The sequence below is a fragment of the Callithrix jacchus genome, chromosome 6 (assembly GCF_049354715.1).
Source record: "Callithrix jacchus isolate 240 chromosome 6, calJac240_pri, whole genome shotgun sequence".
NCBI lineage: Eukaryota > Metazoa > Chordata > Mammalia > Primates > Cebidae > Callithrix > Callithrix jacchus.
In genome coordinates, this window is record NC_133507.1 from 121,516,090 (window position 1) to 121,660,268 (window position 144,179).

The window sequence follows — 144,179 nt, forward strand, 5'->3', positions numbered from 1 at the left end:
ACAATTTGGCTTCCACCTTTCCTATTTGAATACCCTCTATTTCTTTTTCTTGCCTGATTGCTCTGGCTAGAACTTCCAGTACTATATTGAATAGGAGTGGTGAAAGAGGGCATCCTTGTCTAGTGCCGGATTTCAAAGGGACTGCTTCCAGTTTTTGCCCATTCAGTATGATATTGGCTGTTGGTTTGTCGTTAATAGCTTTTATTACTTTGAGATACGTTCCATCGATACCGAGTTTATTGAGGGTTTTTACCATAAAGGGCTGTTGAATTTTGTCAAATGCCTTCTCTGCGTCAATTGAGATAATCGTGGTTTTTGTTTTTGGTTCTGTTTATGTGGTGAATTACGTTTATAGACTTGCGTATGTTGAACCAGCCTTGCATCCCCGGGATGAATCCTACTTGATCATGATGAATAAGTTTTTTGATTTGCTGTTGCAATCGGCTTGCCAATATTTTATTGAAGATTTTTGCATCTGTGTTCATCATGGATATTAGTCTGAAGTTTTCTTTTCTTGTTGGGTCTCTGCCGGGTTTTGGTATCAGGATGATATTGGTCTCATAAAATGATTTGGGAAGGATTCCCTCTTTTTGGGTTATTTGGAATAGTTTCAGAAGAAATGGTACCAGCTCCACTTTGTGTGTCTGGTAGAATTCGGCTGTGAACCCGTCTGGACCTGGGCTTTTTTTGTGTGGTAGGCTCTTAATTGCTGCCTCGACTTCTGACCTTGTTATTGGTCTATTCATAGTTTCAGCTTCCTCCTGGTTTAGGCTTGGGAGGACACAGGAGTCCAGGAATTTATCCATTTCTTTCAGGTTTACTACTTTATGTGCATAGAGTTGTTTGTAATTTTCTCTGAAGATGGTTTGAATTTCTGTGGAATCTGTGGTGATTTTACCTTTATCGTTTTTTATTGCATCTATTTCGTTGTTCTCTCTTTTATTTTTAATCAATCTGGCTAGTGGTCTGTCTATTTTGTTGATCTTTTCAAAAAACCAGCTCTTGGATTTATTGATTTTTTGAAGGGTTTTTCATGTCTCAATCTCCTTCAGTTCTGCTCTGATCTTAGTTATTTCTTGTCTTCTGCTAGGTTTTGAGTTTTTTTGATCTTGCTCCTGTAGCTCTTTCAATTTTGACGATAGGGTGTCAATTTTGGATCTCTCCATTCTCCTCATATGGGCACTTATTGCTATATACTTTCCTCTAGAGACTGCTTTAAATGTGTCCCAGAGATTCTGGCATGTTGTGTCTTAGTTTCTTTGCATTGATTTAAAACATGTTCTTTTAGCTCACAAAAGTTTCTCATTATCCACCTTCTGAAGTCTAATTCTGTCATTTTGTCACAGTCATTCTCCATCCAGCTTTGTTCCCTTGCTGGTGAGGAGTTTTGGTCTTTTCTAGGAGGCGAGGTGTTCTGGTTTCGGGTGTTTTCCTCCTTTTTGTGCTGGTTTCTTCCCATCTTTGTGGATTTATCCACCTGTCGTCTGTGTAGTTGCTGACTTTTTGACTGGGTCTCTGAGTGGACGCCCAGATTGTTGATGATGAAGTATTTCTGTTACTTGGTTTTCCTTCTACCAGTCTAGCCCCTCCACTGTACTGCTGAGGTCCACTCCAGGCCCTGCTTGTCTGGGGTGCACCTATAGCAGCTGCGGAACAGTGAGGGATGCTACCAGTCTTTTTTCTGCTATCTTTGTCCCAGAATGATGCCTGCCAAATGTCAGTCTTTTTGATATAGAGGGGTCAGGGAGCTGCTTGAGGAGACAGTCTGTACTTTATAGGAGCTCCATTGCTGAGCTGTGAGCTCTGTTGTTCATTCAGGGCTGTTAGGCTGCTATGTTTAATTCTGCTGCAACAGAACTCATTTTAAAAAACCCTTTTTTTCTCAGATGCTCCGTCTGGGCGGGTCGGGGCTTTATTTTTCAGTGTCCGTTGTGCTGTCCTGCCCAGCTAGGAGGCAGTCTAGTCACTATTTGCCTGCCACGGCTCCGCCCTGCTGGTGTGAGGTTCGCCCTGTTGCTGCAGGCTCTGCCCTTCTGCTGCGGTCTCCGCCTTGCTGCCACGGGCTACGCCCTGCAGCGGAGTCTTTCTGTTGTAGCGGGTTGCCTCAGCAACGGCAGGCTGCGTCAGCAATGGATGTGTACCTCAGTAGGGGCGGATTGCCTCGGTAATGGTGGACGCCCCTCCCACACGGAGCTGCACCCTCAGGGAATTTCCCCACCGGGAGCGTTTGGAATCTCCGTTTTGTTTGTCCCACTGTGCTACCCCAAACGCTGTGTCCCTGGAATCTCCTGGGCTGGCTCACTGTCCAAGTCCCGTTCAGTCTCAAGTTCAGCCCTCTCAAGTCTCAGGTTGCCGGTTCAACAGGGCCCCCGGACCAGTGTGCTTTGTGCAGAGTGCTGTGTAGCGCGGCTGTGCTACAGCCCGGGCTGCCGCCGTACCCGCTGCCAGCTGCCGGCTGCACCAGCCAAAACCTCTGCCTGGCGTCCCACGTCTCTTTTATACCTGGGAATTTCCCCGTTCTATGGGCAACAAAGATCCGTCTGGAAATGTGGCCCTGACTTACCCTGTCCGCGCATTAACCAAGAGCTTCAATCCTGGGTTGTTCTCACAGCGCCATCTTGAGCCCTCCCCTATTTACCTTTGCTGTGTTTTTAACCTGTTCAATACATGTGGACATCTAAAAGGGTTTAAAAGCCACCTTCTGCCCTGGCCTGTTTTCTCTCTCACTTCATTCTTCTAATTTTCAGTAATACGTGTTGAATGTCAGCTTCTGTATTAGTTCTATTATATGTAATCTGTGACTTAGAGGAGGAGATTAACCTTTCAGACTCTTTCGAATTTGGTTTTTATAACTTTGTTTCAAAGACCACTTAGTCTTCCAATAATAAGAAGTAATAAATCCTGTTCATATCTGAGATCAATACACAGCTTATTGGATTCAAATGACTACTCAAACTCTATTCTACCTAGATGGAAAACTTTTTTAGACAATATCTGACCACTAAAGGGGTGAGCTCAGAAATCTGCATCTTAATCAAAAGCATCAGGTAAGTCTGTCCAAGGATTGTCCTAGTACCACACTTTGAGAGACTGCAGTAGGGGCAGAGAGTGCTGTAGGGGTATAGTCAATAGCTCTAGTGAAAGATGGATGGTTTTATTCAAAGAATCCCAGTTGATGAATAAAGAAGAAATGCTAAAAATTAGAAAAATTGCAACCCCTTACTAAAACTACTGCTCAGACAATGCTCAACAATGGATGTAAAGCAATTAGGTGAAATGTTGATGGCGACATTCATTATGAAGGGATAACCCTTTGAACCCACTGTTCAATGTCAGCATCATTATGACTGAAACAGCCAGACACCATATGCTTCCTGCTGTGCTGCAGTATTAAGTATATGGTATCACCTATGAAGTGTTCTCTCCCCCCAAAAAAATTGAACCTGAACTTAAAGCTTTAGATCTAATATTTAGTGTATAAGAAATAAATAAGGTAGAAAAATAACTGCAGGGAAGCAATTACCCACACTGAAAAAGTGGTTCATATCAACAGGACAACTGACCTGGTTTCTTTTTCAACATGTTAACAGTGTTAAAAAGTCTATTTTAGATCAAAGAAGACTGATAAGACCACATGCAAATATATTGCACAGCTCTTGTTTGATTCAAAGAAGTCAAGTGTAAAAGACTTTTTTAGGCCAGGGGCGGTGGCTCATGCCTGTAATCCCAACACTTTGGGAGGCTGAGGCAGGTGGATCATAAGGTCAAGAGATTGAGACCATCCTGGCCATCATGGTGAAACCCTGTCTTTACTAAAATACAAAAATTAGCTGGGCAATGTGGTGCGCGCCTGTAGTCCCAGCTACTCGGGAGGCTGAGGCAGGAGAATTGCTTGAACCCATGAGGCGGAGGTTGCGGTGAGCCGAGAGTGTGTCATTGCACTCCAGCCTGGGTAACAAGAGCGAAACTCTGTCTCAAAAAATAAATAAATAAATAAATAAAAATACAAAAATTAGCTGGGCATGGTGGCACATGACTGTAGTCCCAGCTACTGGGGAGGGTGAGGCAAGAGAATTGCTTGAAACCCGGGAGGCGGGGGTTGCAGTGAGCCGAGATTGCGCCACTGCACTGAAGCCTGGCGCCTTGCAATAGAGCGAGACTGTGTCTCAAAAAAAAAAAAAAAAAAAAAAAAAGACGTTTAGATCCTAAGAAATGGCATTGCAGCTGACTAAAAAAAATATGTATGTGTGTTTTTGAAGTATTTAGGGCTAAAATATGTCCAGGATTTGCTTTTAAATACTACCAAAAAATGGAGTATGGCAAAATGTTGACCATTGTTAAAGCTCAGTGAGGGGCAGACAGAAGCCAGTTGCACTCTTCACTTTTATGTACAAATTTTGGAAAATTTCACAATAAAATTTTTGTGTTTACATAAATGAAATAACAGGAAAATGTTCTAAGGTATGTCAAGTGATAGGAAGTCTGAAAAATAGTTTAATCCTACTTAAGTTTTTAAAGGTGTTACAGTGCATATTTCAAAAAATAAGGATAGGCTAAAAAGTGAACAATGGAAAGTTCTAAATTGTGGGCTTATAGGTAATCTTTATTTTTATGCTTTGCTGTATTTTCCAAGTTTTATTATTTTTTAAAAGTTTTCCGATATGTTTTACATCTCTGTTCTTATTTACCAGATAAACTTTGTTGTTAGTTACTGGATAAACTGTAAATAGTGATAAAACTTTTAAGTTTATCTCAAGATATTTCTGTTTTAAAATGAGTAATTATTAGGTTGGTGCAAAAGTAATTGCAGTTCTTGCCATTGAAGGTATTGGTAAAAACCGCAATTACTTTTGCACCAACCTTATATTTCTTAAAGTTGTAAACCTATTTGTTGTCCTTAAGATCTGCTCCAGCAGAGATGGAATAAATATGATTGTTTACACTTAAGAGTTCAGGACTACAACAGGCCTGGTTGGAGGGGACGTACTACTGTTCCCAGACTTAAATCTAGCTGGAACATCACCTAAAATATGCAATAACATAAGACCATCCAAAGCAATGTCACAGGACTTAGAATGTTTGCTGAGACGCAAGAGAATTAACGTTACACAGACGCTAAGCGCCACTGGCGAGGAGATCCTTTATCTCCTCATTTCATCTCCTTGTTTCATTCATAAGGATGCTGACATTGAACAGTGGGTTCAAAGGTTATCCCTTGTAATGAATTTCTCCAATATTTCACCTGGTTATTTTATATCCATTGTTGAGCATTGTCTGAACAGTAGTTTTAATGTGGGATTGCAATTTTTTTCTAATTCTAGCATTTCTTCTTCATTCAACTGGGATTCTTTGAATAAAACTACTATCCATCCTTCACTAGAACTGTTGACTATATTTACAGCACTCTGTACCCCTAATGCAGGGGTCGTCTTCATCTTAGCCAGATGATTTCCGCCAACACAGAGAGCGCCAGTGACGCCCACACACGTGCTGTTGTCCCTGGGAAGAGTTTTCCTGGCAAAGAGCTCAGGAACGTTGGATCTTTATCAAGGGTTTCTCGGTCGGGGTGGGTGAGTTGGCCTCCAGTAAGCCCCGCCCCACTCGGCGGGTCGGTGCTGCCCGGTCCCAGTTGCCCGCGACTTCCCAGAGCCGCCTCCATCTCTAGCTCCGGACTCTCGGACTCGCGCGGCGGCCACCATGGACCGGACGCCGGAGCTGCTCTTCTACGTTAACGGCCGCAAGGTGAGCGCCTGCGGGCTGCCTCTGCGACCAGACCCGCAGCCCGGGTCGAGGCAGAGAGGATCCCCTGCCGTTCGTCCCATCCTTTCGTGCCTGCCGCTTAAGGCACTCAGGCACGGACCTGGCTTTCTCCTTTAACAGCGGCTTTGCCTTCGTGTTCTCACCCCTGCCTCCCGGGCAGGTGAAGGCTGCGTTTTCAGGGACTGCTCTGGATCTTTGGGCCCCACCTTCCTCATGTTCCCCTTTCCTCTCCTTGTGAGGTTCACAGCCTGATTACCAACCACACGCCCTCCCTAAACAGGAAAAAAGTATTCTTGCCCATCAAGGTCAGCACTCCCAAACCTTCCCTCCCTCAATTCCAGCCGATAACGGGAACGTCCCCCAGTACTTTTGAGAGCAGCCTACGGAGATGGCTGAGCCTCAGCTCGCCGGGTGCGTTTGGAAGCGCAGAGAGCAACTTAGAGTCGGGACAGGACGGCAGAGACTAATACATTCAAACCATTGTTTCTCAGATGAAGAAATCGTCACTTTCCAAAGTCACAGCTAGTTCCTGGCGGAGCTGAACACAAGTCAGGCTCTCGGGGCTCCAAGGTCCTCACAGGATCCACTGCTGGGTTGGGCTCTGTCCCCTCAGAAGCTGGGCTCACTCTGGCAACCCAAGGGACAGTTCCAGGCAGTGTCCGATGTTTGGGGGCAGCAAAGCCCCGTGCGCATCTCTCAAGACATCCCCCTGAATGTGAGCATCAACTCTGCTCACTCTTAATGTTGTCCCAGTTTTAATGACACCACTTTGAAGGAGGGAACTGAGGCAGGAAGGTTAAGGAGCTTCCCTAAGAGTGTGGCTTATGCCTGAAATCAGCACTTTGGGAGACCGAGGTAGAAGGATTGCTTGAGCCCAGGAATTCGAGTTTAGCCTGGGCAACATGGCAAAACGCTATCTACAAAAAATAAAAAATAACCAGGTGTGGTGGTGGACGACTGTAGTCCCAGCTACTTCTGAAGGCGGGGGGATCACTTGAGTCTAAGCGTTCCAGGTTAGTGAGCTGTGATCACACCACTGCACTCTAGCCTGAACAAAAGAGCAAGATCCTGTCTCTTAAAAACAAAATAAACAGAGCTAACCAAGCAAGACCAGTGGCACCTGCTTTCCCTGGTGCTCGTGTTGGTGCTGGTTCATTCAGAGCCACCTGTGGCCCCTGCCTCTGGCTAAGGGCAGCCACAACACTTTTCCTGACCAGCAAGAGCTGCCTCCCCTGGAAGCTAAACAGGGTGAAGCATCAGACCCTAGTTGTGAGGCCTGCTCTAAGGCCCTCAGCCTAATTTCATTTGTGGTTTTGTATTATGTTTCTTAAAGAGGATCCCCCAAATTGTACATTGGGCCCCTCAAAAACTTTGCCCCTGCCGCCTGGGTTCCATATTGGACAAAATGAGCTAACTTGTTTGTCCTGATCTGTAGGGGGCGGTCATTAGGACCCCCTCACACGACTGCTGTGAGGGTGAAATATGACAATGGAGTGAGGTGATTGACATTATGTTGTTTTTTCTTCTTCTGCATAATGGAATGGTAGAGTAAACAGAGCACTGGCTTTGTTGTTCAAACAAGTCTTCAATTCCAGTTCTAATTCTAATTGAGAAAACCTAACCTCCCAGAGGCTCAGTTCCTCTGTTAAGAGAATGTGCTACTTACTTCATAGAGAGTGATCATGAGCATTCAATCCATTTATTTGTTAAGGGCCTACCATATATCAGGCAGTGTTCCAGGCTTATGAGATACAGCAGAGCACAGAAATAAGTCCCTGCGTGCATGGAGTTTAAATTGTGCTGGGGGGATAGCAAGAATATAAATATGGAATTGTGTAATGTCAGGAAGTGAGAAGTGCTAATATAAAAAATAAAGCACAGCAGGGGGACAGAAAATGTGCAGGATACTTAGATGGGATGGATGTTTTGGGCTTTCTGGAAGGGTGGCATTTGAGCAGTGACTGGGATGCAGTGAGGAGCAAGCCATGCAAACATCTGGGGAAAGAGCATCCAGGGTGGGCATGGCAGGTGCAAAGGTCCTGAGGTGGAAGGATTTCTGTGTGCTCAGAGGTAGGTTGGTGGAGTTGGCAACATGGCCAGGGTCCACATTACTAGGGCTGTATAGGTGATGGTAAGGGTTTGTGTTAAATGAGGAAATGGGTTTTGAGTCTAACATCTCCTTGCTTCTCCTTCCCCTACTTCCAAACAAATATTGGGATTTTTAACATCCATGGCCAAGAACAATTTGTGGTCTATTGATTTTTTAAATTAGGTAAGCTAGTTCTTATCTATGGGCTCACTCTGTCTATGGACCAAATGTCCTGTGGTTATTTGTAAAGTATACTATGGAGATATTGATTCTGTTTTTGCAATTACCCATCAAAGAAATTGTTAACCTTTCCCTTTCCTTTTCCTCCCTTCTAAATTCTGTTAGATGTGTGCTTTAGTACTGGTAAACAAGCCTGATTACTTACATGGGAAGAACTACAATAAACTTTTTTCTTTCTTTCTTTCTTTTTTTTTTTTTTTTTTTTTGATATCGAGTCTCACTGTTACCCAGGCTGAAGTGCAGTGGCATGATCTCAGCTCACTGCAACCTCCACCTCCTGGGTTCAAGCTATTCTTATGCCTTAGCCTCCTGAGTGGCTGGGACTACAGGCTTGAGCCACCACAACTGGCTAATTTTTGTATTTTTAGTAGAGATGGGGTTTCACCATGTTGGCCAGGCTGGTCTCAAACTCCTGACCTCAGGTGATCTGCCTGCCTTGGCCTCCCAAAGTGCTAGGATTACAAGTGTGAGCCACTGTACCCAGCCTAGCATGAACTTGTTGGTTTCAGAGAGTACGGGACTGTTGAGAAGAGTGTGAGAGAGAAAACCTACCATAGAATAGGGCTTTTGATTTCAAATGCAATCTCTGGAATTAAAAACGCACCTTCGAAAAAGCTTAGAAGTGAAGCCACTTAGGAGACAGTAGGTATCATGATTGGCTTTTATTCTGCTTTGTGCTAAATTTTCTCAGGTCACCAAAAGTTGTCATCAGGCAGATGGTATTACAGAGAGAGATTTCTGTAATCTTATTCACTCTACCAGGGCCCCCAGAAGAACAGATGACCCATTTAACATGGAGTTTTAGGGAACAAGAGCCTGTGAATAAATTATGCCATAGATGCCACATTCCAACCTCAACTTAGGAACTGAAGCATATTATTTCATGAGGCAATGAGGTATGGAAATCAAAGGTATGGGCCTTGGGACTAGTCAGGCATGGGTTTGAATCCTGTGGTATCTGCTCTGCCACTTGGCAGCTCTGGGGCCTCAGGCAAGGTACTTAATATCGCTGAGCTTCCGTTTTCTCCTTTGCAAAATGGAGCTGATAACAGAACCTTTTCCCCTGAAATTGAGGGTTATTAAGTGGCATGGAAAGTGGTTAGCAAGGTGCATGTACACAGTAAACACTTGATATGTGGAAACAATTGTTACTATCTGGACTAGAAAATTATCTGCTTCATTAGTAGAGCTAGAACCTGCTTGGAAGTGTCAAGATGACTGCTTCTTAGCAGTCATCTTGCATTATTTGTGCAATAAATGTACACTTTTGGTGTTGGTGTGGGAATCTGAAAAGAGCTGTTTATTGGCTAGCATTCTCTAAGGTTCTTGGTTTACAAGGCCGAGAGAGGAAATTTCTGGGCTTCTGGAATGGCTGTAATGATTCAGAGAAAAGAGGAGAAGATGGAGGCAGCTTAGGCAGAAAGAAGTAACAAGCAAAATGAATTTTAAAGCAATCTAAAGCTCAGGAAGATGTGTCCTATGGCTGTCTCCTGAGGCCTCTTTCTCTCCTCTGAGACTGTTGTGGATTATTGTTCTTTTCCACTAACTGCGTCTCATAGCATGCACCCCTTTCTTTCCTCTTCTTCTACCTCTCAGTCTTGTCCTTTCACATGCACTTCTACCTCTTCCTTATTTTCTACTCTCTCCCCTCTTATCTCTCTCTTCCTTTCTCTTTCCAACTCTGTCTTGGATCTGGCAGGGCCTCCTCAGGCACTAGTCACTGGCAGTACACAGAGGAAACCGATGTCTTAACCGAGTACAATGTAAACTTGGACTTGGTTACATTGGGTTAAAAAGGGCTGGCAGTGATACAGAGGGACAGATTCCACCCTTGCAACATTCAAGGCTATGCTGAGATGAGTACACGCAATGACCCTGACCTGTGAACTGGCAACATCTTTCCAATCCAGAGTCAACCAGAGTAACTGTTACCCAGCCCCACTATACATCCTAGTCTCTATCTGAGTTCTAACCTCCCTGTTTCATTCCCAGAGCTGCCAGGACAAGATGCATGCTAGATCCCTGCCCCCACTTCCTCCAAATACAAACACCCACTACATCAAAACAACAAAAACAAATTTCAAACCAGTGGGACTTTGAGCCAGATTCCAATCCCTTGAAATATTTCCTGGAACAAATACCCAATCAAGCCTGACCTTCTTCCATGAATTCCTTCCTCAAATATAGAAATATTCCTCAAGCCTAAAATGTTATTCTCTATTAACTAGGTACTAACTCGGCTATCCAGACTCTGTCCATCTATTCAAACTGGGCTTCTATGGTTTACCATCATATCTAGGAACAGACATTGTAAGGCTGGGCCAGAAGTTTTATGGTGTTATCTGAGACCCAGGTTTCTTCTCTTTTTTTTTTTCTCTGCTGCCATTAGCATGTTGCCTCATGGTCTAAGATGACCTCTGGGGTTATAGCCATTTCATCCCTATTCCAAGTGGCAGGAAGGAAGGAAAGAAGAATGCATGCCAGGATAGACAACTTATAGTTTCTGCCATCAATAACTTCTGGGTTTTTCTTTTTTATCATCTGTTCAGATGCCCAAGTCTGTGAGAAATTATTCCTTCTTGGTATCTCATACCAAATCATACATATCATGTTCTAGTTATTCATTTAATTAACATTTATTACATCCTCTGATATATCCCTACCACCAAGCTCAGTGTTTGACATAAGAATAGCAGAAGATGGCTTCTCTCAGGATCAAGATAGTCTTGTACATACACAAATAATTATGATATAGTGTAAAAAATGTCATAAAAGAAGAGGTGAAGACATCAGCCATGGGAACAAAGAGGAGGGTGGTTACTTGGAGATGGGGAAGGGTATTTTATGTGGCAACACTCTCCATAGAGAACATTTGAGCAGGGTGGAGAATGACATACAAAATTCTGCCAAGAAGTGAGGAAGGATTTTCAGAACAGAGATAATTCAGAACCAAGGACAGTAGCACCTTTATCTCCACTGCATGCAAAAAAAAAAAAAAGTCCATGCACCCTTGTGACTAGCCACTTCATCCATGAAGCCTGAATTCAAGTTTCTTCTTATATTCTGGAAATGGTTGGCTATTAATTCACCTAAGATCCACTCAGTGTACCTATTTAAAAAGTACATTTTCTGGTTCCCTCTACTAGAACTCCTGATACCATAGAGGTTTCATTTTAACAAGCATCCCCATGATTCAGGAATTCCCAGCATGGCAGTTTGGCAGCCAGGAGCCACGTTAAATTTAGGCATATACATGAGATAATCAGGCTTGAGTTTTACAGCAGTCACTCTGGTCGTGGTTTAGAGGACGATATTGCAATATCAAGAGTGGAGGCAGGGAGACCTGTTAGGCAGGTCTTAATAATCATTCAGACAATAGTTGATATGGGCTCATGGGTAGTGACAGTGGAAGAGAAAGGAGTCTAGAGTATCATTGGAAGCCCAAGTGGAAGAACTCGGTGACACTGATTGTGGTGGATTGGAAAAGAAAAAAAAAAAATTGAAAATAGCTTTTTTTTTTTTTTCTCCCAGCTTAGATGACCTAGCAGATGCTGAAGCCATTAAACGGGTTAGGGAAAAGAAGTGAGTAGTAAGTAAGTTTGGAAAATAAAGAGTTACATTTGGGAGCCAATTAAGTTGAAGATACCTAAGAGGTACTCCATATTTTTTCTTTTCACACACACACACCCCAATCTTTCTATGTTGCAGACTCCTCTAGGGCATGGATCTGACCTTGGCAATTGGCATAGCCCTCACCTTGCATGGCATATGGCCTCTTAGATTGAAGATGAGGCAGCAGCCCTAGAATAAGCATTTGTCCACTTCTCACCTACTTCCCAGAAGGGAAAATTACTATAATATGGTGAAAGACAAGTTCAGCTTCTGGAATGGCAAAGCAAGTCATGCTTCTATGTGTTCCGTGAATCTAAAAGAAGTGTCAAATTTTTAGTGAGAAAAATAGAAAACAATCACTTTGGAAAACACAATCATGACATTTTTACGTCATCCTTGGGAAAAGACAGCCTGCTGTTCCACTGCTTTGCTGCCAGGCTGCTCCCATGAACTTGCCTAAGCGTGTCTTTGCTGTGCAGCTTTGCATCTCTTAGTATACATATTTTATCTTCCTCTGTGTTTATTTGATTGGAGCCATGGCTGGTTGTCTTTTACTGGAAACCAGAATTATTTGAACAAGATAAACAAGTATTTTAAAAATTAACTATGTCCGTTTCTCAGAGGCTATGCTATTCCAGCAATTCTCCTCCCTCCTTTCCTTTCTTATTTCATCCACCCCTCTCTCTATCTCTCTAGTCTGAACTGTTCTACTAATATCTTTACTCTCACTTGCTTTAGACTTTCTAGAAAAAAAACTGGACAGGAGCTAGTGTCCCTGTTAGTGGAAACAACAAATGCCTCAGAGAATGGCGATGATTCAAGACCAAGGACAGTAGCATGATCGTGGTGGGGCTCAAGATTACACCTAAGAGAAGTGGTTCCTATATCACAGGTGTTCCATAAAGCTGAAATCTACTTGAATATATGAGCAGAATAGCTAATTAACATGAATTTCCTTCAAATTGGTGTGATCCTGCCAATGTGAATTTCATATCAGCTCTCTCAACTTTGCGTGGGTAACTCTTATATTCTCTTTGGTATAGGTGACAGAAAAAAATGTTGATCCTGAGACAATGCTGTTGCCTTATCTGAGGAAGAAGCGTATCCTTTTCTTTACTTTGAGTGTATATGCATGTGTGTATTTGTATGACTCGTTAAATGATATTTCCTTATTAAATGATATTTCAAACATACATTTATAGACACTGAGACATATTCTCTACTATTATGGTTTTATGCCCATCTTTGAGAAAGCCCTATCGTTTAGTTTTATAGGCAGTGCACAAATTTGTCTGTCAGAAGAACCAATTTTTTTCTAGTCTCTGTATAAAATAGAGAAACTAGCAATGGAAACTTTAAAAAGGACCTAATTAAGCATCCTTTAGAACTAAGAGTCACAATATTTATATTCTGTCCTTAATAACTAATTATTATGCCCAGTAGAAAAAGAGAGCACAGAAGTCACCTAAAATGAAAGTAAAAGAAAAATGGAAAAACTAAACCTGAAAGTGTTATCCTAGAAAAACTTTCTAAATAAAAGCCATCTAGGGAATGGATTTTTAGCATGAACTCCAGGAGGCTACCAGAGGGTAGTAGACACTACTGAATTATATGCAAAATTATGTTTCAATGGGGTGTGTACATTTTTCCCCTGGAAAGGGTAAAATTACCAAAAGAGTACACAACTCCAAATCATCAGTAATTATTTTTTAGACACATGAATATGTTTCTGAAACATGCTCATTAAAGTCAGTCAAGATATTTAGACATAAAAAACAATGAACATTACTTCCTGATTATCCACAATACCTATGTGGAATATTTAAAGTTTGGTTCACCATGAGTGACAGAAAATCCCACCTCATGGTAAACAGGATAGAAGGTAGAAGTTTTCTTTCTTTTTCACTGTGTTAGTTCAGATTCTTCAGGATTGTGGACGCCAAAAATGGGATTAAATGTGCCAGGATTTTATTAGAAGTGCCTGTGGGAAAGGAAGTAGGGAGGGAGTCAGAGCAGGCTTAGGGAGCCATTTGATCACCATGCAAGTCTGACCCTGGAGGTAAGATTGAGTGGAAGGTCCCTAGACTGCTGGTTTGTGTGAAGCATATTCTTCAGAACCACTGGGATGGTTGACAAGGACTTCACATCTCTCCCTGGCACTAAGCCATTGTTAAAGAGCAGTCCATGGGAGGCATGGCCTTAAAGAAAACCAGAGTGATCAGTATCAAAGTGCAGCAACAGGATCTCTTGATCAGTTACCCTCCATGTTGGAGGGAGGTCTATGAGGTGTGTTTACATGGCTATCACACTCACATAAGGAAAGCCCACAAATAGGAGGATCAGGGCTGGTAAAGCAGTGTCACAGCATTGAGGAACCAAGCAGCACCTTCCTCAGTGTGCAGCTTTCTCCCCACAGTCAGAGATGACTAATGGAGGCCCAGCCCTAGTATCTGAATTCCAGCAAATAGGAAGAAGTAATGAGCAAAGAAGTACCTCTCTCCTTTTGAGAACACTCTTCTCCTGGAAGTTGTAAACAACACTTATAATTACATCCTATTAGCCAGCAATGTTATTGACCCCACCTAGCTACAGAGGAGGCTGGGAAAGTATATTTTTTACTCTGGGAAGCCCCGTGTGTAGCTAAAAATCAGGGTTTCTATTTCTAAGGAATAATGAGAGAACAGATATTAGGGAACAGATGGCAGTATCTGCCACTGAAAGACAGAGAAATACACAAACATGGCTAACATGATACAAATATTCCAAGAATTATCTACAATTTGACATTTTGCTTTGTGTCATTAAAGATAGAGATAAGGTTGAGAATAAATGTGCAATGTATTCATACCTTCAAAAACTCAAGCCCTTCCATATATGGACTCTTTTTTTTTTCAGTTCAGCCCTATTTTTGGCAACCTGAGGTCCAATTGTTTTCAAAGGGAGGATACAAGATATACCATACACAAAAAATCAAGAATTTACAAGATTATATAATATAGCTGCTATATTATAATAGTAAGACATACACACATCATTTGATGAATATTGAACTTAACTGTACATTTAAGAGTTTTTTATGTTGCTGTCTCCTATTGGCAGGGCTATTCTAGAAAGAATTATGTAACACATGTGATCTTTAACTATGCCTCTTCCAGTCCGACTCACAGGAACCAAGTATGGCTGTGGAGGAGGAGGCTGTGGTGCATGTACAGTGATGATATCACGATATAATCCCATCACCAAGAGAATAAGGTACCGTGTAGCAAACTCCAGATATGGTTGAGTTTTTATAATTTTGAACTTTGTTATATTCCTTCATTTTATAACTATATATTGAGTACCTACCATGTGAAAAGAACTGGACACTAGGGGTGCAATGATGAACAACAAAGACGTGATCCCAGGAATATGAAAGTATTGGAAGAGAAATGTTATCAGTGAGGATAACATATGGTCAAAGAATTCTCCATCAAAGCCAGGCACAGTGGCATGCATTTCTAGCTACTTGAGAGGCTGTCAGGAGTATTGCTTGAGTTTGTGTCCAGCCTTGGCAACATAGCAAAACCTTGTCTAAGAAAAACAAAAATCCCCTGTCAAAAGCTGAATGGCTGCCTGACTCCCTGTCTGGTCAGGAAAGGCTAGGCTGAAATTGCAGTGGAGAATAATGCCATCATCACATTCATATATTACTCTTCCAGTTCCTAACTTATCTCCTTGTTCCCATCTAGTGCATTCTCCATACAGCAGCCAGAGTGTCTACTTTAATTATCATCAGATCAAGTCATTCTCCTACATAAAAGCTACCAATGGCTTCCCATTATGTTTAACATCTGTTTATGTTTGGTATTTATCCTTCTTCAGGTTTGCCAAGTTTCTTGGATCTGTGTGTTGATGTCTCTGGAAACTTCTCAAGCATTATCTCTTCAAATATTTACTCTGTGCCACATACTCTTCCCTCTGTTCTTCTGGGACTCCAATTATGCTTATGTTAGAACATTTTACATCGTTTCACAGATCTCAGTTGAAGGCTAAGGATCTGAGCACTGGTGAGGTTTCAGTTATCTGCCTGTGTTCCACAACCAAACCACCTGCTATCTGAACTCTGAGACATTCCTCCCTGCTTTACAGCCTAGCTGTCAGCTTTTAAGTTCACTGGGGATTTCTCTTTTCTTGCCTATCTCACCTTCCATACTTTGGGAAATCTCTGGCAGCCATGCTGCTCTGTCTTTAGCCTGTAGAGAGTGGTGAATACTCTATACTCTGTGAAGTATGAGTACATAGGGTTTTCTCTCAGGTATCCCATCTCTCCCCCAGCCTTCTTTGTTTAAGGGCCAGTATGCCTGAAGAGCTTATTTTAGCTCTCCTTCCCTGCCTATTTTTGGGGAACTACTCCCAGCACTAAGTGATCTCTGGTAGGGAAGAGACTGGAAATAATGCAGTCCAGCTTTGTATTTCCATCTGTTGTTATCAGCCCACATGAAACCATCCAAGGTTTATTGAAAGTTGGTCTGGTTTCTCCTTATTCCTGTTTAAGGCAGGTTCCTCTTCCTCCTTCAATTTCAGGAAGAGAATAACTTTAACTCAGGGATGAGAGCAGTTGTATCTTCTCTCTTATGAAGGGGTTGTCACATAACAGAGTTTAGCTCATTTATTAAGTTTTACTCATAAAGTTTCTCTATGTACTCTGCATCTGATGAGTTTTAAAAATATGTGGTTATGTTCCATATATGGTTTAGTTTGGTTTTTAGAGTGACAGTGACAGTCTCTTACAACTTTCTACATCTAAACTGAAAGCTCGCTTGTCTTTGAACCAGTATTTAAACTCCGTGCCTTTACTTTCAAGCCTTACCATTACCTACCTGGTCTCTAACCCTTAGTAACACCACTCCCCTTGCATTCACTATGTTCCTGCCTCACCAGACTTTTTTTTAAATCCCTCTTTCTGTACTTAAACATCCCACACTTATTCTTGCCTCAGGGCCTGAGTGTGTTTTGTCCCACTGCCTTCCATGTCTGGCCCCTTCAAATCATTCAGATTTTATAAAGTTACATTCTCAATCCTCCCTAATCACCTACTAAATAGCTGTGCTCCATCTCACCTTTACAACTCTCCATTGTGTTAGCCTATGTTAATGTATTCATAGCACTTCTCAACATTTCAGTTAATATGTTTATATGTGGGTATTGTCCATATACATATGTGCTAACTTCCTTCAACTAGAATATGCACTCTACAAGGGCAGAGATTTTATCTATCTTGTTCACCAGTGAATTTTAGCATGTAGAACTCTGCCTGGCACATAGGAGGCACTCAATAAACATTTGCACTTATTTATAAATGAGTAATATCATTTGAATCTTTCTTTTGTGTATATACATATTAAAGCATACTGTACATACTGTTTAAAAGCCTGTATATTTTGTTAATTTCTCGTTAATATTTATTCATAACAATAAATTCATTCATGGCCATGTATGTTCCATCTTTTGGGTGTACCAAAACCAACCTCCAAATACTGTTAACTTAGATTATTTTTAGTTTTTACTGGTATGAGCAATGCATCAATGAACACTCCTACGGATATGTTTATGTCTGTGATTATTTCCTTATGATGTATCCACAGAGGTAGAATTGCAGTGTGTAAAAGAGAGTGTGCATTTTAAAGGTTTGTTTTTGTCTTCCTGTGAAATGTCTCTCAGCAGTTCTTAGGGAGAACTCAGTTTCCATTCTCACAAGCAGTATGAGTCTCATTTTCCCAAACCATTGCTACTAATAGATGTTACAAATATTAAAAATGTTTATCATTTTTTGACAAAAATCGTGTTTCTCATTGCTTGAGTCTCTCTTGATTTTTAAGCTTGAATACTTGTTTCATGTGTTTATTGGACATTCATAGTTCTGTTTGGTGAATGAGAACATTGAGGAGTCATTGTGAGCTGGACGTTTTCTAGCAGTGACCCTGTGGGATTGAGGAGTTCTGGATCCCACACCCTGTTTCTTCTTCTGAGGCATGGTATCACTTTTACTTTATTGCTCAACCAACCCCTGGCCCAGAATCTGCCTGGAAGATGGAATGAACTCTAAGTGTGTGTGTTCCCAGAAAGAATGAGGTCTGGAAGCTTGTTCCTGTGGTCTAAAAACAAGAAGCAGACAGACTGGGAAAGAAAGGAGTTTATTTCTGCAACCAGTTACAGGGAGAAGGTCAGAGTAACTCACCAGAACAATTCTAGTTACTGGTTTTTTCTAGTGCTTATATACATTCAGTGTACCTACAAACTGAAAGCCAAAGGGTTTCACTCTATCTAATCTTTAACTAGGGCCTGGGGTCTAGACAATTACTTCAGAGCCTTGGAAGAATTACTTAGTCTAAAGTGGATCCTGGTACAAGGTGTACAAGGTGTGTAAGAACGTCTCTGTTAGTTTAACGGAACTCTTAAGTTCTGAGGAAACCCAGGCAGGGTGTTAATGCCTTGTTTCTACATTCTGACTTTTGTACTAAGGCACCAGTTTCTCCAGTTCTTTAACGTTTACCTTCTACATTCAAGAGAGTGACAGGGAGGTGTTGGTGAAGGCTGACTGCTCTGGTTGCTAATGGAGACCTGGCCTGCCACAGTTGGGTGGTTACCTGTGACTAGAGAATGTCAACCCCTCATTGGACATTCTCAAGAGGAAAAACCATCAAAGTTTTGACAGTTTTTGACAAGTGAGACCCTGGAATTAGAATTAGGAGGCCTAATTTTAATCCTGCCTCTGACATTCTAAATGTGACCCTGAGTAAATCACTGAGCCTCAGATTCCACTTCTATAAAAAATGGGCCTGAGCTAAGGACACAATGTTGGTGCAAAAACCTGGGGACATTATACAAAAACCTGCCACAGTGGAGAAGCTCAGTGAATGCCTGGCCCCTTTCCCACTGGATGTGAAGTGACTTGTAGTTTGTGCTTTTCTTTTGCATTCTGAAGGCATCACCCAGCCAATGCCTGTCTGATTCCCATCTGTTCTCTGTATGGTGCTGCTGTCACCACAGTAGAAGGCATAGGAAGCACCCACACCAGAATTCATCCTGTTCAGGTGAGGATGTGCCTCTTCCTTATGGAGTTTCTGTGCTTTAGAAACCTCATGACATTGAGTCCCCAAAATTAAGAAAATGGAGCAGCCTGGCCTGCTGCTTGGCCACTCTAACAGATACAGCCTAGCTGGGAATAAGAGCAAAGCTGGCATATTGGGATATGTGAGTGTTCATGACTAACTTCTTGGAAAGATGCTTTTGGAAGACTAAAAAATTTTTCTTCTCTAAGAAAACCCTGACATTTGTGGGCTTGTTTTCTGTGTTTTAATTAGATGAGATCTGTCTGTTTTTCAAACTCATAAAGAAACAAAAGCCAGGTGTAGTGGCTCACACCTGTAATCCCAACTCTGGGAAGCCAAGGCAGGCAGATTGCTTGAGCCCAGGAGTTCGAGACCAGCTTAGACAACATGGTGAAACACATCTCTACAAAAAATACAAAAACTAGCCAGGCGTGGTGGTGAGCACCTGCAGTCCTAGCTACTTGGGGGTGCTGAGGTGAAATAATCACTTGAGCCTGGGAGGTTGAGGCTGCAGTAAACCATGATTTTACCCTGTACTTCAGCCTGGGCGACCGAGTGAGACCCTGTAGAAAGAAAGAAAAAGAAAGAGAGAGAGGAGGGAAGGAGGAAAGGAAGAAGGAAAGGAGGGAAGGAAGGAAGGAAGAAGAAAAGAAGGAAGGAGAGGGAGGGAGGAAGGAAAGAAGGAAGGAAGGAGAGGGAGGGAGGGAAGGAAGGAAGGGGAAAGGGAAAGAAGGAAGGAAGAAAGAGAAAAGAGCCATGTGCATTGAAGGATATAATTTTATTGTGTTTTTTTCAACAAAGTGGAAAATAACATAATCTTAAGGCTTAGTGAAAATCTCAGCTACTAAAAAGTTTTGTTATACTTAGAGCTTGTTTGGAAGGCAGATGATAGGAGTTGTCAAAAAATTTTTTGGCTTTTCTCCTAAAGAAGCACCTTGTTCGAGTTTTAGCCTCAAGTGAAAAGGCATCTTCAGACACCTGACTCTTGATGTATATGTTGCCCATAAAAATGTCATTTCTAGGCCGGGTACAGTGGCTCATGCCTGTAATCCCAGCACTTTGGGAGGCTGAGGTGGGCTGATCACGATGTCAAGAGATAGAGACCATCCTGAAAAACATGGTGAAATCCTGTCTCTACCAAAATATAAAAATTAGTTGGGTATGGTGGTGTGCACCTGTAGTCCCAGCTACTCTGGAGGCTGAGGCAGGAAAATCGCTTGAACCTGGGAGGCAGAGGTTGCAATGAGCAAAGACATGCCACTGCACTCCAGCCTGGTGACAGAGTGAGTCTCCATCTAAAAAAAAAATGCCATTTCTACTCATTTTTTATTGAAGTTAATGAAGATCACATATGAGGAAAAGATAGGAACAACATAGAAAATTGCCTATTCAAATTTTCTAGATTTGAAGGAATCTTGGATTCTGTTTATTTGAAAGATCATTATCTAGAGGGAGAGAATTTTGCCTCGATCATTATGAAATATCATTAACTAGAGGGAGAGAATTCTGCCTGGATGCCCATGTGACACCTGCTCACACACAGGTATACAACACCCTTTCATTTCCTAATTGACATGGAACTCCCACTGTTACAATGTTTCCTGAAGACAACTTCCAAAATCGACTTCAATCTTAGAAGTTAGAGTCCAAAGCAAAAATGCTAGGGAGAGAGAAAGGTATAAAAAAAATAAAAGCGTTTTATGTTTTATTTTTATTTTTATTTTTACTTTTTGTTTCACTTCTCAAGTGTAATTTGTTTTATTTCTCTGAAGGACTTCCTTTATGTCAGTAATTCACAGCCACAACTGCACATCTTTAAAAGATGTATGCCTGTGCTCCATTCCCAGAGACTCTTGTCAGTTGGTTTGTGGTGCTGTGTGGGGCTTGAAATCTTAACACTCTCCTGGTGATTCTGAAGACTGGCAACCACTTCCTTAAGTGAAGCTTGAAAGCAGATGAGGCCCAACCTAACAACAACCCAGCCCTGGGGTGGGAGGCACCTGGGATGAGAAGGGTTTTCAGGGGCCTCTGCTGCAACATTAGCATGCAGACAAACCACCTGGGGATGTTGCTGGAATGCAGGCTCTGATTCACTAGGCCTGGGATGGGGCCCAAGATTCTGCATTCCTAACCTTTCTGTGCTTCCAGGAGAGGATCGCCAAGTGTCACGGCACCCAGTGTGGCTTCTGCACACCTGGGATGGTGATGTCCATCTACACCCTGCTCAGGAACCACCCAGAGCCCACTCTGGATCAATTAACTGATGCCCTTGGTGGTAGGTTATATATGCATGCTTTTTATTTTTATTTTGATACAGAGTCACTCTTGCCCAGGCTGGAGTACAGTGGTGCAATCTTGGCTCACTGCAACCTCCACCTCCAGGGTTCAAGGGATTCTCATGCCTCAGCCTCCTGCATGCTTTTATTTTTAAATAATGACAATGATAATGATAACAGCAGCTAATACTGGATACCATTCATGCGACACACACTGCATTAAATGCTATTTGAAGATTATCTCATTTAATCCTCACAAAATTTTATAAGATAGATAGTATTATTATTTTCCCCTTTTCATTAATGGAGACACTGAGGTTTGGGGAGAGTGATTTGTTCAAAGTTACACCCCAATAAGTGGAAGAATCAGTTTGTTCAAATCAGGATTCAAACCAGACCCACACATTGCATTTGGCTGATGTATTTCTGAAGTATCTTTTGCTTGTTTTCATAATCATTAAAAAGACAGTTATTCATCAGCCCTTGGGAAGAGTCCTGTTATCTCCACATGCTGCTCCCTCACCCATCTCCCTACTGGGTGGGTGCTTTTAGGACCATATTCAGCATCAGAGGGCTGCTGATGGATACACCATGAAATCAGAGATGGAGATCTTATGGTGATACTTGATACTTATTGGAAAGAACGGTCTCTATCCACTCTAAAGTGATTTTGTCAAGTTCAGGAGCTCAGTGTGTATGTGGCAGGGGGATATCCACATCAACAAGATTCTAAACAAGTTTTTTAAATGGTAACCTCTCAAGTCCTATTTCTGGTGAAATTCTCATGGCTCTGTTTGTCTATGTCTCAGGCCTCCTGAAGACTTCATTTCTGTGCTGGAGAACATGAGCCTAAAGCTCATATGTACACTTACTCTGTAAAAATGTTCCAGGGAAAATCAGAACAAATGGACATAGGAGAAACATTGCTCATAAACTGTCTTCTGTCTGATTTCCTTTAGGTCTTATCATGAATTTGATTTCATGGCTGTTTATGATGTAAACAAGTGGCAAGGGGTTCTCAGATTTCAGGGTACTTAGATCATACATGGGAATTTGTGGGAAATAAAGATTCCTGGGATCCACCCCTATTGTTTTTTAAATCAGACTTCAGATTTGGGGGTGGAGGAGGAACACAGGACCATACTGTGAGAGAAACGCTGGCCTAATGATTTATTGTAAAGAAATACACCCGGCTGCTTTCCCAGTTTAATAACTACCTTAGCTGCTATATAACGACTTTGATCTTTCTATCAGCTGAAGCTTAGAGTGCTCTTTTTTTTTTTTTCAATAAATTGGTAACTGTCACAGTAAGTGTTAAGAATGAGGGGGTTTTTTCTTTAGAAAAAGAAGTAAAGCTTGCCATTTGCAACAACATGAATGAAACTCGAGGACATTATGCTGAGTGAAATAAGCCAGGCACAGAAGAGCAAATGCTACCTGATCCTTTATGCAAGGAATCTAAAGTAGTCAGACTCATAGAAGCAGAGAACAGAATGGTGATTACCAGGGCTTGGGGAAGGAGAAAACAAAGAGATATTGGTCAAAGGTAAAAAGTTTCAGGCCAGCACGGTGGCTCAAGTCTGTAATCCCAGCACTTTGGGAGGCCGAGGCAGGTGGATCACGAGGTCAAGAGATCGAGACCATCCTGGTCAACATGGTGAAACCTCGTCTCTACTAAAAATACAAAAAATTAGCTGGGCATGGTGGCGCGTGCCTGTAATCCCAGCTACTCGGGAGGCTGAGGCAGGAGAATTGCCTGAACCCAGGAGGCGGAGGTTGCAGTGAGCTGAGATCGCGCCATCGCACTCCAGCCTGGGTAATGAGCGAAACTCCATCTCAAAAAAAAAAAAAGTTTCAGTTATACAAAATGAATGAGTCCTAGAGATACTGTACAGCATAATGCTTATAGTTAAAACACTGTATTGTATACTCAAGCATTTGCTAAAAGGGCAGATGTTGTAGTAATCACAAAATAAATGAACAAATAAATAAATGGTGGGAGGGAACTTCAAGGTAATAAATATGTTTATAACATTGACTGTTGTGATGGTTTCATGGAAGTAAGACTTATCTCCAAATTTACCAAGTTGCACAGCTTCTTGTATGTCAATAACAGCATCATAAAATGGATTTTGTTGTTTAAAAAAAAAATTAGGCTGGCTGGGCACAGTGGCTCATGCATGTAATCCCAGCATTTTGGGAGGCCGAGGTGGGCAGATCACCTGAGGTCAGGAATTTGAGACCAGCCTGGCTGACATGGTGAAACCCCATCTCTACTAAAAATACAAAAATTAGCCTGGCCTGGTGGTGTGTGCCTGTAGTCCTAGCTACTCAGGAGTCTGAGGCAGGAAAATTGCTTGATCTCAGGAGGTAGAAGTTGCAGTGAGCCAAAATTGAACCACCGTACCTGCAGCCTGGGTAACAGAGTGAAACCCTGTCTAGAAATAAATAAATAAATAAGTAATTTTTTTTTAAATGAGGCTTAGCTCTTGAATGTGATTGTAGAGCAAGTTTTTGACTTGAAATCATTGTGTTGTTTGAGCACCTATCACCAGCAGAAGGCATAACAACTTTACAGGAGAAAGCACAAATGCCTAAGCTGTTAAAATCTGCCTCAAGATTCTTAATTAAATATCTCAAGTTGCTGATGAAAAGATCTGACTTTGTAGATTACGTGGACTAAAATCTCAAACAGAGCTTTCCTCTGTGATCAGATCTTTACTTCTGTCACACTCTTGGTAGAGAGTGCCTTTATCTGGGTCACTTGGTTAACAGAGCTGGATTTTTCTCCTTCAGGTAACCTGTGCCGTTGCACTGGATACAGGCCCATAATTGATGCATGCAAGACTTTCTGTAAAGTAAGTGGAAAGGACCACATATTTGAGTATGTTTTCCCCAATGAAACAGAATGGTAGGGGTTGTCAGTGGTTAGGGGGACAGCCATCTTACTAATACATGGTGACTTCTTATCTCAAGGTTTCTAGCTGCTGTTTGTTATTCGATCTTGACCAGGACACTTAACCTCCTTCATTGAGCTTGCCTTGGTAGTCACATAATGAACACCCAAGCATTTTGACATTGGCTGTGTGTCATTGCTTCCAAGAGGTCTTTCCTGGCCTCTTTGCTTGGGTCAGGTGCCCTGCTCTGGTGTTCCTATAGGCCTCTGCAAACATGGGATGGGCATCTGCATATCCCATCACAGCTTTGGTCACAATGTGGTACAACTGATCATTTGCTATCCCATCTCATCACCAGACTGTGGGCTGCTTCACAGCAGAGGCTGTATGTCTCCAAGTCCAGTCACCATATAGTCATTGAGCAGCAATTCTCAATAACTATATGGTGCAATGAATACTCAATATTTGTTGAATGAATAAATGAACAAACAAGGTTGTGATGAAGGGTATGAGATTGCCCTTTGCATGTTAAACTATGAATTCAGTATGTCATAGATAAGAACAGAGATGACAGTAATAATACTTGTTAATATTTATTAGTATTTAAAATACTAAAAATACTAACATCATTATTAATATTTTATTAGTATTTAATTCTATGTGCCAGGCTTAGTTATAAGGTATTTATGTCTTTTAACTTATTTAATAATCACTGCTATTCAAAATTTCCTATCAGCTCTGGTTTTTCATTAAAGTTAGTTTGGATATGCTTAAGTACAAATGGCTCTCTTTCATGGCATCTAACAATATTGATTCAACATTATGTTTCAACTGGTACTCACCTGCTTTATTTACTACTTAGTAGAATCAGCAATAAATTCCTAGTGATCTGTTTTTTGTCCACTAGACTTCAGGTTGCTGTCAAAGTAAAGAAAATGGGATTTGCTGTTTAGATCAAGGAATCAATGGATTGCCAGAATTCGAGGAAGGAAGTGAGGTCAGTGAAATGCAGAGCTTTTATAAGGCTTTCTCAGAACATGAGCATGAGCCAACATACTCTTAGGAAAAATAAATGGCTACCCAAGTTGAGTAATCTCAGGTGTGTCAACATGTGCCCTCTTCCATTCTCATTCTATCTCTATAAAAAAAATTTTGTCATAGCAATTTTGTCCTCATTCCAGGTATTATTCCCATTTAAATACAATTATCTACAGGAAGGAAGACACATTGGTTCCTTAGTGTCTCTTAATTTTTAAAAGCATTTTTCAAGCTATCTTCCAAGGGCCAGAAGTAAAGTGGAGATGTCATGGAAATGAAAGAACAGGTAGAGTGAGTAGAGACAGGAGAGATTCAGGGAGCTGTTCTTATTCCAGCTGTGTGTGCTGCTGCTGCCTCCTCTTCTGCTGTCCCCAGACTCCAAAGAGAATGTGCAGGGAGCTGAGGCCTCCAGAGGCACATTGGCACCAGCACTGAGTTGTTGATGACCAGGTTTGTGTCAGAGCCCTTGGTTTGGAGCTCAGGGATTATGGCTGGCCACTAGACTTTTTTGTCGGTTTGCTATATCTGACCATGTGTCTATCTTTTGGCCTTATTCCACAAAGGACTTTAAAGTTGCTTGATAACAATAACTTCTGATATGTTCTCTTTTTAAGACGAGTCCAAAACTCTTCACAGAAGAGGAGTTTCTGCCATTGGATCCAACCCAGGAACTGATATTTCCTCCTGAGCTAATGGTAAGTAAAGCAATGTTGAGTTCATCCTGGAAGAATTCATGGTAAAATATCAGGAAGGGTATTTGTTTATGAATTCTCTCAAAAACTGATTGGCAAATAGGTAAGCCTTCTCTGTCATCCTTATCTCAAGGTCTAAAAAGTATGGACTGAGGACGAAGGGGAGGAATGAGGGTGGGGTCACCATGAGGGGACAGCTGAACTGACTGTAAGAAGCAGCAGATAGCATCTACAAAATCATGAAATCAGTGTGTGGGTTCACACACTGTGTAGACATGTTTCCTATTTCCACTTTTGCTGAAGTTTATTCCTCCATGGAATGATTTAACAAGATTAAGCATGTTACTATATTTGCAAACATTAAAATGAAGTTCTCTGAGACATAAGAACACCAAAGGGAGATAGACTGAGCATTTCCTGGGAGTAAAGAACTGTTGTGCTTTTATTCTGAACTCTGATTCCTTATAAAGCTCTACTTTTAGGTCACTTTGTACTTTATATTTTAGTGATATGTATTTTCTCTTTCTGTTTCTACAATGCTAATGATTGAGTGGAAACAGGTGGAGATGGCACCATTGGATACCTTGAATCCCAATTGCTTTTTCAATAGGTAATGGCAGAGAAACAGCCCCAAAGGACCAGGGTGTTTGGCGGTGAGAGAATGGTGTGGTTTTCCCCCGTGACCCTGAAGGAACTGCTGGAATTGAAATTCAAGTATCCCCAGGCCCCTGTTGTTATGGGAAACACTTCTGTGGGTATGTAGAACCCCAGGGACTTGTTATAGGGAAATTGAGGAAAAGAGCTTAGGGTGGGGCTAGAGGGGCAGGGAAACTTCATATACATGTGTTCTCAGGAAAAGCAGTCTGAAAAAGCATTTTAAATCTTTTGGGCTAGACTTCCTGAGCTTGCTCAAGAGACTTTCTAACTAGTATTAAGTAAATCCCTCTCGCCTCTCATTGGAGCAGTGTGCAGAGTTGCACCCAAGGGGCTTGCTCCATAGCAAACCAGCAGCAGTAGCTCCAGTGACAGCTGTCCTGTCTTTCCATTTGGGGATTGATCTGGGCCTCAAATTTGAAATTGCTCTTCGTTTCCTCACTCGGGGTGTCTCAATAGGTATAACATGTTTTACTTAAACAGCAGCTACAGGGTCTTCCTGTTGCATCCCGTGTTTGCTCAGCTTGAGGAGCCCTTAGAGTCTTCCCAGAGAGAATCTGAGCATGCCATATGGACCAAGTTTCAAGGTTGACAATTCCAGAGTCTTCCAAGTTTAATGAAAATCTATCCAGCCATTCTCTCTGTATGTGATTTTGCAATAAACAGATGAATAGAAAGATACATAATTTTTATGTATTTAAAGATATTAGTTTAATAATAATTTCAAATTTAAAAGGCAGTTAGTCCCTTTATTCTAGTCTTATTATGATTTGTTTTATCCTTTAGGGCCTGAAGTGAAATTTAAAGGTGTCTTTCACCCAGTTATAATTTCTCCTGATAGAATTGAAGAACTCAGTGTTGTAATCCATGCATCTACTGGTGAGTTCCTAAGTCCCTATTTTCTTAGTTAATATGCATTAATCAATTTACCTTGCCCAGCAGACAAGCAGGAAAAGAATGATTCCTAATTATAATACACACAGAAATTCTCTTCTTATGAGAATTACATGTTTATCATATAAATGCCTTCTTTTGAGAAGTGTCAGTTCATATCCTTTGCCCACTTTTTTATGGGGTTGTTTTTCCCTTATAAATTTGTTCAAGTTCCTTTTAGATTCTGGATATTAGACCTTTGTCAATGGGTAAATTGCAAAATTTTTCTCCCATTCTGCAGATTGCCTGTTCACTCTGATGCTACTTTCTTTTGCTATACAGAAACTCTTTACTTTAATTAGATCTCAATTGTCAATTTTGGTTTTTGTTGCAATTGCTTTTGATGTTTTAGTCATGAAGTCTTTGCCCATGCCTATGTCCTGAATGGTATTGCCTAGGTTTTCTTCTAGGGTTTTTATGGTTTGGGGTCCTACATTTAAGTCTTTAATCCATCTTGAGTTACTTTTTGTATAACATGTAACACAGGGGTTCCATTTCAGTTTTCTGCATATGGCTAGCCAGTTTTCCAGCACCATTTATTAAATAGGGAATCCTTTCCCCATTGCCTGTTTTTGGCAGGTTTGTCAAAGATCAGATGGTTGTAGATATGTGGTTTTATTTCTGAGGTCTCTGTTCTGTTCCATTGGTCCATATATCTGTTTTAGTACCAGTACCATGCTGTTTTGGTTACTGTAGTCTTGTAATATAGTTTGAAGTCAGGTAGCATGATGCCTCCTGCTTTGTTCTTTTTGTTTAGGATTGTCTTGGCTACATGGGCTCTTTTTTGGTTCCATATGAAATTCAAAGCAGTTTTTTCTAATGCCATGAAGAAAGTCAATGATAGCTTGATGGGGATAGCATTGAATCTATAAATTACTTTGGACAGTATGGCCATTTTCACGATATTGATTCTTCCTATTCATGAGCGTGGAATGTTTTTCCATTTGTTTGTGCCCTCTCTTATTTCTTTGATCAGTGGTTTGTAGTTCTCCTTGAAAAGGTCCTTCACATCTCTTGTGAGTTGTATTCCCAGGTATTTTATTCTTTTTATAGCAATTTTGAATGGGAGTTCATTCATGATTTGGCTATTTGTCTATTGTTGGTGTACAGGAATGCTTGTGATTTTTGTACATTGATTTTGTATCCTGAGACTTTCCTGAAGTTGCTTATCAGCTTAATTAGTGTTTGGGCTGAGTTGATGGGGTTTTCTAGATATACAATCAGGTCGTCTGCAAATAGAGACAATTTGATTACTTCTTCTTTTCCTAATTGAATACCCTTTATTTCTTTTCCTTGCCTGATTGCCCTGACCAGAACTTCCAATACTATGTTGAATAGGAGTGGTGAGAGAAGACATCCTTGTTTTGTGCCAGTTTTCAAAGGGAATCCTTCCAGCTTTTGCCCATTCAGTATGATATTGGCTATGAATTTGTCATAAATAGCTCTTATTATTTTGAGATATGTCCCATCAATACCTAGTTTATTGAAAGTTCTTAACATGAAAGAGATATTGAATTTTATCAAAGGTCTTTTCTGCATCTACTGAAATAATCATGCGGTTTTTGTCACTGGTTCTGTTTCTGTGAGGGATTATACTTATCAATTTGCATATGTTGAACCAGCCTTGCATCCCTGGGATGAAGCTGACTTTTTACGGTGGATAAGCCTTTTGATGTGGTGCTAATCATCAATGATCATTAGAGAAACGCAAGTGAAAACCACAATGAGATACCATCTCATGCCAGTCAGAATGGTAATTATTAAAAAGTCAGGAAGCAATAAATGCTAGCAAGGCTGTGGAGAAATAGGAACGCTTTTACACTGTTGATGGGAGTTTAAATTAGTTCAACCATTGTGGAAGACAGTGTGGCAATTCCTCAAGGATCTAGAACCAGAAATACCATTTGACTTGGCAATCCCATTACTGGGTATGTACCCAAAGAATTGCAAATCATTCTATTATAAAGACACATGCACACATATGTTTATTGCAGCACTGTTCACAATAGCAAAGACTGGGAACCAACCCAAATGTCCATCAAAGATAGACTAGAAAAGAAAATGTGGCACATATGCACAATAGAATACTATGCAGCCATAAAAAAGAATGAGATCACCTCCCTTGCAGGGGCACAGATGAAGCTGGAAGCCATCATTCTCAGCAAAGCAATACAGGTACTGAAAACCAAACACCACATGTTCTTCCTCATAAGTGGGAGTTGAACAATGAGAACACATGGACACAGAAAGGGAACAACACACACCAAAGCCTGTGCGTGGGTAGGGGGCAAGGGAAGTGAGAGCATTATGACAAATACCTAATGCATGTGGTGCTTAAAACCTAAATGATGGGTTGATAGGTGCAGCAAACCACCATGGCACATGTATACCTAAGTAACAAACCTTCACATTCTGCACATGTATCCTAGAACTTAAAGTAAAATTTAAAAATAAAGAAATAAAATGGGAACAGAAAGCATTAAAAAAAACAGGAATGATAATCTGGAGGAAGGCTCAGGAAAGAATTCTCTAAAGTTAATCTGAATACTAATTGTCTGAATAGTTCAATTTTTACTGAAGAACTTCCTCTGTCTGCAATATCAGAAATATAACAACTATTTAATGAAGGATACAGTGCTAAGTGCTGGACAGAAGATAAAGATAAACATAACACAGTCTTTGCTCTTTAAAACCCCAGTAGCAAGTTTATGTATTAAACAGCTTACAGATTGGTTTTTCCATTCCTGTGGAGGAAATTGATTTAATGGCAATGATGAGAAACAATATTAATGTGGGTTTGGAGTACAGCCTCTGAAATCTAACTCTTGACAATGGCATATATTAGCTGTCAAATCTTAGGCAAATTACTTAAATAACTCGCAGTACCTTCATCTGTGAAATAGGGCTATTAATATCTCATAGGTCTGTCCAGATTTAAGGAGATTATCTAAAGCATTCAACATAATAATTGATATAGAGAGTAAGTGTTCAATGAATCCAGCCTTCATTACCTCCATCAACACCACTTCCATTACTACCATCACCACTACCATTACCCCCACCTTCACTATCACCACCACCACACCACCCCCTTACTGCTATCCCTACCACCACCCCATCACCACCACCTTCATTACCACCATTACCTTCATCACCACCACCATCATCACTGCCTGTTACCACCATCACAAATAAGCAGGGCAGCATGTATCCAGTACAAAGATTCTATGTCTATAGCTTTGGTCTAATGGACATTTTCAGGTCAGCAGTGGTCACACTGCATTATTTACAAATGACTTCATTTCAGGACTCACCCTTGGTGCTGGTCTCAGCCTAGCCCAGGTGAAGGACATTTTGGCTGATGTGGTCCAGAAGCTTCCAGAGGAGAAGACACAGATGTACCAAGCTCTCTTGAAGCATTTGAGAACTCTGGCTGGGTCCCAGATCAGAAACATGGCTGTATGTATCTGATGACAGTAAATTCTGGTATGCATCCCTTGGGTGGCTCTCTCTAATCAATCATGACATTTTCATTCTTTTGAAACAGCCAAAAAAATAGTTATCCAAAGCCTTGCTTAATCCTTATTTCAGTACTTGTGTTTGTATGATTACATAACTGAAATGAAAATAACTCATTATTTTAAAAAGTCTTTAGGGGGACACATCATTAGCAGGCATCCAGATTCAGATCTGAATCCCCTCCTGGCTGTGGGTAACTGTACCCTCAACTTGCTATCAAAAGGTAAGTGACAGCCCCTACTTGCAGATTATTCAGCTGTTTCTCTATCCCCTTTTCTCTCTGAGGAGGTAGGAAGTCCACCTGAAAATGACTTTTCCCTATAACATCAATAATTTTCTCTGCTTTTCTGAATACTGGAAAGTTTGTGAGTCTTGTCTTAATATCACAGGCTTTCTTCCCCTGTATCTCTCTGGGATTTTTTTTTTCTCATACTGGTCACCCTACACTGGACATGTTTGTGATGATTAATGTTCAGATATGGTCTGATTATTGCTGAGAAATACATACTATTGAGAACTATTGGCCCCTTTGTTGAAGACATTCTCCAGGTGGTACAGGAGTGTTATGGCACCTACATTGTGCTTTGGTCTCATGCTTAATTTATCATTGATGGAAATATGCAAGTCTTTTTCAGGTGAACAATGATTGGGCCTCATTCTGCATTTATTTATTTATTTCATTTTTGTTATTGAAACTAAGTCTACAACATTTAATTTATTGCTTCTTCCAATTTGCTTGAAAATTATTAGGAAGTTCTAACCGGTCCTCTATATTGTGGGTTTTTATTTTTTCGTTAAAAAATATGGTCTAGCTAACACCTGTAATCCCAGCACTTTGGGAGGCCAAGGCGGATGGATCACGAGGTCAAGAAATCGAGACCATCCTGGTCGAAATGGTGAAACCCCGTCTCTACTAAAGATATAAAAAATTGGCCGAGCATGGTGGCACATGACTGTAATCCCAGCTACTCGGGAGGCTGAGGCAGGAGAATTGCCTGAACCCAGGAGGCGGAGGTTGCGGTGAGCCGAGATTGCGCCATTGCACTCCAGCCTGGGTAACTAAAGCAAAACTCCGTCTCAAAAAAAAATGGTCTAGCTTTCTATCATATCACTTCACTAGCATCTTCATGTCATTTAAACTACAAAACTATCTTTTTTTCTTTTTTTTTTTTAAATGGAATCTCTCTGTCACCCAGTCTGGAGTGCAGTGGCACGATCTCAGCTCACTACAACCTCTACCTCCTGTGTTCAAGCTGAGAGTACAGGCACACACCACCACGCCCAGCTAATTTTTGTATTTTTAGTAGAGATGATGTTTCATCATGTTGGCCAAGCTGGTCTCGAACTCCTGACCTCAGATGATCTACCCGCCTCTGTCGCCCAAAGTGTTGGAATTACAGGCATGAGCCATGGCTTTAGGCTGCAAAACTATCTTAAAGAGGAAGATTTGCATTCAGAGTTTTCAATTTAAGTAACATCACCTTAAAAACTCATACTATGAGAAACAGTTTTCGTGATATGAATATAGACATCAAAAGCTCCTTAGCTTTCATCTCCAACTCATATTTTGTTATAGTTTTAAACTGTTCCTCTTCCTGATATATTAATTAAAGAACTAAGGTTCTTTAGGTACTGGAACAAGATATAAAAAAGTAAGATAACACCTCACTAGTGTACAAATTTATTAAAAATAATTTCTTATTCATGACAGTACCTAGTAGGGTTCCTGGTTACAAACAGTAAATATTTGTTGGCTGACTCGATTGGAATATCAAAAGAGATTACTAGTATTTACTCCCTTCTTGTAAAGTTTTAAGTGAACTGTGCTGTCAAGAAGAGGACTGCTAAGATTCCGTTCTACCTAAAACTCTGGGCTACTCTGCTAAATGTTCTTATCTATTTATGTATTGTAAATTTTGTTTTAGTTGGAGTCTACTCAGTAATCCAGGCTGAAGTGCAGTGGCGTGATCTCGACTCACTGCAAACTCTGCCTCCCAGGTTCAAGTGATTTTCTTGCCTCAGCTTCCTGAGTAGCTGGGACTACAGGCATGTACCACCATGCCCAGCTAATTTTTTTGTTTTTGGTAGAGGCGGGGTTTCACCATGTTGACCAGGCTGGTCTCAAACCCCCAACCTCAAATGATCCACCTGCCTAGGCCTCCCAAAATGCTAGGATTACAGATGTGAGCCACTGCACCCAGCCCGATGTTTTGATCAATAAGAAAGTAAAGAAAACAAAAAGAGGGGGCGTAGACTAGAAGAAACATTTCAAGATGCTTTTTAGGGTAAAAGATTTGCTAAGCGTAGGAAGAGCACCTCTTTCTCTGAACAACCAGTTTCCTCAGGCATTTGGTAGAATTATTTCCCAAGATTTGGAAGTTTATTTAATTGACCAAACAGATTCCAGGGAAAGTATCATTTCTTTCCACAGAAGGAAAACGAGAGATTGCTTTAAATGAGCAGTTCCTCAGCAAGTGCCCTAATGCAGATCTTAAGCCTCAAGAAATCTTGATCTCAGTGAACATCCCCTACTCAAGGAAGGTGAGAACATCCAACTGTCAATTTCCCAGTTCCACCTGTGATGCTATGGCTTGTTTATTCCAGCATATGGTGGAATAAGAAAAAGGGTTAAGTGTTTATGGGGGAGATAAAGGCTCAACTTCAGGAAGTGGTGTGAGGTCATTATTTTAAGACTCGTGAATAGTTGCCTTTTTCTTGTATTACACTTGCCCCTTCACTCCTCAAATCAGGAGATCTTTATCTCTGCCATTCTTGCTCTCTCTCCTCCTACCCCAAGCTCTAAGGTTACTTTCTAACAAGTTTTTGTCCCATAAGGCTTTCTCCCTAAATATGACATGAATAGTATACCTCTACCTGTATCTTGGGGTTTGAAAAAAGCCTAAAAATACATTTGCAATAGAACTTGGCCTTTGCATGAGACAGAGTCAGGTTTGAATCCTTGTTTCAAGACCTGAACTAATTACTGAATCCTCTGTGCCTTGGATTCCTCTCTATAAAATGGGAATAATCGAGCCTGCCTCAGAGGATATATTAGTTTGCTAGGGATACCGTAACAAAGATGCACATGCTGGGTGGCCTCAACAACAGAGATTGACTTTTTTTGGAGATGCTAGGGGCTACATGTCTAATATCAAGGTGACACTCAAACATACACAGACTGACCAGTGTGTAGATGATGCTCAACACACACAGACTGCCTGGAGCATAGGTGATGCTCAGTGTTTCCACATGTGCCACTTAACTGTTTCTTTCAGTGGGAATTTGTGTCAGCCTTCCGACAAGCCCAGCGGCAAGAGAATGCACTAGCGATAGTCAATTCGGGAATGAGAGTCTTTTTTGGAGAAGAGAATGGCAGTATTAGAGAATTATCCATCTCATATGGAGGCATTGGTCCAACCACCATCTGTGCCAAGAATTCCTGCCAGAAAGTCATTGGAAGGTAAGGCATTGTCCTTAGATTCCAAGTATTAGAGCAGCCCTTTTTGTGGTGAGATGTGATTACAAGAAGAAAAATGCTCCATACCTTTTTTATTTAATGGCTGGAAATTCCAATAAGATTTTGTGATTATTTCCATATATCTGAAGTGAGAATTATATATTCTGTCTGTGTGTGTGTATGTAAGAGTGGAAGAGAGACAGAGAGAGCGCTTCCCCCGTGCAAATTTGCATTCTCTATTTTGAGAGAATAATTTGCCATGATGAAAAACCAAGTATGAGAGTTTGTTCTATAATAAATTGTTAAAAGCACTTGCTTACCTGATTTCCTGTATCTATAGGTGATACTAATAGCTAATATTTCTTGAGCATTACTTGGTATCAGCTGCCATAACAAAGCATAAGGATTAAAAGCATGAGCTTAAAACTTGAGAAACCCAGACTGCCTGGCCCAAATCTCAGTTCACCCTCTGTTAACTCCTCCATGATCTCAGTCAGCTTACTTATTATATTGCTACTTTGGTTCCCTACATGTCAAAGATGGTTGATCATATCTACCTCATAGGGCAGTTGAGAGGATTAAATGAGTGAATACATATAAGGTAATAAAAGCAGAACTTGGCATGCAGTAAATGTCCTAGTGATATGAGGTCAGTTACTCCTGGACCATGAATTTTAGCTGAGTTGTCATTTATTTCTCTAGTTCACGCTGTGAGTTCGGTTCTACTAATATTCCCCTTTTACAGATGAGGACATGGCAAGACCTAGGCTAAACACCTTGAGAGTGGTGGGCCAGTTTAAACTCAGGCTGCCTGACTCCAGAGCCTGTACTCTTATTTCCTGTGTGAAACCGTGGCTATTTGCCTTACATGTTAGATGAAGATATGGGGTGATAAACCCTGTTAGGCTAGGAATCTTCTCTTTGGACTTTCTAGGCTCTGGAATGAAGAAATGCTGGATACAGCTTGCAGGCTTGTTCTGGATGAAGTCTGTCTTCCGGGCTCAGCTCCAGGTGGGAAGGTGGAGTTCAAGAGGACCCTCATCATCAGCTTCCTCTTTAAGTTCTACCTGGAAGTGTCACAGATTTTGAAAAAGATGGTACACATTAACTTCCCCGGTACTGGGAGCTATGATAACACCCAAAGTAGGGGCAATGACTCCCTAGCAAATGGCTGTAGAATAAAGAAGACAATCCATGTTTGAAACACATGCACTTGCTGGGCATCGCTCAGCCCGTCTGTGGATGGGTATGAGTTTGGGGAAGAATTGCAAGTAGAGCCGAGAGTTGGGAAAGCTTGTATGTAAAACCACTCAATTATTTTGTTTCTGACCTGCAGTTTTCCTAGATCATGTTCAGAAAACTTGCTAATGATTTGAATAAGGAATAAGTTTTCCCTCCATAGGGCATTTTTTCCTCTTGAGATATTACCCTCACCTTGAGGTTTACTTCGTGTGTTTGTTTGGTGTTCTTTCCCAGATTCAGCTTCATTTCTCTAGCCCATAAGGTAACGATGGCAGCCACCACACAAGATGATTGTGAAAAGCATCTTGTAGGTCCCTAGTGCTTCAGAGGAAATCCATAGTAGTAGTCATAATAATAGGAGTGATAACCATGCATTATTTTGCCAGGTCTCTCTTAGGGCAAGCAGTTAGTGCTATAAGATTGTTGGCTGGGGAAGAGTACAACTAAAAAAAAACTCTGAATAAATCTGTTAGACCCAAAGGAGACGAGCCTTATTGGCCTCACAAACCCCATGCTATAACCAGCTGACCAAACTAGACTAAAAGCCAAGAACAGTCTTCCTGTGGTATGGAAATTAGTATGGTCACTTTAAAGAGGAGACACAAAGTCCTCTCTTGTCCTTGTTTTTGAGGGTATCTTCTCATTGTAAGTGGGAACAATTAGGAACCAGAAAGGTAGTATCACATTTTTAAGAATGAAAACTTAAAATTACAGATAAGTGTCATATTGTCACCAGGTAACCAATTATAGACTCCTCCCATTAATAGTAAACTAATACAATTTCTGGGTGACTCAAGTGATATAATTTAAAACTTTTGCTTGTAGTCTTATACCCCTCCTCTCGTTAAAAATAATAGCTTTTCTTGGTTTTCTTTAATTTTTTTTTTTTGAGACAGGGTCTCACTCTGTCACCCAAAGTGGAGTACAGTGGTGTGTTATCATAGCTCATTGCAGCCTCAACTTCCTGGGCTTAAGCAATCCTCTCATCTCAGCCTCCTGAGTAGCTGTGACCCTAGGCATGCACCACCACGCCTGACTAATTTCTTTTATTTTTTTGTAGAGACAGGGTCTTACTATGTTGCCCAAGCTGGTGTTGAACTCTTGGACTCAAGCAATCCTCCTGCCTTGGCCTCTCAAAATGCTGGGATTACAGGCATGAGCCATGGCACCTAGCTGGTTTTATTTTCTACTAAAATTATTTAAATTAGAAAAAAATAACCACCAGGTGTATTGTTGAAAGCCTTTCCCCCATCTGGCTGTAGGCTGTGCAATGTTCTCAGTCTTGTGTAAAGAACTAAGTGACTCACTTCCCTCAGTCCCAGGGAATGTTCTTGCTTTGGAACAGAATCCTTCCCGCTATGGGGCAGCAGCAGGGAGGCAGACTGTGTCCCCCTTTCTACATAGCTGGCGGGCAACATGGAACAGTTTTACGCTTATTTGCAATGGTGAACTTTGACTCTGATGTTTTCCTGGCTTAAGTATTTTCTTCCTTATCTTCTGTCTTCCTGTTAGATCAGTTTATAAGTCCTCAAATCATTTAGGAGAGTATATGTGAGAATCATAGAAACATAGAGATGGTGGAAGCCAGTTACCTACTGTATTCATCTGGCTATTCATAATATGAGGGAGTATGTATGCACCTTTCAGAGTATATGTCCTTGAGTCAGGGAGTTGCTTATATTCTAGGGTTCTGAATAGGATGAGTGCTTAATACATGTGAGACTTCAAAGTAGAGATGTTTGCTAAGACTCATGCCAGCCTCCCTTCCAAAACCATTCTGGCATTCAAACCATTTAAGGTATCTGCAATGTTTCTACTTTTCAGAACTCAGTTCACTATCCTAGCCTTGCAGACAAGTATGCGAGTGCTTTAGAAGATCTTCATTCCAGACATCACTGCAGCACATTAAAGTACCAGGTGAGTGGTATTTTTGTTTTTAAAAATTCAGAGTCTGGGCTATAGTGCTTTGACCTGGACATTCCCATTGTCTCTCTGTGAAACTCAAACTCTGTAAGTTCAAGCTCCTCTTCTGGTGAACCCATAGCCTTCTTTAGGGGTAATTAAAATTTTGAAATCAATGAAGAATTGTGACCAAAGACAAATCTGGCAATGATAACATTAAAGAAAAATGTTGATTTGGGTCTTAAAGGTCACATGCTTTGCACAGGGGCCTTGTACCACTGACATCCACGAACTGGCCACCTTGCCACGTGTTTTCTGCCCTGAGCACTGCAAGGCGTCAGATTCCAATAAAGCCACACTCTGCAGCAGGGCCATGAGCTGCTTTGCTTTCATTTTCAGAGAAAAAGACACAGCCCCTGGCAGTTGATGAAAATGCAATAATGCTTTTAAAAAGAACTGCTGATTTGTTTACTTGAATGTGAACATATTTTACTCCCTTAGTCCCTATTCTCCAAGTGATTTTTCTGTGAGTTACATTTGAGAGTTGAATCAAATGTAGGTTCTAAGAGCTTTTTATAAGCTCTCCCAATAAAGGCAATTAGAGAACAGAATTCCTAACTCTCAAATGGAATTTTCTGCCATATCATAAAAATATTGCCCGAAGTCACCCTGTTGGTAAAGTGGATACAATTTGATGTGTTTTCCCTTGAAATTGTTATCAGGAAACTTGACCTTGAGAGTTTTAATAAGTCAAGAACATGAAAAGGCTTTTTAAAGCATTTGTTCACTGAATCTATTGTTGGATTTAGTTGTAAAAGCTTATAGTATGTCATAATCAACATTGTAGTTGGTGTATATTCCTTGAGGTTTTAGGTTCAATACGTTTAAAAATTAAAATGCACCAAACTCCATTGAAAATAATCATTTTGAAATTTAAAAACAGCTGCCATCTTCCCTGGTATTCTTTTAAAATATGATAGTCAAAACCTTTGACTTATAAATATCCTAATATTTCTTGGACAATGGAATAAACCTCAGAAAGAAACAACAACAAATTAATGGATATCGAAATCATCCAAAGAAAAAAGGAAATTTTCACATAGTGCATGATCTTGAATGAGAGTTTATCACTGGTTGCAAAACAAAGTTTTAGATACAATATGTCTGCCATATAGATGAGTTTTGTTTTTGTTTTGCCCGTGGTTTTTCACACACATATACAAATATCCACATTACTGGAGCAATGTCAGCAATCACAAAGAGCATTTTTCCCCTAAATCAGTTCATTGGCTTTGAAAGCATTCGGACACAGCTTCAAAAGATCACCAGTTTGAGGAAACAACATTCTTTCTGCCATAGTATCTTTAGCCAAATATGAAGCAGAAGCAGGTAGTTGACAGCCTCTTTCACCAGTACATTTGTCACAACTGACAGAAAAAAAAAGTGTGATATCTTTAAAATAATCAACTTTATATTTGACTATAGGACAAAGACATTTTTGGAATTTTTCCTCAGTTTTTGGCAGGGCTCACACAGCATGGTTTCAAAAGACTCTTTTTTCCCAATGTTATTAAGTGTTTTGTTGGTTACAGTGAAAAGTGCTGTGTCAGTTAACTCCCAGACCCATTACAGATACTTATGAGTGTCTTTCCTTAATGTCTGAGCTCATGAATTATCTGGAATGTTGCTTTTCAGGATGAAAAAACTTCTTAGGGTTTTAAAAAGATGTGAGTGATTTTTTTCACTCAAATGTGGTTCAGGTTGGGAGCTGAAGAAGCATCACAGCTCAGCACTTTGGGAGATATTTACTGAGGAAGTCAATTCTTACCATCTGTAACATGAAAAACCACACCTGGTAGAACCTACATTGTTGGTTTTTTCTTCCTTTTCATCACTATCTCTGCTCCTCAAAGCAGAGGGGAAAGAGGAGAACTGCTGGGAGCCCTTTGCCATGAGGACAGGGCAGTGTGAGCTACGTCAATAGAGCTGGGGCATTGGGACTGCCTCCAATCTGTCCTCATGCCCGAACCCCAATAACTAAAATTTTCTCTAATTTTCCCTAGTCCCCTACATTAGTGGCCTAATATCTCCCTTTATTTAATAGTGCCTGGGTCAAGGTCTAAATTATTTTTCTTGATAGTCTCCTGCTTTCTAGATTATGGATGATTCAACAATAACTGAAAAGGAAAAAACAAAAACTTGATACTCTGTTTGTTATGCACTGTATTATACTAATTACAAATAGAAATTTAGATTTAAATAAAACAAGCATGAAATTAAAGCAATAAATGTTTATCAACAGTGTTTATTTTGCAGTAAAACAGTAAATTTTATATAAAATAGGAATAAGTGCATTCTACACATGTCTTATACCAAGGTAATTGTAGAAATTACACTACTTTCTATGCATAGTTGTCAGCCACAATTTGGTTAACATTTTACTCCTTGTCATTTATATTATGAAAACAATACTTTTTTTCTTTTTTCAAATCATCAATAATTATGTTGAACATGTTCTCAACACATGCCACCCTGCCATTCCCTACTGATATTCCAGGCATGCCACCCACCTGGAGAATCTCTGATCTCTAACTCCAGCCAGACGTTTATGTTTTTGAGGCCCTTAAGTAGTTTGGTAGTGAGTGGAGAGCACCCTTCTCAAGTTCTGGAGCAGCAGAGGGTGTTGGAGAATTGTGTATTTCACAGCTGTCTTAAGTAAAGTTCTACATTATAACCAGAGCTCTCCTCCATTTGTGGGATTGGATGAATTATATACAAATGTTCAGAAAGGAAAAGAAAGAAAAACATCTGCATGAAAAGGAAATGTGTTAATCAGGGGAATCCAAACAGCTTCTCTTCAGTTCCATAGAGCAAGAGACTTAGAGCACTGTCACTGGACCAGGGCGGACTTTGAAACAGGAAAATCTGCAGTGAAGAGTGAAATGAGATATTATTTTAAATGGATTCAGTATCTAACTTATTCTTCGCAGCTGTGAGATGTACTGAATAGGCTTTTTCAAACTGCATATTGTAGTAATCAAATGCAAAAGAATTTAGCTTTTCTCCCCTACTTCAGATGCCTTGAAAGACACCATGTTGGAAATAGGTCTGTTTCTTCTTTTTTCTCCCAGTAAAGATTTTTAAGCAGTATGTGTTCTGTTGGTAACTTGTTCTCTCTTCCCTCCTTCCCAATGATGTGTAGCTTGGCACTGTAAGGCTCATCTGAAAGGAAGATCCAGGACTCAGGGTGATCATGTGAACTGCAGGATGGGAAGGGGAGGCATCCATACCTTTTCCCTGACCTCAGCCTGGCCAACATGACTGTATGCCCCTCACCCACAGGTCTTCCAGAGAAAGCCTCTGGGAGTCTGACCTCAGTCGCACCACTGAGTGCAATGCTGCCACAGTGAGTTACAGATGGGGGCACCCGCCAAGGCTTACCAGGCAACTCCTCAACCACAGCCTTCACCCTGGGCTCTGAGCTCAGCTTATATCATGTCTCTTCACTCTCTCTCTCCTTCTTTCTTCATGCCTTGAATTCTTTTCACAATATACACCCAAATGGGAAAGTCAGAAACTCCCATATTTGAAATACCAGGGCAGACATTGTGCTGATTAATCTCCACTTTGGTTAATGAAACACATTTGAGGTATTTACAGAACCACCAGCAAGACATTCTGCTCCACGGGGCCCTAGGAAAGAGCAACGTTAGTGAATCATTGCTCCAATTGTGGTCCCTTTGGCTTCATTCTCTACCAGGATTGTCTAAGTTAAGAGTTTTGCCAATTATTTCTTATATTTCCTCATTCAAAGTAGAAAAAAAAAGTCTCTTCTGGTTGAAGTAATACCCTCCATATTTTCTATAAACAGTCATGATATCATCATACTCTTATGTAAAATATGTCATGCTTATATAGAAACAGTAAAGTCATTTTGATAATAAAATTTAAAGAGATATATAAGCATTAGCAAGAGGACATAACTTTATACTATCAAGAAGAAAGATTTAAATTTGTTTACTTCCACAAATGAAATTTCCATTAGTGATGTTTGGGGTCTATATTTTTTTAAAAGTGAAAAATAAAAATGTCATGGATCGACATACCAGTTGGCCTAATGAATTGCCATAGTAGGTTTATTTTCCTGGTGTTACTAATAGTGACTTTTTTTCTTTGAGGTGGAGTCTCTATCATCTCCCAGGCTGGAGTGCGGTGGTGTGATCTCGGCCCACTGCAACCTCCGCCTTCCAGGTTCCAGCGATTCTGTAGCCTCAGCCTTCTGAGTAGCTGGGATTATAGGCTTGCACCACCATACCTGGCTAATTTTTTTTTTTAATTTTTAGTAGAAACAGAGTTTCACCATGTTGGCCAGGCTGGTCTCGAACTCCTAATCTCAAGTGATCTGCCCACCTCAGTCTTCCAAAGTGCTGAGATTATAGGCGTGAAACACTGTGGCTAGCCCAATAGTGATTTTTCATATGCAAAGTGTTCTTCTGGTTATACTACCTTCTTATAGGAGATGTGTGTAATAAGACTATTCCTGCCTTCTCTATAGAAATATAAAAGTATATTTTGGTTATTTATTAAATAGAAAATAGGCCCAAAGCAGCATCCCGAAGACCCAGTTGGCCACCCCATCATGCATCTGTCTGGTGTGAAGCATGCCACGGGGGAGGCCATCTACTGTGATGACATGCCTCCGGTGGACAAGGAACTTTTCTTGACTTTTGTGACTAGTTCAAGAGCTCATGCTAAGATTGTGTAAGTGATAAAGTTCTTATCCAATGGGGGTAAATGACTGCTTTTTCATCTAAGTCACATTAGTGAAAAGTAATGGTGTGAAGAAATAGGCTATTTGTTGGTGATACCCAATTCAGACCAGAGGTGAAATGGGATTGAAATGCAGGATTTACTACAACTTCATTGTCCCAAGAATTTTTTTCCCAGTTGTCTGGCAGAGACTGTTGGACAGTCCTTACCTCTCTCATATCTTATTTTCCAATTAACTGTGTTCTCGGGCTCTATGACCACTCTCAGGAGCTCTGCTGTATATACCACCTAGGTCTATTGATCTGTCAGAAGCTCTCAGCATGCCCGGTGTAGTGGATATCATGACAGCAGAACATCTTGGTGACGTCAATTCCTTCTGCTTTTTCGCCGAAACTGAGACACTTCTGGCAACAGATAAGGTACTGCATTTTTGCTTTCTGTTTGAAAAATAACTTTCTCAGTTAATGGTGCTTTATATTTTCTTAAAGGTACCATCTAATTTGGCACACCATGAAAGACTGCAGTATTCTTAGAATGCTTCTTATAAAGTATATTCATGTTCCATATAAGTAAGACATTAGTTATATAAAAGATTATATGGAGTTTTACATTTTCTAATAGTGAGATGGCATGCTGCTAATGGTATAAGTGAATAAATAAAGACATATTAATGATAACTTTTATTTGGAAATCCCTTCCCTGAGAATCCCTTATTATTGTGCCAGTCTCCATGTGGTCAGTTCAACTACAAGTTCAAGTCGTATCTATACCATAAAGCCTTTTTCCTTATTCTTTAATCCAGAAATACTTCTTTCTGTCTCTCTCTCTCTCAGCTTATTCTGATTCATTCATTCATATTTCCATGTGTTAAATAAGTTTTTTATTTTATTTTATTTCATTTATTTTTTTGAGATGGAGTTTATCTCTGTCACCCAGATTGGAGGGCAGTGGCATGATCTCAGCTCACTGCAACTTCTGCCTCCCAGGTTCAAGTGATTCTCTTGCCTCAACTTCCTGAATAGCTGGGATTACAGGCACATACCATCACACGTAATTTCTGTATTTTTAGTAGAGATGGGATGTCACCATGTTGGCCAGGCTGGTCTTGAACTCCTTACCTCAGGTGATCTGCCCGCCTCCAACTCCCAAAGTGCTGGCATTACAAGCGTGAGCCACTGCACCCGGACTAAATGGACTTTTTAAAAGTGAGCGTCTATGATGTCTGGTCACCATAACTGAAAAAGATATGTATGGTTTCTACTTTCATGCAGCCTAAAGTCTAGAGGAGAAAATGAAGTGACCTTTAATGTACTTTCTACCTTGTGTTAAGCTTGTTTATATGTCTTATGTTTTGTCTTATACATGTCCTCTACCTAGTATAAATTCCTTCAGTGAGGATCCATGTCTGATTCATCTATATATTCCACACACTGCTTCCCACATTGCAGGGTAAATGAATAGAGGGATAGTGATAATATTGTTGCCTTGTGAAAGTTACAAATGATTAAAACTTTGACTACAGCAAGGACAGCAGTCAGCAGGTTTTCTGCATAACAGACTGCTCAGTTCAGTGTTTACCCAAAAGGGCTTCATAATTTGAAACAGTACCTTCCTCTGGCTCTCCCTTGAAGATATCCCTGGAAGATATGGTTCATAGAAATGAAAGCTTGATGACTGAGAGTTGGAACTCAAGGTTGAAACTCCCCCGAAGCAGGGCTGTGCAGCACTGGCAGAGTCAGTGAGAACGTAAGGCCTTTGCATAAATAAATAAAGCAAAACTGGTCTCAACGGCATGATAGTACCTGCTCTCTGAGATGTCCTTATGAAGAGTATAAGCATCTTAGGGGCCACATCTATGTGCCAGGTCACAGGAGCAAAATCAGGCATCTTTGGAGAGCAAAGAACAGTGCCATTGTGAATGATGCCTTTATTGGTTTGATGCTTTTTAAAATATTCATTTATGGTACTTACTGGCTTTTTAAAAAGTTTTCATTGTAGAAATTGTAACATACACAAAAATAGAAAAGTATTGTACAATGAACCACATAGATCCATCATCCAGCTTCAACAATTACCAACACATTGCCATTCTTGTTTCATTTTTCTCTCTTTCACTGTCCTCTTCCAACAAACACACTTTTCTGTGTTCATGCTAGATTTAATGTTTTTAATACCTTTTTTTCTGTTGATAAAACTGCTTTATGTTCATTATGGAAAAGACATAATAGTTTAAAGTCTATTTTTAAAATGAGTGATTACGTTGGAATTGTGAATCCTTATAGTATAAGGTAGGAGAGAGAACTCAGCAGTTATGGTGACTTCTTCCAGTCCAGACTGTTTTTACCTTTCTCAAGCCTTAAGATTTATTTTCCCCATCTTCTGCTCTGGTCCTCGTGTGAACTCCTGAGTCTAGCTACCCCACCCACAGGTGAATAATCCTAGCAGCTAGTCCCCCCAGGAAGGGGATGCTATCTGCTTGGTTGCATCTTGGCTAGGAAGTCTTTTCATGAAAAGGCAGTTTGTGAGGAGAGATGTGCTCACCAGCAGTGTTCTCTTATCAAAGGGGACTCCCCTTCCCAAGTCACCCCCTTTTTCTCTCTGACTGAGATGAGCTGTGACTTCCTGGTCCTCCCTGTCCATGAAAGCAGAGGCTGCCTCTCTCAGAACAGCTACATATCAAGCCATGAGACAGGCTGGCCTTCACATAGCCTCATAGGCTTGGCCTGGAGCCCAAGTCAGCTGTCCTCAAGACAACATCACTCATGCTACTTTGATAGAGCACAAGGGTCTAAACTTCCCCCAGTGCCTGGAATCAGGAGGCCAGCTGTGGTTATAGTCATGGACTGATGTGCAGGGGTCACATCTGCGTGTGTGTAGCCCTAGCTCTAGTGTGATCTAGTACTAGGAAGCAGGAAGAAAATGAATAAAAGAGAGGAGCTGATGCCTGCCTTCCTTGACAACAAAGGTCTTTATGTGTCGTAGGTGTTCTGTGTGGGTCACCTTGTCTGTGCCGTGCTTGCTGATTCTGAGGTTCAGGCAAAGCGAGCTGCTAAGCGAGTAAAGATTGTCTATCAAGACTTGGAGCCACTGATCCTAACAATTGAGGTAATGAATTTCATGGTGGTGCCAGTTGGGAGCCGGAACAAATATTGATTAAAATGCTTTTGGCCGCTGTAACAGAAAAATGTGGATTAAAGTGGCTTCCAGAATACAGGGACTTTAGTGACCTCTAAATAGTCTCAGGATTAACAATTTCCCCAAGGACACAGTTTCTTTTGCCACTAACTCTCTGCTGCCCACGATTCAGGCTTGATCTCCTGTGGTCACAGATGGCCACCAGGACAACCTGAGCTTCCTTGTTCATGTTCAAGGAGTAAGGGGAACCCTATTGCCCCAGCATTTCAAGCACAAATCTTGAGATCTAGCCTACGAACATTGGGGAGGCAGCGTAAATAGATTAGACTCAGTCCATACAGGCTGCATGTGCTCTGGGACACAATAGTAGCTTCACAGCATAATGAACACATCGCTCTCTGGGTGACTAGCATGGCCTGAGGCAGAACTGAGGAAGCCACCTGGGCACGATCAAGGTCTCCAGGAGAACCGGGTTTTGGGGGTGCTTCCTGCCGTGCTGCTTGATGCCTAGGAACATGGAGTTTGTCTCTGGGAATTTTTCTTATGTTTTAAAATTAAAATCATGTTAAAAAGAAGAAATTTTAAAAGTTTAGTTGGAGTCAAAGCATGTTTAGACCTCCCAGATTTTCCTGGCCAGTTTCAAATCCAAACACTCTATTCCCTTCTCAGGCCCTTTTCATTTACATGTTGCCTGCTGTTCTTGCTTGCTTCATATATTCCATCCCCCAAAGTTTTGCTGGAGAGTTAAAATTACTTATTAGAAATTATTTTGTTTCTAATTCTTTGTCCAATACCACGGGCTAAATATCTATTCTTCGCCCCCCCGAACTTCCAGCTGAATAAAAGTCCTGATAAGCAAGTATAATAGATGCCACTTCCCCAGGCCTCTCCACATCAGCCAGCAGACTTGTGGTTGTCTGCCAGAGAATCCCAGCATCAGATACAAGCTTTGGCTTTGTGGCAAAGAATTGCCTCGCAGAGATTAAGCTCTCAAAGTTTCATCAACTGGATCAGAGTGGATTTAATCAAAGTGTATAAAGCAGGGAAATATGCCCCTCTCCCTATACATTACATTTCTTTTATCACTTTCCTAAGAAAAATTCAGAATTGGCTCAAGGTTACTCAAAGAGCAAGCAGCCAGTGAAGTTGAAAAAGATTAAACTTTTAAAAATAGGATTTATGAAACCTAGCTTCTTTTTTCTTTCCAACCTAGAATCTCTTTAATCTTGGATTAATAAGGAAAGCATATGGACTGATTCCAATAGGAAGTGTGTTATCAATCAAAATAGAACAAAAACAAATATCTCTGTCACTATCACAAAGATCTAATCTGACTTACACTTTTTGAGTTTTCAGTAGATGGAATGGGGAAATAATCAAAACTCTTGCATCAAGGGGTAAGGCTGATGACCATAGTGAAAAAAAAAGTGTTCCCTACCAGAATCTGTCATGAATAATAATCACTAAAACAGCATGATCATAGCTAGGACCTATACAGAGCTCACTACATGGTTGACATGGTTCTAGGTCAGTTTCACACATTCACTTACAAAATGCTCACAACAATCCTATGAGGTAAAAACTATTTTCATCCCCATTCTGATGAGGAAACTAAAAGGGTTACCCAAGGTTACATAGCTAGTTCGTAACAAAAGCGATAAACAAACACTCTGTCAAAGAACCTGGGCCCTACCTGTGGTATAAGCAAACCAACCCTGTTTTTGAATAGAGGAAATGGCAGAATCACAATAGCACATTCCCTCTAAGGAGTGTTGTCTAGACAACTACTGGTGGCCAGGAGAAAACAGAGATAAGAGAATCCCCAGCTATCAACAGAATGGAATTTCATGGATGGACAACAACTCAACAGTAGTTAATGCCAGCAGGAGCTGTCACACCACATTTGTCAGTGGACACATGGATTACTGCAAGATAAATTCTCAGGGATAGCTAAAAACCAATCTATGTTATTGTAACTACATCCCTGGTTATGTACACCACCATACCCCTTCACTGGGCACCCAGGGAGAGCCAATAGGGGCCAGTGTATACATGGATTTGTACACCAGCGCCCAGACAGCTTGTCTGGGCTTGTCTGAAATCTTACTTCCAGGGATGGAGGTCCCAGGTGGTCTACTGCCCTGTGCAAATGAAATTCTTATCCCCACAAAGAAGGAATGTGGGACTGGCAGGCAGAGCCACCATGATCCCAATCACTAGAGAGTCTTCAACTAGCATTTATTAAGTGCTTACTATATGCCACACAAGCTTTTCACATGTCTTATTTCATTTTATCTTCACCAAGCACAATCCTATTGGAGCTATATGCACACCTGTAACTTTCATTTTATAGATGGTGATAAGAGAGGTGAAGTGATAGGTCCACAGTCAAAGCTGGTAAATGGGGAAAATGTGCATGATGCTATCTAGGTCTAGAGCCCAGGCTCTGAAGCTCTGGGCTGTATGGCCTTGGCTGCATGAAATGGATTGTGGGGTGAAGAGAATAATCTGCCTGGAAAATACTAGTTTCATTCTGAGATCACTTAGGTGCCAGTTTTGTTCTGTGCATATTATTTCTTTCGACTCAGTGGGCACATCTACATTTCCTCACTGGGGAGTCTCTCTGCAGTTGGATTCTTAGCTTGGCTCACCAGGATCACGGTGAAAGTGCATGGGACCACAAGGTGAAGGGAAGAACAGTGCCTGCTCAGAGGATGCACAATGGGGCGTGGCTGCCACCCTAGGGCAGCATCTCTTGCCCAGGACACCTCACTCTTCTGTTCTCTTTCTAGGAAGCTATACAGCACAACTCCTTCTTCAAGCCAGAAAGGAAACTGGAATATGGAAATGTTGATGAAGCATTTAAAATGGTTGATCATATTCTTGAAGGTAAAGAAGTAAGGGAAGGGTAAGCACCCCTGGAAGACTTCTAAGCGTGTCCAGTTTAACGCTTCCTTTGTCTTCTGGAAATCATCTGGCAGCCTAGGCGGGGGTTGCTCCTCAGGAACAGGTGTTCACAACATGTTTCCCTGTCTCTGGGGTAGGCGAAGAGCCAATGGGGAGGCAAAACAAGAGGCAAGACCCTCCCCTGTGCCCTGACCCCTCTTCCCTCATCAAGGCTCTGGCTGTTAGAGATGTCATTTCCTTTCCTGTTCACAACCACCCTACAGAGGGTACTATTATCTCAATCTTATAGGCTGGAAAATGGAGGCTCAGAGTAACTGTAGAGTGTAACCAAGGTCACACAACAGCTACTAAATGACGAAGTTGGCCGCTGAATTGATAGGTTTTATTAGGATTTCCAAAATCCAAGTCTCTTCTTCATCCTTTCTCTCTCTGATTCTCTCTCTTCCTTTCTTCCTTCTCTGCTTTCTCTTCCCTTCCTCTCCCCTTCCCTTTCTCCTTTCTCTTTCTTCCAAAATTCTTTCCTGTATATGTGTATGTAATTAAAATTAAATTTGCCTCTTAGAAAATAGTTAATTATAACTTTCCAGTACAATTCTTTCCAGTACAATTTTAGCAAAATTTTTCTTTAAGAATTTTAATATTTCAAACAATTTTAATTTTAAAACTTACATAAAAGTTGCAGAAACATTAAAGAAACTCCCAAATATCCTTCACTCAGATTACACAATTTTATACACACACACACACACACACACACTTCTTTGGAGCCATTTGAGAGTAAATTGTAAACATGATATATATCTCTTTACCCCTAAATAGTCAGTGTTTGTTTCCTAAAAACAGGATATTGTCTTACATAAACACAGTTATCAAAATCAGAATATTAGCAACACATATACTATTAATCTACACAGCTTATTCAAATTTTGCCAGTTGTCTTAATAATGTCCTTTATAGTGGTGAACTGAGATCATGCCACTGCACTCCAGCCTGGGTGACAGAAGGAGACTCCATCTCAAAAAAAAACAAAGCAAAACACACACACACACACACACACACCCCTCCCACCTTCTTAATTTTTCTCTCCAACCTCTATCACAAGAATAAGAAGACTCCTAAGACACGTGTCATCCTGAGTGCACAACCAGAACTGTGTAATATGTCATCAGTCAGCCCAGCTTCTTAAGTTCCAAGCCCATCATGTCTCAACTCCATAGGTGTGTTAAACTTGAAGCATGTTCAGGGGCTGACCCAGGAAATGTCACCTGCAAGCTGGAGGAAAGACACCTGGGACTGTCACCTAGCAGTTTTCCTTGGCATTGTTTCTTATTAGCTGTGTGACCTAGCAGGGCACTTCTCAGGGCTCAGTCTCCCTGTTTTAATATTATATGGATAAAGTAAAAACAATTTCAAAGGTGAATTACAAAGATTATAAGAGATAATCATGTGTTCTTGGCATATAGCAACCAATCAATAACTGTGTGCAGTGATTTTTAGATTTAGATAATTTTGTTGTTCTCCTGTAAAGGTTTTCTATTAGTGAGATACATTGGCAGGTGTTCATTTATCAAACCCAGTGTTTCCAAGATTTTCTCTTTATAGGAATCACTGGGGATGTTTATGAGACCTAGAGATTCCAGTGCCCTTTTTTAGAATTATAGAGGATCCAAAGCAGCCCAGGAATCTGTCTTAACAAGATTTCCAGGTAATTCTTAGGGCTAGTAAAATGTAAAAAACACTGGAAGGGTGAGTTTGATATATGGCAATGAAGAGAAAAGGCAGGTACATTTTTATCAAAGGAGTTCATGGCATGAGCATGTTGGAAATATCAATATTTAGGGGGATTCCTTCTCTCATGTTTGTTGCTTGACATAATGAATATTTGTGCAAGAATTCCGTTATTGTATTTTTCCTTGATATATTCTTTAATTATCTAATTCAATTAGGTGATTGGTTTATTCTGTCACTTGAATTTTTGTTACTGCCCTATACCCTATTGATAAGTATAAAAATAATACAGGAATATTTAAAAGGACATTTATATATTACTTTTCAGTATAAATACCAGGTGTAGTGGCTCATGTCTATAATCTCAGCACTTTGGGAGGCCAAGGCAGGACATTTGAGGCCAGGAGTTTGAGACCAGCCTGGTCAATGTAGCAAGACTACTTCTATTAAAAAAAAATAAGAAGAAGAAAGGAAGGAAGCTGGGTGCCGTGGCTCACACGTGTAATCCCAGCACTTTGTGAGGCCAAGGCAGATGGATTGTTTGAGGTCAGGAGTTTGAGACCAGCCTGGGCAACATGGCAAAACCCAGTCTCTAATAAAAATACAAAAATTAGCTGGGTATGGTGGCAAACACCTGTAATCCCACTACTTGGGAGGCTGAGGCACCAGAATGGCTTGAATCCAGGAGGCAGAGATTGCAGTGAGATGAGATCACATCATTGCACTCCAGCCTGGGTGACAGAGTGAGACTGTGAAAGAAAGAAAGGAAGGAAGGGAAGGGAAGGGAAAGGAAAGGAAGGGAAGGGGAAGGAATGGGGAAGGGAAAGGAAAGGGAAGAAAAGAGAAAAAAAAGAAAAGAAAGAGAAAGAAGGAAAGAAAAGAGAAGGGCAGGCAAAAGAAAATCAGTTTTCATCCTCTTGACTCACTAGTTTGAGTCTAGTTTTTCCTTTGTCTGCTATTGTCATTTGGATTATGAGTTTCTGATTACTTATTTCAATGAGAAGTAATTGGAAGTAGTTATCATAACAACACTTCATCTGTCTTCTAAGAAAATAGGTGTTCCATACTCTGGCCTGTAGGAGTGGGGGTAGGGAGAGATAGAGCATCAGGAAGAATAGTTAATGGTTGCTGTATTTAATACTTAAGTGATAGGTTCATCTGTGCAGCAAACCACCATGGCACACATTTACCTGTGAAACAAACCTGTACCCCAGAACTTAAAAGTTGAAGGAAAGAAAGAAGGAAATAGGTGTTCCAATAAAAAAAATTTTAAGATAAAAGATGTGGAGCATTACAGCAGGTCTTTTGTGTTCTTGGAGGCGGTGACGTTATTGTTCTTATGTGCTGAGAGATAGATTTCAGTTCTATCTAATCCTGGTGTCATAGCACTGGAGGATGCTAAAGATCACCATTTTCAAATGAGCCAGCTGAAGCTAGAGAGGCTACCTGACTGATCAGGATCAAATCTAAGAGTTTTCCCAACTCCAAAGTTAGTATTCTTTCCTCTACATTATCCTGCTTCTCATTTATCTCATTAAAATTCTGTTAGCGGGGACGTGCTTTATACTGGAGAGCACAGAGGACAATCTCTATAGCAGGATTTGCAAGAGACCCAGGCAGCCCAGAAACAGATTATTTTCCCTAAACCTGTCCTTTTGGACATGGCACAGATAGACACCTTCACATCATAGTAGATTTGGGGCTTTAAGGGCCTCTTATTAAAATGCAAATGTGCCTAGAAGAATCACTCCTAAACCCATAGTGGAATAACATTTTATCTCAGAGATTAGTTGATCAAATTGGTTTCCAACCTGGAGAGTTGAAAGCAGCACCCTAAGGTAAAGAGGGGACACTATGGGTAGGGGCTGTCGGGGTGCAATGCAACAGGTTTCTAAAACTTTGCCTACTGTACAGATTTAAACAGAATTTAAATTAGCTCTGTCTAATATTTTTTAGGTATGTATATTTTAAATAAAGTGAATACTTAACAAAATAAATTCTAAGTGGATAGGCAGAATCAATAATACTGCAAGCTTGAATTTGAGCCTAGTGACAATGACATGGGTCTTCAGACTTTGATAAAAGCTTAAATTGAAGTTAAGGTCTGAGCTTGTGAAATTTTAATGTTTTTATTTTATAAGTGAAGCAGAATCTGTTCATTTTTCTGTGCTATTTTTTGAACTCAGATTTTGGATAAGATAGGAAGTCCGGATTTCAACATAAAACATCCCATTGGGAATCTCCCTCAAACAATTTGCAAATCACTATTACTGAGCAAATTTTTAATATTTAAAAGTACTGCCTTCCACTAATATGATGGCCAGTAATAATTATATTCTGTTTGTTCCCTCTGCTTTTTATTCTTTTCCCCACCTTCCTGTGGGTTGCCTGAATATTTGTTTAGAATTTTATTTTGATTCATCTATAGTGTTTATTAGTATATCTCCTTGTACAGATGTTTTTTAGTGGTAGCTCTAGTTTACACACACACACACACACACACACGTGCATGCACACACACATACATACATGTAAAAAATAAAATTTATATGCATAAAGTATAAAATATCACAGTCTGGTATCAACATTTTTCAAGTTCAAGTCAAGTGAAGAAACTGCCTCCCTTTACATCCTTCTCCTCTTTATAATATAATTGATTCTGTTTAACTATTTCTTCTGCATACATTCAGAATCACATGAAACAATGTTATAATTTTGCTTCAGACACAATTAAGAAAACCCAAGAAGAGAAAGAAAGGCTATTGTATTTACTGGTATTTTTATTCTTTCTGTTGTTTTTTTTCTTCTTTACTGATGTTTCAAGATTTCTTTATTAAAAAAAAATTACTTTCTGTCTGTTTCAAAAACTTCCCTTTGCCATTATTTTAGGATAAATCTGTTTAAAACAAACTCTCTTTGTTTTCCTTCATCTGAAAATGTCTTGATTTCCCTTTCATTGTTGAAAGATATTTTTGCTGGATATAGAACTCTGAGTCGACAGGTATTTTCACAATAGAAAAATTTTTACCACTTCTTCTGGCCTCCACAGTTCCTGAAGATAAATCTGCTGCCTTTGAAAGTGCTTTTTTATTTCGGAGTTGGAGTCTCACTCTGTCATCCAGGCTAGAGTGCAGTGGCATGATATAAGCTCACTTCAACTTCCACCTCCCAGGTTCAAGCCATTCTCCTGTCTAAGCCTCCCGAGTAGTTGGGATTACAGGTGCCCACCACCACGCCTGGCTGACTTTTGTATTTTTAGTAGAGACAGAGTTTCACTATGCTTTTTTCCTATAGATAAAGTAGTGTTTCTTTCTCATAGCTTTCAACATGGTATCTTTGTCTTTAGTTTTCTGAAGGTTGACTATGATGTGTCTTGGCATGTGTTTTTCTTCGAATTCATTCTATTTGGGATCACTCAGCTTCTTGAATCTGTAGATTTGTGCCTTTTGCCAGTTTGGAGACATTTTTAGCCATTGTTTTTCAAATACTTGATCTCAGTGGCACAAATGTTAGATCTTTTGTTATAGCCACATAGGTTCCTGAGGCTCTGTTTATTTTTTTTCCAGTTTATTTTTTTCAACTTTTCAGATTGGCCAATTTTTATTGTTCTATATTCTTGTATATGAATTATTTCCTCTGCTCTCCCTATTTTGTTGCTGAGCCCATCCCTTGAGCTTTTAAAATTTTGTTCATATGTCTTAATTCTAAAATTTCTATTTGTTTTTTCTTTTTATACTTTCTATTTCTTTGCTAAGTCTTCAGATTTTTTCATTTGTTTCAAGGGTTTGTGTAATTGCTTATTAAAGTATTTTTATTACAGCCGCTTTGAAATCCTTGTTAGATAATTCCAACATCTGTATCATCTCAGTGTTGGCATCTGTTGATTGTCTTTTCTCGTTGAAGTTGGGATTTTCTTGGTTCCTTGTATGAGTGATATTTGATTGTATCCTGGACATTTTAGATATTATGTTGAGACTTTGGATCTTATTTAAATATTCTATTTTGCTAGAATATTCTGTTTTACTAGACTACTTCAACCTTTTGCTGATGCGGAAGGAAGGGGTGATGCCTTGTTACTGCTAGGTAGGGGTTGTAAGTCCAGGTTCCCCATGTAGCATCTGCTGACACCGCACCAACAGAGAGGCTGGGATACCTCACTGCAGCCTGACGAGGGTGGAACTATAGATTTCCTACTCCACCTTTACAGTAGGGGTGGGGCTGCAGTTTTTTTCCATGGTGTTTGCCAAGAGTAGAGTGCTTATTGTCTAAAAGTTTTTTGTCTTTCTAGTCTTCCCCTTTTCTGGTCCTTTGACTAGGGTGAGTAGGCTTTTCTTGAGGATTTTTTTTTTTTTTTTGTCTTTGCCTGTCAGTATTTTTAAATTGCTGGCTTCTATGAAACTAAGTCTGGGATATCTGAAGCAAACAGCAACAACAACAACAAAGCCCACTGAACTCAATGCTGTGTCTTTCCTTGGGTCCTGAAGTCCCTACCTGGTCTGCCTTCTTTCCACCTTTCAGAGTCTTCTTATGTTTGTTTTATAAATAGTGTTCAGGGTTATCTGTACTTAACAAGTGGGACAGGGAGCAGTATATCTACCCCCACTTGTCCTCAAACTGTAAGCCTCTACATTCTAACGTTCCTACTCCTCTGCTAACAGCGCTGGCTCCTTATGACCTACTAAATCAAAACCCCTCTGCTTTTGGCTCTAGAAAATCATACACCTTTCTCTAGGACGCTGTGACCTAGGTATTAGCAGACACAAAAGATTCTCCTACAGAACTTTATTTCAAATCTGTAAGTAGACTGAAAGCTAAACGTTGCTGTTTGTTACATTTCACTGTGCAGCCTGTTGCCCCAGCAGAAGCACTGTCAGTGGAATTTCTGCACAATGGGATAACAGCTCGGGGACACTACCTGTTTTTTCTAAATATCTCTTGACTTTCATGTATTTTCCTGTAACAGGTGAAATACATATGGGAGGTCAAGAACATTTTTATATGGAAACCCAAAGCATGCTTGTGGTACCCAAAGGAGAGGATCAAGAAATGGATGTCTACGTGTCCACACAGTTTCCCAAATATATACAGGTAACATGGGGCCATTATGAAGATGACTATGGCTAAATGATTTCTGACCTGTAAAATATATCAAAAGCAATTAGAGATAAAAGTGTATTTGTGTGGTTGAGGTGGAAAGATCACTTGAACCCAGGAGCTCAAGGCTTCAGTGAGCTATGATTACACCACTGCACTCCAGCCTGGGAGACAGTGTGAGTCACTGTCTCTAAAACAAAAGAAACAAAACACAAAACAAAACAAAAAATATCATTTCTTCAGAAACTGAAGAAATATTGAATACTAATAGCCATATTGATTTGGGTATTAATAGCCATAGTTCAATGCTTTTAAAACAGTGTTATTAAAGTAGAGGCCTTTTGTTTGTGGATTGTAGCTTTAAAACCAGTTATGGAATCAGCAGCTCTCTTCCTCAGCTCTTGGCACAACTATTAAGAACACAAAAGAAGAAAAAGGAAGACGTGCTCTCCAAAGCCTATGGTGCCTAACTCACATGAAACAGTTAGGAAACAATATTGAAAAGGATACAACCAGGTGCTAAATCAGTGAAAGCAAAATTTACATGGGTGGAGAAATTGGGAAAAAGGAGAGTTTGCCAAGGGCTAGAATCATCCAGGAAGTCCCACAGAGAAATCTTAAGTTTGGATTCAGAGTGAGAGTGAGGTTTGTCTAGATGGTAGCACACGAGAGGTCTCTGCAGCAAGATCAAATTACATCCATTCATTTACTCATCTCTTCTGCAAACATTTGTTGCCTCTGTGCTGTATCTCAGGCAGCGTGCATGGAAAGAAGGAGGAATAGCACAATGACTACCACAGCTGGAATGGAGGGCGCCTTTAGGGAGGCTAGGTTTAGGCATCAGGGTGAGAGTTAGGGAAATGAAGCAGAGAGGTCTTGATTCTAGTCATAAGGAGCCAGTGCTGTTAGCAGAGGAGTAGGAATGTGAGACCGTGGAGAATGAGGCCTTGTAAAAGGTGGGATTCTAAGGAGGTTCAGGGGAACTCCATTCCAGGCCTGCTTTGCTCTTCACTCCCCATGGGTTGTTGGGTCCATCACCTTATCCATCTCAGGCTTCCTATCTGTAAGAATCATTGTTAAAATTAAATGACCCCTAATCACTAAGATGGCAGAAAAGAGTGAAATCTGCATCCAGGAAAGACCAACTGGTCACCTTTAAACTTTAGCAGCAATCCAAGCAAGAAGTGAGAAGGGATTTTTTTTCCCTGAGACAGAGTCTCACTTAGTCATACAGGCTGGAGTATAGTGGTGCAATCTCAGCTCACTGCAACCTCTACCTTCCAGGTTCAAGTGATTCTGCTGCCTCAGTCTCCTAAGTAGCTGGGATTACAGGCATGTACCACCACATCTGGCTAATTTTTGTATTTTTAATAGAGATGGGGTTTTGCCATGTTGGCCAGGCTGGTCTTGAACTCCTGACCTCAGGTGATCCACCTGCCTCGGGATTATAGTTGTGAGCCACCATACTGGCCTGAGAAGTGCTTATTGTCCAGTAGAGATAATAAAATGCAGGGAAAAGACCCATGTTGAACGAGGCCTAGAAAACTGCAAAATCCCAAGGCTACAGGAAACGTATATTTAGGGATTAGGGTGAATAGGATAATTTAGGTGTAATTCATGGGGAAAATACAAAAAAGTATGAGCACAAAAATATCTCACTGGTAATGAAAAGACTACTAATTAGTTTCGGCAATGTTATTATAGCCAAGTACTGTTGAGATCAGTTGGAGCTGCGTGCCAGGGTTATTGGACATTATCCCATTATTTAGCATAACCACCCGGTGTGGGTATCATGTACAACATTAAAGAATCAAAACATCTAGTGACTGTCACACTCCCATTTCAGAGGACAGTTTTTTTGTTGTTGTTAAGGTCATGGGTGTGAAAATGACACACAATTAAGTTCTTGCTGAAGACGGATCAGATTAATCAGAACGATTATTGTTCACAGGACATAGTTGCCTCAACCTTGAAGCTCCCAGCTAACAAGGTCATGTGTCATGTAAGGCGTGTTGGTGGAGCGTTTGGAGGGAAGGTGTTCAAGACTGGAACCCTTGCAGCCGTCACCGCATTTGCTGCAAACAAGTAAGTGGAGAAAATCTGCTAAAAATAAAATGAAGTCATGCTGAAAGTTCTCACTGTCAGAATCAGTGAGGAAGAAACTGGGCCAAGATTATTTAATATCACATATGCTATACAAACACACAAGCTGCCAGCTTATTACATTAACTCATCTTATATTGTCCTATAGAAACCAAAATAAAAATCAATTACTGAAAATAATAAAAGCCACAGAAAAAAATATCATGATACCTAGAAAGTAGACAGAAACAGGTCCTGAATGGGTGGGAGTTACTTGTCCTTTGCACCTGCTGGATTGAACTATATATGTTGAGGTCATATGTATGACTTTTGAACCATGTAACTACATATACACATACGCATATGCATATACACACATATACATATATATTTATATACATATACATAAATGTATATATATATGTACATTCCCCAATGTATCAAAGATATTTTTATAAAATGGGGTCCCCATACACATATATATACATATACATATATACACATATATGTACACACATACATATATACACCTATATGTACACATATACACACATACACATATATGTACACATATACACACATACACATACACATATGTACACGTACATATATATGTACACATATATACATATATACATGTGTGTGTATACACATATGTGTGTATGTATATGGGTGTGTGTGCGTGTGTATGTATATATGTATATGTGTGTATATGTATATTCTATTGACTTGAGACTTTGCTTTTGTTCTACTTATATTAATTTATATTGTCATTTTCCTTTGAGGATCTCAAAACATTCTAATGGAACATTTTCTCTGAAGCAGGCACACTCAGAAAGCTTAATTTGTTTGCTGAAGCAAAAAGACCTTGATTCCAGATCTCTCCTACCAGGGAGCACTTAGTAGTTAGGCAGCACCTGCATTCTTCCATTTGTGGCCAGTCTAAAATAAGACTGTGGGATCATTTTCCTCTAATAAATGTTTTTATTACAATGGGAAATGTCCCAAAGCAATGCCCTGGAGCCCCTGGCACCCAAGAGCCTCTGTCCCACAAGTTGTAAATGCCTGGCGTTGTTCCCTGACCTAACAGGAGGAAAGGCCACTGTGTATGTCTGAGATCAGCAGAGACTAGTCATGGGAGTAGTTGTGTTGTTCTGTGATGCATGTGAGCTCCACTCAGCTATACTCAGGCTCTTGCTATGAGTTATATAAACCCCAGATAATGCCTGCTAGGTAAGAGAGTTTACCTCGCTTGCTTTTTTTCTGTTTTAGACATGGCCGTGCAGTTCGCTGTGTTCTGGAACGAGGAGAAGACATGTTAATAACTGGAGGCCGCCATCCTTACCTTGGAAAGTACAAAGTAAGTATAAGAAGGCATGGAAGAAAGATTTACCTTGTAGATATAACATCCTATCAGTGCACAGGGCAGCCTTTGGCTACTCTCTAACGGGAAGTAACAATGAGCAAATCAACAAACAGAGCATCTATTTAACTTTCCATTCGTTGTGCTTTTGATTACCAGCTGGTTCAATGAGGCTTTTCTGGTTTGCTCAAAAATGTCATTTTCAGAAATAAAACACTTAGTGCCAGCTGGTATTGACTGTACAGAGTGAATAACTAGAAAACGTGGGTTTGTACATCCATTAAAGTAGATTTGATTACTGCACTTATTCCCACATATTAAATAAGTAAAAATAGAATAATTCCCATAACAGTAGTCTTATGTGAAATTGCAATTATTTGTAAATGATTTCCTCATTCTTCAATAATATATCAAGGATATTTTTGTAAAATGGGGTTCTAGAAATTCATAGAAAAAAAATTGTAGTAGAAAATAGTGGTTCTTTTGCTTTATTATTATTTATTTGAGACAGAGTCTCCCTCTGTCACCAGGATGGAGTGCAGTGGCACAGTCTTGTCTCACTGCAACCTCCACTTTCTAGGTTCAAGTGATTCTCCTGCCTCAGACTCCCAAGTAGCTGAGACTACAGGTACACAACACCACGTCCAGCTAATTTTTGTATTTTTAGTAGAGACGGGGTTTCATCATGTTGACCAGGATGGTCTCGATCTCCTGACCTTGTGATCCGCCTACCTCAGCCTCCCAAAGTGTTGGGATTACAGGTGTGAGCCACTGCACCTGGCCAATTCTTTTGCTTTATAAGAAAAATTTTACTTGTCAGAGTGGGCTGTTCTAACAAAAACCTAAAAGCTCTTAAACTTTCATTATGTCATTTCTTGCTCAAGTAACAGCTCAATATAATTATTGAGGGGACAAAAGAGGAGTATTCTGCTTTATAAAATCATTCAGGGACTGGAGCTGTTTTAATTTATTGGTGCCACTATGCTCTTGAACTGCATCATCCAATATAGTGGTCACTAGGAGCACATGGCTATTTAAATTTAAATTAACCAAATTAAATACAATTAAAATTTAGTTCTCTAGTTGTATTAGCTATATTTCAAGTGCTCAGTAACCACATGTGGTTAATGTCGACCATACTGGACAGTGCAGATGCAGAACATTGTCATCATCACAGAAAGTTTCATCAGCTGTCACTGCCCACAAATTCTGAGTCTCCCAGGGGATCTTCTGCTGAAGGCAGCAGACAGGGAAGACAGAGAGAGCATGGAGTGTCACGTGGTAGGTGTTTAGGTTTTAGGCACAGGACCTGTAAGTTGTGGACCTCACTTGTATCCAGATGTCATTGGCAAGACCTCTGTCACCTAACTCTAAGGGAGGCTGGGAAATGTCATCCTCCTGTGTGCCCAGGATGAAAGACAATGGGATTTGTTAAATGCATAGCATTGTCTCTATCACAAAACTGCATAACTAAATACGGTTTTTAGGAGATAATGACTGTTTCCATTTTGAATCACACTCACTCTAAACTGTATTTTGAATTTGATTTAGTTCAAAAAGATTTGTTAGAGTAAACTTTATCCAGAAAGAGCTTTTAAATAAGACATATATGAAGTCATTATAAAAACATAACAATCTCAGGTTAAAAGATGGAGAGATGAATATGAGTTGGAACATATATAGCCATCTTCTTAGAGAAGGTAAAATATAGGCCTTCAAGAATGGAGGCTGGGCGCAGTGGCTCACACCTGTACTCCTAGCACTTTGGGAGGCTGAGGCAAGTGGATTACCTGAGGAATTTGTGACCAGACTGGGCAACACAGTGAAACCCCATCTTTACTAAAAATACAAAAAATTAGCAGCATGCGCCGGTAATCCCGGCTACTTGGGAGACTGAGGCAGGAGAATCCCTTGAACCCAGAAGGCAGAAGTTTCAGTGAGCTGAGATTGCGCCACTGCACTCCAGCCTGGGTGACAGAGCAAGACTCTATCTCAAAAAAATAAAAAAGAATGCATAGACAGAAAGAAGGTATGCCAGGCATGGGAATAGTAAGAGCAAAACTACAGAGGTATAATGAACATGGCATATTTGATAGAGGCAGGAGTAAGGGAAGAAGGGGAATTAGAACACAGAGCCCTTTCTGGAGGGTAGTGAAAAATAGGATTGATAGGTTTAGGTGATGCCTGAGAGGGGCCTAGAGTCCCAGAATGGGGAGTTTAAACTTGATCTTATAAGAAAGAGTGAGACAGAGTGGATCCTAGAATGGCTCAGTGCTATAATATTAAACTGTGCTTTGGGGAGGGTAACGGGATAGTCTGGGGAGGAGAGAGGATGGAGGCTGGTGAACCAGTGGCAGGCAGCTGATGCATTCAGACGTGAAGCAGTTGGGGTCTGAGATATGACAGTAAGTTGTAGAAGAGATGGGTCCAAGAGCCATTATAGTGTAAAATAAAACAGGAGTAGTGAAAATCTTGGCAAAATGCAATGAAGACTAAAACTGCAACATGACTTGGAGGGTTTTGGAAGAAAGCGACCAGTTGGAAGGAGGAACGATCTGGAAGAACAATGAAGAGCTTGTTTGCGTAAGTGCTGGGGGAAGAAGTGACAACTGGACCTTGAAGCAGAAATGTCTTTCACCACCATGGGACTTTGTTGAGAGGACTGGATTATAGTGACAAAAGCCATTGTCATGATGTGACTAAAACTATGAGAAAATAATGTTTTGTGATGGAGAGTAGTATGAGGATAGGTGATATTAATACTATTTATGATATTAATATTAATTATATTTAGAGTACTTGCTTTGTTTTAGGCACTTGCCTATAATTTTCTATGTGTTACCTTATTTACTTCCATTTCACAGATAGTCTGAGTGGTTACATAGCTTGCCTAAGATCACAAAGCTAGTTATAGAGCCAAGAAACCACTGCCAAACCCAGTGTCAGGAAGCTTTTCCCCTGCTTGGAGGGTTTGCAAATGACAAACTTTAGAGAGACTTGTCCCCTGTTCCAGCATCCGATGTTGGTTCTCTTCCCCAGGCTGGATTCATGAATGATGGCAGAATCTTGGCCCTGGACATGGAGCATTATAACAATGCAGGCACCTCCCTGGATGAATCATTATTGGTAAGTGTCTTAAGGAGCAAGTTAACGTTCCTGAAAGAGTGTTACATAAAATGATTTAAATCAGAAAATGTCCAATAGTTAAGTAATATTTAATTATAAAGGCATAATGACCATTATTGCAGGGATACCATGTGTTACTTCCTGGTGCCCATAGTGTGAGCCCAGAGATGTTGGCTGAGTTGTATCTGTCTGGTACCCCCAGGCTTCTCATACTTAGAGCTCTTTTCCCAGATGCACACATGAGACGAGAAGGCTTTCTCAGCTTTCGCCCTACTGATATTTTGGAGTATGTAGCTCTTTATAGTGGGAACTGTCCTGTTCATTGTGTCATATTTAGCCTCTACTTTGTAGGTGTCAGTGGCATTACCACCCTCTAGTCTTTTTATTTTTTATTTATTTATTTATTTATTTTGAGACAGAGTCTCACTCCGTCACCAGGCTCCAGGCTGGAGTGCAGTGACGTGACCTCGGCTCACTGCAACCTCCACCTCCCGGATTCAAGCAATTCTCCTGCCTCAGCCTCCTGAATAGCTGGGACTACAGGCGCGCACCACCACACCCAGCTAATTTTTTTGTATTTTTAGTGGAGACGGGGTTTCACCATGTTGGCCAGGATAGTCTCCATCTCTTGACCTCGTGATCCACTCGCCTCGGCCTCCCAAAGTGCTGGAATTACAGGCGTGAGCCATTGCGCCCAGCCTAGTCTTTTTAGTTTTTATTTTTATTTTTTGAGACACAGAGACCTACTCTGTCGCCCAGGCTGTAGTGCAGTGGCTCAAACGATCCTCCCACCTCAGCCTCCCAGATAACTGGGACTTCAGGTACATGCCACCATGCCTGGCTAATTTATTATTATTATTATTTTGTAGAGATGGGGTCTCACTATGTTACCAGAGCGGGTCTCAAACTACTAGGCTCAAGCAGTCCTCCCACCTTGGCATCCCAAAATGCTGGGATCACAGGTGTAAGCCACCATGTCCAGCCCAAACCCAAACAAAAATGTTTCAACCAGACCGGGCATGGTGGCTCACGCTTGTAATCCCAGCGCTTTGGGAGGCCGAGACAGGTGGATCGCTTGGGGTCAGGAGTTCGAGACCAGTCTGACCAACATGGTGAAATCACGTTTCTACTCTAAATACAAAATTAGCCATGCACAGTGGCACACACCTGTAATCCCAGCTACTTGGGAGGCTGAGGCAGGAGAATCACTTGAACCCAGGAGGCGAAGGTTGCAGTGAGCTGAGATTGTTCCATTGCACTCCAGCCTAGACAAGAGCAAAACTCTATTTCAATTAAAAAAAAAAAAAAAAATATCTCGGCCGGGCACAGTGGCTCAAGCCAGTAATCCCAGCACTTTGGGAGGCTGAGGCGGATGGATCATGAGGTCAAAAGATTGAGACCATCCTGGTCAACATGATGAAACCCCGTCTGTACTAAAAATACAAAAAAATTAGCTGGACATGGTGGCGTGTGCCTGTAATCCCAGCTACTCAGGAGGCTGAGGCAGGAGAATTGCCTGAACCCAGGAGGCAGAGGTTGCAGTGAGCTGAGATAGCGCCATTGCACTCCAGCCTGGGTAACAAGAGCGAAACTCCATCTTAAAAAAAAAAGTCTCAACCAAAATGTTAACAACGAAAAATGTCTTCAGACATTGTCAAATGTTTCCAGGAGCAGGGAAAAGATTGCTCATCATTGAGAACCAATACATTAGACCCAATGCCAGAACATTTTTTCTGTCTTCCAGGATATTATATTCATTACATTCTATAAACTCAGTGCTCAGGGCCTGTGAACATATCAAAGGCTTTCGTATATGTTTGAAATCTTTAAAAAAAAAATGCATTAACTCCAAAATATGAAAATAAAAAATAATGCTCTCAAAGGAAAACTTATTTGAATACTGAAAAATTATTTTACAGAAAAAAATGTGTTTAATTGGGGCATGGGAATATTTTAGCTTGTTTGGTGGGATGTAAAGAGGGCTGCCATTTCCAGCCTAGTTTTGGTCTGAGGTTGTAGGATGGTAAAACAGGTTCAGAAGGTCTTACTGCATCAACTCTGGGTTTCTCCAGGTGACAGAAATGGGACTCTTGAAAATGGACAATGCTTACAAGTTTCCCAACCTGCGCTGCCGGGGTTGGGCATGCAGAACCAACCTTCCATCCAACACGGCTTTCCGTGGGTTTGGATTTCCTCAGGCAGGGCTGATCACTGAATCTTGTATCGTGGAAGTTGCAGCCAAATGTGGACTGTCCCCCGAGAAGGTAATACTAAATTAGCTTCACAGACAAAACATGTGGAGTGTCAGAGGTGGGAGGGCTTTTGGGAGCCATTCAGATTGAGGAATTTGAGACCCAGAGGGGTAAATGATTTGTGCCACGTTGCCCGGCTAACTGGTTAATGCAGAGCCCAGACTCCAAAGTTCAGCAATCTTTGCCTTAGGCAGACTCCTGCTCCAGAACCCTGAAGCAGAGATACTGAGGAATGAGCACTGCATTCTCCCCTGGCTAGTGAGAGGCTTCCATTGGCTGGGGAAATAACTGCTACCAACAATTCCATCAAGGCCCTCATTCCCTGCTTCCCAAACATCTCAGCCAGCTGTCATAAGCTGGTCATTTCAGTGGCTAAAATGGTCACCTTTTGGTCCTTTTTTTTTTTGTAACATTAATAGGCTTTATTTATTTATTTATTTCCATAAGTTATTCAGGTACAGGTGGTATTTGGTTATATGAGTAAGTTCTTTGGTAGTGATTTGTGAGATTTTGGTGCACCCATCACCCGAGTAGTATACACTGAACCATATTTGTAGTCTTTTATCCCTCACCCCCCTCCCACTCTTCCTCTAAGTCCCCAAAGTTTATTGTGTTATTCTTATGTCTTTGCATCCTCATAGCTGAGCTCTCATATATCACTGAGAACATACAATGTTTTGTTTTCTATTCCTGAATTACTCACTTAAAATAATAGTCTCCAATCTCATCCAGGTCACTGCAAATGCAGTTAACTCATTCCCTTTTATGGCTGTGTAGTATTCCATTATATATATATATGTGGCATTCCATCATATATATATGATTATATATTTTTGTATACATATATGATGGAATACTACACAGCCATAAAAAGGAATGAATTAACTGCATGTTTAAATACACATATTGTGTATTTATATATATCACAGTTTCTTTATCCACTCATTGATTGGTGGGCATTTGGGTTGGTTCTGTGATTTTGCTATTGTGAATTGTGCTGCTATAAACATGTGTGTGCAAGTATCTTTTTCAAATAATGGCTTATTTTCCTCTGGGTAGATAACCAGTAGTGGGATTGCTGGATCAAATGGTAGTTCTACTTTCAGTTCTTTAAGGAATCTCCACACTGTTTTCCATAGTGGTTGTACTAGTTTACATTCCCACCAGCAGCATAGAAGTATTCCCTGTTCACCGCATCCATGCCAACATGTACTGTTTTTTTATTTTTATTTTTTATTATGGCCATTCTTGCAAGACTAAGGTGGTATCACATTGTGGTTTCAATTTGCATTTCCCTGATCATTAGTGATGTTGAGCATTGTTTCATATGTTTGTTGGCCATTTGTATATCTTCTTTTGAAAACTGTTTATTCATGTCCTAAGCCCACTTTTTGATGGAATTGTTTTTTTCTTACTGATTTGTTTGAGTTTATTGTAGGTTCTGGATATTAGTCCTTTGTCAGATGTATAGATTTTCTCCCACTCTGTGGGTTGTCTGTTTACCCTGCTGACTCTTCCTTTTGCTGTGCAAAATCCCTTGAGTTTAATTAGCTCCCAGCTATTTATCTTTGTTTTTATTGCATTTGATTTTAGATTCTTTGTCATGAAATCCTTGCCTAAGCCAATGTCTAGAAGGGTTTTTTCCAATGTTATCTTCTAGAATTTTAATAGTTTCAGGTCTTAGGTTTAAGTCCTTAATCCATCTTAAGTTGATTTTTGTATAAGGTGAGAGATGAGTATCCAGTTTCATTCTTACTACATGTGACTAGCCAATTATCCCAGTACCATTTGTTGAATAGGGTGTCTTTTCCCCACTTCATGTTTTTGCTTGATTTGTCAAAGATCAGCTGGGTATAAGTATTTTGGTTTATTTCTGGGTTCTCTATTCTGTTCCATTGGTCTATGTGCTTTTTTTTATACCAGTACCACACTGTTTTGGTGACTATGGCCTTACAGTATAGCTTGAAATCAGGTATTGTGATGCCTCCAGATCTGTTATTTTTGCTTAGTCTTGCTTTGGCTATGGGGGCTCTTTTTTGGTTCCATATGAATTTCAGAATTTTTTTTTGCAAATTCTGTGAAGAATGATGGTGGTATTTTGATGGTGATTGCATTGAATTTGTAGATTGCTTTTGGCAGTATGGTTACTTTCACAATATTGATTCTATCTATCCATGAGCATTGGATGTGTTTCCATTTGTTTGTGTCATCTATAATTTCTTTCAGCAGTGTTTTGTAGTTTTCTTGTAGAGGTCTTTCAACTCCTTGTTTAGGTATATTCCTAAGTGTTTTATTATTATAATTTTTGTAGCTGTAATAAAAGGGGTTGAGTTATTGATCTGATTTTCTGCTTGGTCGCTGTTGGTGTACAGAAGAACTACTGATTTTTGTACATTAATCTTGTATCTGGAAACTTTGCTGAATTTTTTTGTCAGTTCTAGGAGCATTCTGGAGGAGTCCTTAGGGTTTTCAAGGTAAACCATCATATTGTCAGTTGACAGTGACTGTTTGACTTCCTCTTAAACAATTTGGATGCCCTTTTTAAATTTCTCTTGTGTGATTGCTTTGGCTAGGACTTCAAGTACTATGTTGAAGAGAAGTGGTGAGAGTGAGCATCCTTGTCTTTTTCCTCTTCTCAGAGAGAATGCCTTCAATTTTTCATCATTCAGTATTATGTTGACTGTGTCATAGATGGATTTTATTACATTAAAGTATATCCCTTGTATGCTGATTTTGCTAACAGTTTTAATCATAAAGGGATGCTGGATTTTGTCAAATGCTTTTTCTACATTGAGATGATCATGTGATTTTTGTTTCTAATTCTGATTTTGTAGTGTATCACATTTGCTAACTCGCATGTGTATCACATTTGTTAACTTGTGTGTGTTAAACCTGCATTTCTGGTATGAAACCCACTTGATCGTGGTGAATTATCTCTTTAATATGTTGCTGGATTCAGTTAAGTAGTATTTTGTTAAGGATTTTAACACTGATGTTCATCAAGGATATTGGTCTATACTTTTCTTTTTTGGTTGTGTCCTTTCCTTGTTTTGTTATTAGGGTGATGCTGGCTTCATAAAATGAATTAGTTAAGGTTCCTTATTTCTCTATCTTGTGGAATTGTCTCAAAAGAATTGGTACCAATACTTCAAATGTCTGGTGGAATTCTGCTGTGAATCCATTTGGTCCTGGAGTTTTTATTGTTGGTAATTTTTAAATTACCATTTCAATCTCACTGCTTGTTATTTGTCTATTAAGGGTATCTAATTCTTCCTAATTTGAGCTAGGAGGGTTGTATTTTTCCAGGAATTTATCCATCTCTTCTAGGTTTTCTAGTTTATGTGTGTAAATGTGTTCATAGTAGCCATGAATGATCTTTTGTATTTCAGTGTTGTCAGTTGTAATATCTCCTGTTTCATTTCTTAGTAAGGTTATTTGGATTTTCACTCTTCTTTTTTTAGTTAATCTTGCTAATGATGTATCAATTTTATTTATCTTTTCAAAGAACCAGCCTTTGTTTCATTTATCTTTTGTATTTTTTTTTCTATTTCATTTATTTCTGCTCTGATCTTTATAATTTCCTTTCTTCTGCTGGTTTTGGGTTTGATTTGTTCTTGTTTCTCTAGTTCCTTGAGGTGTGACCTTAGAATGTCAGGTTGTGCACTTTCAGTCTTTTTGATGTAGGCACTTAAGGCTATGAACTTTCCTCTTAGCACTGCCTTTGTGTATCCCAAAGGTTTTGATAGGTTGTATCATTATTGTCATTCAGTTTGAAGAATATTTTAATTTCCATTTGATTTTTTTTTTGACCCAATTCTCATTCAGGAGCAAGTTATTTAATTTCCATGTATTTGCATGGTTTTGAAGGTTCCTTTTGGAGCTGATTTCCAGTTTTATTCCACTGTGATCTGAGACAGTGCTTGATATAATTTCAGTTTTCTTAAATGTATTGAGCTTGTTTTATGGCCTATCATATGGTCTATATGGTCTATCTTGGAGAAAGTTCCATGTGCTGTTGAATAGAAGGTGTATTCTGCAGTTGTTAGATGAAATGTTCTGTATATATCTGTTTAGTCCATTTGTTCCAAAGTATAGTTTAAATCTACTGTTTCTTTGTTGACTTTCTGTCTTGATGACCTGCCTAGTCCTGTCAGTAGAGTACTGAAGTTCCCCACTATTATTGTATTGCTGTCTATCTCATTTATTAGGTCTATTAGTAATTGCTTTATAAATTTGGGAGCTCCAGTATTAGGTGCATATATGTTTAAGACTGTGATATTTTCCTGTTGGACAAGGCCTTTTACCATTTTATAATGTCCCTTTTTGTCTCTTTTAACTGCTGTTGCTTTAAAATTTGTTTTGTCTGATATAAGAATAGTTACTCCTACTTGTTGTTGGTGTCCATTTGCATGAATTGCCTTTTCCACCCCTTTACTTTATGTGAGTTCTTACGTGTTAGGTGAGTCTTCTGAAGGCAGCAGATAGTTAGTTTTTGAGTTCTTATCCATCCTCTGGTTTTGTATCTTTTTTTTTTTTTTAATTTTTTATTGGATTATAGGTTTTGGGGTACATGAGCAGAGCATGCAAGACAGTTGCGTAGGTACACACATGGCAGTGTGCTTTGCTTTTCTTCTCCCCTTCACCCACATTTGGCATTTCTCCCCAGGCTATCCCTCCCCACCTCCCCCTCCCACTGGCCCTCCCCTTTTCCCCCCAGTAGACCCCAGTGTTTAGTACTCCCCTTTCTGTGTCCATGTGTTCTCATTTTTCATCACCCACCTATGAGTGAGAATATGCGGTGTTTCATTTTCTGTTCTTGTGTCAGTTTGCTGAGGATGATGTTCTCCAGATTCATCCATGTCCCTACAAACGACACGAACTCATCATTTCTGATTGCTGCATAATATTCCATGGTGTATATGTGCCACATTTTTCCAATCCAGTCTATTATCAATGGGCATTTGGGTTGATTACAGGTCTTTGCTATTGTAAACAGTGCTGCAATGAACATTCGTGTACATGTGTCCTTATAGTAGAACGATTTATAGTCTTTTGGATATATACCCAGTAATGGGATTGCTGGGTCAAATGGAATTTCTATTTCTAAGGCCTTGAGGAATCGCCACACTGTCTTCCACAATGATTGAACTAATTTACACTCCCACCAACAGTGTAAAAGTGTTCCTTTTTCTCCACATCCTCTCCAGCATCTGTTGTCTCCAGATTTTTTAATGATCGCCATTCTAACTGGCGTGAGATGGTATCTCAATGTGGTTTTGATTTGCATCTCTCTGATGACCAGTGACGATGAGCATTTTTTCATATGATTGTTGGCCTCATATATGTCTTCTTTCATAAAGTATCTGTTCATATCCTTTGCCCACTTTTGAATGGGCTTGTTTGTTTTTTTCCTGTAAATCTGCTTGAGTTGTTTGTAAATTCTGGATATCAGCCCTTTGTCAGATGGGTAGACTGCGAAAATTTTTTCCCATTCTGTTGGTTGCCGATCCACTCTAGTGACTGTTTCTTTTGCCGTGCAGAAGCTGTGGAGTTTCATTAGGTCCCATTTGTCTATTTTGGCTTTTGTTGCCAATGCTTTTGGTGTTTTGGTCATGAAGTCCTTGCCTACTCCTATGTCCTGGATAGTTTTGCCTAGATTTCCTTCTAGGGTTTTTATCATGCCAGGTCTTATGTTTAAGTCTTTAATCCATCTGGAGTTAATTTTAGTGTAAGGTGTCAGGAAGGGGTCCAGTTTCTGCTTTCTGCACATGGCTAGCCAGTTTTCCCAACACCATTTGTTAAACATGGAATCCTTTCCCCATTGCTTGTTTTTGTCAGGTTTATCAAAGATTGTATAGTTGTATGTATGTTGTATTGCCTCCGGTGCCTCTGTTTTGTTCCATTGGTCTATATCTCTGTTTTGGTACCAGTACCATGCTGTTTTGATTACTGTAGCCTTGTAGTATAGTTTGAAATCCAGTAGTGTGATGCCCCCCGCTGTGTTCTTTTTGCTTAGAATTGACTTGGCTATGCGGGCTCTCTTTTGGTTCCATATGAAGTTCATAGTGGTTTTTTCCAGTTCTGTGAAGAAAGTCAATGGTAGCTTGATGGGGATAGCGTTGATTCTGTAAATTACTTTGGGCAGTATAGCCATTTTCACGATATTAATTCTTCCTAACCATGAACATGGAATGTTTCTCCATCTGTTTGTGTCTTCTCTGATTTTGTTGAGCAGTGGTTTGTAGTTCTCCTTGAAGAGGTCCCTTACGTTCCTTGTGAGTTGCATTCCAAGGTATTTTATTCTTTTTGTAGCAATTGCGAATGGCAGTTCGCTCTTGATTTGGCTTTCTTTAAGTCTGTTATTGGTGTAGACGAATGCTTGTGATTTTTGCACATTGATTTTATATCCTGAGACTTTGCTGAAGTTGTTTATCAGTTTCAGGAGTTTTTGGGCTGAGGCAATGGGGTCTTCTAGGTATACTATCATGTCGTCTGCAAATAGAGACAATTTGGCTTCCACCTTTCCTATTTGAATACCCTTTATTTCTTTTTCTTGCCTGATTGCTCTGGCTAGAACTTCCAGTACTATATTGAATAGGAGTGGTGAAAGAGGGCATCCTTGTCTAGTGCCAGATTTCAAAGGGAATGCTTCCAGTTTTTGCCCATTCAGTATGATATTGGCTGTTGGTTGGTCATAAATAGCTTTTATTACTTTGAGATACGTTCCATCGATACCGAGTTTATTGAGGGTTTTTAGCATAAAGGGCTGTTGAATTTTGTCAAATGCCTTCTCTGCGTCAATTGAGATAATCATGTGGTTTTTGTTTTTGGTTCTGTTTATGTGGTGAATTACGTTGATAGACTTGCGTATGTTGAACCAGCCTTGCATCCCCGGGATGAATCCTACTTGATCATGATGAATAAGTTTTTTGATTTGCTGTTGCAATCGGCTTGCCAATATTTTATTGAAGATTTTTGCATCTATGTTCATCATGGATATTGGCCTGAAGTTTTCTTTTCTCATTGGGTCTCTGCCGGGTTTTGGTATCAGGATGATGTTGGTCTCATAAAATGATTTGGGAAGGATTCCCTCTTTTTGGATTGTTTGAAATAGTTTTAGAAGGAATGGTACCAGCTCCTCCTTGTGTGTCTGGTAGAATTCGGCTGTGAACCCGTCTGGACCTGGGCTTTTTTTGTGAGGTAGGCTCTTAATTGCTGCCTCGACTTCAGACCTTGTTATTGGTCTATTCATAGTTTCAGCTTCCTCCTGGTTTAGGCTTGGGAGGACACAGGAGTCCAGGAATTTATCCATTTCTTCCAGGTTTACTAGTTTATGCGCATAGAGTTGTTTGTAATATTCTCTGATGGTGGTTTGAATTTCTGTGGAATCTGTGGTGATTTCCCCTTTATCATTTTTTATTGCATCTATTTGGTTGTTCTCTCTTTTCTTTTTAATCAATCTGGCTAGTGGTCTATCTATTTTGTTGATCTTTTCCAAAAACCAGCTCTTGGATTTATTGATTTTTTGAAGGGTTTTTCGTGTCTCAATCTCCTTCAGCTCAGCTCTGATCTTAGTTATTTCTTGTCTTCTGCTGGGTTTTGAGTTTTTTTGATCTTGCTCCTCTAGCTCTTTCAATTTTGACGATAGGGTGTCAATTTTGGATCTCTCCATTCTCCTCATATGGGAACTTATTGCTATATACTTTCCTCTAGAGACTGCTTTAAATGTGTCCCAGAGGTTCTGGCACGTTGTGTCTTCATTCTCATTGGTTTCGAAGAACTTCTTTATTTCTGCCTTCATTTCGTTGTTTACCCAGTCAACATTCAAGAGCCAGTTGTTCAGTTTCCATGAAGCTGTGCGGTTCTGGGTCGATTTCTGAATTCTGAGTTCTAACTTGATTGCACTATGGTCTGAGAGGCTGTTTGTTATGATTTCAGTTGTTTTGCATTTGCTGAGCAGTGCTTTACTTCCAATTATGTGGTCAATTTTAGAGTAGGTGTGATGTGGTGCTGAGAAGAATGTGTATTCTGTGGATTTGGGGTGGAGAGTTCTGTAAATGTCCACCAGGTTTGCTTGCTCCAGGTCTGAGTTCAAGCCCTGGATATCCTTGTTGATTTTCTGTCTGGTTGATCTGTCTAGTATTGACAGTGGAGTGTTAAAGTCTCCCACTATTATTGTGTGGGAGTCTAAGTCCTTTTGTAAGTCATTAAGAACTTGCCTTATGTATCTGGGTGCTCCTGTGTTGGGTCCACATATGTTTAGGATCGTTAGCTCTTCTTGTTGTATCGATCCTTTTACCATTATGTAATGGCCTTCTTTGTCTCTTTTGATCTTTGTTGCTTTAAAGTCTATTTTATCAGAGATGAGAATTGCAACTCCTGCTTTTTTTTGCTTTCCATTAGCCTGGTAAATCTTCCTCCATCCCTTTATTTTGAGTCTTTGTGTATCCTTGCATGTGAGATGGGTTTCCTGGATACAGCACACTGATGGGTTTTGGATTTTTATCCAATTTGCCAGTCTGTGTCTTTTGATTGGTGCATTTAGTCCATTTACATTTAGGGTTAATATTGTTATGTGTGAATTTGATACTGCCATTTTGATGCTAAGTAGCTGTTTTGCCTGTTAGTTGTTGTAGATTCTTTATTATGTTGAAGCTCTTTAGCTTTCAGTGTGATTTTGGAATGGCTGGTACTGATTGATCCTTTCTATGTGTAGTGCCTCTTTTAGGAGCTCTTGTAAAGCAGGCCTGGTGGTGACAAAATCTCTGAGTACTTGCTTGTTCTCAGAGGTATCCATTCTTGTTATCATTTCCTCGAATCTTTTTTCAAATCTTTTTTCAAGGTTCTTAGTTTCTTTGCATTGATTTAATACATGATCTTTTAGCTCACGAAAGTTTCTCATTATCCATCTTCTGAAGTCTAATTCCGTCATTTCGTCACAGTCATTCTCTGTCCAGCTTTGCTCCCTTGCTGGTGAGGAGTTTTGGTCCTTTCTAGGAGGCGAGGTGTTCTGGTTTTGGGTGTTTTCCTCCTTTTTTCGCTGGTTTCTTCCCATCTTTGTGGCTTTGTCCGCTGGACGTCTGCGTAGTTGCTGACTTTTCGTTTGGGTCTCTGAGTGGACACCCAGAATGTTGATGATGAAGTATTTCTGTTGCTTGGTTTTCCTTCTACCAGTCTAGCCCCTTCACTGTACGACTGCTGAGGTCCGCTCCGGACCCTGCTTGTCTGGGGTGCACCTCTAGTAGCTGTGGCACAGCGAGGGATGCTACCAGTTTTTTTTTTCTGCTCTCTTTGTCCCAGGATGATGCCTGCCTAATGTCAGTCTTTTGGATATAGAGGGGTCAGGGAGCTGCTTGAGGAGACAGTTTGTACTTTATAGGGGTTTAATTGCTGAGCTGTGCACTCTGTTGTTCATTCAGGGCTGTTAGGCTGCTATGTTTGATTCTGCTGCAACAGAGCTCATTAAAAAACCCTTTTTTTTTTTTTTTTCTCAAATGCTCTGTGTTGAGGGGTTTGGGCTTTATTTTTGGATGTCCGTTGAGGTGTCCTGCCCAGCTAGAAGGCAGACTAGCCACTGTTTGGCTGCCGAGGCTCCGCCCTGCTGTTGTGTGATTCGCGCTGTTCCTGCCAGCTCTGCTGTGGTCTCGGCGGAGTCTCTTCGTTGTAGCGTGTTGCCTCAGCAACGGCAGGCTGCGTCAGCAGTGGGCGTGTATCTCAGTAGGGACGGGTTGCCTCGGCAATGGCTGGCTGCGTCAGCAATGGGCGTGTATCTCAGTTGGGGCGGGTTGCCTCGGCAACGGCTGGCTGCCTCAGCAGTGGGCGTGTATCTCAGTTGGGGCGGGTTGCCTCGGTAGTGGTGGACGCCCCTCCCCCACAGAGCGTCTCGGACTGTCTGCTCGGGATAGTTTGAAATCGCGGTTTTGTTGGTCCCACTGGGTATCCCAATCCCTGCAATCCCCTGGGCTGGCCTAGTGTCCAAGTCTCGTTCAGTCTCAAGTCCAGCCCTCTCAAGTCTCAGGTTGCCGGTTCAACAGGGCACCCGGACAAGCGCGCCCTGTGGGGATTGCTGGGTAGGGCCGGCCGCCGCCGCCCCGGCTGCCGGCTTCGCCAGGCAAGTCTGCCTGGCGTCCCGTGTCTTTTTTATACTTGGGAGTTTCCCCGTTCTGTGGGCAACAAAGATCAGTCTGGAAGTGCCGTTCTGACTCACCATTTGTGGATTCAACGAGAAGAGCTCCAATCCTGGGTTGTTCTCACAGCGCCATCTTGAGTCCTCCGGTTTTGTATCTTTTAAGTGGCATTTACGCTATTTATATTCAATGTTAGTATTGAAATGTGAGGTACTGTTGCATTCATCATGCTTTTTGTTGCCTGTGTACTTTGTGTTTTTTGTTTTCACTTTTTAACATGTATTTATGTTTTATAGATCCTGTGTGACTTAGGCTTCAAAGAAGGTCTGTTTTGATGTGTTTCCAGAATTTGTGTCAAGATTTAGAGCTCCTTTTAGCAGTTCTTGTAGTGATGACTTGATCAAATTCTCTCAGCCTTTGTTTGTGTGAAAATGATTGTATCTTTCCTTCATACCTGATGCTTAGTTTCGCTGGATACAGAATTCTGGGCTGATAATTGTTTTGTTTGAGGAGGCTGAAGATAGGTCCCCAATCTCTTCTAGATTGTAGGGTTTCTGCTGAGAAATCTGCTTTTAATCTGTTAAGTTTTCCTTCATAGGTTATTGGTGCTTCTGTCTTGCAGCTCTTAAGATTCTTTCTTTCATCTAAACTTTGGATAACCTGATGACAATGTGCCTAGGTAAAGATTTTTTTGCGATGAATTTTCCAGGTGTTCTTTGTGCGTGTTTGGATGTCTAGGTCTCTAGCAAGGCTGGGGAAGTTTTCCTCGATTATTTCCCCAAATATGTTTTCTAAGATTTTAGAATTCTCTTCTTCCTCAGCAACATGGATTATTCTTAAGTTTGGTCATTTAACATAATCCCAGACATGTTGGAGACTTTGTTGATATTTTTCTATTCTTTTCTCTTTATCATTGTTGGATTGGATTAATTCAAAGACCTTGACTTTGAGCTCAGAATGTCTTTCTTCTACTTGTTCATTTCTATTACTGAGACTTTCCAGATCATTTTGCATCTCTAAAAGTGTATCCAAAGTTTCCTGAAATTTTGATTGTTTTTTCTTTAAGCTATCTATTTCTTTGAATATTTCTCCCTCACTTCTTATATCATTTTTTGGATTTCCTTGCATTGGGCTTTGCCTTTCTTTTGTTCCTCCCTGATTAGCTTAATAACTAACCTCCTGAATTCTTTTCCAGGTAAATTAGAGATTTCTTATAGGTTTGTATTCATTGCTTGTGAACTCGTGTGGTTTTGGGGGGATGTTGATGAGCATTGTTTTGTCATATTACCCGGGTTGGTTTTCTAGTTCCATCTCATTTGGGTAGGCTCTGTCAGAGGGAAGGTCTAGGGCTGAAAGCTGTTTCTCAGTTTCTTTTGTCCCTCAGAGTATTCCTTTGTTGTAGTACTTTCTCCCTTTTCCTATAGATGTGGCTTCCTGTGAGTAGAACTGCAGTGATTGTTGTCTTTCTTCTGGGTCTAGCTACCCAGCGAGTCCACCCGGCTCCAGGCTGGGACCAAAGGTTGTCTGTCTGCACAGATTTCTGTGATGTGAACTGTCTAAGAGTCTCTCAACCATGAATACCAGTGCCTGTTCTGGTGGAGGTGATGGAGGATATAGTGGGCTCCATTAGTGTCCTTAGCTTTGGTGGTTTAATGCTCTAGTTTTGTGCTGGTTGGCCTCCTACCAGGAGGTAGCACTTTCCAGAAAGCATCAGCTGAGGGACTGGTGGTGGATGGGGCCCTAGTATGCCCAAGATTAAATGTCCTTCATCTTCCACTACCAGGGTGAATAGGGAAGGACCATCAAGTGGGGAATAGGGAAGGACCATCAGACTCTCCTTGGGTGGGTCTCGCTGTGGCTGCTGTGGGGGATGGGGATGAGATTCCCAGGTCACTGGAGTTGTGTACCTAGGAGGATTATGGCTGCCTCTGCCAAGTCATGCAGGTTGTCAGGGAAGTGGGGAAAAGCTGGCAGTCATAGGCCTCACCCAGCTCTCATGCAAACTGAGGGGCCAGTCTCACTCCCACTGTGCACCCCCCAACAGCCCTGAGTTTGTTTCCAGGCAGAGGGTGTGATGGGCTTGAAAACTTGCCCTGGGCTACACACCTCCCAGCTGTGAGAGAAAAGGGCTTGGTTCTTCCCTCGCCTGTGGAGTCTGCATACCAGATATGTGCCCTCCTGTGAGTTCTGGCCAGGAGGCTTCTTGTCCCATTCAAATTATTACAAAGATAAGCTAGAGGTTTCCTTCTCCCTGTGGAGTTATACTCCCTGCTCCTCTGGTCATACTCCCAGTGGGTCTCTGTGGTGTTAGGCAGGAATGACCTGCCAGGGGACACAGTGAGCTCTAAGGCCTTTCTGCTGCTTCTTCTATCCCTGCATTGTGCTCGGTTCTCTAAATTGGCTCAGCTCCAGGTAAGGTGAGAAACTTCTGCAAACAGGCCTTCAGCTTCTCCAGTAGGGTGTGTGTTTAGAAGAGGAGGGTCTCCCTTTCCCCCTTCCACAGTTGGGGCACTCACAGTATTTGAGGTATCTCCTGGGTTCTGCAAGAGCAGTCCACTTCCTTCAGAGGGTTTGTGGGTCCAGTTGGGATTACTGGTTTGTCCTTGCAGTCAATCTGGAGCTAAAATTCACAAAGCAAGTTTCCACAAGCTGCTCTGCCTGGAGCTGCAATCTAGTCCTGCCTCCTGTCTGCTATAATGATCCAGGTTCTCCTTTCAGTTCTTTCCATCTCAGCCCCAACTTCATTCATTGACAAGGACCTTCCCCTCCCTGGCTCCTCTTCCCAGATCCTGGAGTAGAATTAGTGTGGGGAGATGGAGTGAGCTCTCTTTCAGCTCCTTCCCCTCCCCTGATGCCTTCTGCTGTGATGCTGGTGCAAGGAGGAAGAGGAGAAGGACTAGGGAAAACAGCCAGTTTCTCCCTTTGTGACTTCTCCCAGCAAGCTCACAGTCCTCTCTTTGGTCAGATGTAGTCACTTTTCAAGTACATTGTCTATGGCTCCATTTCTGCCAGCTCTTCCAGAAATTGGCAGTCCCTGGACCTTCAGCAGGCAGCTGGCACAGCTTTCCACTGGTGATCACGCCTCTCTGCCCCTGTCCCGGCTGTCTTTACAAGGCCCCAGGTCCTGTTGCACCAGGGCGAGCACAGAAAATCAACACCAAGACAAAAGTATGCCAAATTGCAGGGTGTTTATTGCCGGCAGCCACAGAGGACTCCTGTCTCTCCAATCTGTGGCCCCAAGCTCAGGGAGAGCAAGGCATTTAAGCTATAAAACCAATTCCTTGTTCAAGGAGGCAGAGGGGTGAGCAGGTGTGCGAGGCAAGCAGTCTGTACAGAAGCTAAAGTTTGCGGTTTGTTGCAAGGGAAGGGGGGGGTATCAGTGGAAATTTTTACCCTTAACACTTCTGAGAATTGATGTACATTAACAGTTCTGAGAACTACACCTCTGCCCAGGGCCCAAGTGGCTTCTCTATAAGATGGCAGTGCTTAGGCTTCAGTTTTAGCCCCTATCTCAGTCCCAACTCATCTATCACCTTTTGCCCAAGAGTAGCCACTTTCTTTGCTTCTCTTGAATGTGTGGGAGACCTTGCCCCTCCCTTCGTGGTCATCCCACTAGACTCTCTCCTGATGTCCTGCCACATTTGGTAGCACTGTGGAAGAGAATCACAAGAAGACCTGTCTTCACACCTGAGGAAGTTAGAGCAGGGAATGGCCTCTTAAAAACACCACTTCCCCCAAATGGCATAGCTCATTAATTTCCAGTTTTTCTCTTACAATGATCTGATAATTTGCTTAGGAGGGTGGGAAGAGTGTGTCTGTGATGGCTCAGTTAGCTTAGGGAGGGGGCTGACCACAAATGCTAAGAGTTTTCTCAGCTGAGAATATAACATACTTGGCACCTTTTATTCTCAGGTGAGGGTCTTAGTTACCAATTCCGGGAATACAGGAAGAATTGCACTCAGTGCTTCAGACATCCTAGGATAGAATCTTTTAATTTGTTCTTCATCCTAGATATTGGCTATATTTAAGCAAACTTTCATGTTTGCCTGTTTTGGAGGTGAGTAGTTTATCTTACAACACACCATGTGAGTAATCCAAATCATGTGGCCTAGATGATGTTTCAGCAGTTATTCCAAATGCAACTAGAATTAAGAGTCTACAGCGTATATGGACTGTGTTGAGTTATATTGGAACATAAGGGAAGGGTTCCATCCTTTGAATTACACAAGAATGGCATGGAAAGCACATAAGTAATTGCTAGTATGTTTGATAGAAGCTCTGAGTAGAGGAAGAAGACAATGTTGTGCAATAGGAAAGGTTTCCACAAGGACTAAGTAGAAATTGGCTTGGACCTTATTAGATGGGCAGAATTTGACCAGGAGGACAGGGGGCAGACGAGCCTATGTCTGCTGGGTTTCCCCTCTCTGCCTTAATCTCCCTTTCTTTCATAGGTGCGAATGATAAACATGTACAAGGAAATTGATCAAACACCCTACAAACAAGAGATCAATGCCAAGAACCTGGCCCAATGTTGGAGAGAATGTATGGCCATGTCTTCCTACTCCCAGAGGAAAGTGGTTGTGGAAAAATTCAACATGGAGAATTACTGGAAGAAGAAAGGACTGGCCATGGTCCCCTTGAAGTTTCCTGTCGGCCTTGGCTCCCGCGCTGCTGGTCAGGTCAGTTCTCCAAACACACATGAGGATGCCGCCCAGAAACAGCATAGACAAAGCAAGAGGTATTGAGGAAACTTCTCCTTAAGTCATATGAGCCATATGGTTGCAATGCCCAGTTGTTAAATTTCACAAAAGCCACCAAAGTCAAAGTAATTAAGCTAGCTGTATTCCAGAGGAGACCAGAGCTCCTCTGCCCACATCCCCATGGTTGGTGAAAAACATCCTTGCTGGAAACTGGGGAACTGAGGTTCACTCCTGGTCCTGGCAACAGGCAGCTGGGTCCATTTGCTCTGGGCCCAGACTGCTCATATGGAAAGCAGGAGGGTGGGACCAATGGCCTCCAAGACTCCTCTCCCAGCATCTGCAATTCTGTGTCACTGGACCATGAAATAGGAATGAGAAGCTACAAGGTTTTGGGTGCCCTGTCCTTCTGGGTGGGTTGGAGTAAATTAAATCCAGAAAAATAAATCACTTTTTAAATATAATTTTTGAAGTTGATTCACCTTGGAGCTTTTAAAGCTGTGGAAGGGAGGACTGGGAATCTGCTCTTGCAGTTTAATTTCTTTCATTGATTAAAGAAATCCCCTTGCCTGGTTGCTGAATCCCACATACTATTTCCACCTCTTCATTCTTGACTGTCTCTCAAGATTGAATGAAACTTACCCCAATGGCTGGTGAGGACTGCAACATTCTGGCTCATTGTGTGGCAGTGGGGAACCCCTGTTACCTATTTTCTTACATACACACATCCATGTATATACAGATAAGCTTGCAGAGCCCTCACAATTGTCACTCCTCTTTGCAGATTCACTCCTTGGTCAGAGCCACAAAGAAGGCATGGCAGTTGTGTTGATCGATCACAAAATAGAAATAAATGGTGGGGTGGGGGAGCTTTGAGGGTATCTTGTGTGTTAAGGGAGGAGAAGAAGCCAGGAAGAATGGGTAGGACCATCGTTTCCCCATCCCATATCCATCCATTCACCTAACTGTCCTAGTTGAGTTTTAGTGTCATCCTTAGACCATTTGCATGCAGCTTTGATTGTAGGCAGGAGGTAGGTCAGAGAAGTATTATAACAAATGGTTATCTTATTGCAGCCTTCTCGTTCCTTGCCTGTTTGTGACAGCAAAAAATAACACAGAGCCATGTAGTCATCTATATACAATTAACTCAGATGTGAGAGACAGTCAAGAGGCTGTGGTTGAGAAATAAAAGCAAAAACGAGGTTATTACAAAGGAAGAGAGAAAAACACTGGGAAAAGTGTTTGTAAGCATTGAGTATTGGTATAGAATTTTGGGTAAACTAATAAGCTGGCACTTACCAAAGAGGTCAATCAGGGCCATCTGCCTTGAGCAGACTAGTTAGGATTATCAGGAAAAACAGTCTCCTTTGTTCATGGATCCTTTGGAAATCCTCTGTGTTTGCTATGGGTAAACATGATGCACCACCTCTATTTGATTGCTGCCATTACTTCACATCTGGCCTCCACCATAGACCAGGTCTTGCCCATTTTCCTCATCAGAATTTTCTCAAAAGGTAGATTAAAAAAAGATATGGCCAGATGCAGTGCCTCATACCTGTAATCCCAACACTTTGGGAGGCCAAGATGGGAGAATTGCTTGAGGCCAGGAGTTTGAAACCAGCCTGGGCAACATAGTGAGACCCCATCTCTACAAGAAAGAAAAAATAATAATAATGACAATTAATGAGCACTATGATGTTTAAGTACTTTTAGGTTTTATCTCATTCAACCTTAGGACAACCTAGAAAATTTGTATTCTAGTTTTAGGGATGAAAAAAATCTAGGCTTAGAGGGTTTAAATAACTGGCTCAAGGTCCTGCAGCTGGTAGAGGTGGGGGTGGGGCTAGAACTCAGGTCTGAATGGCTCTCAGAGCTGGATTTTCTAGTTGCACCACATGGTCTCCCCAAAACACCTTTTGATAGAAACTGAAGTGGGATTCAGCTCAGCTGAGAACAAACTAGGCAAGAGCCAGCAGTACAAATTCATTCTTGAAGGCCTCCAGGGAAACTCCAGCTTCTCTGCTAAAAATATTTACTTAGAGCAGAATCAAGGAGTTTGAGACCAAACTCCTTGGAAGACACATGCTAAGAGACTCCATTCTGAAGCAAACTAAATAGAGGAGGAAACTAGACATGATATTTGAGTGCCTTCTCTGTGGAAGGACCTGAGCTGGGGAATTTGTAATCACCACTTGATTAGTCCCTATCTCATCTCTATCAGGTAGAGATGAATCTCTCTATTTCATAGAAGGGGGAACTGAAGCCCGTAGGGATTCTCTCTCTTGCCCAAGGACATCCAGCCAGTAAATGGCAGAACGAGGATTCAACCTCAGCACCCCACACTCCTCCCTGAGCAGAGGCAGTCCCTGCCCAACAGCTGAGGGGGTCAAACATACCCCACCTGTGTTATTCAGGCATACCTTGTTTTACTGCCCTCTGCTTTATTGCACTTCCTAGATACTGCTTTTTTTATGAATTGAAAGTTTGTGGCAACCTTGCTTCAAGCAAGTCTATTGGTGCCATTTTTCCAACAGTATGTGCTGACTCTGTCTGTCTGTCACGTTTTGGTAATTCTCACAGTATTTCAACCTTTTTCATGATTATAGTGATCTGTGATCAGTGATCTTTGATTTTAGTATTGTAATTTGGGGCGGGAGGCACCATGAACCACATCCATATAAGACAGCAAACTTAATAAATGTTTTATATGTTTGACTATTCCACCGACTGGCCCTTCCCCCATTTCTCTCCCTCTCCTTAGGCCTCCATATTCCCTGAGACTCAACGATATTGAAATTAGGTGCATTAATAACCCTGCAATAGCCTCTAAGTGTTCAAGTGAAAAAAAGAGTCACAAGTCTCACTTGAAATCAAAAGCTAGAAATGATTAAACTTAGTAATGAAGGCACTGCACTCCAGCCTGGGTGACAAAGCAAGACCCTGTCTCAAAAAAAAAAGAAAAGAAAATGTTACAACTACCCCAATCTTCAGCAACCACCACCCTGGTTAGTCAGCAACCATCAACATCGAGACAAGACCCTCCTCCACCTACAAAAAGATTCTGACTCTCTGAAGGCTCAGATGATTGTTAGCATTTTTTAACAAAGTATTTTAAAATTAAAGTATGTACAATCTTTTTTAGACATAAATCTGTTGTACACTTAATAGAGTATGGTGTAGCATAAACATCACTTTTATATGCACTGGAAAAGAAAAAAATTGTGTGATTTGCTTTATTGCTGTGGTTTGGAGCTGAACCTGAAATACCAGTGTACATACTTCCCACAGTGTGAACACTGAGTGGTAGAGACAGGACCTAACCAACCTCTGTGTGTCCAAGCCTTACTATGGCACTTGCCACAGAGTAGGAACTAAGATGTCTGAATGACTGAAATATTTGGGGAATCTGTGGGTTTGAAACTAACTTCTCACTGATAACAGTAGTTCTTGTTTGAAGGTTTAAATTCCCCCTACTAGGTCCTCTACTTACACTGGAGAACACCTGCTCCAGGTCTTCAGTGTTGCCCATTTTATAGATGAAGCTTTGCAGAATCATCTTTCGTGGCACTAACAATGAACTGTCCAGTGGTGCCACTTAACTAAACCAAATTTGGCATTTTAAATGGCCCAAGGAGATTGCAGCACCACATGGAACAAATTACTGAGTGATCTCTGATCGACATGCTGCCTTGGACATACGGGCTGAATGCTATCACCAGCAGAGTCACACAATGTAGGAAAAGTACAATCGACTATAATTGTAGCTCAATCACATGGGCCAAGTCCAGCTACGAATTACATGCACACTTTGCAGAGCCAAGGAGACCAAATACAGAGTCTACAAGATTAAGAAACAGATTGCATGGCTGTGCTACTGCAAATTTACTTAACAAACATTTACTGAGCAACTACCACATGTTTGTTGCTACGTTGCATTCCGAGAGATGCCTTAAGATGTGATCCTTCCTTTCGGGGGCTCATATTCTAACAAAGCACGATGAAGTGCCATGGAATGGGGCCCAGGAGCTACTGTTGCAGCTGGCATCACCTGACATCTGATGCACAGCCCCCAGGCAGCCAGCTCAGGGCTCTCTGTAGAGGAAAGCTATTTCTTACCTTTATTATTTTGAGAATGAATGGCCATGTTTCCAGGAGTCATGAGTCAATAAACAGTAAAACACACTCTGCTGCATCTTCCCAAGGCCCTTGGGTGTCATTATCATGGCTGCTATGCCTTCCTAAAGAGTCTAAGGTTCTCCTTTGGACTGTGGATAGATGTGCCTTAGTCCTCAGAGAAAGGGTATCCTGGTGTCACCATTTGCCCAATACATCTCTAGTTTACACCTGCTGACCAAATAAATGGAGTCCGTTTTCACTGTCAAACTTGCCTTATTTGGAATGCCAGAGGCTTCTGGTTGTCATTCACATGGGGTAATGTGAACCTTTGAATACAAATAAAGAGAGTTCTGCAAGTGTGGTCCACAGTCCCCAGGTAGCTGGGAAGGTCCTTCTGATGGGCAGAGAATTTATTTGGAAATACTGTCTTTTTCTTGGGTTTATCTGGCGATTAACATGCAGTTCCATCAACTTTCACTTATGACCAGGGTTGCTTACAAATAATCTAAGTGAGAAATTAAGGCTTAGGAAAATTTTTGGTTTATTAAGTGGACATTGGATTGTTACCAGAATGTTCAGAAGACCTTGACTTTCAAATCCTGGATTATTATGCCACTCTGCATAGAAACTTAGATGTTAAGAGACCCAGCTGATGCAGACCACACCCATGCAGTCAGCACTTCCCTGCTGAAGAGCTGTGAAGGTTGCCTTGCAGGCTTTCCTGGACCACAGTGGAACCACTGAGAGACATCTGTTCTAGGACCATATGCTGCTGATGTTGCTCTTACATTGGAGACCCAAAGGGAAGAAGCCATCCTTGTTTTCTGCTGTGAATTTCTGGGATATCCCCATATTCTAGTTTAGCACAGGCAGACATGCCAGAAGGCACATTCTTGTTAAATAAAACATGTTTAGCTTAGAGACTGGATGTTTCTGATTATAAGAGCCTTTAATGCAGTTAGCAGTCTGATTCCTTCTGGATCCTTGTGGGGAGCTATACAGTTAGATAAGATTACTTCCAAGTTCTTGTCTAGCTCCAAAGCTCTGTAATTCTGTGCCAAGATGATTTAGGGTGAGCTTAGTCATTTTGCAGCAAAAAAAAAAAATTTAATGTCTATGTATCTCATCTTATATGGGATTATAAGAAAATTGATTTCCATTTTTATTTCTCTGTGACATGCCTACAACTATGAGAATATGCATGCACACAATTATTCACCCTCTGCCTCTACCTGTCTATACTTTACTCCGCATTTTAAAACAGAGTCCCCGCCCCATTTCCCCCACCCCCAAAAGAAACCTAAACTGTTGCTCCAGCCTGGGAGGTGGGGGATTTTTGGAGGGAAATATTTCCAAGGAAAATGTTGTAACTGATACGATATGTGATAATATCAAAAAGATCATAGAAACAGTTTTTGTCTTTTCTGCTCAGGCTGCTGCCTTGGTTCACATTTATCTTGACGGCTCAGTGCTGGTCACTCACGGTGGAATTGAAATGGGGCAGGGGGTCCACACTAAAATGATTCAGGTAAGAATGCAAATAACTGGATTGAGGTGGGTGTATGCTTGTAGATCTGTTCATGAGATAAAAACAATGAATGGATATTTTCTGTTATAAAATACAGGATAGGAAGCGGGGCAGGGTGGCTCATGCCTATAATCCTAGCATTTCAGGAAGCTTAGGCAAGAGGATTGCTTAAGTGAAGGAGTTCAAAACCAGCCCAGGAAACATAGGGAGATTCCGTCTTTAATACACACACACACACACACACAGACACACACACACACACACACGTTTTTTTGTTGTTGTTTTTTTTGTTTTGTTTTGTTTAGTTAGCAGGCCATGGTGGCATGAGGCTGTTCCCAGCTACTTGGGAGACTGAGGTGGGAGGATTGCTTAAGCCTGGGAGGTCGAGGCTGCAGTGAGCCAATTGTACCACCGTACTCCAGCCTGGATGATAGAGCAAGACCCTGTCTCAAAAAACAAAAAATAAATAAAAATTAAAAATAAAGGATAGGAGATTTGAGCTCTGACAGCTTAAGCTGTTAAGTGATTAGCAGAAACTGGTAAACGAACCAATTTTGGAAGTGAACTAAAAGAATGTGGCAGAAGAGTCTCGAGTTGTTTTATTGCTAATGAAAGTTATATGCTTATTTGCTGCTTTCTTGGATATAATGACAGTTGAGTTGTTCTTTTTGAATCTTTGCTGGGCAGTAAGATAATGTGTGAATTCTGATATATTAGATTATTTCTTGCCCTTTTTGTATTAAGGGCTGCAAACAATCACTAACATAAATCACCTTTGATATTTCCAGCCAAACTTTATCTGTTTTCTTTTGGCTATCTTATTTTAGATTAATTTTAAGCTACTGTTTCTCTTTTGTTAATCATAATAGTAACATTATAGATTGTAAAACATTTGGAAGCAGCAGAAAAAATTTAAAAAGACCCTACCCAATTTCACCACATAGAATAATCATTATTTGGGAGTCTTTTCATCTTGTCTTTTTTTTCTTTTGCAAAAGTCACCAGTATGCTTTTGTATAAGTTTGTATTCTGTTTTTTTCACCCACTTTATATAGTGTGAACACTTTCTCCTGTCGTTAAGCAGTCTTTTCAATCATGATTTTTAATGGCTGCATGTGGATATGTGTATGATTTGTTTAACCGTCCCTCAGCTGTTTGAATATTTCAGTGAATATTTTTGTACATTAATCTGTAATCATATTATTGATTGATTCTTAAAATAGATTTCCGGGAGAATTAATGGGTCACAGTTGTGAGTATTTTAAATTGTTTGACACATATAATCAAATTGTTTTCCAGAAAGTATCCATCTCATGATAACCCTAACAGTGAATGTTACGGATTGTTGAAAATTCAAAAATTTGTAGATAATTTGATAAGTGAATGAAAGTATCTTATTATTTCTTTCATTTACATTTTTTTAGTATAAACATGTTTAATACATATTTTCTCTCATGTTCTCAGTCACTTGAGAATTGACTGGTCATCCTTTCCACATTTGGAGGGTAAAATTTCAATGTTTTCCTATTGAATCACCAGAGACCTTTGTAGTCTGAGCCTATGCACTCTGTGTGGATGATCTGAGAGCCAGGCCTCATGGAAGGGCTCCATATGCCTGTGTCCTTATAGAGGCTGTAGGAAAACACTTTTAAGCCATGCTGCTAGCAGGAGAGAGGTGAATTTGGGATCAACTAAAGTTAACAGTATGATTTTGCTCTCTAGCACTAAAAATAAAGAATAAAGCAGCCAGCTAAGTCCCAGTGTTGGCATGGGACACTATCACCATGTCCTGTGACTTACATGTTCATGCCGCCACTTTTCCAAGGCCATTGTTTTTTCTCATAAGAATCATTCTTTTCCTGGGGCAACTCCAGAAATGTGGATAGGAGATAGACATCTCCTCTCATTGATGAGGTTCTGCTAGAATTTTGCAGAGTATGGTGGTAGGAGAGCCCTCAAAGGTGTCAATATCATGATTATAAAAATAAGAATGAAGCATTTCTTCCAGCGTTGGCCTGGGGCCTCACCTCCTCTTTCTGACATGATCACCAGAAAGTCAAAGAAAAAGAAAGTGTGTTCAGGACTTGGGGTCCAGACTAGCACATAGGGTTTTAGAAACAAGAAACTTTTGTGTCTGGAGGAAATCTGTGGTTCTGCTCCCTTGTCCCTGTCATGCGTATGAGGGTGTTACATGTGTGTTACCACGTGGGCATGTGTACAGGTCTGGGACTAATCAAAGTGTCTAAAAAGAAACTCTCTCCTAAAATCCAGGTGGCCAGCCGTGAATTAAGAATGCCAATGTCAAATGTCCACCTGCGTGGAACAAGCACAGAAACCGTCCCTAATGCAAATATCTCTGGAGGTTCTGTGGTGGCAGATCTCAATGGGTTGGCAGTAAAGGTAACAGTCACTGCAGTGGCATCCAAATCATTAACTCCTTCAGGGCCAAATACGTGGGTGGAGCTCCAAAGATGCTGAGAGTTAATCCAGCTCATATCTCCTTCCCTATCTTGGCCTCAGTAAGGGGTACAGCACCCTGTGGTTCTCCTGTGCCAGAAATGCCACTTCTTTTTCTCCTTCACTCCTGACTTTTTACTAGTGAGCAAGTCCTTTCAATTCTACTCAAAAACATCTCTGTCTTTCTGCCTCCCTATTATGTTAGTACCACTTTGAGACACACTCCCACCTCTTCCTAGGGCTGATGCAGGACTTCTGTCTCTCCACCACAACTTCACCACCTTTTGCTCTGGCTTTCTGCTGCCAGAATGAATTTTCTCACAAAATAAAATGTGGCCAAGCCATGTCTGAAAGCAGTGGCTGGTGGTTTGCCAAGAGGTTTTTTATTAAGTCCTGACTTTTTAGCGTGGTTTACAAGGCCAGTTCTCTCTCTCTCTGTCTGTTTTGCTCTCTCTCTCTCTCACACACACACCCAGACACACATACACACACACGTGCACACAATCATATGAAACCTTTCAGATCACCTTCATATAGGGTTGGTGTCTTATTTCTTCACGTTCCCTCTTAGATAAGCCTATGGAATGGTACATATTATGTTGTTTTGAATTTGATGTTTGCATGAAATTAGGATAATCATTTTAATTTAAAAATAATTTCTAGGATGCCTGTCAAACTCTTCTAAAACGCCTTGAACCCATCATCAGCAAGAATCCTAAAGGAACTTGGAAAGACTGGGTGAGAATCAATAGTTCCCTGTATTTTATTCTAGAAGAAAAAGGAGTGGGAGGAGAGTAAGAACAATATGCATTAATTAAAATCTGCAGAAAGGTCATTTGCAAAGGTACCACCATTGCATAATGATAAGTAAAAGACCCTTTGGCTCTTAGCGTGTGGAAATCCTATCACAATGTAGTAGAGGAACTCATGCATCTGGGAAAATTTTCTGTTAGAGAGAAAGATGGTTTTTCTGCCAGAACTCCTCTTTTAATCTAGAATTCATTAATGTGTCATCCTATGGAACCGAGGGATTGTCTGGATAATAACGTTACATCTTTTTTCTCCTTCTTTGGGTTTTACTGTTCCTAAAATAGAAAAACAATAGTAGAACCATTCTGTAAAAGTAAAAATCATATAAACACTTATTTAGAAATAGAAAACCAGGCCAATGGGCATATGTTCATCCAGTAATAGGTACTCGGTAGAATGGAAATACTCAGCTGCTTCCTATGATCTGCCTACAATCTAGTTGGAAAAGAAGACACATTCCAAAGTCAACTAATGAACTTTTCAAAGTAATAGGTTATCAACTACCAGAAGTTGTGGAACGAATATCCATAAAAGCTGGGAGTGTGTGTCACGCTGGCTATTCTAGAATGTCAGTTTTTGCAACCTACAAGTACAGGTCTAGGGGAAATAGCATTTAAGGAATCCCATTTAGGAAAGGTTTAAAGGTTTCTGCTGTTCCACAGAGTAAGGGCTCATTTTATAATTCATATTTATGACATCTGTCTATACTTCCTGGGCATATTTGTTTCTGTCCTCTCCCCTGTGCTGCCCGAGTCCAATAAGCTGAGTCGCTGTGGCTGGAGAAAGGTAGAGAGAGGTGTGGCGTGGTGAGTACTCCTTCACCACCATGAAATACAGCCATTCAGCCCACTGTCTTCTCTAATGATTGATGCACTTCTGACCTTCATTCATAGACTTGGGGACTTGGACCTAACCCCCATTTTTCTGCATAATAGTCAACTCTGTGCACTGCAGAGTCAGGAGACCTTTTGGTGTAAATGGTACAATTTAGCAACATTATTCCCCTCAACTGAAACAAATATGCCCAGAAAGAATTGACAATTCCCATAACTACAAATTATAAAATGAACCCTTATAATTCATATTATAGACTAGCAGGAAACTGATATTAAAATTAATTAAGCAGCCAACCAACCATTGTTTTCTAAGATGTCCCATGTTAATTGGAAATTTATTGTGGATGACCGAGTGAATTTCTTCCTAAGTGGAACACGTGTTGATGACTTTAGTGCAGTCTGCAGCGTACCACGGCAGGCCTTTATTACGATCATATGTGCTGAACAAACAGCTACAAGCTGTGAACCACAAATGCCTGTGGAAATGGAGAATGCAGAAAGGAATGGACTAATCTGGGTCCTTCCTGGTTACTGTTGCTTGTAATTTTATTTAACACATAGGGTAAAATTAAAACTGAAGTCTTGAGTGATTCTTTGGGCATCCTTGTTGCATCACACTATGCTCTTCCTTCATAGGCGGAGACTGCTTTTAATGAAAGCATTAGTCTTTCAGCTGTTGGATACTTCAGGTAAATACTCCCTCCAATCACATGCTATGGAAGATAACAGTGGTATGTTGAGGAAGAGTTTCAGTTCCCTTGCAATTTGGCAAATGCTGACTTTGTACCTTCTGTTTACCCGTGGTTATAAAGAACATTTATTTGCTAGTTAATTCATGGTTATAAAGAACATTTAACTGCTAATATCCAGAAATAATTCTGTTAGGGAAAATAGGCATACAAAATTCAGCTGAACTGATGATTCTAACCACAGTGGGTGGTATTATAAGGCTCTCTGGGGTTAGTACTTGGAATACTCAGCAGTGGTTGACTTTCTATTGGAAACACAGTCTATCTCTTAAGAAACAAAGGTAGGGGAATGCAAATTAAACCACAAGGGGTGGACACCATTTTACACCTTCAGGACTGACAAAAAGATATTAGACCATAACCATGTTACATTAAGATGTGAAACAATAGGAACTCACTGAATCTGGAAAACAGTTTATTAAATTATTTTAATGGAGAGTGAAAGCTGTCTGAGAGCAGAGTGATGTAGAGCCTTACCTGGTGTGATCACTTTGCTGTTGCCATGGGAGTCCTGGGCACTGACTGCCTGTCAGGAACAGGCTTTGGAAGCATTTTTAATGGCCACCTCCAGGTTGCAGGGGAGCAGAGGAGAGAGGGTAGAGAGTCCTGCAAGCTGCTCACCCATGCTTCTCTTTTACCATTAATATTTATTTGATGTTCTTAAAGATTAGTTAGGAACAGAGCAGGCCATGGAGCTTGATGGTGAGAGACCAGAGTAGAGGCAAAGAATGGGGGCCGTGGGACCTGATCCTTCACACAGAGGGGCAAATACTGGAGCCAGAAAGATAGACAAAGCAGGCAAACGTGCACCTTTGAAATAGCGTTTGCTGTAAAATGAAGGTTGAGTTCCACAAATCTGATGACAATTACATGATCCAATATTAGCCAGAAGCAGTAAGATGGACATTCATTGAAGTAAGAAGCTAAGTAAGGAGACACCAGTCAGGAGTAGTTAGATGTTTTTATTAGATAAAGCAAGTTTTAAAAGAAAAAAACTAAATATTTATTCAATGCATTTATTGCACATACATTAGGTGCTGGCATATTAGTGTACAAGTATATTCCTGTGGTTTGCATAACTCCTCATAGGTCTGTCTAGTCATCATGGTCTGCAATTAGAGGGCTTGATCACTTAACAATGCTCAAGAGTTCTGTTTCCTCCAGGGGTTATGAGTCAGACATGAACTGGGAGAAAGGCGAAGGCCATCCCTTCGAATACTTTGTTTATGGAGCTGCCTGTTCCGAGGTGGAAATAGACTGCCTGACGGGGGATCATAAGGTCAGTACTGGTTGCACTTAGGATGCACCTAAATTCCACAGATGCCATATATCTGAGGAGAGCTGAGTGAGTGGCAACATCATGCATTTGGCCTAAGGGTGATTACCAGAAGAAAATAGGATCCCCACAGTTGCCTTGGTGGTCTGGTTGCTGCCACAGAAAACAACTGGTGACTTGTCTTCTTTATTTCCCCAGCCCTTTTAAATGGAATCTGGAAAGAATCCACTTGAAGAAACAGATATATTCAAAGGGGGGCTTTTATGTAGACTGTTGGCACAACAAGCAATTTTGACCTCTTCTGAGAAAGGCCAAGATACAACATTCTTGAAGGATTTCATAGGCATCTGTAATCTGCTAACAAGCACCAAGCCAGTCCAGGGCAGTCAGTGGCCATGTTTTGATGTCTTTTACTCAGCTAGGTCTTGCTTTTTAGAAGTCCAATGCACTACCCATTGTGCCACAGAGCTGGCTTCCTTTTTGCATAGTTTAAGAGCATCCTTGTGCTTTCAAGGGATGCTTTGAAGAGATATACACACACACGTACTCTCTCTCTCTCTCTCTCTGTCTCTCTCTCTCTCTCTCTGTCTCTCTGTCTCTCTCTCTCTTGCTTCAAAGACTCATAGAATTTCTCCTCTTGTACCACAGCCTTCGGGAGTGAAAGGAGCCACTTACTGGTCACTGTCAATAATAGTGAATGATCATTGATACATATCACAGTTGTCACGTGACCAAGCTACCAGTTTAGTAATAATCTCTTCCAAAATGTACCTAGAAGCAAGCTCTAATTCTTGATATTTATAAATATCCTCTATTCCTGCATTCTTGGACTGTGATCAGATTTAAGTTTTCATTTAATAAGTCCCCAGCATGTATTTTTTAAAACTATAGTCAACCTAATCTCTGAAACTATAGTCATCTTTATTGAATCTGCCTTTTCAAGTATCTAACCTGTGTGATTCTAACTCAGACTGGATCTCTTTAGGGTTACCTCGAACTAGGGCAAAACAATGATCACTCTGAGCATAGTTTTTGTGTTAGAGTAGCAGTCCTACACTACTAGGGAAGAGGGTTCTTTCATATAACTGATTTCTTTTTGTTTGTTTCTTTGTTTTCAAGACAAAATTTCACTCTGTCACCCAGGCTGCAGTGCAGTGGCTCAATCTCAGCTTATTGCAACCTCTGCCTCCTGGCTTCAAGTGATTCTCATGCCTCAGCCTCCCAAGTAGCTGGGATTAGAGCTAACCTTTGTATTTTTAGAAGAGATGTGGTTTCATCCTATTTCCCAGGCTGGTCTCAAACTCCTGCCTTCAAGTGGTCCACCCACCTTGACCTCCCAAAATGCTGGGATGACAGGCATGAGCCACTGTGCCCTGCTCATATAAGTGATTTCTAAAACCCTTCTCCCTCAAAGCAAAAGTTGGTGAAAACTTAGTCATGTGGATTTTCTTGTTCATTCCTTTATATGCCTTGTCCTTGTTAAGATCTAAGAACAAGGTAATAATTAGCTTAGTATGAAATTGTAAGGCATTTTCTTATAACTTATTTGAATGATCATAAGAGATGTGCCATATAGTCTCATCAGATGCCTTCATAAAAGCGAAATCTCAGCTCAGGTGGGTGTCATTGCTAGGCAAAAAGCCACAATGTGACATTCTACCAGGGTCCTTCCCCCGAGGGTTGGTTCTCAGCCATTCCTCTGTTGATAGAATGGCCCTTATTCCAGCAAAACTTTCCTTACTTTGAACCTACATCTAAATATCAGTTATCTGTTGTTATGCAACAAATTACCCCCAAACTTAGTGCTGAAAACAGCGGATGCTCATTAGCTCACATGACTTCTGAAGGGCAGGCCTCCGGGAGTGGCTTATCTGGATGATTCTGCATGAGGCTTTAGTCAAGCTGTGGCTGGGGCGACAGTCGTCTCAAGTTCAATGGGGACAGGAGAATCCTGTTCCACCTCCCTCCATCATAGCATTGTTGACTGGAGGCCTCAGCTTCTCACTGGCTGTTGGCCAGAGGTCCCTCCATTCTTTGTCATGTGGACACCTCTCTGTAGGCTGCCTAAGTGTCCTCAGGACATCACAGCTGGCTTCGTCCAGAAAGACCAGCCCAAGAGAAAAAGAGAGAGCATGAGCAAGTGAGAGAGTACCCTAGACAGAAACCCAGCTTAATCACCTAATCTCAGAATGATTCCTGTCACCTCCCCCATAGCCTATTGGTCATACAGTTTAGCCCTGCTAGAGTATAGGAGGAGACTATATGTGGATGTGAATACCAGGAGGTGAGGATCATCTAGAGCCATCTTGAAGGCAGCCTACCACAACCTAGCCCCACTCTCTTCAGCCCTAACAAAAAACACACACAGCACTAAGCCCATGGCTTTGTGAGTTGTTTTCTTCTGTTTTGAGACAGAGTCTTGCTCTGTTGCCAAGGCTGGAGTGCAATGGCGCGATCTTGGCTCACTGCAGCCTCCACCTCCAGGGTTCAAGTGATTCTCATGCCTTAGCCTCCTGAGTAGCTGGGACTACAGGCATGTGCCACCACCCCTGGCTAATTTTTGTATCTTTAGTAGAGACAGTGTTTCACCATTTTGGCCAGGCTGGTCTTGAACTCCTGGCCTCAAGTAATCTGCCCACCTTGGCCTCCCAAAGTGCTGGAATTAGAGACATGAACCAGCCCACCCAGCCTAAGCCCACAGCTTTGAAAGCAGAACCTTCACTAACACTGAAGACTTTAGAGCTTCTTCTCTCACCTCCAGTTAAGGCCGCTTATCTCCTGCAAGGCCAGTCTTGCTGACTGGTGTCAAAGCGGATTTTACACTTCAGCGTGTCTTTAAATAAGAGATGTGAGTTCCTGAAGTTTTATTATGGTCAAACATTCCAGATCATCTAATTTTCAAATGTTAGATGAAAGTCCCAGATCAAACAAGGAAACTCTTGGATTTCCTTTGTTCAACTAGTAATTTTAAGTACAATCTGTTAGTCATGGCAGAGACCATTACGTCACATTTTTTTTTTAAATGCACAGATTTGCTGGACAGCAAAGTGTTACTAACACTCTGGCTGGGCCTGCTGTACTCCTCCTCATTTGTAGGTTATCAGAATAAATTGTAGTGTCAATTTTAATTTCTCCTCTGCCCCAAAAATGAAGAGTCTAGAACAGCAGATGATAGTTCAAAGACCTTTTTGTGGATGCACCCCAAACCTTGTGGTTCAGTAAACATTCCTCAGCCAGTTGTACCTGGAAGTTGGGCTGTGTGCTAGCCATTAAGCTTTGCAGCTAGGATCGTGAGAGCCATACATGTTTTCTTTTGTTGTGTCGTATATCTGTTGTAGTGAATTAAACTCAATCTGTTGCATCATCCAGCTTGACTCAAAATCAAGTAATTTTTTTTCTCCTATTATTTCCAAGGAAAAACTAAACAGTGCTTCAGCAGGCTAAGAGTATTTGTATAATTTTGAAAGTTTTACATAATAAACTTTGTCATATAATAAAATCTTTGTTGCCTCTTCTGAAATGACATGGCTCAAAGAAAAGTCTTTACACCAAAGTCAGCCTGGCAGGAAGTGTTCCTCAGCTTCTTCTCCCTAATATTTCTTCATTAAAATAAACATTTTAACTTTTTTTTTATTACTAGAACATCAGAACAGACATTGTCATGGATGTTGGCTGCAGTATAAATCCAGCCCTTGACATCGGCCAGGTACATGTAACTGATGTGTCTCACTTTGTATTTGTAAAAGCCAAATGTGCAGTGGGGTCTGCAGGGGAGCATTTTGTCAGGCTTAGTTCATCATCTTATTTTTCTACCGCTTTAGTCAACTCTATTCGAAACAACTGCAGAGCTCAAATGTCTTGCTGTTTAAAAGGGAGAAGGAAATAAAGGTGTTTTAGGTAGTTTTTGAAGGAGCATACAATCTGTGACCGGGGAGCATGAGTGAGGCAAGACCAAGCCTAGAGGTGACCGATGAGCTCCCAACTGCTGGGACATAAGTGGAGTTAGTGTCCAGTCCTGAACCTTAGCCACACAGTGGGCTTCAGCTTCAAGGAGTTTGAAGTCGTGTTGGGATAATATGCCTCAAGTCATTAGAGCAGTAGCTATTGATAGGCAGCCTGTAGGGCTGGATTCCACCCACAGACATTTTCAAATTTAAATTTGAAATAGTTGGAAAGTCATAAATATCTAGCTTCTCTTGAAAACAGAAAATTTCCCCACACTGGATCTACATTTCCATAAGGCAAAAGTTGGTGGCCACGCCTTTAGAGTCCCACACTCTCCAATGACACAGGTCCCACCTGAAATCTTCACATACTTGCTTTACCTGTCTCGAACCTGGAGGCAATTCAGCTCTTTAACTCTGATTTAGGGCACCATCTAGTGTCCCCTCCCCGCCCCCACCATCCTAACATTGTGTTCTTGGTGAATGGGAAGAATCTATGGTGTGGAGAAGTCAAAAGAGGCTTAAGGAGGAAGTGGGTATGAACCAGGTTGTCAAGGAAAGAAAGAGAAATGATGTTTGAGGTGAAAGAAGAATGGAGGAAGTCACCCTACAGAAACACATGGAATTTAGCACGCCTGTTCATGGCTGATGATCAGGCCAGGGCTGATGACAATGAGCAAGACCTGTGCGGTGGTGGGGGTTGGACCAGGAGGTGGGCGTCAGAGAACGGAAGAGGGCTGGGGACTGCCACAGGTGGGTAGGAGGTTTTTAGAGGCAAGACTTCATTTAGTGGGAATGGCCTGGAGTTTTCAAAGACTCATCTAAAATCAGAGTCCAGAGATATGAGGCTAGCCAGTTTGCAGGTGAGGAGGTGGGATGAGACACTGGGATTCTAGCTTTCACTAGTGCCCTGGGGTCTGTGAATACATCAGTCAGAGAGTTTCATCTGCCTTATGGGGGTGGGGGGAAAGAGGGTGCTTAGACTCCAGTCTCTGTGAAGACTCTTCCTGAGCAATCATTTCAATGGCCAAACCAAGATTGGAACCCAGGTCCTTTGACTTTGAACTTCTTTGAACTTAGTGCTGAACGTGATGTTCAGAATGGCTTTTAGGGTAGCTTTCAGCGACATACTCCAAGACACCCTGAATATGCTCTTAAACTATAATTTTAAAATTCAAACAAATAGCATGTGTTGAAATGCTACTTACTGTTGACTGTGTTTTCTCACATGTGGAAATTCTTTTTTTGTTCTTGCCTCAGATTGAAGGTGCATTTATTCAAGGCATGGGACTGTATACAATAGAGGAACTGAATTATTCTCCCCAGGGTGTTCTGCACACTCGTGGTCCAGACCAATATAAAATTCCTGCCATCTGTGACATGCCCACACAGTTGCACATTTCTTTGTTGCCTCCCTCTCAAAACTCAAATACTCTTTATTCATCTAAGGTAAGTTACGCTCTATGGGGAAATTTGCATGTTTATGTGATACCTGTTGGGTGATGGGGGGCAACATTCATCTCTTGGCTGTTTGGGGTTTTTACTAAGATTGCAGAAGAAAAATTCTTATTAAACATTTTAATTCTAATCTAACATCATGATAAAATTTTTAATATTCCAAATCCTAGAACCTAACATGAACTACTATTGCCATCAGGTTCTATCTGATTTTTCACCTTACAATAATCATCTTCATGACTAATAATTATCTTCTGTGTGTAGGTCATTTCTTTAGGTTAGAATTCTAAGAATGGGAATATTGGATCTAAAGATTAAATTAGTTTTTTAAACAAAAAATTTACATAGGCTGGGCACAGTGGCTCATGCATGTAATCCAAGCACTTTGGGAGGCCAAGGCAGGCAGATCACCTGAGACCAGGAGTTCAAGACCAGCCTGGCCAACCTCACAAAACCCTATCTCTGCCAAAAATACAAAAATAAGCTGGGTGTGGTGGTGCCTGTCTGTAATCCCAGCTACTCAGGAGGCTGAGGCAGGAGAATGGCTTGAACCGAGGCGACAGAGGTTGCAGTGAACTGAGATGGCGTCACTGCATTCCAGTGTCACACTTGGGCGACAGAGCCAGACTCTGTCTCAAAACAAAACAAAAAAACCCCACATATATCATATGTAATATTTTTATATATGCACATATACTATAAATATGCACACATATATAGAGTGAGAGAGAGAGGAATACTCTAGTTGGCGTGCTTCCCTTCAAGGGTCTGGGAGAGTCGGGGGTCTTCCTGGGATGTTCCGTGTTTTTCGCTATTCACGATGCGGTGAGTGCAGCGCGATGGGAAAGAGGACTACGCGGACCCTTAAGGCTTAATAGTCCCCTGACACCGGAGAAGATTAGGATGGCCTGTGAAGATAAGTTCACAAAAATGGTATGTTCTACCCACTAGAAAAAAAGCAATTATAAAATTCTGAATTTTTGGCCCCTGTTCTTGTGGTAAGATTTCATGAACTCATCACTGTGGCTTTTCTTGCCAGAAAAGGTGATGGGAAACTTGGGGGCATTTGCTCAGATGTGCAGGGGGGCCCTTGAACTTGTGCCCCTCAGGTTGCCTTTTTTCATCAGCCTTGCCCTACTTCGCTCTGTTCTATACCATTTGACAAAAGAAGGTTCATTCCCATCAATTGTATGTTCCTTTCCTGTTTTGCTCCCTTCCTAGGATACCTCGGTCAGGAACAGAAGTTAAGGAACTGTGCCCTGAACCTAGGATACCCAGGCCAGGAATATAGGCCCCTCTGACAGTCTGTCTCCACCTCAACCCCAAACAGGCACCAGGAAAGTGTGCTAGCAGGAACCCGTCCCCTCTGGTAACAATGCCCCTCCAAGCAGGCATCTCTACCCTCCTTGGATATTGTCAGGGACAGGGTTTTTAATAGTGGAAGAAAGTCATGTTGTTCAGTTACCCCCCTGACTTAGACCAAAGGAAGAGCCCCACCCATCTTCCACTCACACTGGCCCTTTGTGGTATCCTTCATGGTTTTCCCCAAGCCTCCCACAAATTGTTTCTTTACTCTGGAGAAACAGAGACCCACCCCACTTTGTGCTGGGCTGTCTTCAAGCGTGAGATGATAACCCCAGGAGCTCCCCGTTCCTCCCCAAGCTTCCTCCGCGCTTCACAGGCTGTTGTTCCCTGACCTGTCATGGCCTGGTTGCCCTCTGCTGGTGTTTAGCCTACTTTACGTTCTGCTATTTTTCACCTAAGTCACAAACATTTCCCAGGTTTGAACATCCAAATTTGTCTTTATCCTAGATTCCAAGAGATGAACCTGGATCCTATGTTCCTTGGAATGTGCTCATCTAAATCAAATGCAAACTTCTGGAGAAAATGGCATGCCTTCCCAGACGGCAGTCTGTCCTATCTCTGCTCAAAGATGTTAGATCTGAAGGATAGAATTTCCACAGTTCAGAAATCATCTGTGGTGTTGCTTTTCTATGGAGGTGATTCAGAGTATTCCATTTAGATTTGATAGGTATGCTTAAGCAATCTATAAATCATTTTCAATGTTATAAACACTAATTGGTTTCCTCTAGGGTGATATTCACCATTACTCTGTCTCTTCGATCCATCCAGCTAAATGGAATAGATATGACTTGCATGTGACTCATATTTGGCTCGTATCCACTAACAGAAATTATACTGTCTAGTGAAAGGCAATTTTCTAAATAATTTCATTACTAATAAGAACTGTGAAGTTGTCATTTTTTCTTTTGTCCCTTTCTGCTATCACCTTCCTCTTGTCAGAGTGAATATAGACACTGTATCTAAGTGGGACCAAAGAAAAAAATAGCAAACTTTCACCAAAGTTTTCATGAAAACAAAAAACTTTAAAGATTACTAGCAAGAAATTAAAAGAAAACCCCAGAATAGGATAAAATATTTGTAAATCATGTATTTGATAAAGGTCTTGTAACCAGATAAATAAAGAGCTCTTACGACTCAACAATAAAAAGGCAAGTAATTTAAAAATAGGGAAAAGAATTGCTGGATGGTACGGTAGTTCTTTTTACCCTAAATGCCCTGACTTGATCATTTAACAGTCTATGCATATAACCAAATATCACATGTACTCCATAAATATGCATAAAGTATCAATAAAATTTTTAATGGCCAGAAGATTTGAGTAGACATCTCTCCAAAAAAGATATATAAATGGGTAAGCATATAAAAATATGCTCAAACTCATTCATCATTAAGAAAATCCAAATCAAAACCACAATGAGCCACCATTTTATATGCACCAGGATGGTTATAATCAAAATTATGGACAGCAGGAAGTATTGGCAAGGGTATGGAGAAACTGGAACACTTATCCATTGCAGTGGGCAGTGTAGAATGATGTAAATACTGTGGAAAACAGTTTAGCATTTCCTCAAGGAGTTAAACATCGTTAACACAGAAGTTGAACATAGAATTACCATAACCTTAGGTATATACCCAGGAGAATTTAAAAACATATATTCACACAAAACCTTGTACATAACTCTTCATAGCATTATTCATAGTATCCCAGAAGTGGAACATCTCAAATTTCCGTCAACTGATAAAATGTGGTATATCCATACAAGGGAGTTTTATTCAGCCTTGTAAAGAAATAAAGTACTATTACATGTGACAACATAGATGAACCTTGAACACATTGTCTAAATGAAAGAAGCCAGGCACAAAAGGCCACATATTGCATGATTCCATCGATACAAAATATCCAGAATAGGCAAATTCACAAAGACACAAAGTAGATTAACGGCTGCCAGAGGCTGCTGGGAGCACGGATTGCTAACAGGTATGGGATTTATTTTTGGGGTGATAAAAATGCTCTAGAATGAGTGGTGATAATTTTACAACATGTGAATATACTTAAAAACACTGAATTGTACATTTTGTAAAGGTGAGTTTTATGGTATGTGAATTATACCTCAATTTTTTTTTTTTTTTTTTAGACAGAGTCTCACTCTGTCACCCAGGCTGGAGTGCAGTGGCACAATCTCGGCTCATTGCAACCTCCGCCTCCTGGGTTCTTGTAATTCTCCTGCCTCAGCCTCCTAAGTAGCTGGGACCACAGGCACATGCTGCCATGCCCAGCGAATTTTTTGTATTTTAGTAGAGATGGGGTTTCACCATGTTGCCCAGGCTGGTCTTGAACTCCTGAGCTCAGGTAATCTGCCTGCCTTGGCCTCCCAGAGTGCTGGGATTACAGGCATGAGCCAACACGCCTAGCCACCTCATTTTTTTAAAAAGTATCTGTGGAGAAAAATAGAAAATGTGGGGAAGATTGAGAAGTTGTGAGAATCAAGAAACCTGTCCCAATTAGTGGCTTTCCAAAACTATGGAAGCCCCAAAGGGAGGCTAAATAGCAAGACATATTCAAGGAAAAACTCCATTTCCGTTAGTAGCAAAGAGAAGTTACAAGGATATCTCCCTTTAAGAGATTTTCTCATTTATACCACAAGTATTTATAGAGCATTTTACTCTGTGCCAGGCACTGTACTGGGCAATTGGGATTTATCAGCAAAAAGAGACTCCTGTCCTTGGGAAGATCCTGTTAAAGCAAGGGGAGACAGAACAATTTTAAAGATAATAACAAATAAGCAAATTATGGAGTACGCTTGAGTGCTAAGGAAAGAAGTAAAAGTGGAGCAGGTTCAGGCCAGTTGAGAGTGATGGAGCAGGTGGCAGGCTGTGGTTAGAACAGGTCAGGGAAAGCCCTGCTTAGGACATGAGGATGGAGGCTGTGAGCCAAGCATGTATCTGGAGAAAGAGCATTATTGGGAAGACGGCACTACAGCAGAGTCTCTTGCGAGCAAGTGCACCTGGCCGGTTTGTGGAGCAGCAATGGGGCCCATGGGGCTAGCACAGAGCCAGGGATGGCGGCAGACATGTAGAACCTGGGGGCCATTATAAGGACTTGAGCTTTTAATCTGAGTGACTGCAGAGCAGAAGAGTGACGTGGACTTGCTTCTATTGCAAAGAGTCACCCCGGATGCTGTGCTGTCCTTTTGTCCCTTTGCCAACTCCTCCCCCTCCAGCCTACCTCTGTAAATGTCGGAATTCTCGAGAGAGACACGGCCTCTTTCCCAGGTTCTCTCCCTAGTGGGTGACCTCCTTTAGTCCCATGGCTGACTCTCTTGCTTACGCTCTAGCTCTGTAAACCCAACTCTTGCTTTTCATTGCCACTTGGATGTCTCAAAGGTACCTCAAATATGTCCCAAACAGATCTTGTTTGTACAGCCATCCACAGGTTGCTAAGCCAGAAATGGGGAAATGATCTGAGGTGCTCTGTTCTCTTTGCGCCCACATCTATCCAGACACAAAATCCTGTCAATACCACCCCAGAGACCATTCCTGAATCTGCCTCTCCCTCTATTTCCATAGCTGCTATGTTGCTCCAAGCCACCTTCATTTCTCCCCTGACTATTGCAATATCCCCCTCCTGATTTTCCTTCATTTATTTTGCTTCCCTTCCAACCATTCTCACATTGAAGTCAAAGATATACATGAATTTATGGGCATGCACACATGCACATGCATACACAAAATCATCATGTTACACTCTTGCCTAAAACCCTTCAGTGGCTTCCTATTCATCTCAGCAGAACAATGTCCCAAATCCCTAAGATGGCACCTGCACCCTAGGTTATCTAGTCCCGGCCTGTCTCTCCAACATTGGCTCATGATCCCTTCCCTTTTCCCATTTGGGTTTCTTGTTACAGTTCTCACTCTGAAGCCTTTGCTTGTGTCCTCTGTCTGGCGGGTTCTTTTTTTTTTTTTTTTTTTTTGAGACAGAGTCTCGCTCTTGTTACCCAGGCTGGAGTGCAATGGCGCGATCTTGGCTCACCGCAACCTTCGCCTCCTGGGTTCAGGCAGTTCTCCCGCCTCAGCCTCCTGAGTAGCTGGGATTACAGGCACGTACCACCATGCCCAGCTAAATTTTTTTGTATTTTCAGTATGGACGGGGTTTCACCTTGTTGACCAGGATGGTCTCAATCTCTTGACCTCGTGATCCACTCGCCTCGGCCTCCCAAAGTGCTGGGATTACAGGCTTGAGCCACCGCGCCCGGCCTGTCTGGAGGGTTCTATCACTTTTACCCCTCCTTGGGTCTGACTGCCACTATCTAGTGCTGCTCTGCAGTTACAGGCACAAAAGTAACTTGAGGATCTTGTGAAAACACAAGCTTTAAGGTCAGGCAAGCAGAAGCTATACAGTAAGAAGGAAGCAGAACATCCAGAACCAAGCACGAGCAGGAGCAGGAGGAATAAGCCAGCCACAGGAGCAGGTATCCCAGACACAGTGACCCACACCAGTGTTTTACATCTCTCCCTCCACTCACACCCAGCACTGCTAGGCAGAGTGGTGTTAAGCTAATGGAGAAGGAAAAAGACAGAGCTGGGTTCACAAGAGGGTTGGCTTCATACATAGGTACAATCCAGATATGTAGTGTTGGCAGTATAACCCCTTTCAGAAGTGACAAGGGGAAATTTTCCCAATGGGCAGGCCTTTGGGGAGCACACTGTCCATGTTATGTCTATGTGGAAAACAGGAGCGGCCCAATCCAAGGTTAGGATATACATGGAACAAATGGTTTGGCCAGCTGGTCAAGGGCCCAGGGTGGGGGAAGATTATAAGACTGGGGACAAGATGGCATATGAATGGGCATATGAAATACCCATGACAGGTGTAGATTTTTGTATCACAAGTTAACACCCAGCAGGAAGCTCCCAACATGAAACAGTTGCTAAACAATTAAGGGGACCAAATGACATGGCCATGTGATATTAGCCAACTCTGTCATCTGTCACTCCAGTCAGTGCTGACCCAATGGTGTCAGGGATGGAGGCTGTGCATGGGCCCAACACCATGAGCTCCCACTTGCCATGTAGCTGCTGCTGCTACTGGACATCCAGCTGCCCCCAACATAGGCAAAAGCTGGTCCCCAACTTGACACCATCCCTCTAGGAGACCAACTGGCCATTTGGTGGCAAGCTGACTACACTGAACCCTTTCTATCCTGGAAGGGGCAATGTTTCACTTTTACGTTTTCTGGATAAAGGTTTGCCCTTCCTGCCTGCAAGGTCTTAGCCATCACCACTATCTAAAGGCTTACACAGTGTTAGGTTAATCATCATAAGATCCCATGTAACATCACACCGGGCCAATTTACAGCAAAGTAAAGGGATTTGCTTTACAGCAGCCTGGGAGTGAGTGTGTGACTGTGGAACCTGCTGGTCATGTCAGATGCTATCCTTCTTGGAACAGCTGGTCTGACAGAGCAATGAAGTAACCTGATGCAGGCACAGTTGGAATGGAATGCTAGCTAGAGGATGGCTCCCTCCTCCAGGATGCAGGATGCTTGGAAGTGAGCACTGTGTATGATGTTATGGATGGTTCAAACTGGCAGAAGACAGCTGGTCATTCACAACAAATGATGGTTAGTACCTATTGTATATAATAAAATTCTTCAGATAGATAAATAAAAATCCTAATAGGAGAAAGAAGTGAAGAATAAATACAAATACTCACTAAATGTGTAGCAAGATGGATAACCTCACCAAACAAGAGAAATGCCTCCTATGAACTGTCATTTCCCCCACATAAAGGTAAACTGGACAGTAGGGTTAATGCTCAGAGCTGGAGAAGGCTGTGGATGTGACTTGCTGTATTAAGGAACACATCTTAGAAGGTGGTTTAGTTGGATTCAGCAATGTGCATAGCCTTCAACCCAGGAATTCCAACTCTAGGAATTTGTCCAAAAGAAATACTTGCTCATATGTGCAAAGATGAAATTCAAGGATTTTTGTCACAGCATTATTTATAATAATGAAAAATTTAAAACCATGTGAAGTAAATCAGTAGATAACTGTTTAATAATTTATGACTATAATAAAAATAGTTTACTGAGAGCTTACTTTCCTATGTGCCAGGCACTGTTCTAAGCTTAACAGCCCCAAGGGAGATACTATTATTTTTGTCTATTTTACAGAAAGCAACTGAGGCACAGAGAGCCCAAATATTAGATTGGTGCAAAAGTAATTGCTGTTTTTGCCATTGAAAGTAATGGCAAATACTGCAAATACTTTTGTGCCAACCCATAACTGGAAAAAAAGGAAATTTTTAATTTGCAAGAATAATTTGAGTTCACTTTTTAGAAAACATCAAAAATAATGTATGTATCTATATTGCATGGAAAATTCTGTACAGATACACAGGAATCTGATAATAGTTGCCTCTGCAAAGTAAACACTGGGATAGAGGATTTTCACTCTTTACATACTTTCTTTTTAAAAAATATAAGCCTTCTTTTGTGATTTAAAAACAAATTAAGAAAGAAGTACATTTATCATCAAGAAACCCCCTGAATGAAGTTCATTAGCACGATTTAGCTCCATGTCCCTGACTAAAGCAGGTTCTTGTTGCTACTGTAAGATAGTTTCAGGCCGGGTGCAGTAACTCACACCTTAATCTCAGCACTTTCGGAGGCTGAGGTGGGCAGATCTCTTGAGGCCAGGAGTTTGAGACCAGCCTGGCCAACCTGATGAAACCCCATCTTTACTAAAAATACAAAAATTAGCCTAGCATGGTGGTAAGCACCTGTAATCCAGCTACTCGGGAGGCTGAGGAAGGAGAATCGCTTGAAACCAGGAGGCAGAGGTTGCAGTGAACCGACATAGTGCCATTACACTCCAGCCTGGGTGACTGAGTGAGACTACATCTCAAAAAAAAAAAAAAAAAAAGAGGAAAGAGAGGGAGAGAGCTTATTCCAGTAGGTTGCCCTCAGGGCAAGGAGAAATATACTTTTGTAAGGGCTAAATTGAAATTAAAGTTCCAGGTTGGCTTAAGGGAGGAGGAAAGTGGGGGTAACAGAACAAAGTGGGGAGATGAGAGGGTTGGGAACATAGACAGACAGGATTTGATTGGAAGAGCACACTCACTAAGCAGATACAAATGGCCCCTAGAGCTGCTTCATCCGCTGTTCATCCTTCTCCAGGGAGCACGTGGCAAGCCTGTCAGGTGGACACAGGAACAGGTGCTTTTGGTACAACCTCACAAGATGCAGCCAATGATGGAGACATAATGTCTCATTCCAAGGAGTCCGATGAAGTTGGTGGGTGTGTGTGTGTGTGTGTGTGTGTGTGCGCACGTGTGTGAATGGAAGAAAAGGAAGTTTTCTACATTGTTATTAAATTCATATAAAGAAAGAAAACACGATAGAAGCAATTTTTTATTAATGTTTGCCAAGAAGATCCCAGGTTCAGATGACTGGTGTGTGAGATGCCGATTTGCTGTGTGACTGTGACAAACCTATATCAATTGTGTCTGTAGTTCTTAGGGGAAGGGGAGAAGAGAAGGAGTGGGGGCGGGGGGAGGAGAAGAGAAGGAAGAAGGGAGGAAAAAAGGAGGAAGGGAAAGAAAGATGGAGAAAGGGGCGGGGGGAGGAGAAGAGAAGGAAGAAGGGAGGAAAAAAGGAGGAAGGGAAAGAAAGATGGAGAAAGAGACAGACAGAATCTCTGTAATGCCTGTGAAGGTGTCAGGATTACCAGATGCAAAGCGCTTGATTGTGTTGATAGCTTCAGACCACATTTTGTAATTGCACCTGTATTCATCCAAGCCATCAGACTGACTTCTCTTTGCTAGGATTCTCTGCATCCCTCTCTTCCTCCCCACTTCCTCCCACAGCTCTGCCTCCTTAAACTCTTGTACTAGCATCACCATTGCCACTGCACACAAACACACACAAATTAAGGGTCTCAAATCTTCCCATCATTTGCAAATAATTATACAACTTTCAACCAGCAAGAATGGAAGAGAAGTCATCCTGAAAGCCAGGAATAAATTTCACAGTTCATTGACCTTTTAACATGCTCTCCTTTACACAGGGATTCTTAAGTCATTTAAGTGAATGGACCAAATAATTGTCTGGTCCCACTTTGCTCTGAATGCTTGAGATTTAGCTAAGGCATCATCTATGACCGGAATTGGAGCTCCTTGCTTTTCATTGTCATTGACGCTGTGCCTGATGTGCAACCCAATATTCTTGTTTTTAGCACCACTGGCCAAGAGGAAGAGGTAGTTAAAGCTGAAACGGAGCATACTGGCCCTGCATATTGGGTACTCCACATGCAGCTATGAAAAGAAGGAGGCTCAGCATGGCTACGTAACGTGCCCAAGATCCCTCGATTGACAAGCACTAGAGGGACCTGAGGTTTCATCCGACTGCTCCCCAAATTTGTGTTTTTTCTGCTGCTCCATATTTCCTCCCCTAGCGAGATGGCGACTCTTCTAGAATTTCTCTATTAAAGGGAGGTGCTAGTGGATAGTACAAATGTTTTCCTGTGGATACCAAAAGAATGCTGTTTGTCTACTGCTGCCAAGGTCTTGTTTACTTAACTTTTCAAATATGAGCAAAAAACAAAGAAAAAAGGCTATGTTTTGCAAGTGGTTATGAGAATTAAAACTCTTAGTTCAAGTCTCCACTTCTCTTATTCAACTGTGAATGCAAGAATTTTAAAGTGTATAGCTACTCATTATTTCATAACTTTTTATTATTTTCTTAGGGCCAGGATTACATTACAGTGCAAATTCTTTTTGGTTATCCTCTGAAACAAAGCCAAACATTTGTCCTGCCAAAAGAAAGCCTGTGATGCTGTAGTGTAACTCTGTAAATTGCTAAAGAAATGTTTAATCAAGCCAGGCAAATAAGATCAACCAACCTATTTTAAATGTTTCTTACTATTCAGAAATAATGAGCCACAGGAAAACTGCCCCAATCTATATAATCATTTCCTCTGTGCAGGTCGTTGAGAGAAATTCATACCTTGAAGTAAATTTATTTATTTTTTCTAAGAAAATATTATATGTTTTTGTTTGTTTGAGAAAGCAAAGCAAATTTTTAAAAAAAGAAAACAACCTCTGGATACTGCAATTTCTCTTGAACTTATATAACATTTTCCTTCTATCGTGCATAATTTCAGTTGGTCAGTGTGATGGCTGGTCCAATAATTACCTGCCCTCATAAAGCTTACACTCTGGTGAAGTTACTGAATGACTTGCCTTCAAGGTGGTCTCATTTAACTTCTTCCCCACACCTTCCGGGTTCTTTATAAAATCACACCAAAGATTGTCTGAAGGGTAATAAGTTAATTATCTGTCAACCATCACAACTGACAAACTGAAATGGGCATAGGAACAAATAGAGACCATTTCAACTCCTGATTTTTTTTTTTTAACAAGATAGTTTAGGGCCGGGTGTGGTGACTCACGCCTATAATCCCAGCACTTTGGGAGGCTGATGTAGGCAGATTGCCTGAGGTTAGGAGTTTGAGACCCCAACCTGGACAATATAGTGGAACCCCATCTCTACTAAAAATACAAAAATTAGCTGGATATGGTGCCGGGTGCCTGTAATTCTAGCTACTTAGGAGGCTGAACCAAGAGAATCGTTTGAACCCAGGAGGCAGAGGTTGTAGTGAGCTGAGATCATGCCATTGCACTCCAGCCTAGGCAACAAGAGTGAAACTCTGTCTTAAAAAGAAAAAAAGATAGTTTAGAAAGAAGAAAAAATAGCTTTCTTAATTCCAAGTAGCAGCCTCTCTATTTTTAGGTAGCCATGCTCTTCTACTTTCAAAATCATTTATGTCATGGCCCAGCTCTAACACTTACTCAATCAATGATATTCATATCAAAGTAATTACCATTATAATCATCGAAATACATGTTTTTTTTCTAACACTGCTGCTGTCACGTGCCAATTCTTTTTGGCTTCACTGTGTAAACTCTGAAGTCACTTTTCTGTCACTGCTCACTTGGTGCCGGCCTCCTTTTGTTGTAGGGCTGCTGTCACCACTATAGAAAGTGTAGGGAACACCTAAGCCAGGAGTCACTCAGTTCAGGTGAGACCACATTGGAGGATAACAGTGCATGTAGATAACTCCTTTTGTTGTCTGGGACATCACTTATGGTTTTAGAGGACACAGATGGCAGGTGAAGGTCTGTCTCTCCTACAGGAAGAAATATTACCCATTTCTTAATTTCCTTTTTCCCTCTGCAGCTTTATTGGTTACTATTTGAGGCTTATTATACTTCCATTAAAATGTGGAGGAGGTGGTGAAGAGGGAGTTTAATCCAATTCTGACTCTATCTAGGAGTTAATGGCAGATCCCACAAGGTAAGGGCTCAGTCTCACAAGATCCCCTATGTCACATGCCAATACCAAGTCTGGGCCTCCAATATTTCTGACCTACCAGCTATAAACTGGCAGCTCCCACAAACTCCTCCTTGGGTTTGGTGATTTGCTAGAATGGCTCACAGAACTCAGGGAAACACTTTATTTACATTTACTGGTTTATTATAAAGATATTGTCAAGGACACAGATGAAGAGCCCATGAAAGGTACATAGAGGAAGATCCAGAAGGGCCCTGGGCATAGGAGCTCCTGTCTCGGTGGAGTTGAGATGCGTCAGCCTCCTAGAAGGCGGATGCATTCACCAACCTGCAAGGTCATAAATCTCCTTGTTTAACAGTCTGTAGAGAGCTTTATCTCCATCCCCACTGTTCACTCAGAGACAGGTGGGTGGAAGACCCTCCAATCGCTTGGTCTCTCTGCTCACCAGAGCCATCCTGAGGCCATCTAGGGGCCCTATCCTAAGATTTCACATTAGCATAAACTCAGGTGTGATCCAGAGGCTCATCATGAATAACAAAAGACATCCCTATAACTCAGAAAATTCCAAGTGTTTTGGGACCTCTGTGCCAAGAACCAATGGGGGACAAAGACCAAATTTTTTTTGTTATACCCCCTTGGCGGGGCGGGGGGGGGGAACCTATAGGAAGTAGCTAAGAAAGACTATATGGAATCATTAATTTTAAAAATACAAAATTTTTTTAATAGGTAAGTTATAAACTGCAGATATTATATATCCAGAGATGTTTAGCTTACTATATTGTTAAAGACTATGGAAAGTGAGAAAAAGAATGATGACAAAGGGGACATGCAAATAATACAGCTATGTGCTCCATAAGACATTTCAGTCAATGACAGGCAGCATATATGATGGTGGTCCCATAAGATTATAATACTATACTTTTACTGTGCCTTTTCTATGTTTAAATACACAAATACTTACCATCACATTATAATTACCTACAGTATTTAGGATAGTAAAATGCTGTACAAGTTTGCACCATCCAGCCTCACTGTGTAGTAGGCTCTACATCTAGGTTTGCATAAGTATGCTCCATAATCACACAATGACAAAATCACCTAACACATTTCTCTGGACATATCCCTATCCTGAAGCAACACATTTGTATATCTAAAAGAAACGTTAAGGAATTGAGACTACAGAACTATGTAAACAAAATTGACATGAATAATTGATGTCAAACATTTATTGTTCTGCATAGCAATTATAAATATCATGATTACTGTCTACCTGAGCTGGAGAAGTAAGACAAATTACAATGAGATCTGTTTGCTTATTTGATTATTCTTCAATTCAATTCAATTCTTTCGTTCATTATTTGGAACTTTTCATCATCACCGATATAGTCAGCCCTCATCTGTGGGTTCTACATCCTTGGATTCAACCAGTCACACATAAAATATATTTAAGAAAAAAATGACAATAACAATACAAGTCCAGGCACAGTGGTTCATGCCCATAATTCCAGCATTTGGGGAGGTCTTGGCAAGTGGTTTGCTTGAGCTCAAGAGTTCAAGACTAGCCTGGGCAACATGGCAAAACCCCATCTCTACCAAAAAATACATAAAATTAGCCAGGCATGGTGGCATGCACCTGTAGTCCTGCTTACTTGTGAGGCTGAGGTGGGAGGATCACTTCAGCCAAAGAGGCAGAGGTTGCAGTGAGCTGTGATCATGCCACTGCACTCCAGCCTGGGCAGCAGAGGAAGATTGTGTCAAAAAGAAAAACAGTAAAATAATACAGTACAACAAGTATTTACATAGCATTTCCATTGTATTAGGTAGTAAAAGGAATCTAAAGATGAGTTAAAGTATTCAGGAGGATGTGTGTAGGTTACATGAAAATACTATTCCATTTTATATAGGAGACTTGAACATCTGCAGATTTTGGTATTGTGGGCAGTCCTGGAACCAATCCCCCACAGATACTCAGGGATGACTATATTTCATTTCCAGTTTCCCTGTGGATTTAAAGACTACTTGAATCTATTTAATTGGCTAGACTGCTGGGTCAGATATGCATGGAGAAAAGACCGATGCCAGATTCCCAGACTGAAATAAAGGGAGGGGCCATAGCTTCAGCAGAATGAAGAATTCTTCAGTAGAACCCAATCCCTGTGTCTAATTTAGGAGGCACCAGGGGCACTAGGATTTTCAGTCCTCCTTGGGGCAACCTGCTCCCTGCTCTTCCTCCCTACTCCCTGAACCATAGCACACCACCACCACCACCACCATCATTACCTCTGGTGGTATTTGACAACTCCAAGATTCTCTGATTTTTCCATTCTTGTTTTCTTCTATAGAGTTCATTTGGCTGCCAAATGAATGGAGAAGATAAATGTTGCTTGGATCAAGAAATAAGCAAGCTCTGAGAACAAATCGAGTATAAGTCTTTCTTTTTCTGTCCTCTTTTACCTATTTTATTACCATGAATTCCATTATCGGAGTTCATCGCTTAATTCTGATTCCACTATCATGTAACCATTTTAAACCTTCATTTCTTTATCTGTAAAATGGGATTATGACTATAAAGAGTAAATTATATCATGTCTGTAAAACATAAAATATCATGCTGAGCACATACTGTCTGGCTTCAGTGCAGTCCTTTGATCTATGATGATGAACCCCTGACTATTAGGTTTTGGTGTATTGGTGGAAGAGGCTTTGGGAGTTCTAAAAACAATTCTCTTTCTCTCAGTTCTCTATTCCTTTCCTTCCATTGTTCCTCAATCATTGCAAAACCAAGTCTACCTGAGAGAAGAGAACCCCCCATACAGGGCCTGCAGGATATAGTAATTATTGGTGACACCAGCCTTGGCAAGAGAGGACCTAGCTTGAATCCTGGCTTTGTAAATTTCCAGCTCAAGTTTAATTTCCTCCTCAGTATAACTGGGATAATATTTCAAAGGAGTTGTTGGGAAGGCTGATGATAGACATAAATGAGGTGCATAAAGTCCCAAGTACAGTGACTCACATAGTAATTGCTTATTGAATGCCAGTTTTTCCAGATAACTGAAGTTCAGAATTGCCCTTAGAGCCAATCTTGGCAAGAGATGGCTCACAAGGCTGTAGAAATTAGAAAATGTCCAAGGAATTAAAAATTTCTGTGTATACATTCTTCAACCCAGCGATTCCACCACCAGGAATCTACTCTAGGGGAATAATTGAAGGCAAAGCAAATGTCTATTATATAAATAGATACTTTTCACGATGTTATTTACAATCACAAAAAAATTAGAGATAAACTGAATGTCCAACAATAGGGAATTGCTTAAGTATTTCATGGCATAACCATATGATTGAAATTTATACTATCTTGGAAAATCTTTTTTGTGCAATATTTAAAGAATCTGAAAATAAAAATGAGTTGAAGTGAAAAAATTAAAAATTAAGCACTCTAATACCAGATGTATAGAAAAATGTATAAACAAAATATAAGCACATATATACAGAGCAATCATAAAGAGTGGATGGAAATACACACAACATTGATAGTGATTATCTCTACGCAGTTGTATTATGAGGTAATTTTATTCCCTTCTAGATTTTTCAGCAATTCTACATGATTGTTTTTACATGAACATGCATTAATTTTATAATCATATGCAAAAAAGTGTTTAAACAAAAAGAAATTCCTATGGATGGTACAGTAATTAGAGCAGAAATACAATTCCCTCTAGAATCCAAATTTGCTTGACTCTTAGTTATATTTGAAAGGAGAGGGGAAAACTTCAAAGTCTGTTGTAGACTGTTAACCCAGTGGACATCAAATATCACTGCCTGGAGTTACAGGAGGGTCAGACTTCCCTGTAGCATTTGCAGGCCCTAAGCAAGAATATAAGGGGAGGACATCTCATTCTCTTCCCTTCCCACCCCAGCTCTGTCTTACATTGCTGGCATCACAGATTGGACATCCAGTTCACCCGTCCAAGCTCCATCCATTCCCCAAACAGCTACCCCTTGGCCATAGCTCAGGCCTAGGGGTGAGCTGCTAGATGGGTATCTGTCCTCTCTGGGAGGAGAAACGGCAGCAGAGGCCCATGTGGGCTGTGGAAGTGGATTTTGGGTCTTTGGGGAAGGAACGTCCGAGGCCATGAGTGCCCACAGCCCGTGGCTCAGAGATGGAGTACAGGCTGTGGGTGGAATGTCCCTTGACCCTGGGGTCTCCTTGCACCTTGGGAGTGAGCACGGTGAGAGGGGGCCACAACAGGGGCCCTGAGACCTAGAACCTAAGGGCAATACTGGGAATGGGCTCTTTGAAGCAACATCAACTCCTTTGATGCTTCTGACACCAATAGAAATATAAATAAGAACTAACTCCAGGATGAGAGCCTCATCTCTCAGAGGCATAAAAAATAACATTACCCAAAAAAATCTAGTAAGGTACTTATTTTAAACATTACTAATTCTTCAGCTATTATTTTCCCTACTTCACCTCCCTGCAACCCATCAACTAATCATGCTGAAGTCCCAATAGAACTGGTAAACTTCTCATTGGTGAACCTCCTGAAACTGTCCCAGCTGACAGTCAGAGCTGGCTTGGGAGATTCTGGGCAGATCTGTTAGAAAGCATTTCTTATATTGAGCTGAGATCTGCTGTCCTGCCACTTCCACATGTAGACTAACCCTGGGTAAACCTGTTCCTCATCTATGAGACAGCCTTTCCCATAGATGCAGCTGCTTTCATTCCCATTACCTTCTGCATCCATCCTCCCTGTCTCCTTTCTAGCTAAGTTATTCATGCACTTTCTTCATCTAATGCCTCATCCGTTCCTGAGACTCCAAGTGACATCTCCATGTTTCCTAAATCCATTTCTGCTTCTGCTCGCTTTCTTGAACCTTCCCTCACATATCCGGTCCTGAGTTCGTCGTAACCCTCACCTTACTCCACTAAACCACTCTCTCCTGACTTCCGTATTAATACTTTTGCTACTATCACTTTTGATTTTTCTCCCCTACAGCCAAGGCTTGATGATGGGCTCATGCATCAGTCCGCAGGCTCATCTATCCCTTGTCCTCTGCACTTACACTCCCTGAGTCCAGACCATCTTCATTTACACTGCAATTATTGCACAGATTCTCTATCTGTTGGTCACCTTCCTTCCAATGCTTCTCATGCAACTTAGCTCATAGCAGGGTCTCAAATTTCCCAGAACTGCATAGGAAGCTTCTTCAAAATGTTTTCACCTGAGATTCCCCTCCATTTTACTGGATTAGAACCACCTGTAATATGGCCAAGGACTAGTTGTGAACTTTTACAAACCTCCCTAGGTGATGGATGCAGCCAGTCTGCAGGTCTAGAATTGGGAATGACTACATACCACAGTCAAATTCATCTTCTAGAAATATTGGTTCAGAAATTCAGAGCGGCTCTCCCAGGCTCCAGAATTCTGTTTCAAATCTGAGGCCTGCTTTGAAGACTCTCCACAGACCTGTCTGACCTGCCTCTCTTCAGTCTCCTACTAACCTCCCCCATGTTGCCAAGAGGATCTGCTTGACTTCTTTCTACACCCAGGAAACAGCATCCCCATCTGATTCTGTGCTGGCTCCATCCCCTGTCCCTTCCCTCCTCCCTCCCTTGCTTCTGGGGGATGGGCATGGTGAGATGGGGCCAGAGGATCCAGTGACCCAGGGCCTAAAGACAATACTGGGAATGGGCTCCTTGAAGCAACATTGGATGTTTCTGACACCAGTAGAAATGTAAATAAGAACAAACACCCCAGGAGGAGGCTCTATAGCCCTTTGCTCCCTGGCCTCCTGGGGAGCTTGTGTTTATACCACTCCTTGACACTCAGTTCCTGCCACCCCTCCTTGCAGTTCATCTTTCTCCACTTGCCGGTTCACAGCAGCTACTTAACAGCTGCCAGTTGCCTTCTGCTCCTCCCACCCCTAGCCTTCCCAAGTCAGAATGCAATTGCAGGGCTGGGATGTCTCTCAGCACCCTGTGTCTCCAGTACCTAGTTCAGGCCCACCAGACAGGAGAAACTCAACACTAGGCTGTTAACAATCATGACACTCATCAAACTCTGACTTTGTTTTTACGGAAAAACTGAGACAATAAGTTTTTTGCCCTTAATATTTGTACCAAATTGTATAAAAAAAGAAAAATGTCCACCCCTAGACCCAACCCAGGAACATGCTATTTCCATCTGAACTAACGGTATGTTCTCTTTCTTTTGATTTATTTCTGCTTTTATGCCTACTGCGAGGAAATAAACAGTCCCATCAGCCCATCTGCAGCTGTGTCTTCACCACCGTCTGCCCCTAAGGGGGGCCTTTGTACAACTGTCACCCTCAGGAACCTTTGAAAAGCATTTTTTGTCCCAGACATGGCCCCGGGTGGATTCCCCTTTCCCTGTCTTTCATCTCATGGAACTCCTCTTGCTCTGGTACAGGGCAGGACCTTTGCAGAGTCCATTCTGCCACACAAGCCTCTTTCTGAAGCCAGAAGGGAAAACCAGGATGTGCGTGATGAGCAGGCAAGGGCGGTGACAGCCTTCCTGTCTCCCAGAGCAGCTCCATACAGACTGACAGCATTTAGCTGCCCCCTTTTCTTTTATTTTCTTAATATTTCCTTTAGACATTGCTTAGACTCACCTGTATTTGTTTCACAAACTTCTGTTAGAAGACTTCCAAATGCCAGGCACTGAGCTGGCCACTTGGGATACAGGAACAACAAACCAGTTGCCCCTAAGGAGCTCACAGGCCAGTGAGGAGACAGACATATCAGTAACCACCAGCAGCAGCAGCACGTGAAGAGGGTTATACATGAAACTTGTGAACCAGGCTCTGGGAGTATAGCAGAGAGCAAGGGATAGGGTAGGGTGAGCATTCAGAGAGAGGCTTTGCAAAGAGTTAAGCTGGAGCTAAACTTTAATTAAAAACATGTCAGGATGTGGGGAAAGAGAGTAAATGGGACATGGAGAGAAAATTCGAGGCAAAGTAAAAATCGTGCATTGGTCTGTGGCTTTGCAGAATGTGGGCATTTTTTTTAAAAAGGGTGATTACAAATGATAAGGGCATGGCATGTTAGAAAGTTCACTGTGACACCCACCTTCACCCCATAGTAGGAGGCTGGAAAGGGAGGTGGGGGCCCGGAGGTGGGACTTTAATACAGATTGGATGGGCAGAAATTTTTTGCACAGGTAATGGGACACCATTAAAGGACTTTGAATGGGGGAAAGTCATATCGTATTTACTACTGTGAAAGATCCCTCTGGCTGTTGTATGGAGAAAAGATTAGGAGGAACACAGTGAATGCAGGGTAACAGATGGTTACCACAGTGGCCCCAGGAAAGGGACAGTGGTATCTAGAATTACGATGCTGCTGGTGGAGATGGAGAGAAGGGGACAGATGGGAGGGATGTTTAAGAGGCAAAACCAATAGGGTTTGATGGTGCATTGGATAGAGAAGGGTGACAAGAAGGAGGGTCAGGAATGACCTCTAGACTTAGCGTTTACAAAGTAAGAGGCTGAGTTAGGAACTCTGGAGTAGAACCACCTCCCAGGGGACAGATCAGGAATCTGGATTTTCACATACTAGTTGGAGATTCTTTGAGAAATCCAAAGGGGAATATCAAGTAGGTAGTTGAATGCTCAGAGGAGAGGTCAAGGTGACTTGTATAAATTTACACTTGATCATTGAAATCAAAGCCAGGGGTACTAATGAGCGTGTAGCTGAGAAGAGACCCTGGGTCTAAGCTAGTGGAATTTCAAAGGCTTATGAACTGGTATGAGAATGAGTAGACCCAAGGGACTGAGAGTAAGAGGCTGGCGAGGGGGTGCAAGATTCAGAAGACTGGGGTATTCCAGAAGCAGTGGAAGAGTGTGTTTAAGAATGAGATTGGTCAAGGCCGGGCACCATGGCTCATGCCTGTAATCCCAGCACTTTGGGAGGCCAAGGTGAGTGTATCACCTGAGGTCAGGAGTTCAAGACCAGCCTGGCCAACATGGTGAAACCCCGTCTCAACTAAAAATGCAAAAAATTAGCCGGGCATGGTGGCACATGCCTGTAGTCCCATAGTCCTAGGTACTCGGGAGGTGGAGGCAGGATAATCACTTGAACCCAGGAGGAGGAGGTTGCAGTGAGTCAAGATCGCACCACTGCACTCCAGCCTGGGCAACAGAGTAAGACTCCGTCTCAAAAAAAAAAAAAAAAAGAAAGAAAAGAAGGAAAGAAGGAGATTGGTCAAATACAGCAAGTGTTGTGAGAGACCATGTGGGATGAGAACTGAAAATAGTGATGTCACTGTCACTGTTAATCTTCACAAAAGCAGAAGTGTGTTGAAGATAGAAAAGAAAAGAAATGGAGAAAGTCATGCAAAGAGAATTTTGCAAAATCTTTGCACATTTTGCTGAAGGAGAAGCAATGGAAAGGGCAATAGATATGGGGGACTGGGGATGAATTTTGGGGTTTTGGCTTTCTTTATTAGTGGAGGGACCTTGTGTACTTGTAAATGTTGTTGGTAGGCCAGGCACGGTGGCTCATACCCGTAATCCCAGAACTGTGGGAGGCAGAGACGGGCAGATCACTTGAGCTCAGGAGTTCAAGACCAGCCTGGGCAACATGGTAAAATCCAATCTCTACAAAAAGTATAAAAACTATCTGGGCTTGGTGACACACACCTGTAGTCCCAGCTACTGAGGAGGCTGCGATGGGAGTATTTCTTGAGCTTGGAATGCTCAAAGTTGCAGTGAACCAAGATAGTGCCACTGCGCTCCAGCCTGGGCAATAGAGCCAGGCCTTGTCTCACAAAATAAAATTAAGTTTAAACAAATAAATAAATGTTGATGGGGAAGAATACAATTAAAAGCCAGGGGCTAAATATTTAAGAGATGGAAGAGACGAAGTCTAAAGCAATGATTAAGGAATGGCTTCTTCATTTCCTTCAGGATCCTTTCACTGAAACAGTTCTTCCAATTCTAGAGGATCCCCCCGTGCTCCCACAGAACTCTCTCCTTCCCCTGTAGGCTATGTCCATTTCCAGTTGACTGCCTATTTACTCCCTAGGTTGTGAACTCGAGCCAGCTCCACGAGGGCACTGTTGAGTGCTGTGTTCACCATTGTGTCACCCACGCCTAACACAGTGATTCTCAACATTTTTGTCTCAGGCTGCTTACACCCTTAAAGTTCTTAAGGACCTCAAAGAGCCTTGTTTATGTAGATTTAAAATAGTGACATTTGTAGTACTTGATATTAAAACTGGAAAGTAATTTAAACATTCATTCATTCATTCATTTAAAAGCAACAAGAGTAAACCCATTGCACATTAGCATAAATAACATTGTCCATGAAGAATAACTATATTTTTCCACAGGAAAACCAGGAGGAAGAGTGGAATTGTTTTACATTTTTGTAAATCTCTGTGATACAGGCTTTAAAGAAGGCAGCTGGATTCATGTTATCTGCTTTCTCATTTAGCCAGTTGTGATGACACACATTACGCAGCCTTTGTAAAGCTCCACTGTACAGTCGTGGGAGAATGAAAAGGATGAAGGCAAATCACGTCTTTCATTATGAGATAAATTTGACCTTGGGGCCCCTGAAAGTTTTTGGGGGACCTCCAGGAATCTCTAGACTACACTTTGAGAAGGGTTGGGCTCCCCTGATGATAGGAACACATGCATATGTCATTAATCAGGGTTGTAATCCATTCCCAGGGCCCCCATCTCTCTGTCATCCTTCCCTGCAGGGCACATAACTTAGAGCAACATTTACATTTATGATACAGAAAGTGCTATAGAATTACCTTGTAATAAGGTAATTCTCATGTAGCTAATCTGCCTTTAATTATTGCTTAATTTCCAGCAGCCTCTCCTCCATGATTTTTGTTCAGTGTTGAAATCATTCAAAGTGAAATGATCTACAAAATAGGAAAATTCCACCAAAAGATCTGTCCTCTTGATGGCTCCCACAATGAACAGAATAATTTTGCCTAAAATATTTTTTGCAGGGGTATCATCAAAGTTAATTTCAGATGAATTAGGCAATTCAATTTCTACTTGAGAAATGGTCCCTTGTTCATCATTAACTTGCAGAAATTGTTTAAACCATGCTTCTTTCAGGTGCATGGGACTATTTCAGTTTCAAAGGACTCTGGCCAAGAAGCCTGGTGCCCTTGGGTTCACAGTCCTATTCACATTAACCAGTTACACCACTCTGGCCAGCTCATTTCTCCTCTTTGGGCCTCATTGCCTCATTGTTTTTTTCTTCTGTGAAGCTCCATCAGTGGTTCTCAGATTTACTCACATGATGGATGTGAAGGAGTGATCAGAAGTCAAGGGCTTTTCCTTGAATGCCATATTCTTTGTTGAACACCATAAAATAGTAGCAAATTTAATTAGACCTTGTGAAATAGGAAGAATTTTAAACTTAAAAATATGACTTTAATAGATGATCCTGTACTGAATCAAAACTGGGAGCACAGAAGCTCATTAAAAAAGAAGAGAAAAAAAAAGGAAAAGGCTATCCAATTAAGCATGGTCAACAATTTGCAAATTACGCTCATAAATATGTATTTTATACTGTTCATTTCATCTTATTGTCAGCTATCACAGCCATTGGTTTTAGAGAAACACAGAAGAGGAGAACTTTGGAGAAATTCTGCCCATTAACTACTTCTGCTAGTTGAAAAAAGTCCAGTTTTCAGCTGTAGCTGTGAGACTCCTCAATCTTGCTTGGGAAAAAATAATGGCCTGTGAGAGGAAGGTCCCACTGGCGTTAATTAATCTAATGTTCCATGCTTTTGCTATATTTCTGTTGTTCAACAAAAGTTAGCCGTACTCCACAGGTCAATGCGGTTGAAGAGCCACAGTGGCCCACACTTCAACGGCCTCTGAGAGCCAAAAGCACTTTCTCTGTCATCTAGTCAAATACCTAATTTTCAGATAAAGCAAGTCCAGCCTAGAGAGGTTCCAGATTCTCTTGAATTCACCTAACTACTTAGTGGCCAGACCAGGGTTAGAATCTGGGTCTCCTGTCTCCTGGTGTACTCTGTGTTTTTCAATTCTACCTGCTTGCCTGACAGTAAATGCACACATAGTTAATTCTCTAGTAATGCTTCACATTCATTCATAACTTAGTCAATAATTATTTCTTTAGTTGGAAATTTGACATTAGACATCACTGATCCATAGGATTCTTATAAGTCAAGATTTAATTAAAATCTATTTTGTTCTTTTTAAGCTATAAGAGATGGAAAAATAAATATGCAAAGCAGTGGACTTAATTATGAATCAGTTAGGCCACTAGTCTATGTGTCTTGCTATCCACGGTGGTTTTTAGTCATTCTTGTTCGGTTTGTGAGCTGTAATGAAGTCTGTGTGCTCTGTTGTTGACATTAGCATTAAGTCTGCATTTGTCTACTGAAGAGAATGGCAGAGAATTTTCTTTGGGGGGGGTCTCAATTTGAGAACCAATTTCTTTTTTTATTTTTTTTAAATTGTACTTTAGGTTCTGGGGTACATGTGCAGATCATGCAGGATTGTTGCATAGGTACGCACATGGCAGTGTGCTTTGCTGCCTCCATCCCCCCATCACCTACATCTGGCATTTCTCCCCATGTTATTCCTCCCCAACCTCCCCACCCACCACCCACTGTCCCTCCCTTGGCACCCCATCAACAGACCCCAGTGTGTGATATTCCCCTCCCTGTGTCCATGTGTTCCCATTGTTCAACACCCGCCTATGAGTGAGAACATGCAGTGTTTGATTTTCTGTTCTTGTGTCAGTTTGCTGAGAATTATGATTTCCAGATTCATCCATGTCCCTAAAAGGACACAAACTCATGGTTTTTTATGGCTGCGTAGTATTCCATGGTGTATATGTGCCACGTTTTCCTTGTTCAGTCTGTCATCAATGGGTATTTGGGTTGGTTCCAGGTCTTTGCTATTGTAAACAGTGCTGCGATGAACATACGTGTGCATATGTCCTTATAATAGAATGATTTACAATCCTTTGGGTATATGCCCAGTAATGGGATTGCTGGGTCAAATGGAATTTCTCTTTCTAGGTCCTTGAGGAATCGCTACACTCTCTTCCACAATGGTTGAACTAGTTTACACTCCCACCCACAGTGTAAAAGTGTTCCTATTTCTCCACATCCTCTCCAATATCTGTTGTCTCCAGATTTTTTAATGATCGCCATTCTAACTGCTGTGAGGTGGTATCTCCATGTGGTTTTGATTTGCATTTCTCTAATAATCAGTGATGATGAGCATTTTTCATGTTTTTTGGCTTCATATATGTCTTCTTTTGTAAAGCGTCTGTTCATATCCTTCACCCACTTTTGGATGGGTTTGTTTTTTTCTCGTAAATCTGTTTTAGTTCTTTGTAGATTGTGGATATTAACCCTTTGTCAGATGGGTAGATTGCAAAAATTTTTTCCCATTCTGTTGGTTGCTGGTTCACTCTAATGATTGTTTCTTTTGCTGTGCAGAAGCTCTGGAGTCTAATTAGGTCCCATTTGTCGATTTTGGCTCTTGTTGCCAATGCTTTTGGTGTTTTAGTCATGAAGTCCTTACCTATGTCTATGTCCTGAATGGTTTTGCCTAGGCTCCAGTGGCGCAATCAATTAGAGCCTGGTACTTATGAGAACCCATTTTCTTTTGGGGGTCTCTGACTTTCCATGGGTAGAGAACTACCTGGATCACTCCAGGAGCCCTGAAAGATCTTCTGAGACTGAAATGTAAGTAGCCCATCACTCTCTTATGATGGGGAACATTTAGCTCCTGGGGTAGCAGGAGGCCCCAGTTCCCACTTTGTATACTGAAAACCTAGATTAGTGAAAGGAGGCATAAGTCACAGCATCTACTCAGAAATCAAAATACATTCCTGGGTGATTAAAATTCACCCCCTGTGCCCAACTTGTTATGTAATTAACATATCTGGCTCACAAAGAGCAATCTGGCCTGTCATTCCAACTCTAGAATGTAATTAAATTTTCTGAGGTTAAAATTTCCATTCTTTTTAAACATTAGTAAATAATAAAATGGATATTTCTTTTATTGGGTTCTAGAGTGAGAAAGTCCACAGATGATTTACTACTTGAATCAAACTCAGTTCAAATATAGGGGAAATTACTGGGGAGGAAAATAAGCCACAATTACAATAGTCTTGTTTCACTTTACTTATTAGGATCTGTAATTATCACTTCTGAGTCGTAGTGTGATTTGCAAAATGAAATCTAACTGACTTCTTTCCCACCAATGATAATTCTTCTATCTTTTAGGGCCTGATATGAAATTCAAAGAAGTTTTCCATCCAGTTATTGTCCATCTTAAAAGGATTTTGAAATTATTTATAGTGATTAGCAAAAAAGAGGGTGTGTTCTCATTTATTGTAACAAGATTCTGATATTGCAGATGGGGCTGCTAAAGCAAGCTCTGCCTGTTTGACACTAAGCAAATCATGAGAGCCTGTGGCTGGAGGAAATCATATTTGACATTGTAGTGCTGAACCACGTGGGATCTTTAGCATGTCTGCTAGATTCAGGAAATCCTGGTAAAGATTGTACATCCTCTGTTGAGACTCAATTTTCTACACAGAGCTGCTTAACAAATGTTTTTTGTTCACCGAGAAGTCTTTCAGCTGTCTCTAACTAACTATACCTCCATGATTCAGGGCATACTTAGCCCTTTCTTCCCTCCAGTACCAGATGAGAACAACTACCACATTCCCTAGTAAATAGCAAGCATCATTTTCACAGGCCAGAGTACTTCCCCAGTTATTCCTTCGGTTTTCCCTTCTCTCAGAAGAACCAATTTTAACAATTGTCTCAAAGCTACCCAACAAGGAGAGGCACGGATATTTTCCCCCACAATTTAGGACTCAATTCTTTAGATCAATACTTTTTGGTGAAAAGTACAGGTAGAATAAAACTATTTTTAAACACTTATTTGTTTATTAGTTTTATAGTTAATTAGGCTTTTACCAGGCACCAGGCACTGGTCTACCTTCTGGTAAATCAGTCCTCCTGGGGAAAACGAAACAAAACATGAATTCTTCCCTAGGAACTAATAGTATTGTGGGAAATGTAGTTATATAAAGAGTAATTACAGAGTGATGCAATAAGTGTATTTAACATAAATATTTTCCTTTATCATCAGTGGACTCTTCCTCCACAATCTATAGAATGCCTTCAAAATGGACTTTTTCTGAATTAGCTCAGTTTCGGTGACTTTTAAATTTTGATTGAGGAAAATCTGGGATTTTTAAGAAAGGAAAAGACAAAAATAAATACCCGCTTAAAGTGCTACATACATTAATTTTAAAGTTATATATAAAGTTGCAAGCACTAGTGTAATAACTTGTGTTTGTTATGCTCCTCTTAACACTTCTCCCTGTATTTTCTACAAACAAATCCCTTGGATAACAAAAAAGAGTTGTTGTTGTTGTTTTTTTTTAAATGTTGCTTTCTCTCCTGTAGAAATGCACAAAAAAAGCATGCATGTTGCTAGAAAAACTTTGATCTAAAACACCCTTTTTCCATCATTTCATAGTCCTCTGAATAACTAGAAAATTATTGTTTACACACACACACACACACACCATCATCTTGTGTCACAGATTTCACCTGTGGTTTCAACACTGCTGAGTCAACTTCATGGTTCCGGCTCTTTATCTGAGAAATTGATTCATTCTCTCAGTCTTTATTTTGCCTTTGAACCTAAATCACCTTGTAGTAAATATCCTTTGAACATCCTTTGAAGTCTTGATAAATATTTGTTTTATAATCTCAAAGGGCAAAGACCTTTATTTGTAAGTTTTCAATGCAAATTATAGCCATGTTAAAACAGGTCAAATAAGTGTATATTCTGAGTTCACGGTATAATAGGAAAAGCCATAGAGAGGTAGACTTAAGGAGTTATCTTCTTTCTGGATGAATCCTTAGATTCCTGAGCTGGGATGGCTGGTCTAAGTTGGTCTGTTTGGTAAGCAAAACAGAACCTTATGGAAGAAAACTCTGCCCCAAAATGTCGCATCTGTTTATGCAAATAAAAATCAAACCATCCTTAAGCAAATAGTCTTGGCTTCAAGAAGTACTGCAAACAAATTTTACTTAAAACGAGAGTCACAAAGCCTACTTCAAGTTCTTTTTACAAGAGCTTTTCCTGTCCAACTTCCCAAAATTAAAGCATGAGCTCCCTCTGCTGAAAGAATTAATATTTGTTGATGAAACAGAATCCAAAAACATTTGTATATTACCTATTGAACCGTTATGTTCTTAGACACATAAGCAATTATAAATATAACATTTATATTTTCTTTTTTTCAAACTCATAATACAGAATGGAATGGAAAGGTAAAGAAAAGTATTTCACAAGGTAGAGATGCATGAGTTGAGGCTTTTCAATTTTGTAACGAGCGTCCTGAGCAACAGCTGCTGGTACGGCAATGCTTTGTAATCACCATGATGAGTTACCAGAAGGTGTTTGCAAGCCCCTGTTCTCACAACCACCCTATTACCCAGCTTTGGTTCTTCATAGCACTTATCATATCTGAAATTATAACTGAATTATTCATTTGTCTGCTTATGACTGTCTTCCCCGAGGAGAATGTTGATTCCTGACAGAGGATAACAGGTCTGTGCTCTCAGCCCCTAAGACATGCCTGATACACAGTAGGTGTTCAGATTTGTTTAATGAATTGAGGGAAGCAAAAAAGCAGGCAGGCAGGTCAGCATATACCTATAGTGTCCTGTAGGATTATGGTTCAACTAGAGAATAACTCAGTGCCAATCACGTGGAACTGGATACAAATTTAGTAGGAAATTATAGAGAGAAGAGAACCAATGAAGGTATGTGAAAGAGGTATGGAATTCAAGCTCAGCCATAAAGATGGGAAGGGCTTGGTGAAGTTAGGCAAGGAAACAAGCATGGTGCTAGCCACTGGAGATACAATGACTTAAAGAAAAAGGCCTGGACTTTGTCCTCATGAAGCTTATAATCTGATGGTGAAGACAAGTATCAAAGAAATAATCAAACAAATAAAATGCAAAATCACAGTTGTGACAAGTGCTATGAAAGAGTGGAACAGGTTGTTAGAGGAGCAGGTAATAGGGTGACCCAAACTTACTGGGGGAGTAACCAAGTAAAGAGAGTGGAACAGCACACACAGAGCATGGGAGACTGCAGGCAGGACCTGTTGCTGGAGCAGATCGTGGGGGAGATGGTGGGAGAGGAGCCACCCAGCACCTATGAAGGAAATCGCTCTTGATCCTTAGGGCAGAGAGCAAGGCATGGCTGTAATGGTTCTGAATGCTTTTCAGAGATTCTGAATCATGTTTACTCTCTTTTCTGTATTTACAAGGTAGTCTGCAATGAGTATGTGTTACTTTAATAATGAAAAAGGGATCCTTTATGAAAGAGAATGCTGGCATTATATGCCTACTCTGGCCTTTTTGAATTGCCCTCTTCTTTCCCAGGTTTACAGAATATTAATGAAGGTGTCTCACTTTCAGAGCTGACCCTGGGTGCTGGCCTCAGCCTGGCCTAGGTGATGGACATCCTAGCCAGTGTGGTCCCAAGCTCCCAGAGAACACACAGACATGTCATGCTTTCTTGAAGCATCTGAGAACCCTGGCTGGACAACAGATCAGGAACGTGGCAGTAAGTTTTCTGCACCTACTATCTGGGTGTGGGTAGTTTAGTAAGGAAAGGTTGTATCATTCATGATTTCTGCCATTTTCTTCTATATCCATTGGTGTTTTTCACATAATTGAAACATTAGATTGCCTAATTTCAGACCCTTGTGGATAAGCCACTTAAATGCCCAAGTTTTAAGGATAGGCAGCCAGAAGGGAAGCGCTGCTTTCCTGGTCCACACACCCGTGACCTGGTTTGTATCTGCAATAGTCTGTCGAGGATCTATCCAGTCCAGAAATGCCTATCTTTAACAGCTCCCAAAGGAGTTCTTTAACCTGTTACATACAGAGAAAACTGATGAGTTCATTGAGAACAGTTGACCTGATTACAAATATGAACGAGAACCACACAATTAACTCAACCTTTTAAGTGTAATTCTATATTATAACAACTATAATATATAATATAGAGCTATAAAATATTAACTACAAATATACATATAATTATCAACTATAAATAACACACAGCAGCTTCCTTGCTAACCCTCAATGCCTCTGTATGAAAGAATCGTCGGATTGTTTCTGTGGTCCAGTCTGCATCTTTCTCTTTGATTACTGTGGCTTGGTGTTTCTGTTAGCCTCTTCTGGATCCTGTGACATGCACATTCTAGGCTGCCTGATTCGAACAGTTTTATCTTTATAGGAGGGCCTTAAACCAGCAAGGTTCATCTCAGTTATTCTAGCTGCAATTTTTTGCTCAAAGTAAATTCTTCAACGATGAAATCCCCATCAATGGCCTTTCCCAGGAGGCAGCGTCCCTAGACCAAAGGTTGTCAGAGTGTATTGCCCACAAGCCATATCGCCTCTGCCCCATCTTACACTTAAATCTCTCATTATATTGTCACCTCTGCGCTCCTTGAATCTGCACTGCAGCCATGGGTAGGTTTTAGTGGTGATCTCTTGGCTGGGAGATCAACTTCTCTCACCCTCAGATGTCACTGTCTCAGGGACACTGCCTGGTCCCCTCTTTCAAACCCTCTCTGGCTCAGCTCCTGCCTCCTCCCCACATCTCACCCCAAACAGCCCTTGCCCTCTTTCTTCCAAGATATACTCTACTACCCCCACCACCAGCTGCAAGCACCTGGGGTTACTCTGCTCAACTATTTCCTGTTATCAAGCAAGCTACACATGTAGAGTTTCAAAATAAATTCTTCATACGTAAATCATTGCAGTCCTCTCCTAATCAGAAATTAGAATTGAGTGGCATCGAAGTGATTTTCACGATTTGTCTTCACAGTTCTGTTTTGCCAATAAATAAAGGGATTAGTGATTCTTCTAAAACATTTTAAGATTTGCAAGGCAATGTCTCATTTATGCTGATACTTTTTATTCTAATACTGAGATTGAAAAGAAATGTCCTTCTGTTTAATTCAGCATTCATAATAAAGGCCCTGACATTGCTGATTAATTTTTTAGTCCTTAGGCAGTCAATTGTTAGCAGACTTCCAATTTCTGATCTCATTCCTGTTTCGGGTGTAGGCAATTGCGTATTTCAACCTTGCTTCAAAAGGTGAGCTGCTGAGTTCCCTCAGAAGTGCTGATGTCAGTTTTATAAGTGTATTGAACACAGAATTATGGAATAATATGAACCTGGCATTTAAATCATTGGAAAGCATGCTAACTTTTCATTTTGCTATGGATATAACTGGAAGCACAGACGTCGTCAGGACAGTGAGTGAAAATGACACCCTTTAAGTGATCAGGAAGCACCAGCGAAAGCATCTCAGTCTGTCTTTTTTCTTCTCTAGTCACCATCAAGAGACAAAGCACTTATAATTGATTAATGTTATATAGCAAGACTATAATGTAATGAAGCATATAGTTTTATTTTAGAGGCAGGTTTTTTTTTAACAGCTTTATGACTTCCTTTTTGTCTCAGACTTGTTTAGGTTCTAAAGAGATCATTTACATTTTTTAAAATTTATACTTTGGTGCTCTAAAGGGAAAAGCATACTTTTTTCTGCTCTTACACACCACTCAACCCAGAACATTTCTGATGTCAGATGTGTGTGGGGTTTTTCCTCACACACCAAGCAGTTCTCCAGGGGGCACAAACTACATTTAACTCAATTCCGACACTCCCTACCTGGAGACAGTGTCAGGCCCCTCAGGTTCAGGGCTCAGTCCTACAAGGCCGCCCTCCTTTTCAGATGCCAATCACAAGTCCAGGCCTCTGGAACTTCTGACCCACAGGATAGAAATTGGGAGTTCCCATGACCCCCTCCTTGGGTTTGATTAATTTTCTAGAGTGACTCACAGGACTCAGGGAAACACTTTCTTACAGTTACCCATTTATTATGAAGGATATTACAAAGGATACAGATAAACAGCCAGATGGAAAAGGTGTATAGGGGAAGGGACGTAGGAAGGGGTGTGGAGCTTCCATGCCCTCCCTGGGCACGCCACTGGGCAGGAGTCTCCAGGCATTCACCTATCCAGACACTCATCCGAACCTTGACCTTTTGGGATTTTATGGAAGCTTCATTTCATAGGCATGATTGATTATATCATTGGCCTTTGGTGAGCCACTCAACTTTCAGCCTCTGTCCTCTCTCCATCAGGGGGTGGGCTGAAAATTCCAACTCTCTAACTGCAAGGTTGGTTCCCTTGACAAACCAGCCCCATCCTCAGGCTAACCAGGAGCCCACCAATCATCACCTCATTAGGACAGAAGATGCTGCTGTCACCCAGCAAAATTCCAAGGGATTTAGGAGCTGTGTGTCAGATATTCCTATCACTCAGGAAATTACAAAGGTCTTATGAACTCTGTGTCAGGCCTGGAGGTCAAAGTCCAAATATTAAAACCAAAGATTCTCCTAGGGGCTTGTAGGGTTTTAGGAGCTCTGTCTAAGGAACTGAGGTCAGAGACCACTGTATGCATTTTTTATTATCTCGTGATTTCATAAGTAGCTTTTATAGGGAAATGTACAACTACAGTAAAATCAGCTGAAGGGGATTCATGAGAATCACAAGATACCAAGGGCTCATTGAAGATAAAATATCTATTTTATATGAACCTTGTCAGATACATTTATTTGAAAGGAGAGTTCCAGTAGGACCAGCCTAAAGAAGTGACTCTACATAGTGAAACAAAAGACAGAACACTTCTTAGTTTACAAATTATGTGAGAAAAAAATCAGTCTCTTTTTCACTAGACATTTGATCGAAAAGTGTGATGGCCAATTTGACCCACTGCCTTACATATCAAACTGGTTTCTGAATGTCTTTGACCTCTTAGCAAAAATCAAAACCATCTTCAAAGGGTAAAGATTTATCACACCCAAGATTACAGACTGAAAGAGTTTTCAGTCTGTAATATTCCCTAGAGTTCCCACGATGTCATGACAGCACTATTGAGACACATGTGTAATCTCCCCCAAGCTGCCCATTTCAAAGAAAGGAACATTTATTTGTGTGGCTATGTTTTAGGATTTGGGTGTGAAATAATCACTGGACTTTAAGGTTGTTTCACTTATTGATGTTACTGCTGTCCTTTGTATTTCATTGGCCAATGTCACTGTTCTCATGAGTAATATATCAGTGTTTATCACCATCACGCTCCAGACATTTCAGCTCTTCAAAATCACTCACAATCTCTCTGCCCACAACACACCCCTCTGTCTGTCACTGTCTCCACATTTACCCACTGATTCCCACCATTCTGCCTGTAAGTTGCTCACTGTAACCTTGACAGAATGTTCCCCATAAACGGGAGGAGTTCTGCTCCATTAGCACAGGTAGAAGACTGTTACCGAAGACAGGGCTCCCAGAGACATCTGGATGCAACCAGAACCCGGGGTAGTCTCGATATTATGTGTGGCTCTTCAACACAATTTTAATTTTAGCATGTATTTTTAGAATAAGAAATCCTAAGTTTAATAATAGTAGTTTCAATACTATATAATATCTTCAAATGAAATGATTTTTTTCCTTCCTAGCAGAAGAAATACAGCAAATTCTTTTAAATGATCATTTTCTTGCCGGAGTAACAAATGCAAGCCTTAAATCAGAACAAGTCCTACTTTGTTTTTTATTCCTGTTTCTAGAAAGATATGCAATTATGAAGTTTAAAATGTTCACTTTCATCTGTTTGCTTTTGTTGCTTTATTTTTATCTTGGATTAAATACAGCATAATAAAAAGTAGAATTTGTAGCAAATATTTTTACGCATGCCTACGTGCAAACAATAACAGATTAGATGTCAATCTTCTTCATTAGGGAATTTCAGGACATTGCCTTGTTCTCTTACCCTTCTTCTTCAAAAGCTCTAAAGACCTAGGATGCCTGGAATGACAAACCATATACTTGAAAGAGATCAATAACCTTATTGTATAGGTAAGGAGACTGAGGCCCAAATATGTTTAATTATTTCAACAAAGTTGTACAGAGAATGGGTGGCAGAACCATGACCATCAGCCTCAGAGAAGTAGAATAAAGAATAATTTACAAAATCTTTCATTTTGGCTTTACTGCCCAAGATTAATGTTTTCTTCAAACTAACAAGAACTTCACAGAAATGCACAGGGAACCAAATGAGTTCTGATCATACTAAGCCCCTGTTCCAACATGAGCAGTTCATGTATTCATTGATGGGCAAAATATGGCTTTGACTTGCTCTTTGTTTAATGGCAATATCTGTTTGCCGAATGAAAACTTTAATAAATGTGTATGTTACTGTCGAATCTCAGTTCTTCAGCTCCAGATCAGTTCAACCGATAAATGAAAACTGGTGGCTGTTGCCAGAACACCGAAGAGCAGCACATTCATTCTGTTGACACCTCCCCCCATTATCATTCACTCATTCGATATTGATTGACACTCTACTGAGTGCAACATGAGCACCAGGGACAGATAAATAATCACCACTATTAACCAGAAATATTGCTAGGTGTCCCCTCCCCCAGCTATAATTTAGAGGCATGGTTGAATAAATAAGAAGAATAAAATTAAACAAAGATTTACTATTGATAACTTGCTCCTGATCAACAGAACCCAATATGCAGAGTCTGTACTGGTTAATTTTCGGAATGCTAGGCCTTCAGAAACATTTGCCAAATGAGAAGGCAGATGATGTGAGAATGGTGCCTATGCTACATTAGGGATTTTCCAGGACAGTGTCTACAGCCAGGAGTGGGGGGTTTTGAAGTAAACAAAGCAGCAGGTCCTGTCCCTTATCACCCATGGGGCATTCCTGCCACCACCCCAGGCTTAACCTAAATCAATTTACGAAGAAAGAATCAGATAAACCCAAATTGAGGGGCAGGCTTCAAAACAACTAGTCTGACTTTCTAAAATGTCAGTGTCATGAACAGCAAAAAGGGCTGAAGAGCTTTTCTAGAGTAAAGGAGTCAAGAGAGCTAAGACGGTGACATCTTCACCGCTCCCATTGGGGAGACCGTAAATGCAGTATGTGTGTAATTGGAGAAATTCAAATATGAACTGAATGTTGAACAACACTATTGTTTCAATGCTCATTAATAAGTCACATTATCCTGACAATGATGGTGAGGTTATACAAGAGAAAGCCCTTGTATTTAGGAGTTACGTGAGGCAGTATTTAAGGATGAAGTGTCATGATGTCAATAATTAACTCTCAGATGATTCCGCTAAAACCATGTGGCGGGTGTAGCCGGGGGCTAGCTAGAGCAAGAGTGAGCATATGTGGCATAATGTTAACCACTGGTGATCGGTGAATCTAGGTGAAGAGTATATAGGTATTATTACTTACTGTACTATCCTTGAGACTTTTCTGTAGGTTTGAAATTCATTAAAACAAAAAGTCGTTCTTGTTGTATTCCTGAGGGAGTTTGCATCAGCTTTCTGACAGGCCCCACATCAGCAAAATGCTCTTGTGATTATGAATGCTGGAATGAGAGTCCTTTTCAAAGATGGCACAAGCACCATTGTGGACTTTAGCGTCTGGATGGAGGAAGTGGCCCTACTATAGTCGGTGCAAATAATTCTGTCAGCAGCTTATAAGAAGGCGATTTATTAACTTACACCTCAAACCAAATAAAGGAGCACCATGTATTGACTCTACCACAGTTCTGTTTTCATGTTATTTTTCTGAAGACCCTTATAGGATAAAAACCCTGGAGCACCTCTATTTCACAAAAACCTCCCCATGGCAATGAAAATAAAAGTCTGAAGACTATGCAGCAATGTAGATTTTAAAAATGGGTTTATACCAATCAACTGTATCTTCATAATTGATCATTTCTATTAAAATAATAGCATAAAATAACCCCCTGAATAGTGAACTATGACAATTGACATAATTATCAAAGGGTGAGGCCTGTGTCTCTTCTCTATAGAATCATAGCATTTTAGAGTAAGTATATTTATTGAAAGCAAGATCTTAAATTAAACAGTGTGCACGCAGGCCCAATTATGTGCTATAAAGTTCCTATGTGAGAAGACAGATTTTCTCAACCTTTGTTTATACTTTTTAAATTAACTTTCTGATAAATATTATACACCTGTTTATCCCTTACTCTACTAATTTGGTTGGATTTTTAAAAATCTAGATGTTGGGATGAAGGAATGTGAAGTGAAGCTTGCAGGCTGTTCTAGATGAAACCACCCTTCTGGAGTCACCCCTGGAGGGATGGTGGAACATTGAAGAACTCTCATGATCAGTTTCCTCTTCATATTCCACTCAGATGCTTTGCAGTAGTTAAAGAAGAAGGTAAAGATGCGTTTGTCTTTGGGATGCCCTGGGGAGGAGAGTTTGTTGCAAGTGCTTCTAGCCTTTCTCAGGCTGGGATACTCAAAGGAACACCATGTATTGGCCCTACCACAGTTCTGTTTTCATGCTATTTTTCTCTTTTCTTTTATTTTCTTCTAATTCCTTCCTTCCTTCCTTCCTTCCTTCCTTCCTTCCTTCCTTCCTTCCTTCCTTCCTTCCTTCCTTCCTTCTTTTCCTTTTATTTGAAGTTTCCCTCTTGTTACCCAGGCTGGGGTGCAATGGTGCAATCTCAGCTCACCACAATCTCCACCTCCTGGGTTCAAGCGATTCTCCTGCCTCAGACTCCTGAGTAGCTGGGATTACAGGCATGTGCCACCAAGTTCAGCTAATTTTGTATTTTTAGTAGAGATGGGGATTCTCCATGTTGGTTAGGCTGGTCTCAAACTCCCACCCCAGGTGATACACGTGCCTCGGCCTCCCAAAGTGTTGGGATTATAGGCATGATCCACCACGCCTGGCCCATGTCATCTTTCTGAAGCCCCTTGTAGGATGAAAACCACGGAGCACCTCTAATTCATACAGATTTCCCCACTGCAATGAAAATAAAAGTCTGAAGACTATGCAGTAATGTAGATTTTAAAAATGCTTTTATACCAATCAACTATATCTTTATAATTGATCATTTCCATTAAAATAATGACAGCATCTTTACTTCAGAACCCTGGTGGATATCCTGTCATCTCCAAGAAACTCGTAAGTGTCCTAAAAGACTTTCCTTTGACCTTACCTTAGGGGATGTAGTCACACGATGTCACTACGTTTTCTGAAGGAACAGAACAGCCAAGTGGAGCTGTGACTGTCTTTTTCCATGGCTTTGCTTTTTAATTTCCAATTGCTGTCATAGTGTCAGCTTTTAGGAAACAATCAGCTGTGGAAATGCTGTATTCAAGCAATAATTAGAAAATACAATGGAATAAGAGTTCCCATTTATAACAGCAACCAAAAAATAAATCTCTAGGGAAATCAACAAAAATATGTGCAGGGAATAAATTAAGATAACTTTTAAAATCTACTGGTGAACTTTAAAAAAGAGATAAATTTAAAAAGGGAAAGACATAAGCCTTAGCTACAAGGACACAAAATATAAAACTAACAATATTAATTCACAAATTAAATATAACACATTCCCAATCAAAACATCAACAGGGTCTTTTGAAAACATGACTTTAAAGTTGACCTAAAAAGATAAAAAATAAATACTTAAGAAAAATAAGAATAGTAATGAGGGAAACTAGCCCTATATGAAATTGAAATGTATTCTATGATATTGACACATGTCTAGTAGTTACACATTACAGGTACTGATACAGGAGGAGACAAACAGAACAACAGAACAACGTGAAGTCCTGAAACAGGCCAGAAAATGAGGTCTGATAAGAGCAAAAATGCATTTTAAGTATGCCGTAAACAAGTATTTAAGAAAGAATATTGGTATAACTTGCAAGCCATTTTAAAAACAAAGAAGCATAAAACTGTACTTCTACTTCCCACTTTACAATAAAAATAAATTCCAGATTGATTAAATTTTTAAATATTAAAAACTATACCAAATATATGCACGCACTTTTTAAAAATTCATAGTCTAAGGGACATGAAAGCCAGAAGTCATAAAGAAAAGCCTGTTAAATTTGATGATATAACAGAGAAAAATGTTGGTATAAAAAGAAACACATTTACAGCAAAAACTTCTCGAAATCAAGAAGAAAAAGATTAAAAAAAAAAAAAGCAAACTATACCCACTGGCAGAAAACTGGAAAAATAAAACAATAAACTATTTTGGGCCTCACTTAGAATTTTTAAAATGCAAATTAAAATAGCAACGAGATACCATTTGCCCCTATTAGATTGGCAACAATTTAAAATGTTGATAGTACCCAGGACTGACTAAATTTGAAACATTTTTTCCTCCAAGCATACTTTTCATATAATAAAGTTACTGAAATCAAATCCTGTATTCTTAAAACTGGTTAGGGTTACTAAGAACCCAGCAACAGAGGGCAGCAGAGACCTCCTCTGGGGCCTCCGTGTAGTTCATGTTCTAGTTTTACAAAAGTAGCCTTTTCTCTGCTGTGGTCGCCAGTGAGATGCTGCGTCACGGATGAGATGACAACAACTGATCATGCGTCTCCCTTTTACTGCACTCTGAGGTAGAGTGCAATGAGTAATCAGCTGGTGGTTTCTCTGGGCCTTCTCTCCAGGCCAGAAGGGGCACATCCCACGTGAGAGCGAGGCTTCTTGCTGTTCCACCTGTCAGAGCCAAGTCTGTGATGGCACCTCTGTTCCAGATTATTGCAGAGCTGGGCAGTTCCAGTTCCTCAGGAAGCTGGCATTAAAGAGCTGGTGCTCAAAATTTGGATTTTTTTTTTTTAACTGAGAGTCCTTTCCCCAGAATAAACTTGGCAAAGGAGAGCAAGGAAACTAGGAAACTACCAGGAACTCTCATTTGCATTTCCAAGCAAATGCCCAGAAACATTAGTAACATTAGCGGCATGGAAGCAGGTGAGGCTGGGAGGAGTAGATAAAAAATAAAATCAGAGTGAATGACAAAGAGGAGGTCTAGCCAGCTGCCTTATCTGCCTACAAGGGGCCACTGGGGCCAGAGCAGGCCCCTCCCCCAGCTGTTGCTCTTGGAGTCTGTCTCTCATTCCAGCATTCATAATCACAAGGACGTTTTGCTGATGTGGGGCCTGTCAGAAAGCTGATGCAAACTCCTGCAGGAATACAACAAGAACGACTTTTTGTTTTAATGAATTTCAAACCTACAGAAAAGTCTCAAGGATAGTACAGTAAGTAATAATACCTATATACTCTTCACCTAGATTCACCGATCACGAGTGGTTAACATTACGCTACATATGCTCACTCTTGCTCTAGCTAGCCCCCGGCTACACCCGCCACAAGGTTTTAGCGGAATCATCTGAGAGTTAATTCCATGACACTCATGACACTTCATCCTTAAATACTGCCTCACGTAAATCCTGAAATACAAGGGCTTTCTCCTATGTAACCTCACCATCATTGTCAGGATAATGAGACTTATTAATGAGTCTGAAAAAAATAGTGTTGTTTAACATACAGTTCGTATTCAAATTTCTCCAATTACACAAATACTGTGTTTACGGTCTCCCCCATGGAAGCGGTGAAGATGTCTTCTCCTTAGCTCTCTTGACTCCTTTACTCTAAAAAGCTCTCCAGCCTTTTTCGTTGTTCATCACACTGACATTTCTAAGAGTCAGGCTCTTTCCCAGACTGACCCCTTTCCTCCTTTGGTCCTCTCTGCCTTCCCCTGGATCTCCCATTTCAGACCTTGCTGTGCTTCCCAGTCCCCCACATGGAACTCAGACTCCAGTTTCCATCAGTCAAGGTGTTGCCTCTTCAAGTACATGTCCTCAGCTCCCACTAAGAGGTCCTCAGCTCTAGGCCAGCTCAGCTGACTGGGGAAATGGACCCCTCTGCCCTGACCCTGCAAGGCTTATCCAGATCAGTGTCCAGGGAGCATAGCAGCACCTTTCTCTCCATGTCCTCTGGATTCAGGGTCTGCCCGGTCAATGGCAAAGGTGCCTTTGCACATCCTTTGGAGATTGGCCCTTCACTGGGTATAGAGTTAGGGAAAGTACAGCCTGAGAAATCAATACAGAATGCATGTGTATATACACATAGACATTTTTGCATTTTTTAAATAAAAGTAAAACATGTCTTTCAATGGACATTTGACAAATACAGAAGCGTATGAAAAGAAAATCAAAATCTCCTATAAACCTGACCACCTATACATGGCCACTGCTGAAGCATTTTTTAAATACTGTATTAAAAACTTGATTCTGGTACAAATCTTAAGTAAGCAAATGTCAAAGGTTTATTTAACTCGACAATGAGGAACGAGCAAAATGATAAAACTGAATGAAAATGAATTTGAAATACTGAGCATATTGGCACATCAAGCACAATGAAGGATGCTAGTTTGGGTAAAAAAAAAAATACTGGTTAATATCTTACTTACTGGTAATAAAACTGTAACTTCTGAGGTTGCCTTTGCTACAGGACAGAAATAATTTGATTCTTTACTGGAAAAAATATATATACATGTTCTTATGTAGCTTCACAGAGTCTAGGCCCTAATCAATAGTAAATAAGCTCAGCAAAGGAACATTCCCTTAGAGAATGAGATCACCATGGAATGGGCTTGCTAGACTGTGTTCCCAAATGCATTAAAGGGCCATTCAGTGATTCTTGTCTTTTTCTCCAAATTTTAGATAATATTTTTAACATGCTATTATAATTTTTATAGACTTCCTTCTAATTTTAAGAGTTATTAAGGTATATATAAATATGTGAATACATAAAACACATTTTTATAAAGATCACATTATTTATATGTATAATCCTACGTTCTTGTTTTTTCCACATAATAGTGTATCAAAACATTTTCCCATGTCACTAAGGATTTTTCAAAACAGGATTTTTAATGGAATGTGCTTGTTTTTCATTCAAATGGATGTGCTATAATTTATTTAACCAATCCCCATTTGGGTAAACAAATAATATTTTAGTGAATACTCTAGAACATAAATCTGCACACATTTCAAATGATTTCCTTAGAACACATACCTAGAAGTGGAATTTCTGTCTATTTTTTAGATTCTTAAAACTGTGGCCTTTAGAAAGATGGTTTTAATCCACATGCTCAGCCTTTTAATGCAGCCCTTTCATCACAGCCTTACCAACATTGGGTATTATATCCTCTCATCTTTGAAAAAATTCTCTAAATGAAAGAAAAATTATATCTCGTTATTTTAATTGCATTACTTTAATTAGTAAAGTTGGACCTTTTCTCAGATGTTTATTGTCTATTGATTATTATGTTTTTATGCTGATAAAATATCATAAAATGGAAAACGAAAGATAGACTTGAAAAGCAAAAATATAACAAAAGGGAAGCAAGAGGTCTGAGGGAGATGTGAGGGATGGGACTTTGCAGCTGACACGGTGGCTGAAAGGAGAAGGACTTACAGTCGCATGAACATTTGACATACAGCCATGTTCACACGACCCTTGGGACCCCAGGCCAATCCGCCACTGTACATCCAGGAATACCAGGATAGGGAGGACAGAGCAGTGCCAAAATTTGTTTTCCAAATCAGACAGCCTGGTTCTCCCACCTTTCTGCTGTAGCTAGGTTGGTTATTGGTCCAAGAAGGTTTACAAGATGGCAGAAAAAATCCTGTTATTTGGAAAGCTGCCTGATGTCCATCCCCAGGATAACTGAGAGACATCTTCAAGAAACATCCTCAAGGAGTATTCACCATAACTGTGGTTACATGACATCACAGAATACAAGAACCGACTCCCCTTAAAGAGCTTCACTCATGTGTTATGCCATTTGCCTGAATGGAGGGAGAGAAAGATTATCCTCACCGGACCTCCAAAGTCATAGAGTCCCAGATCAGTTGAAAATTCTCTTATCTTAGTTTATGAGTTCAAAGTGTTGAAAAGCATGAATTTAATTTTCTACCTTCGTTTTGTAGGTTCAGAAACTGAAGCCCAAGGTGCTTAAAACAAGCAAACAAAACCTCCTGCCCCAAGTTACTTCTGGCAGAACTAGGACTATAACTTGTATCTCCCAGTTTCCATCTGACATTTGGCCAGCACTGTCTTCCTGCCTGAAGGGAGACCCCACACAGCTAGCTACACAGACCCCTAAGTTTTATGATGGTGTTAATCAGAGCACATGGACTTCCTCTTGCCAATAGGGGAAAATTTTACCTTAAGTGCCCTCTCACTAAGATCTGTTTCACAAAACATTTAGCTTTTCTCAGAGAAGCAGAGCTCCCCATATGCTAGCTGCCACAAAACCCATCTTCACACATGCTCCAGTCCCTGCCCTGTCTCATCTTCATCATGCCTACCCTCCTTAGCTTCAGGTAGATCAACCATAAGGAAGAAAATTCCAGTTTAGGCTGAACACAGACTGGTTTGGAAAGGCCTGCCCCATGTAGAGTAGGAAAAGGTGCACCCATTTCTTAGTGGATGCTTCCGACTCGTAAACACTCCTACTTGATCAATTTGCCTTGTGTTTAACTTTGTTTTCTAAAAATAGTGTGTAGATTCCCAGAAGCCTCCTCCTCAATACCCCAGTGGAATGCCCCATCATGCATCAGTTGGATATTAAACATGCCATGGGAGAGGCTGCATTTTGTGATGACATGCCTGCCCTTGCAGAAAAGCTCTTCCTGACTGTGGTCACCAGCACCAGGCCACAAACTAAAATCATGTAAATAAATATGTACAGAATTGAGGGTCGGTAATACCTATCAGCCAGGCACAGTGGCTCATGCCTATAATCCAAGCACTCTGGGAAGCCAAGGTGGGCAGATCACTTGAGCCTGGGGAGTTTGGGACCAGCCTGGGAAACTGGTGAAACCCTGTCTCTACAAAAAATACAAAAAGATTACATAGATGTGGTGGCTTGCGTCTGTGGGAGGCTGAAGTGGAAGGATCATTTAAGCCTGAGTGTCAAGGTTGCAGTGAGCCAAGATCATGCCACTGCACTCCAACGTGGGCAACAGAGTGAGACTCTGTCTCAGTAATAACAACAACAATAATAATAAAGCAGACTTTATTGAGTGTCTACTCAAGGGATGAATTATCTATCAGCAATTAACCCAACTCAATGCATTGAAATATTTCACAAAAAGCAATCTCAACATATATCTTGATAAAACAAAATAAAAAGAAGAAAAGAAACTGCAGGCTTCAGAGTGGATAAAAGGATAAATAAACCCCTCTCAAGAGAGGGAGTTGGTATCTGAGGAGCTGAACACTATTATCTCAGAATGTAAAGGGGTAAGAACAACTTCCTCAGCTCATGACATCCCAAAGAGCTATGATTCTCTCCATCTTTTTTTCTGAGTGATCAACTTCAGAGGAGCCTGAGCTCCTAAGAGTGCCACATTTGAGCTTTGGTTTATTAAAGAACCGAAGGGTATACCTCCCTGGATGGCGAGACTAACAAAATGCCCTCCAAAGAATCCCCTCTTTTTGATCTGCATCCAGTAAAACCAAAATTCTCCACTTCTCACAGTGTTAACATGGTTTCATGCACTCCTGGTGCCACTCATGTGAAATATGCAGGGTTCTTGCGCTTTGTGTATTCACATGGAAGAGAGCCACGTTATCCTGTGTGATGCTTGGCATCTCTGTGGGGTGTTTTCTCTCCTCCATTCCACTGAAGGAGTCCTCTGAATTCCTGGCATTGCCTGGTATAGTTGTTTCCATAACAGTTCAGGATGTTCTTGGTGACAATAGCAGTGAAGAAAAAAAACCATATGCACAAGAGCTGAATAAAAAAGCAAAACCCAATGGTATGCTGTCTTCAAGAGCCCATCTCACACCTAATGACACTCCGTCTCAAAATAAAGAGATGGGGGGGACTCAAGATGGCACTGTGAGAACAACCCAGAATTGAAGCTCTTGGTGAATCCGCGGAGAGGTGAGTCAGAGCTGCATTTTCAGACTGATCTTTGTTGCCCACAGAATGGAGAAATTCCCAAGTATAAAGGAGACATGGGATGCCAGGCAGAGGCTCTGCCTGGTGAAGCCTGCAGCCAGGGTGGCGGCGGCCAGCCCTACCCAGCGCTCCCCACAGGGCGCGCTTGTCCAGGTGCCCTGTTGAACTGGCAACCTGAGACTTGAGAGGGCTGAACTTGAGACTGAATGGGACTTGGACAGTGGGCCAGCCCAGGGGATTGCAGGGACACAGCATTTGGGGTAGCACAGTGGGATGGACAAAACGGTGATTCCAAACACTCCCCGTGGAGACGGTCCCTGAGACGCTCCATGGGGAAGGGGCGTCCACCATTACTGAGGCAACCCGCCCCTACTGAGATACACGCCCACTACTGACACAGCCTGCCATTGCCAAGGCAACCCACTACAACAGAGAGACTCCACCACAGGGCATAGCCCGTGGTGGAGAACGCAGCAGAAGAGCAGAGCCTGCAGCACCAGGGCAAACCTCACAACAGCAGGGCAGAGCCTCGGCAGGCAAATAGTGACTAGACTGCCTCCTAGCTGGGCAGGACACCTCAACGGACATCCAAAAACAAAGCCCCAACCCCCCAAGACAGAGCATTTGAGAAAAAAAGGGTTTTTTAATGAGCTCTGTTGCAGCAGAATCAAACATAGCAGCCTAACAGCCCCGAATGAACAACAGAGCTCACAGCTCAGCCTATAAAGTACAGACTGTCTCCTCAAGCAGCTCCCTGACCCCTCTATATCCAAAAGACTGACATTTGGGAGGCATCATCCTGGGACAAAGATAGCAGAAATAGAAACTGGTAGCATCCCTCACTGTTCCACAGCTGCTATAGGTGCTCCCCAGACAAGCAGAGCCTGGAGTGGACCTCAGCAGTCATACAGCGAAGGGGCTAGACGGGTAGAAGGAAAACCAAGTAACAGAAATACTTCATCACCAACAATCTGGGTGTCCACTCAGAGACCCAACTGAAAAGTCAGCAACTACGCAGACGACAAGTGAATAAATCCACAAAGATGGGAAGAAACCAGCACAAAAAGGAGGAAAACACCCGAAACCAGAACACCTCGCCTCCTAGAAAGGACCCAAACTCCTCACCAGCAAGGGAGCAAAGCTGGACGGAGAATGACTGTGACGAAATGACGGAATTGGACTTCAGAAGGTGGATAATGAGAAACTTCTGTGAGCTAAAAGAACATGTATTAAATCAATGCAAAGAAACTAAGGAACTTAAAAAAAGATATGAGGAAATGATAACAAGAATGGATAACTTAGAGAGGAATATGAATGAATTAAAGGAGCTGAAAAACACAATATGAGAACTTCGCGAAGCATGCACAAGTTTCAATAGCCGAATTGACCAAGCCGAAGAAAGAATATCTGAAGTCAAAGACCAACTCAATGAAATTAAACGAGAAACCAAGATTAGAGAAAAAAGCGCAAAAAGCAATGAACAAAGTCTCCAAGAAATGTGGGACTATGTGAAAAGACCTAACCTACGTTTGATAGGTGTACCAGAAGGGGATGAAGAGAATGAATCCAAGCTGGAAAATACTCTTCAGGACATCATCCAGGAAAACTTCCCCCACCTAGCAAGACAGGCCAACACTCAAATGCAGGAAATACAGAGAACACCACAAAGATATTCTGCAAGAAGAGCAACCCCAAGGCACATAATCGTCAGATTCAACAAGGTTGAAATAAAGGAGAAAATACTAAGGGAAGCCAGAGAGAAAGGTCGAGTTACCCACAAAGGGAAGCCCATCAGACTCACAGCAGATCTCTCGGCAGAAACACTACAAGCCAGAAGAGAGTGGGGGCCAATATTCAACATTCTTAAAGAAAAGAACTTTCAACCCAGAATTTCATATCCAGCTAAACTGAGCTTCAGAAGTGAAGGAAAAATAAAATCCTTTGCGAACAAGCAAGTACTCAGAGATTTTGTCACCACCAGGCCTGCTTTACAAGAGCTCCTAAAAAAGGCACTACACATAGAAAGGAACAACCAGTACCAGCCATTCCAAAAATCACACTAAATGCTAAAGAGCATCAACATAATGAAGAATCTACAACAACTAACAGGCAAAACAGCCATTTAGCATCAAAATGGCAGTATCAAATTCACACATAACAATATTAACCCTAAATGTAAATGGACTAAATGCACCAATCAAAAGACACAGACTGGCAAATTGGATAAAAAGCCAAAACCCATCAGTGTGCTGTATCCAGGAAACCCATCTCACATGCAAGGATATACAAAGGCTCAAAATAAAGGGATGGAGGAAGATTTACGAAGCAAATGGAGAGCAAAAAAAAGCAGGAGGTGCAATTCTCATCTCTGATAAAATAGATTTTAAAGCAACAAAGATCAAAAGAGACAAAGAAGGCCATTACATAATGATAAAAGGATCGATAAAACAAGAAGAGCTAACGATTCTAAACATATATGGACCCAATGCAGGAGCACCCAGATACATAAGGCAAGTTCTTAATGACTTACAAAGAGACTTAGACTCCCACACAATAATAGTGGGAGACTTTAACACTCCACTGTCAATATTAGACAGATCAACCAGACAGAAAATCAACAAGGATATCCAGGGCTTGAACTCAGACCTGGAGCAAGCAAACCTGATAGACATTTACAGAACTCTCCACCCCAAATCCACAGAATATACATTCTTCTCAGCACCACATCACACCTACTCAAAAATTGACCACATAATTGGAAGTAAAGCACTGCTCAACAAATGCAAAACAACTGAAATCATAACAAACAGCCTCTCAGACCATAGTGCAATCAAGTTAGAACTCAGAATACAGAAACCAACCCAGAACCGCACAGCTTCATGGAAACTGAACAACTGGCTCTTGAATGTTGACTGGGTAAACAATGAAATGAAGTCAGAAATAAAGAAGTTCTTCGAAACCAATGAGAACGAAGACACAACATGCCAGAACCTCTGGGACACATTTAAAGCAGTCTCTAGAGGAAAGTATATAGCAATAAGTGCCCATATGAGGAGAATGGAGAGATCCAAAATTGACACCCTATCGTCAAAATTGAAAGAGCTAGAGGAGCAAGATCAAAAAAACTCAAAACCCAGCAGAAGATAAGAAATAACTAAGATCAGAGCTGAACTGAAGGAGATTGAGACACGAAAAACCCTTCAAAAAATCAATAAATCCAAGAGCTGGTTTTTTGAAAAGATCAACAACATAAACAGACCACTAGCCAGATTGATTAAAAAGAAAAGACAGCACAACCAAATAGATGCAATAAAAAATGATAAAGGGGAAATGACCACAGATTCCACAGAAATTCAAACCATCATCAGAGAATATTACAAACAACTCTATGCACATAAACTACTAAACCTGGAAGAAATGGATAAATTCCTGGACTCCTGTGTCCTCCCAAGCCTAAACCAGGAGGAAGCTGAAACTATGAATAGACCAATAACAAGGTCTGAAGTTGAGGCAGCAATTAAGAGCCTACCACACAAAAAAAGCCCAGGTCCAGATGGGTTCACAGCCGAATTCTACCAGACACACAAGGAGGAGCTGGTACCATTCTTTCTAAAACTCTTTCAAACAATCCAAAAAGAGGGAATCCTTCCCAAATCATTTTATGAGACCAACATCATCCTGATACCAAAACCCGGCAGAGACCCAACAAGAAAAGAAAACTTCAGGCCAATATCCATGATGAACATAGATGCAAAAATCTTCAATAAAATATTGGCAAGCCGATTGCAACAGCAAATCAAAAAACTTATTCATCATGATCAAGTAGGTTCATCCCAGGGATGCAAAGCTGGTTCAACATACGCAAGTCTATCAATGTAATTCACCACATAAACAGAACCAAAAACAAAAACCACATGATTATCTCAATTGACGCAGAGAAGGCATTTGACAAAATTCAACAGCCCTTTATGCTAAAAACCCTCAATAAACTCGGTATCGATGGAACGTATCTCAAAGTAATAAAAGCTATTTATGACAAACCAACAGCCAATATCATACTGAATGGGCAAACACTGGAAGCATTCCCTTTAAAATCTGGCACTAGACAAGGATGCCCTCTCTCACCACTCCTATTCAATATAGTACTGGAAGTTCTAGCCAGAGCAATCAGGCAAGAAAAAGAAATAAAGGGTATTCAAATAGGAAAGGTGGAAGCCAAATTGTCTCTATTTGCAGACGACATGATAGTATACCTAGAAGACCCCATCACCTCAGCCCAAAAACTCCTGAAACTGATAAGCAACTTCAGCAAAGTCTCAGGATATAAAATCAATGTGCAAAAATCACAAGCATTCGTCTACACCAATAACAGACTTAAAGAAAGCCAAATCAAGAGTGAACTGCCATTCGCAATTGCTACAAAAAGAATAAAATACCTTGGAATACAACTCACAAGGAACGTAAGGGACCTCTTCAAGGAGAACTACAAACCACTGCTCAACGAAATCAGAGAGAACACAAACAGATGGAGAAACATTCCATGTTCATGGTTAGGAAGAATTAACATCGTGAAAATGGCTATACTGCCCAAAGTAATTTACAGAATCAACGCTATCCCCATCAAGCTACCATTGACTTTCTTCACAGAACTGGAAAAAACCACCATGAACTTCATATGGAACCAAAAGAGAGCCCGCATAGCCAAGTCAATTCTAAGCAAAAAGAACACAGCGGGGGGCATCACACTACCGGATTTCAAACTATACTACAAGGCTACAGCAATCAAAACAGCATGGTACTGGTACCAAAACAGAGATATAGACCAATGGAACAAAACAGAGGCACCGGAGGCAACACAACTTATCTACAACTATACAATCTTTGATAAACCTGACAAAAACAAGCAAGGGGGAAAGGATTCCCTGTTTAACAAATGTGTTGGGAAAACTGGCTAGCCATGTGCAGAAAGCAGAAACTGGACCCCTTCCTGACACCTTACACTAAAATTAACTCCAGATGGATTAAAGACTTAAACATAAGACCTGGCATGATAAAAACCCTAGAAGGAAATCTAGGCAAAACTATCCAGGACATAGGAGTAGGCAAGGACTTTATGAACAAAACACCAAAAGCATTGGCAACAAAAGCCAAAATAGACGAATGGGACCTAATGAAACTCCACAGCTTCTGCACAGCAAAAGAAACAGTCACTAGAGTGGATCGGCAACCAAGAGAATGGGAAAAAATTTTTGCAGTTTACCCATCTGACAAAGGGCTGATATCCAGAATTTACAAAGAACTCAAGCAGATTTACAGGAAAAAAACAAACAAGCCCATTCAAAAGTGGGCAAAGGATATGAACAGACACTTTACGAAAGAAGACATATATGAGGCCAACAATCATATGAAAAAATGCTCATCGTCACTGGTCATCAGAGAGATGCAAATCAAAACCACATTGAGATACCATCTCACGCCAGTTAGAATGGCGATCATTAAAAAATCTGGAGACAACAGATGCTGGAGAGGATGTGGAGAAAAAGGAACACTTCCACACTGTTGGTGGGAGTGTAAATTAGTTCAACCATTGTGGAAGACAGTGTGGCGATTCCTCAAGGCCTTAGAAATAGAAATTCCATTTGACCCAGCAATCCCATTACTGGGTATA

General features: G+C 41.0%; 1 protein-coding gene across 1 annotated transcript; it reads left to right on the forward strand.

The window, feature by feature from the left end:
* Positions 1 to 5,697: 5,697 nt before the first annotated feature.
* On the forward strand, positions 5,698 to 97,720 carry AOX1 (aldehyde oxidase 1; the record flags this gene model as incomplete). Its single annotated transcript, NM_001308444.1, is given in 36 exon segments — positions 5,698 to 5,742; positions 12,745 to 12,802; positions 14,857 to 14,953; positions 18,666 to 18,774; positions 20,941 to 21,067; positions 23,865 to 23,926; positions 24,873 to 24,962; positions 25,618 to 25,698; positions 26,306 to 26,450; positions 27,136 to 27,228; positions 30,590 to 30,741; positions 30,931 to 31,024; positions 33,233 to 33,342; positions 34,077 to 34,261; positions 35,193 to 35,355; positions 37,325 to 37,417; positions 41,994 to 42,163; positions 42,465 to 42,591; positions 45,155 to 45,277; positions 48,100 to 48,196; positions 54,906 to 55,030; positions 56,988 to 57,121; positions 58,391 to 58,478; positions 61,521 to 61,631; positions 63,718 to 63,730; positions 63,732 to 63,871; positions 78,438 to 78,665; positions 84,232 to 84,327; positions 86,599 to 86,727; positions 87,448 to 87,522; positions 89,067 to 89,119; positions 90,344 to 90,458; positions 94,096 to 94,161; positions 95,660 to 95,848; positions 96,623 to 96,790; positions 97,670 to 97,720. Coding segments are annotated over 36 exon segments (4,002 nt in total), but the record flags the coding sequence as incomplete, so codon positions are not given.
* Between the last annotated feature and the right edge of the window lie 46,459 nt (positions 97,721 to 144,179).